Source organism: Musca autumnalis, unplaced genomic scaffold, assembly GCF_047663935.1.
Source record: "Musca autumnalis isolate F117 unplaced genomic scaffold, ASM4766393v1 scaffold_2, whole genome shotgun sequence".
NCBI lineage: Eukaryota > Metazoa > Arthropoda > Insecta > Diptera > Muscidae > Musca > Musca autumnalis.
Genome location: NW_027411755.1, coordinates 93728619 through 93872797, shown reverse-complemented (window position 1 = coordinate 93872797; position 144179 = coordinate 93728619). Strand labels below are relative to the sequence as shown.

Below are 144179 nucleotides of genomic sequence, written 5' to 3'. Positions count from 1 at the left end.
TCGTTGGTGTCAAGGAGGTCCCTTTCAGAAGAGTGTTGTCAGCTTGGGTGCCACCTCCACCTGTGGATCCCGCGCGCATACTGACCATACTCGGCAGACAAAACCCCAATCTCCGGACCAGCACATGGAATCTGGTCAGCCACAATCCGGAAAATGGAGGTGTTGCCATCAGGGTGTCAATAGACACTCAGGGGCAAGATTACTTAAGGACTCGAGAGGGCAAACTACACTTTGGTCTAGGATGGATCAGATTCCGCCTAGGACGAAAGTAGTGGAGGAACGGAGGCAGCAGCCGCTTCGCATAATGCAGATTAATCTGCATCACTGCAAAGCGGCTGCTGCTGAACTTCTTCTAGCCCTCAAGAAGTCTGAAGTTGACATCGTCTTAATCCAGGAGCCTTATTTATACAAGAATAAGGTTGCTGGGTTAAACGATAGCAACTACACCACCTTCGCCACATCCAACGGGGACAAGGTAAGAACCTGTGTAGTTGCTAAGAAGAGTCTTAAACTAATATTCCTCTCTAATTTCAGCGGAGGTGATATTACGGCTGTAAGGATGGAATGCAGCTCCCATGGAGCCACCATATTCTCGTCCATTTACATGCCATTCGAGAGCCCTGACCCACCGGGTAATGACGTGGAGAAGCTTGTCAAAGAGATGGGTAGCACTTGCCTCATCATCCTAGGATGTGATGCCAATGCTCACCATTTCCACTGGGGCAGCAGAGACACAAATGCCAGAGGTGAGTCCGTATTCGATTTTATCTTAAAATATAATCTCAGAATATGCAACAGGGGAAATGAATACACTTTTCAAAATAGAATCAAGGGGGAGGTTATAGACATAACCCTCACTAATAAAGACGAATCTATTATCAGTGACTGGAGGGTATCGGAAGAATGCTCCTTTTCGGATCATCGGAAGATATTCTTCCAAGTCTCTGTTAATGGCATTCGACAGCCACCATTTAGAAATCCACGGAAAACCGACTGGAACAAATTCAATGAACTAGTAAGCTCCAAGCTGGGAGTATCACGATACCCCCAAACAGCCACAGAGGTTAATAGTGCAGTGAATCACGTGACAGAGGTTTTGGTGGACAGCTATGAGACCGCCTGCCCACTCACTTACCCAGGCAGAAGATGTCAACCGGTCTGGTGGTCGAAAGATCTGGATAATCTCAGGAAGATTAGCAGAAGGCTCTACAATAAAGCCAACAAAACGAAGTTGTCCACAGATTGGGAGAACTACAAGGTATCTTTCAATAAGTACAACAGCGAAATAAAGAAGGCTAAACGCAGATCATGGGTCTGCTTTAGCGAGTCTATAGAGGGAGTAAAGGATGTAGCCAGGTTTCGTAGAGTACTGTCGAAGGACCCTAAATCCATCGGCAGTATCAAGCGGGATGATGGCACATGGACTAACTCCGGTCTAGAAACTCTGGATCTCCTGGCCAAAACCCACTTTCCCAACTGCATGGATGCACCAGATCGCTCAGCCGATCCACCAATGTGCAACCAAGCCACCGGGGGAAGTGAGTGTCATCGAGGAGATCATAAGTCACACAAAGATAGCTTGGGCGATAAACACTTTTAAGCCTTTTAAATCACCTGGTCCAGATAGTATCTTCCCTGCTATGCTACAAAATGTATTGGAGGTGTTGATACCACACCTAGATCATATTTATAGGGCCTGTCTACGTCTATCGTTCACACCGGCTCTGTGGAGGGAGGTCACGGTGACATACATCCCCAAAGCGGGGAAGTCAAGTCACACGCTTCCCAAAGACTACAGACCAATCAGCCTATCTTCCTTTCTATTGAAAACGTTAGAAAGATTGCTTGACCTAGGAATAAGGTCCAAGCTTGAAAACAGTGTTATTAGTCCTGCCCAACACGCCTACATCAAAGGCAGATCGGTGGAGACTGCACTTAATGAAGTCGTTGGTTTAATCGAGAGGAATATGATGGGCTCAAACTATACGTTAGCAGCGTTTCTCGATATAGAAGGCGCCTTTAATAACGTCAAACTCGAATCTATCCACAATTCACTCTTGAACTTAGGTGTTTCCACTACACTGATCAATTGGATCGATGGAATGCTTAGCGGCAGGATAATCAATTCAAATATCGGTGAGACCTCCATTCGGAAGTCTGTCACCAGGGGCACACCACAAGGAGGCGTATTATCACCACTGCTGTGGCTCCTGGTGATTAACGAAATACTTAAGGAATTTGACCAACTACGTATAAAGACTGTAGCTTATGCTGATGACGTGGTCATAATGATCACCGGGAAGTTCCCACAAACGCTATCGGAACTCATGCAAGGAGCTCTGGACAAATTATCAAGATGGGCACACAACAATGGACTTGGGGTGAACCCATCTAAGACAGAGCTGGTTCTATTTACGAACAAGAGAAAAGTCAAACCATTCACCCTACCAACGCTGGATGGAGTGGCCCTAAAGCTCTCCCTAGAGGCCAAGTACCTTGGCATTATCCTGGACCACCAACTAACGTGGAAAAGGAATGTCGAGGAACGTGCCAAGAGAGGACTTATAGCCCTTTATTCTTGCAAGAACTCTATTGGTAAGAGTTGGGGTTTGAAACCACAGGTCATACACTGGATTTTTACGGCCATAGTTCGCCCCATTCTGACTTATGGTTCATTGGTATGGTGGAATGCTTTGAGTAAGACATCCCTTCTCCGTAAGATTAATGTCGTTCAAAGAGCGGCATCTCTCCTAATTACCGGTGCCATGAAAAGCACTCCACAGGCTGCTCTCAATGTATTACTGGATCTTCATCCGATGAATCTCGTGGTACAGGAGTTGGCAGCAAAGAGTGCTCTCCGACTCAAGGAGTTAAATTCATGGCGTAACTTCGACTACGGCCATGCTGCTATCTTACGACAATCTGGACTATCAGTGGGTTTGGAGGTAATCAGTGACTATATATCACCACAATTACACTTCGACGACATTGAAGTCCGGATACCTGACAGAGAAGCCTGGACCCACAACTCCCTACCTCTACCCGGTATAGAGATTTATACCGACGGATCCAAGATGGAAAAGGGAACAGGAGCGGGCGTCTACAGCGATACCCTCAACTTACGGATCTCGTACAAGCTAAGCGAAAATTGTAGCGTCTTCCAAGCCGAAATCTTTGCGGTCACGAAAGCAGCAGAATTGATTAAAAACATGGAAGGGGATATAGCCGGACCGGTGACTATCTATGTGGATAGCCAAGCGGCCCTAAAATCACTTAGATCCCATTCAATCAAATCTGCTGCGGTTTTGCACTGCAGGAAAGCTTTGGAGGCCCTACGATCAATCGTTACCTTGTGCTGGGTCCCAGGGCATTGCGACATCGAGGGAAATGAAAAGGCGGATGAACTGGCACGTCGCGGATCTGAGTCAAACGACATTGAAATCGATAACTCAATCAGGCCACCCCTGTGTGACTTCATGCGGCTCCTAGAACAAACATACAGGGAGAAGGCTGGTCAGATTTGGAATAACGAACCTGGCTGCAAGGTATCAAAGGCAATCTGGCCCAACCTCTCCAAACGGAAGACCACTTCCCTACTCTCTATGAGAAAACCCGACCTAAAACTAATGATTGGAGTTATCACGGGACACTGCAGGATAAGATCAATGACCTGCAAATGGGATAGAGATGACCCCACGGACTACTGCAGATTATGCGAAGACGAAGAAGAAACAGAGACGATTGAGCACTTATTATGCCGTTGTCCAATGCTCAGGACCAGGAGAATTCAAACAATGGGTGAACATACGCTATCATCTCTGACAACATTCTGCCAAGCCGAGCCGACAACACTGCTTCTTCTCGCCAAGGGTCTGAAGTGGCTTCAACACGAACAAACTACAGCATCTTAATACGGCAAACCTCCTTACTCGCTCTCTCTCTCTCTTTACAAATAATCTCTCAATCCGTAGCACTTACTTAATCATTCTCAACTATCTTCTAACTTACTTAATTATTCCTTTTTCTTACTTCTAAACTCGATATGCTATTATTTCTTTTCTTTTCTCCTACCCTTACTATAGGATGAACACAATGGACCATAAGGTCTCCGAGTGGAGTGGCTGTCCAACACGACAGCTGCGCGTCCTTTAACCTAACCTAACCTAATTGTAATCAATGCCATGGGACTTTTGGAAACTTCCCTCCGCAAAAAATCTCAACACAGGGCGCACTTTTAAAAGTGGGAGAATTGCTGTTGATCTGTAACTCACTTTGAAGTCATCCTTTAACGTTTCCACAATGTAAACTACGGCATCCTTTGGCAATCGAAAATACGCCTTAAACCTAAATTAATTTACTGATTACACAGATCTTCCCAACATGAGCTTCAACTTACAGTACAGATGGAATTGACTGACTTGTCCCTCAAATTTCTTCTAATAGATGTCATGTCCTGTACATTTTTTTAATCATCAAAAAATAATTCCACTCATTTTAAAATATTTTTTTGGCGAGTTGTTCCTTTTTGATTTAATAGAGTACACAAGTTTGAAAAAACACTGATCGATAACACGTTTATCGACAACCAGGGCTGCCAGATTATTTTTATGGAAAATCGTCAAAATGACGATTTTTATTTAAGAAATCGTCAAATCTATTTTATAAAATCGTCAAAAATTAAAATACGCACTTTTAGATATATTTTAATATATTTCTTAGTCTCGATCCACACTAGAGGGATTTCAATGAAATGATTTCATGAAATTAGGCGTTCTTAGATTGAGTTCCCCACTACAGCAATTCCATAAAATTAATTTATTATAGAACTCGATCTAAGAACGCCTTATTTCATGAAATTATTTCATAGAAATCGCTGACCGGGACTTATTAAAAGAAACATTAAATGGATATTCAAGTTAGTCCCGGTCCACACTAGCGTGAATTTCATTAAAAAATTCATGAAATTAAGCGTTCTTAAATCGAGTTCCTCACTGCAGCAATTTTAAGATTTTACTCTACTATGAAAGTTGTTCTAGAGACGCATAATTTCATGAAATTTTTTCAATGAAATCACTCTAGTGTGGACCGGGACTTATTAAACATGTTTTTACTTCAATCAGTAAATTGAAGCTATTTATTTTATAAATAAGAATGTGAATAAGCATTTCGTCATTAAGTTATTTTTTTTTTAAATAAATATTTGAGTTTATCATTTTTAAGAGATCGGGCTTAATAAATATGTCATAACAATAAGTTTTGTTAAGTTTTAAATGATCTTTGGTATAAAGTATACCCTCCACTGAATCATTATGAAGAGAAACACATTCAACATTTGCTGACGAATGAGGTAATACCCATGGTATAAGTAAAAAGGTAGATTTAAATGAAAATAATCTATAGAACCCTACGTCAAAATTAGTAAACACAAAAGCAACAAGTGGGTTTGTTTACAATACCATTTTTGAGAATTTTATAAAAAAAACGCGAAAAATGAACGAAGTGTCAAGATTTCTCCACATAATCCAGTTGTGAATATGATAAAATGTTTGTTTCAATGCAAAACTGACGAATTTCTTCCATACACATGTTCTAAAAACAAATTTAAAAATCATTGAATTCGATTGTTCTTAAAGTTGTTTGGCATATTATTCGAACAGCACACACACATACACAGATTGTGTATATTGTTCTGAAGTTTTAGGAACAGTCGAAAGAAAAAATTTAAATTGACCGAAAGCTTTAGCTAACCTTTCTTATTAAACCATGGTAATACCTTTTATTACCTCCCAGCAAAAATACCCCTTGCAAAACCCCTTACTAACCCTTTATTTTAACAAGGGTCTGTCGCGCCAAATAAGTAGTTATTATTTGACCATTGAAATAAGTAGTTAAAAAAAAGTAGTCGCTTAAAGTCGTGACTACTTATTTAACTACAGTATAGTCTCGATAATGCGGACACTCGTTAATCCGGACAACGCTGTAATTCGGACACTAATAATTGGCCTGTTCCCGTACTTTATAAAGTGGTAAAAGTCGTAAAAGTTGTAAAAGTCGTAAACGATTTTCATATAAATTTTGTCTACGGGAACGCAAAATTTGTAAAAGTGGTAAAAATTGTAAAAACTTTTTAGTACTGGAACAGAGCTAATATTTACACTGAAGACTCGGTAATCCTGACACGCGGCAGTTTTTTTACCTCAATAATAGAGTTGTATAGTTCATGAACGAACTAGTTCAATTGAACGATTCATTGAATAGAGCGTATGAACTAGATCAATCGATATAGTTCATTATAGTTCAATAGTTCACTGAACTATAATCAGTCGGCGACCGTACGATCAACGAACGAGCGATTCACAATCTAGTTCAACATGTCGTTCACATATGCATAAAGTTACGCCGTCGTCAGTGTTAATGGGTACTTTACACGAAGGGACAACCCATATGTAAGATACATTATGGGTTGTCCCTTTTTATATACAAAATGTATACGCAAAGTGACAACCCATATGTAAAATACATATCGTGTAAAGTACCCATAAGTGATGCCTTCGTAATGTGATGAGTTTGTTTACGTTTTGGATCAAGGTACAATGAATAGCTGTTCGAAAGTGAAGATTTCTTCAAAAACACAACAAATTCCACATATTTCCATATTGAATGTGCCTTGTTCTGGATAGGAAAAATAAATAAAAAGAAAACACGCGCAAAGCTTTTTCGCATTGACAGTTTCTACACACACACAACATAAGATTTTTGCCAGCCACCTAAATGAAGGACGTGTTTTCTTAAATTAATACCAACTTAATCTTTCTTTATAAATGGTGATGGTCGGGACCGGAGGCATTACGGATAATCGATTTTCACGGATAATGGTTTTATGCGGCTTTTGAACACATTTCTTAGTAAAAATGGAATAATATCGTACACATTTGCACAATAATATTTAACTGTGCTATTTTTATTATATTGGTTTAAGGAAAGAAATGAAATAAAATTAAGAATTCAAGAATTTATTACATCTGCATAAAAACCTTTCAATTTATGCTTGTCTTGCTTACTTGTTTTTGTGATCGCATAAATACACAAATTGTGTGAAACAGGCGAATTTCTTAATCAAATTAATTGAAAGGTGTGCCTTTAATCCCCGATAATGGAGTTAATAATGGATAATAGAGGCAATCGAAACAACGACATTTCTATTCTATCCCGGATAATAATCGATTCACGGATAATCGAGGTTCGACTGTATTTGGTGTATGTGTGCGTTTGATTGACCGATTATGATCCGAATCATGGTATAAGTAAAGAGGTAGATTTAAATGAAAAAAATCTATAGAACCCTTGTTTTTCTTGAATTCCTAAAACTTCAAAATAAAAGCAACAAGTAGGTTTGTTTACAATGTATTTCTTGAGCATTTTATAAAAAACGCGAAAAATGAATGAAGAGTTAAGTTTTCTCCACATAATCGAGTTATGAGTATGATAAACTGATTGTTTCAATGCAAATCTCACCAATTCCTTCCATGCAAATGGTCTAAAAACAATTTTAAAAATCATTGAATTCGATTGTTTTTTTAAATTGTTTGGCATATTATTCAAACTCCACACACACATACACAGTTTGTTTATATTGTTTTGAAGTTTTAGGCATACTCGAATGAAAAAATTTAAATTGACATAAAGCTTTGGCTAACCTTTCTTATTAAACCATGATCCGAATGAACTGGATAGTGAACTATGAACTAGATTACTGAACTAGTTCAGTTAAAAGAGCTGAACTACTGAACTAGATCTTTCAAATGAACTAGATTGTACAACTCTACTCAATAATCCGGACACTCATTCGTTTTGTTCCAAAAGTCCCGAATTTCTGCCCTTTATATTCCACACAAATAAATATCGCTTATAACGTCATATCGGTTGTAACGTCGGTTTTTTTTGTGAAATATTTGAATTTTGCTATCGGTTATAACGTCGAACCATACGAAGAAGAACAAATTCTCTCATATTTCGTTGTACCTACAGTATGCAAAGTTCATATTCGTACTAACTTCAAAAATGAATAAAATCGTTATTAATTCCATATTTTATATGCAAATATGATACAATTGATCGGGATTACTATAACAAAGAAAGATTTAAAAATAAAACTAATTTTTAATTTATTCCATCATTTACGTATAGATGGCGCCTGTGTGGGTGGCAAAGTTCGTATTCGTACACATAGAAGCACTATATATTTGTGGTATTTAAGGATTTTTGAAGCAAAATACCACCAATATTTGTTGTTTTCTTGTTATAGAGTGCCTTTGCTGTAGAAAAATGTAAAAATAACGATAATTTAATTAAATATTTTGCATGAATAAAAAGTCGGACGAAAATCCGAAATACCTATGACAAATGTGATAGATGCGATGGTATGGTATTTTATTCTCGAATTTTGGACGAAAACAGCTAATAGCAGTCCTTCTGCAACAATATTTGAGGTCACCTAGGAAAATAAATGTTGTCAGCGCTCGGAAATGCAACGAAACGTAATCCCGGCTAAGGCAACGTAAAGACATTTTGGTGTCTATTTCGTACAAATCGCAAGTTCTGTTTTATATTTGGCATAAAATGTATTGAAGTATAAGAATAGGATTTCGAAAATCTTGTTATGTCAAGACCATGGCAGAACTACCAGGTAGTGGTATCACACCAGCTGATCGAATATGAAAAGTCAAATTCCTTTATAAAAAAATTATTTTTGTTGTAATTTCCCCAATAACATAAAGAAAGTTTTGACATAACATATTCAAAATTTTACGATGCCACTACCTGGGTAATAGTGCCATAGTCAAGACTTATCGGAAATTACGAGAAAAAATAGATAATTAAGGGCGAACATTTCCCCGAAAATAATGCATTTCTTCAATAGGTTACCCCACGTTCTTTCTTGGCAAATTTACTTAATTCTTTTGACATTTATGCATTCATGTAGGACCGTTTGGTAAAGAAATATAATTTTCTACAAATAAAAATCATTGTTTTTGCAATTTTATCAATCATAACCCTCGTGATAGTAAGCGTAAAATTTCAGTCGCACGGAGACAGTATAAAGACTTCTACAGTTTAATTGTTCCTCATAATTTCTCACAATTTTCGATATAAAATGATTTTCGAAACCCTATTCTAAAACTTCAACACATTTTGTGCCAAATATAAGACAGAAATTGCGATTTTTACGACGTACAAACCAAAACATGTCTTTGCGTTGTCTTAACCCGGATTACGCTTCGTTGCATTTCCGAACGCTGACAACATTTTTTTTTTCATATAAGACCTTGAATATTATTGCAGAAGGACTGCTATTAGCTATTTCCGTTAAAAATTCGAGAAAAAGTTGCCATACTTAATCGTTTCTAAGACATCCTTCTTAAGTATTTCGGATGTTCGTCCGACTTTTTATTCATGCAAAATGTTTAATTAAATTATCGTTATTTTTACATTTTTCTACAGCAGAGGCACTCTAAAAGAAGAAAACAACAAAAATTGGTGGTATTTTGCTTTAAAAATCCTTAAATACCACAAATATATAGTGCTTCTAGGTGTACGAATACAAACTTTGCCACCCACACAGTCGCCATCTATACCTAAATGACGGAATAAATTAAAAATTTATTTTCTTATTTTTAAATCTTTCTTCGTTATAGTAGTCCCCATCAATTGTCTCATATTGCATATAAAATATGGAATTAATAACGATTTTATTCATTTTTGAAGTTTGTACGAATATGAACTTTGCATACTGTATATATATTTTTTTCAAACTCAAACAACAACAAAGTTCCAAACATATGCACAACATGTTCGAAGATGGGGTTGGACACCTGAATTACGACTTATGTACATGTCAATTAAGCTTAAATTTTTGGCACCCAATGTCACATCTGTTTTACAAACCTTGACCCAAGTGTATTAAAATTATTAAAATCGCATTGTCGGAATCGGCAAATATCCACTATACTGACAAGAACAGAAAAGGTTCAAAGTACGAAATTAAATGCGTTGGATTCCGTGTTATTGTTAGATGAAGCATGGAAAAATTTAGCGTCTCCAGTCATTGCTAATTGTTTTCATCATGCGGGATTGTTAATGGTCCTTTGAACGACTCTGAAGACATTTGTCCTCATTCTCATTTCTCCCAACACTTAGAATATATTGTTACGGAATTAGATTTAACTAATCTCCGTGTAGACGTTGTTTTATTCCCCGATACGATTTGTACTAAATAAAACAGGGTTCGTTTTAGATTACGTTTCTACAATGCTTTATTTACTTTATTACACTTATTCAGAACCGACTTTAATTACAAAGCACACAGCAAGTCTCTAGTTAGCACGCAGCTCTTATTTAACCGATCTGTTCAGTTCAACGCTTAAAACACAACTAACTTGTTATTGCCAGTTCCCCTGTATTTATACCCCAAAGTCTCCTTGGTCTAGAATTATCCAGAAAGTCTGGCAACACCTCGAATCTGTGCAACGAACACACAGACGCACATTCGCACTAAGCGAACAACCATACTCACATACATACATGGGGGGAATACAGGCGGACGACAAGCACAGTAATGACGTAATTACAACAACAAACAAATGCAAGAAAGAAGTAGCAACTAAACGATAATTACATGATTATGGCAAAACAAAATAAAAGCACATTAATAAAAGGTAAAGTAACAACTAGAATAATGAAGAGAGTTCTACATGGTAGTTGTTGTTGCTTAAATAAAGTAACTGCATAATAAAAACTTTACGTTACAATTAAAATTTTTAAATTAACGGAAATTAAACTAAATTAACTTAAACCTATCAGTTACATTCGTAACATTGCCTCCCGCTTAAGCCTGTTCGTCCCGAATAGGCACAGTTCCCTCTCTGTGTTATGGGCATTGGTAACACTGCCTCCCGCTTAAGCCTGTTCCTCTGGACTAGACACAGTTCTCTTTCCGTAGTGGTAGCAACTGATTTAGATCAGACATGACCAAAAAGAGAACGGAGAAAATTCAAAATATTGGCAACTTATAACAGTGTGTTAGTAAGTTTGTATTCACGCAAGCTATAAAACAATAACAAATCAAAGCATTTGTTATCTTTTGTACGCTCTTTCTGTGCATTCGGGTCGTGTGTGTGTAAATTGCCAAAAATCATCGGCACCGCCGCGTCAAAGAAGAACACATTTGATTTAGATGTACCCTCTACGCCATTAGCTTTGGACTTTCGCTCTTTTCTCTCCAGGTATCGTGACGTTATATCTTCTTTCTCGGTCACCCTCCTAAGTGCCACCTGGTCGTCATCGGACTTGTCCTTCCTTGTTGTACGGCCGCTTTTCGATGGACCTTTCCTCGACGTACATCTTCGCTTTCTCGTCCTCGTTGCTGGATTTTTCCGCTTTCCTACGGGCCAATTGTCGGCGGCTTCCACCTTCAGCGTACGGACATCGACAGCGATCTCGCTGGATTCTGCCTTCGGGCGATATTTGCTTTTCTCGTTGTAGCCCACACTTATCGGTATTTCCACATTGGACCATGTCATCACACGGTGCTTTATGTCCAGGTTGATATCGAAGGCAATCATGAAGTCTACACCAAGTATAACTTCGTCCACAATATCGGCCACTATAAAATCGAAATTTACCGATTTTCTACCCATGCTCAGCCTTTGGTAGGCCTTTCCATGCACCGTTGTAGTCTCTCCTGTGGCCGTCCGCAATTTGACTCCATTTAACGGCAATACCTTCCCTTTTACCAAATCCGGTCTAATAATGGACTTTGTTGCACCGGTGTCCAATGTCAAGGTACGCAATACACCATTGACGAAGCCTTTAACCGTTAGGTTGTGATTCTCCTGCTGGACTATGGCTATAGAAATTGTGGGACAACCGTTTTCATCCTCTGCCAGCGGCGCCTCGTGATTGACGGAATTCATTTTATTTGATTCACCTGATGTCTCTCTTTCCAGATTCTTGGCCACCGGTAGGTCGTCGCTTTTTGAAGGCGGTGAGGTGGATCTGAGCCTTGGTCGTTGCAATATGCATTCTCGTGCAATGTGTCCAGCTTTACGACAGTTGTAGCAAGTCTTTCTCGTTTTACCAGCTCCTCGTTTCACACGCATTAGTGCATCCTTTAGCGGATCGACAACGGTCTGGGAATTGTTGTCCTCAACTTGCAGCCCCCTCACGTTGTAGGCTTTAGGTTTCACCAGCATCCTCGCGGTTTCCTGGGCCAGGGCAAATGACACGGTTTCTGCAAATGTTCCTATAGGTGCCGCATACGTCGCAAATTTTATCTCTGGATCACGAATACCACTTGCAAATGTCTCAATCTTTATGCGGTCCACCAATGGATGTGTCTCTCCTGGATATGCCAGCTGCGCCAATCGCTCTATATCAGCCGCAAAGTCTTGTAAGGTCTCATTTGGCTTCTGGACTCTTCCCCTCAGTTCCATTCGGTAGATCTCTTGCTTGTGTTCACTACCGTACCTACGTTCAAGAGCAGCCATTATATCTCCATAGTTGTTCCTAGATGCGGCGGGAATACTCTGTAATACGTCAGCAGCATCACCCTTCAATGCCATAAGGAGTGATACCGCCTTGTCGTTGTCGTTCCAAGAATCTCTAGCAGCCAATGTCTCGAACTGTAATTTGAACACATTTAAAGAGGTAGAGCCATCGAAAACTGGAGGCTTGATTTTTATCGTGTTATGAATAGCTCTCACTGGACCGCCTCTAATTTCCAGTTCCGACATTTTCTTTTCTATGCCCAGAATCTTCTCATCTTGAGCCAGAAATTTCTCGTCAACAGACAAAATCTTTTTATCCAACTCTTTAATTTGTACCTCCATGTTTTCTACTCTCTTTTCAATCACCATCGTGATGTTTTCGAGTTTCTCGTTAATTGTTCTAGAATTTACCTCTAATTTCTCTTCCATGCCCTTAGCGATTTTTCTAGAGTTCTCTTCTAACTTTTCCTCCAATTTTCTGGAATATTCCTCACTCTTTCTGGAATTTTCTTCAACCAATCTGCAATTTTCTGCTTTCATTTCCATCATAAGTCTAGAAGTTTCTTCATTCTTTCTAGACATCTCTTCTAACATTTTACTGGAATTTTCTTCAACCATTCTACAATTTTCCACTTTCATTTCCATCACAAGTCTGGAAGTTTCTTCATTCTTTCTAGACATCTCTTCTAACATCTTACAGTTGTCAGATTTCATTTCCGCCATAAGTCTGGAAGTTTCTTCATTTTTCTTATTCATTTCCAGCATCATCATAGCCAGCATTGATTTCAAATCGTCACCCCTGGCAGCTACCGACGAAACTTCCTCAACGCTAGATTCGCCCTTTGCCGATAACTCGACTTCCTCCTTACCGTCGAACTCATATTCATCGATGTTCATTCCACGGCGCTCGAACTCTTCCAACAAGCGTTTTTGTAGTTCGGCCTTGTTGCCAGTAGAACACAACTCCAACTTACTTAGCTCCTTCTTCAAGTCTTCCACTCATGGTAGAACAAATACAAGGTAAAGTTAATACTACAACAAATACAACTCGAACAACAACCACAAAGGAATTTGTTTTTGTTTGTAAACCTTAGTGTCAACGTAAATGTAAACAAAACACGGAAATGTCTATAAATTATTGGAATTTAAAAAACTAATAATTTTTCACATTTGATTGAATATTTTGGAAAACATGAATGAAAACTCGTTAGATTTTCAATTTGAATGTTTCCATATCATTCCACTAAATGCATAATTTCTCGCAGAAAGTAGAATACTTGCAAAAATGTTTCGGGTCGCTGGTAATTCATTGAAAAAAAGAGAAGATGTTTCAATCATTTGCTTTTGAAAACAAAAAAGCACATGTTTATTAGGGCTTCATTCTTTTCAAGTTTAAGAAAATACCACACATATTAACAAATATTGTACCGCCTCTATAAGCGGTGTTTTAGTGTGCGGCATGTCGTTCGGACCTGGTGGAGGTTACATGTCAATGATATGAAGCCGTCTTTATGGGAAATAGTTTTTTTTTCTGATGAATAAATTTGTTCTTCAAAAATATATATCCCTAATATACATCGAACATAGAAATAAATACATAAAATGTCGAATGGAATTTGACACTAACACTACAACCCAGTTCAGTCAGCTGGGTATTGCTGCTACCTTTTCTTGTTCTACCATGTCTTCCACTCGTAGATCCTTAAACTTCATTGTAGGATGGTCGTAATCCCACTTCTGACACCAATTGTTACGGAATTAGATTTAACTAATCTCCGTGTAGGCGTTGTTTTATTCCCCGATACGATTTGTACCAAATAAAACAGGGTTCGTTTTAGATTACGTTTCTACAATGCTTTATTTACTTTATTACACTTATTCGGAACCGACTTTAATTACAAAGCACACAGCAAGTCTCTAGTTAGCACGCAGCTCTTATTTAACCGATCTGTTCAGTTCAACGCTTAAAACACAACTAACTTGTTATTGCCAGTTCCCCTGTATTTATACCCCAAAGTCTCCTTGGTCTAGAATTATCCAGAAAGTCTGGCAACACCTCGAATCTGTGCAACGAACACACAGACGCACATTCGCACTAAGCGAACAACCATACTCACATACATACATGGGGGGAATACAGGCGGACGACAAGCACAGTAATAACGTAATTACAACAACAAACAAATGCAAGAAAGAAGTAGCAACTAAACGATAATTACATGATTATGGCAAAACAAAATAAAAGCACATTCTTCTTCTTCTTTATTTGCCTATTCGTTTTTCGAATTTTGGCGATCAATGCAATTATATACATACATATTACATCTGTTACATTATAAATTTCATTTTGGTGTTTATAAATTTCTTATTATCTCAGCAAATGACTCTCTGTTTCGGCTTTCGCTGAGAAGATTCCCAACATCTTGGATACCAGTCCACTCCTGTATGTTATTAATCCATATCATTTCTTTTCTTCCTCTAGTGGGTCTTCCTTCAATTTTGGTTCGGATTATATTTTGGAGTATCTTATATTTGTTGTTTCGCATTATATGACCAAGATAAGCTGTTTTTCGTTTTTTTATTATATGGATTATTTCCTTTTCCTGGTGTAGCCTTTGCAGTACCTCACTGTTTGAAACAAACGGCGTCCATGGAATTTTCAATATTCTTCTGTATGTCCACTAGGGTTAGTCATTTTTTTAGATTCAAAATCTGTGGAAATAGCATATAGGGCAGGCAAAAACAAGCAGAATTGCGTTTTTACTTTTTCGAAATTGTAAAAAAACCTTCCGCACAAAATGCAATTACTTTGGCTAAAAACAAACTTTTTTAGTTTACTTTTTTTTAAATTTTTAAATTTGAGAAATTTTTTTCTGCAATAGTTGTTCTTGGAAATAATTTTTTTAGTTGGTTTTAGTGCATCGATTTCAAATATGCAAAAAAACGATATAAATTATGTATTATGACATTACTTCTGTATTGTCAAACTTTTATTAGAGCAACTTGTTTAAAATTTTTAAAACTGGGAAATGAAACCGAGTTGCAAATTTTAAAATCGATGTAGCTTAAAAACTAAATGACAGATTTTTGATCAAATTGCATATTTGAAATCGATGCACTAAAACCAACTAAAAAAAATTATTTCCAAGAACAACTATTGCAGAAAAAAATTTCTCAAATTTAAAAATTTAAAAAAAAGTAAACTAAAAAAATTTTGTTTTTAGCTAAAGTAATTGCATTTTGTGCGGAAGGTTTTTTTACAATTTCGAAAAAGTAAAAACGCAATTCTTATTATTTTTGCCTGCCCTACATGCCATTTCCACAGATTTTTGATATTCGAAAAAAAATGAAAAAATGACTAACCCTAATGTCCACATTTCAAAAGCTTCTAGTTTTTTAATATCTGTTGCCTTTAAGGTCCAAACTTCGACAGCGTATAACAGAACTGACCATACATATGTTTTCATGTATCGCAGCTTGGTTTTTATGTTTATATCATGGCTGGTAAAGATTTTCTTGTATTTGATGTATGCTTCCCTCCCCATTTCAATTCGGCATCTTATTTCGGATGAGTTATCCAGCTTGTCATTTATCACTGCACCGAGATATTTAAAGCTGTATACTCTCTCTACTGGTGTATCTTTTACTGTTAGTGTGAAAGGGGGACAGCGGTTTTCTTTGCTCACAATCATATATTTTGTTTTCTTAATATTGATTTTTAACCCATACAACTCGCTTTGTGCTACCAGCCTATTTAAGAGATATTGAAGACCTGACATGCTGTCAGCTAAGATTGTTGTGTCGTCTGCATATCTTATATTGTTGATGAAAGCGCCATTTACAAATATTCCTTTCTGAACATCTTTAAATGATTCCTGAAATATTTTTTCGGAGTATACATTGAATAGTAAAGGTGACAATATACATCTTTGCCTAACACCTTTAGATATTATTATATCTTCAGTCATCTCTCCTTCAACATCAACCTGTGCGGTCTGTTGCCAATATAAACTTTTTATGCAGCGAATTTCCTTTTCTTCGATACCAATAGATGCAAGGATTTCTACAAGTTTATCGTGTTTGACTGTATCAAATGCTTTTTCATAGTCTATAAAGCAAATATAAACATCTTTTTGAGCATTTTTACATTTTTGAAGAAGAACTTCAATTGAAAAAAGCGCTTCACGTGTTCCCATTCCTTCTTTAAAGCCGAATTGAGAGAATCCCATAACATTTTCACATCTTTTATATATCCTGCCATGAATTATATTGAGAAAAATTTTAAGGGCATGGCTCATAAGACTAATTAGTCTATAATCGTTGCATGCTTTTGGATGTCCTTTTTTAGGAATAGCTATGAACGTAGATTTTAGCCAGTCCTGTGGATATTTACCGGTTTCATATATGCAATTAAAAAGCCTTACAAGTATGTTGATATTATCGCCTTCAATCAGTTTAAGAATTTCGGATGGGATTTCATCTGGACCACATGCTTTCTTCATTTTTAAAGATTTAATAGCAGCTTCAGTTTCGTGTTTAGTTATCGGAGTTCCTACTTGTGGCTCGGGTTCCATTATGTCGTAGTTTGATCTGTTTTCATCTGTATAAAGAGAGGTTATGTAATTCTGCCATATAGCTTTTTTTTCGTAATATCAAAAACAGCTTCATTGTTGCTGTTGTATAGAACTTTTGGCAGTGATTTACGATATATTCCCGCTGCTTCCTTAATTTTTTTGTGGAGATTAAAATCGTCATGAAGTTCTTGTAATCTTTCGATCTCCTGGCATTGTTTGTTAAGATTGTCATTTTTTGCTGCTCTGATTGCAGATTGTACTTCTTAATTTAATTCATGATATAATTCGTAGTTGGAATTCTTATATTTTCGACGTTCTTCCATTAGGCCCAGTATTTCTGTAGTCATCCATTCATTCTTCCGTTTTCTTGGATTGCTTCCTAAATTATTATCTGCTATTGATTTTAGCGATTGTTTTACCGACTTCCATATGCTTTCACTGTCCATTCCTTCAATTTTACTAAATTCTTGCCCTATGAGGGCTTTTATTTCTGTTTTTATTGATGGCTCATCAAGTTTCTCAACGTTAATTCTCTTACGTATTTTTTTCTTCATGTTTGTCCTTAGCTTTGTTTGTAGCTTTGTCATCAGTAATACATGATCGGATGGGACGTCCGCTCCTGGATACGTAGATGTTTTTGTTACAAAAGAAGAATAGCGTTTGTTAATTAATATATAATCGATTTGATTCCTCACTATGTTTGTTGGTCTATCCTGGGGTGACTTCCAGGTATACAGTCTTCTAGGGGGAAGGGAGAACATTGTGTTTGTAATTTTCATGTTATGTTCCTGGCAGAATTGGATCATTCTGCTGCCTCTTTCATTCCTCTCTCCTAGGCCATGCTTTCCCGTAATCCCGGGCACTATATCTTGGCCCACTTTAGCATTAAAGTCGCCTTGAACTATTGTTATTTCATGGTGTTTAGTCATGTTCATTAAGTATTTAATATCTTCGTAAAACTCTTCGACTTCTACTTTGCTTTTATCAGCGGTAGGTGCATATACTTGTATAATATTAATTTTTAGTGGTCTTGCTTCCAATTGTATAAGCATTGTTCTATCAGATTTGGGAATAAAGCCTGATACACATTTTGCTATATGTTTTTTAACAATAACTCCAACGCCGTTTCTGTGATTTTTATTCATATTTCCTGAATAAAACATTTAAACATTTTCAGAGACAAAGTCTCCACTGTCAGGCCACCAGGTTTCGCAGACTCCTAAAATGTCGATTTTCAATTTATTCATTTCATTCACGGTATTAGCAAACTTTCCAGATTCATAAAGACTTCGCACGTTCCATGTACCAATATTCAGAGTGTGTTTTGTTTTACCTCCGGGGATTCTTAGCACCCTCGTATGACCGGAGATTGAGGGCCGTTGTTCATGTGTGTCCATATTTGCATGATTTTCATGGGATATTACTTCAATGGTTTCCCGTTGCCTTCTGAAGGGTTTACAGTTTTCCTTCTCGGTATTCAGCCGCTCCACTGGAGTACAGACGCTGTTTGCAGTCGCCCAATATGGGAACAGACACTGCTTTTTCCTTTTTTCTTTTGGTTCGCCCCACATATTTTATTTTTGCGGTACCCATCATATGTTGAGCGTTCCCCTATCCACCACCTGAAAAAAAGAGAAAAAAAAAACAACTCCGCACGGAAAAAAGCACATTAATAAAAGGTAAAGTAACAACTAGAATAATGAAGAGAGTTCTACATGGTAGTTGTTGTTGCTTAAATAAAGTAACTGCATAATAAAAACTTTACGTTACAATTCAAATTTTTAAATTAACGGAAATTAAACTAAATTAACTTAAACCTATCAGTTACATTCGTAACAATATTGATGAATTAGTTGCCATCGATGACAATAGGTGTGTACGATAACTTTCCCAACAATAATTACTCAGTCAGTTCCAGCAACTGCTCTCAGAGATTTTTACTCTCTCAAGCAAAAAAAAATTGCAGAAAGTTATCGAACAACATTTTGCAAGAACTTGCAAGAAAGTCAGCTGTTTCCGAAAATGTATGAAATTTGTTTTTGTTTCTTTTGATATTTTAAACCAAACGGAACAAAAACATAAATTTTAAAATTGCAGTTGACTTATTTAATGCTTTAACCCTATCCACAACGCTTTAGAATCTAAAAAAATGTGCAATTGTGAAATTGTCTTGGTCACAAATGTAAACATTTCGAATTGTTTACATTGAACAGGTGATTAAAAGTCAGCTGATCCCACTTGCAAATTTTTGCGGGACAAAATTTCCCAGCAAAAATTTGCAAGTTCTTAGTCACAAAACTCTCCAAAAATCTCTCCAAACTCGCTCTCTTTCGCTGAATAATTTTGTTATCGAACAGCATTCAGTAAAAATTTGTACACATTTTTGGGTTATCGTACAGACCTAATGTCTTCACAACTGTCATGTATAATGACGACATAATAGTTGTGTCTTTTTACTTTTTCAGTAATAATTATTCAGTAACTTCTTTTCAGAGAGTAAGAGAGATTTTACTCTTTGATACGAAAATAGAGAAAAAAGTAAAAAGACAGCATTTAGTAAACTTCAGCAACATAACAGTTGATAACCAAAACAAAAACATTGGCGCCAATGCATGAACGAAAAAAAAAAAACTCCAAAGCAATGAAAAAGTTCTTCAATTCTAAGCAAAATAAATAAAAAAATAATTAATATATTAATAAAATAATCAATAAATAAACCCGAGTCGTAATATTTGTGGTATTTTCCACAGAAATAAGATAAACATTGAGCAGCTGACCATTAGCAGATGATTAAACAACAGCTGATCGAACTTGCTAAATGTTGCTGGGAAAAATTCTTTCAGCAACTTTTAGCAATTTCTCAGCAAACAACTGTCAACATTTTTCTCTCACTTGGCTCTCTTTTACTGAACTTTCGTGTAAAAAGACAGCATTTAGTAACATTTCGTAATAATTATTACAAATTATCACGTAAAAAGACACACCTAATATTAAAAGTTTTAGATGAAGGCAATTCTAACGAAGAAATTTACAGAACCAGAATTTCAATTACCGTCAGTGTCTGACTCTTCAAAGTTTTATTTACTCAGAAGATGCTACAAGCAAAGAACGTGTTTTGGAAACCGCATCAAAACTCAGATCTGGGTTAAATGTTGCAATTCAAAGGCCCAAACAAAATAAAAGACTATTTTAAATAGAACCATATCCTATATTAAAATAATTTATCTCCTGAATAATGAATTTAATATCGTTATTTTTATTATTTTGTTTTTAAGTCATATATACGTATGCATATAGAATGAAAAAGTAAAAAAAAGATTGAGTTTATTTATTTACTTAATAAAGCAATTTCTCCTCTTTTATCAATATCGTTTATAACGACTATCGCTTATAGCGTCCGATTTTGGTCGGTCCCTTGACCGACGTTATAAGCGATTTCGACTGTATTTCTGTTAGTCCCAATTTACATTGGGCGAGTTTACTTGCGGCAATTGTCATTTTGTAGGAGAGAGAGGTGAGGCATATGTTAACCCTTTGCCTCTCAGCACCCTCTCTCACCTACAAACTGACAATTGCCGCAAGTAAACTCTCCTAATGTAAATTGGGACTTATTCATTCCATTGCACTATAGGTAAAAAGGACAGGTTTTTAGGCAAAAAGTCTATTCTTGCACTTTTAATAACGCGAGTTTTCTAATTTGATTCGAAGAAAGAACATGTCAAATTATATGTAATATTCAAAACTCGCGGAATAATTCGAAGTTTAAATCAAAATTTCGAAAATAAAATACAAAATATTAAAACTCATAGCAGAATTTAAACGCAATTTGTAAGAGTTTGGTAATAATCAAACACATAGATATGATATTCAGTGGAATGGTAGCGGTGTGTACTTTCTGTTTTAAGAAATAATTTTCTTCAAAATGTTTGTTACAGCGGAAAAAATTGTCATAGTTTTTAATTATAGACTTTTACAAAATTGTCCAACTTTGTCTGAAATTCTGCCACCTGGAATATCTTCAGCAAAGGTTTCTGAATCAACTACATAATTACCAAGGTGCGATTTTTTGCGTTTTTTGAGTTATATCACTTTTTTGAAGGTGCCCTCCTTGCAGAAAAATATTTTTTTTAATTTTTTGTTTGGTGAAGACAGTATTAGAAACAAAAAACATCCGATTTGAACTAAAAAGACATTTTCTTTAAAGAAATATTCACCATGTGTTGTAAAAATGTACAGGCGTGCTGTGGTCAACATTTTTGTTAATTATAGCCGTAATTCGTTCTAATGCTTGGTTTACATTTACGAAATCCACTCGATTTCAACTGTCAAATCCATAGGTTAAACGTCAAATGAAATCTCATCTGAAATCCATTGGATTTCATTTGAAGTTTAACCTATGGATTTGACAGATGAAATCGAGTGGATTTCGTAAATGTAAACATAGCATAACTAGGGATCATGATTGCGTGATTTATTTGGTCCTTTTAAAAAAATAATATTTTCATTACAACCGTTTTTCTTTTGTTTTAACCGCGTTCAATGGGTTGTAACGATTAAAATAGGTAAAATGAGAATAGGGGGTAGGAAAAAGAAAATTTGTTCGTTATATCCGGCGTTCGCTATAAACGTGTTCATCTGTAAAATTCTTATACAAGCTTACTTTTAAATATCATATGTTAAAATATTTGAAACAGTGCTTAAATTCGTCGTTATCCGCTTGTGCTCTGAAACGGGCCTGTAAATCCTAATAAATTGTAAAAAAATTCTACTCGCGGGGTAACAATTTTAGTTCGTTATAATCGTGGTCGTTTTAAGAAGTTGAATGTGTCTACAAATATTAAGAAAAATTATTTGGAAACAAAAAACTGTGTTCTCTATAAACTCATTTTCTTACTTTTGCATATACAGCATTAAAAATATATAAAAAGCCCATAAGTCCACCGCTATTAATTTTTGCCTCAAAAACAGGCCAAATTACCAATAGTGCATTGTTTGTAGTGGTATTTTGTTTGTTTTTTTTTTTTTTTTTTAACAAAAAACAGATTCTAAGCTAAATTCTTTCGTTGTGAGCAAAAATTAGTCCTATTTTTGAAGCTGCGCGCGAAGAGTGGTCTTTGCAAACGTAAAGTGCTGAATATGGTTTGGCTTAATTGGCTTAAAAAGCCAAAAGAAAGATGATGATCGGATTTAACCACCCGTGAAAAGTAGCACAATGGTTGAATGTGTGCAGACATATCCCATGTCCCATGGGACTTCGGTGAACTCTTAATTTTCCAAAGTACCTCTTAGGACATAACAGCTTAACTCGGAAGAGAATTAGTTCAAATATCACTATAAAATGGCCTTCGCTTTAATAAGGCAAAATAAAAAACAAAATTGTAATAAGAGTAGCAGTTATTTATTACAATTATTGTTAGCATGGCAACCATATGTTGAATGAGATGTAATGGAATGTCAAAATGATGAAAGCTGTATGTATGTATATGTAAGCTCTGTTCCTTTACGTGCAAGAATCTTCAAGTTTTACCACTTTTTACCCGAAAAACGTTCCTTTACTTCAGACACCATACAATTCATATGGGAGCAGTTTACAACTTTAGCTACTTTTGCCGGTTTTACCACTTTCCAAAGTAAAGGAACAGACCAGTAATCTGTCACAAGAGAGTCGTTGAGCAAGCTGGAAGCTTATGCCAAGTTTACACTTGCGCTCTAAAATCCACTGGATTTCACGAAATCCTGAAATACATCCAAGTGTTTACACTTATTTTTTTGTTGATTTCATACATATCACAATGATCAAGGTAGATGCATACGCGCAGCTGATCGAACATGAATTTTCAAAACAAGTTGTTGCAAATTGAATTAGTCATCAAAAATATATATAATATCGTAAAACTATCTATATATCGTATTAATTGTGTATAGAACCCGTTCCCGTACTCCGAAGTCTAGCAAGACTTACACTTCTCTTTAAACAAAAATAGCGCCGAATAACACCCTATTCTCCTGTTTTCTGCCATACAATTTTGGCATAGTAGAAACTAGCAACATGTTCATTATCATCTAAATACGATATCTGATACGTTGATTTGCTGCAGTTTTTGCAATTTCCGTAATTTTTTCGTTCCCGTATTTTTTAAGAAATTTGTATGGGGAAGCAATTTTAGACATTTCGCTCTTTTTTCTAACATTACCATTAAAAAAGTACGAGAACGCAATGAAAAATAGCATTGTATCAAAGTAATCTAATATTTTTTTACATTGTTTAAAAATTTTGATTCTAACATTTTTTGTTGCAGCAATTGACCATCTACCTTGTTTATTGTGATACGTGAAAAGTGTTGCAACTTTTGGTACTTTTTCAGTCACAAACTGGGTTGTATATCATGTGTACTGTGATTTCGATGTTGATTTCGCTGAAATCACGAAATGAGATGATTTCATTTTTGTATGCGAAATCATGATAATTTTTGCTTGATTCCGCGCGAAATCACGAAACGCCTTCGAAATCATAAAAAGACGCCGAATGTAAACCAAACATTAGATCACCAATAAATTGTGTTAACCAATTATATTTTATTACAAGCAAATAATTGTGTTTTACTGGAGCTCAGGCAATCGCTGAGCATGGTGTCAGGAGTTAAACTTCAAAATAGCAATAAGTAAAAACTGCAAAAAAAAAAGGAAAAACATAAAAAGGAAGAAATAAATGAAAACCCCAACACGTGTGTGCAAGTGCAATTAGACAAATTACGTAATGGCGAATACTTCCAATTCTATTCAGCAGCTTGATTGTTCTAATTTGGAGAAAGATTGGCCACGGTGGAAACAACAGTTTAAAATCCACCTTGTTGCCACTGGGAAAAGTACACAAAAAGAAAATAGTAAAATCGCTACATTCTTGTGGCTAATTGGTGATCGTGGCTTGGAAGTCTTTAATTCATTATTTCCTGGTGTTGATGTGGTCGTCGACCAAGAGGAGAATGCAGAAGGGTCTGTTAAACTGACGGAAATATTAGAAGCTTTTGATAAATATTGTATGCCCCGGAAGAATATAGCAATGGAGGCCTTTACTAGGCGTTTACACACAGACAGTATTGGCAAGACAATAGCAAAGTAACAAACCATTTTCACCAATACATTCATATTTTTCTCTATACATATTTAAAAAATTATAAATGTATTTGTGAAAAAGGTTAGTATTTTTGCTATTGTCTTGCCAATACTGGCATTTGTAAACGCAGGGTTAAGTTCAATCTAATTACTCAGCAAGAGGGACAAAAGTTTACAGAGTTCGAAACAGCTTTAAGAACTCAGGTACAATATTGCGATTTTAATTGTCCGAAATGCAAAGAATCACTTGCTGACCGTATGCTTCGAGATCGCATCATAATATGAATAAACAACAAAGATCTCCAACTGAAATTATTGGACAGAAAAGATGCATCGCTAGTGGAAGTAATTGACATGTGAAAGGAATCCGAAACTTTTAATATGGTAAACACAGTCAACAAAGCAATGGAGGAAGCTGATCGGGTCAACGCTATGAAGTCCCAGAAGTGTTTTAATTGTGGCCAGCCATATAATTTTCGCCACCGGGTGTCCTGTCCAGCAACAAATGTCGTAAGTCACCGCTGTGGTAAGAGAGGACATTTTATGAAATTTTGCCGCTTAAGTCAATCATTTGGGAAGAGGAATAACACCGTGGTACATAATATTGAAAATCAAGAGCCAAGTTGTAGTAAGTCAGAAACATTACACTGTGCAACATTTTTAAGGTGACCTTGTGCAAACAATTCGAACTGAGGATTTTTTTAAAGTACAGACCCAAACGACAAGAAACCCTAGTTGGGTTTTGTTGTGTCAGATCCAGCTCGGATTTTATGGCCCCATCTAAACATGGTTAAATATTGAGTTTTTAAAGAAATTCGGGGCTCTGAAACCAATGCGAATCTTCTGCTGATCTCTGAAACAAATTTGTAGATAAGGACAAGAATAAAATATTTGGAGAAATAATGAAATCGAAAAACTACATCTATTGCCTCAAATTTCAAAATATATGCAAAAATGCCACAATTTTTATACATTTCGCACTGTATCTCCAAAACCGTTAATTTTTTCTAAATATTTTCTTTTTGAAAAATATTCCCTGGAATGTAATACAAAACTCTTCAGACCATGTCATTGTTGCGAATTGCCTCTATGCCGTCGTCTTCAGTACATTTTTCAACGACGATTTAATAAAAATGTCATGTACTGAAATCCAAAATGCGAGAATAAACTGTTGGTGTGAACTGTGTTTGAAATACGTGTTGTAAAAGATGTGATGCAAAATACCACTGAAACAACATGAAGTAAGCATTTTAGAGTTTCAGAATGTTCTAAAGAATTGTTGAGAACATTATTTGGAAGCTTTTTGCAAAAGGTTACTTGGTTAAACTCCCAATAGTTTAGCCGATACTGACCAGAATTTCAGCAATTATGTAAAATTTGCTATATTATATAGATTTTGATACCCTAGATGGAGTCCTTCTTATGTGTTTTTTTCAAAAGATAAATTCTACTAGTTTAGGGCTACAATATTGCTAAAGACAGCAAGGCCAAATTTCTATTCATTTCTGAGATAAAATACAAAAAAGTGTAGATTTAGCCTGGTTTAGATGAGGCCATAAAATCCGAACTGGATCTGACAGGACAAAACCCTACTAGGGGTTTTGTAGTCTAAATACGTACTTTCAAAAAATGCATACTAGAAGTTGTTTGCATTTTCAGTGTTGCATAGTGTTATTAAAGATTCCAAGCATAAATAGTCTAAGTTCTGAAAATATTGTGAGTAAATTGTGTAATAGATGGTTTAAGACATACTGGATTAAGGATTGCCTTGTAAATTTTAAATTGGATACTGGTGCAGATGTTAATTGTCTGCCAAGGCGTTTGGTTAATTCTTTTAATTATGCGTGGAAGTGAATTTGATGTTGTTGATTATAACTCAAATCCAGTAGTTGCTTATGGTTGCGTTGTGCTTATGTGTGTCGATCCGGAAAAGAACGTAGAACACTCTGCGAGATTCGTAGTTGAATGTGATGAGTTTGAACCATTGTTGGGTTTAGAATCTTGTATTTCCTTTGGTCTTATAAAACGTATAGATGGAGTTTTGGTAACAAATCATTTTCCGACCAGTTCGTCTGAGTTTGTCGCTGCACATGCAGATTTGTTTGACGGTATAGGAAAATGTCCAGGTACTTGTTCGATTGCTCTAAAGGAAGAATCCAGTGTTACACTATCGGAAACGTATTCCTCAGAGTCTCCATAAGCCATTAAAGAAAGAACTGGATACGCTTGAAGCAAAAGGTATTGTTACGAATGTTTAAGTTAATTTAGTTTAATTTCCGTTAATTTAAAAATTTGAATTGTAACGTAAAGTTTTTATTATGCAGTTACTTTATTTAAGCAACAACAACTACCATGTAGAACTCTCTTCATTATTCTAGTTGTTACTTTACCTTTTATTAATGTGTTTTTGTTTGTTTTGCCATAATCATGTAATTATCGTTTAGTTGTCATTTCTTATTTCTTGCATTTGTTTGTTGTTGTAATTGCGTCATTACTGCGCTTGTCTACTTGTATGTATGTGAGTATGGTTGTTCGCTTAGTGCGAATGTGCGTCTGTGTGTTCGCTGCACAGATTCGAGATGTTGCCAGATTTTGTGGATAATTCTAGACCAAGGAGATTTTGGTTATAAATAGCGGAAGGAGCGGCAACATTGAGTGAGTTGTGTTTTAAGCGTTGAACTGAACAGATCGGTTAAATACATAGCTGCGTGCTAACTAGAGACTTGCTGTGTGCTTAGTAATTAAAGTCGGTTCCGAATAAGTGTAATAAAGTAAATAAAGCATTGTAGAAACGTAATCTAAAACGAACCCTGTTTTATTTGGTACAAATCGTACTGGGGAATAAAACAACGTCTACACGGAGATTAGTTAAACTTAATTCCGTAACAATTGGTGTCAGCAGTGAGATTAAGATCATCCTACAATGAAGTTTAAGTATCTGCGAGTGGAAGACTTGAAGAAGGAGCTAAGTAAGTTGGAGTTGTGTTCTATTGGCAACAAGGCCGAACTACAAAAACGCTTGTTGGAAGAGTTCGAGCGCCGTGGAATGAACATCGATGAATATGAGTTTGAGAAGGAGGAAGTCGAGTTATCGGCAAAGGGCGAATCCAGCGTTGAGGAAGTTTCGTCGGTAGCTGCCAGGGGTGACGATTTGAAATCAATGCTGGCTATGATGATGGAGAAATTAGATGCTAAAATGGAAGAAAATTCCAGAAAGAGCGAAGAAACTTCCAGACTTGTGATGGAAATGAAAGCAGAAAATTGTCGAATGAGCGAAGAAAATTCCAGAAAATTAGAGGAAAAGTTAGAAGAGAACTCTAGAAAAATCACCGAAAACTTAATGGCGGAGAATTCTAGGATGTTTGAAGAAAATTCAAGAAACTTAAAAGGGGAGTTGGAAGAAAATTCTAGAAAAATTAACGAGAAACTCGAGAACATCACGATGGTGATTGAAAAGAGAGTAGAGAACGTGGAGGTACAAGCTAAAGAGTTGGATAAAAAGATTTTGTCTGTTGACGAGAAATTTTTGGCCCATGATGAGAAATTTGTGAACCTTGAGAAGAAAATGTCGGAACTGGAAATCAAAGGCGGTCCAGTGAGAGCTATTCATAACACGTTAAAAATTAAGCCTCCAGTGTTCGACGGCTCTACCTCTTTAAATGTGTTCAAATTACAGTTCGAGACATTGGCTGCTAGAGATTCCTGGGAAGACAACGACAAGGCGGTATCACTCCTTATGGCATTGAAGGGTGATGCTGCTGACGTATTACAGAGTATTCCCGCCGCTTCTAGGAACAACTATGGAGATATAATAGCTGCTCTTGAACGTAAGTACGGTAGTGAACACAAGCAAGAGATCTACCGAATGGAACTTAGGGGAAGAGTCCAGAAGCCAAATGAGACCTTACAAGACTTTGCGGCTGATATAGAGCGGTTGGCGCAGTTGGCATATCCAGGAGAGACACATCCATTGGTGGACCGCATAAAGATTGAGACATTTTCTAGTGGTATTCGTGATCCAGAGGTAAAATTTGCGACGTATGCGGCACCGATAGGAACATTTGCATAAACCGTGTCATTTGCCCTGGCCCAAGAAACCGCGAGGATGCTGGTGAAACCTAAAGCTTACAACGTGAGGAGGCTGGAAGTTGAGGATAACAATTCCCGGACCGTTGTCGACCTGCTGAAAGATGCACTAATGCGTGTGAAACGAGGGGCTGCTAGAACGAAAAAGACTTGTTATAACTGTCGGAAAACTGGACACATGGCCCGAGAATGCAGATTGCGTCAAGCAAGACCCAGATTCCCCTCACCGCCTTCAAAAGCGACGAACAACCGGTGGCCAAGAATCTGGAAAGAGAGGCATCAGGTGAATCAGATAAAACCTGTTCTGCCAATCACGAGGCGCCGCCGCGAGTTGAAGAGAACGATGGTCCCACAATCTCTATAGCCATAGTCCAACAGAAAAATCACAACTTAACGGTTAAAGGCTTCGTCAATGGTGTATTGCGTACCTTGACATTGGACACCGGTGCAACAAAGTCCATTATTAGACCGGATTTGGTAAAAGGGAAGGTATGGAGTCAAGTTGCGGACGGCCACAGGCGAGACTACAACGGTGCATGGAAAGGCCTACCAAAGGCTGAGTATGGGTAGGAAATCGGTAAATTTCGATTTTATAGTGGCCGATATTGTGGACGAAGTTATACTTGGTGTAGACTTCACGATTGCCTTCGATATCAACCTGGACATAAAGCACCGTGTGATGACTTGGTCCAATGTGGAAATACCGATAAGTGTGGGCTACAACGAGAAAAGCAAACATCGCCCAAAGGCAGAATCCGGCGAGATCGCTGTCGATGTCCGTACGCTGAAGGTGGAAGCCGCCGACAAATGGCCCGTAGGAAAGTGGAAAAATCTCGCAACGAGGAGGAAAAAGCGAACATGTACAGTGACACAGAAAAGTATACATACACCCTACGAAAATGCAGTTTTGGCTAAATCGTTGGGGTTTTTACAGCAAGAACTGCACAGTGTGACTCCTTGGTGACAAAATAACCATAATTACACAAATTTATTATAATCTAAAGCGTATATTTAATACAATTGAAGAAATTCAATTTTCACAACACAGTAAAGTATACATACACCCCAAGGAAATACGAGTATTATCGTAAAATTTATGGAATTAGTAGCAAAATTTATAAATTTTTTAGTTTTGGCGAATGTCTATGGTTGTCTGAGATATATTTTAGAGAAAAGAAAATAATTTTTGGAGTCAAATGCCGTTATTTAGGGTCAAATTTCTTATATACCTGGTTAAAGCTGACCCTTGATTAATTTTTTGCGTTTTTAGGTATTGTACTTTATAAAAAGCACAAAATTAGTTTCATATTGCAAATCTTGAGACCCAAGAAAGCTTTGGAGTTGTTATTGAGCAAAATATTCCTTCCTGGACGTCGATTAATGCACGTTTTTCCTCAAATTTCTCAGGAAGTTAATATATTCCGCGGAATTCCTGGCGCAAATTACATACAAAATGCATTCAATTTCCTTGTAATATGGTCTGATACAATCCTTGGGCATTAATTGAATCAGAAATGTGACATATTTTGTTACAAACCTGTTCCCAAAGCTTCTAAAGCAACACTACCAAAAAAGCATGAAATTTGTACTGTGAACAACGTCGTTTTCGTATTATGATCAGTACCGTTACTATAGGCGCGAAACGTTTCCTATAATTGTAAATTTCTGAGTCAATTGATGCCCAAGGATTGTATCCGACAATATTACAAGGCAATTCAAGGCCATCTATATGTAATTTGCACCAAGAATTCCGCGGAATCTATTCACTTCCTGAGAAATCTGAGGGAAAACGTGCATTTATCGACGTTCAGGAAGGTATATTACGCACAAAAACAACTTCAAAGCTTTATAGGGTCTCAAGATTTGCCATCTGATACGAATTTTGTGCTTTATATAAAGTACAATACCTAAAAACGCAAACAATTAAACAAGGGTCAGCTTTAACGAGGTATATAAGAAATTTGACCCTAAATAACGGTATTTGACCCCCAAAAAATATTTTCTTTTCTCTAGAATATATCTCAGACAACCATAGACATTCGCCAAAACTAAAAAATTTATAAATTTTACTACTAATTCCATAAATTTTACGATAATACTCGTATTTCCTTGGGGTGTATGTATACTTTTCTGTGTTGTGAAAATTGAATTTCTTCAATTATATTAAATATACGCGTTAGATTAAAATAAATTTGTGTAATTGTGGTTATTTTGTCGCCAAGGAGCCACACAGTGCATATGTTGCTGTAAAAAACCCAACGAGTTAGCCAAAACTGCATTTTTGTAGGGTGTATGTATACTTTTCTGTGTCACTGTACGTCGAGGAAAGGTCCATCGAAAAGCGGCCGTACAACAAGGAAGGACAAGTCCGATGAAGACCAGGTGGCACTTAGGAAGGTGACCACAAAGAAAGAAGGAGAGAAAGCAACGTTGTCTAGAAGAGCAAAAGTCCAAAGCTGACGCAGTAGAGGGTACATCTAAATCAGTTGCCACCTCTACGGAACGAGAACTGCGTCTAGTCAAGAGGAGCAGGCTTAAGCGGGAGGCAGTGTTACCAATGCCCATACCACCGAGAGGGAACTGTGCCTATTCGGGACGAACAGGCTTAAGCGGGAGGCAATGTTACGAATGTTTAAGTTAATTTAGTTTAATTTCCGTTAATTTAAAAATTTGAATTGTAACGTAAAGTTTTTATTATGCAGTTACTTTATTTAAGCAACAACAACTACCATGTAGAACTCTCTTCATTATTCTAGTTGTAACTTTACCTTTTATTAATGTGTTTTTGTTTGTTTTGCCATAATCATGTAATTATCGTTTAGTTGTCATTTCTTATTTCTTGCATTTGTTTGTTGTTGTAATTGCGTCATTACTGCGCTTGTCTACTTGTATGTATGTGAGTATGGTTGTTCACTTAGTGCGAATGTGCGTCTGTGTGTTCGCTGCACAGATTCGAGATGTTGCCAGATTTTGTGGATAATTCTAGACCAAGGAGATTTTGGTTATAAATAGCGGAAGGAGCGGCAACATTGAGTGAGTTGTGTTTTAAGCGTTGAACTGAACAGATCGGTTAAATAATAGCTGCGTGCTAACTAGAGACTTGCTGTGTGCTTAGTAATTAAAGTCGGTTCCGAATAAGTGTAATAAAGTAAATAAAGCATTGTAGAAACGTAATCTAAAACGAACCCTGTTTTATTTGGTACAAATCGTACTGGGGAATAAAACAACGTCTACACGGAGATTAGTTAAACTTAATTCCGTAACAGTATTATTACTCCTGTTGACTATCCAACAGATTGGGTAAATAATATACAGATAGTTGAAAAGTCTAATGGAACTCTGAGGATATGTCTTGATCCAAAACCACTTAATAAGTGTATAGGGCGAGAACATTTTCTGATTCCTAGGGTGGATGATATAATAGGGCGTATGTCTGGGAAAAGTGTTTTTACCGTAGTTGATCTCAGTAGTGGGTTTTGGCATATGGAGCTAGACAACGACAGTTCGGATTTGACGACTAACCCTGCGCCCAAACCCAAGCTTTTAACGTTCTTATGGGTGTTATAGGCAGCTACTCCAGGTGACACCACGGGTGGGGGTCAGTGTCCACTTGAGATGAAAGAGGGACCAAGATAAATCCTGGACTTTGCCATGTTGAAGCCGGTCAGGACCGTTCCTTGGTATATTTCATCCCCTACGTCATGAGTTTTTTTCAGAAACGGATGGTCATGATTTTCGGGGTATACCGGGTGTCGAAGTATATTTTGATGATATTGCTATAACTGGGAAGGATTACGAAGATCATGATAGGGCTTTGGAGGTGGTTGTTAGGCGTGCCAGAGAGAATAATATACGTTTTAACCCTGATAAGATTCAGTATAGACAGAAACGTATGAAGTTCATGGGGCATGTTATAGAAAGCGGAGTTGTAAGATCTGATAGTTGTTATACCGAAGCAATCATGGGTATGCGAAGACCGACCAATAAGGGAGACGTTTCGCGATTGTTGGGTATGTTTAAGTACTTGGGGAAATTCATTCCAAATTTGTCACAGCGTTCTGCACACTTGCGACGGTTGACAGGAAAACAAAATGAATGGAATTGGAATTCAGATTGCGATAAGGAGCTTGATTATTTGCTATTATCTATCACAAACATGCCTGTACTTACCGTATTTGATCCTAATAGACCTATTGTCATTCAGACTGACAGCTCTAAAGACGGAATGGGTAGTGTTCTTTTGCAGGACGACAAGCCTGTGGGGTATGTGTCAAGGACGTTGTCAAAGAGTGAGCAGAAATGGGCTCAAATTGAAAAGGAGCTCTTGGCAGTAGTATTTGCCTGCGAGAAATTTCATTATTACTTGTACGGTCGTGACTTTACAGTACACTCCGACCACAAGCCATTGGAGACGCTTTTGAAGAGAGAGATAGATGACGTTACCCGTCGTCTTCAAAGAATGTTTATGTCACTTCTGAAGTATCCCGGTCTGACAATATCACATAAGCCTGGTAAACAAATGTTGATCGCCGACTTTTTACCTCGCGCTCCTTTGGTGGAAACCTCTGAGTTTGATGAAGAGATGTCGACCGTAATACATTCTGTTGTAGAAAAGATTATCATGTCGGATGGAAACAAGAAAGTGTACACTGACGCTATTAGTGTGGATAATGAGTATAACAAAATAGCAAGATATGTGCAAGATGGCTGGCCCTCGTACCATCAACTTGATAACTTAAGTCATCAGTTTTACAAGTATATTGGGTCGATCATCGATAACAATTATCGTTGAGTGGCGTTGCCAGTTGTCAAAATTGATCCACGTATGGCAACTCTCAACTGAAGTTGCGAATCTCAGTTGACGAAGCGGCTGTTTTTCAGCAACCACCAATTTTCAGTTGCAGTGAACATTTTCGAAGAAAAAAGAAGTAAAATAGAAGGAAAAATAAACATTTTGTTAACAATTATTGATTCGTTGCATGATTAATTAATTTTGGGTATCAAACATATGGTGAAAATAACAGAAAACAACAGTTTGAAGTATTAATTGATATATTGATTGCAAATCCAATGTGCACATGTGTTCCATCTATACAGCCAACTACACCAGGGAATTTCGTTTTTGAATAAAAATGGTTTTTATTATGTCTTTTTTCCTCCTCCGTCAACTTCGAAACGATCCAATTTTGGCACAATTTGTCCTCTATCAAGTGGACAACTTCCTTCAATACGCTCGACAATGTAGATTGACCCATGCAATTGTTGAAATCATTGACATGGGACTTTTGGAAACTTCCGTCCGCAAAGAATCTCAACGCTGCGCACACTTTTATAAGTGGGGGTATTGCTGTTCATCTGTAACTTACTTTGAAGTCATCCTTTAACGTTTCCACAATGTAATCTACGGCATCCTTTGGCAATCGAAAATACGCCTTAAACCTGAAATCATTTACTGATTATACAGATCTTTCCACATGAACATCAACTTACAGTGCAGATGGCAATTCCAATGGATTCGACTTGTCCCTCAAATTTCTTCTAATAGATGCAATGTCCTGTACATTTTCTTCATCATCAAAAAATAATTCCACCGAACTTATCATTTTTTGCAAATAAAACTTGACGATCCGAAGATTCAATGGCCAGGTTATATTCCAATCTTGGGTTGTTTTCCAAATTTGCTCGAAAACTCAGCCAAAATATTAAAATATTGTCCAGAATACACAAAAGAGTTATCCAAAGCGCAAATTATTTTTTAAATAGTTTTTTTTTTGCGAATAGAGGTCACAAGTTTGAAAAAACACCGATCGATAACATGTTTATCGACCACCCAGTTGAGTTGACATTAATGGTACAACATTTCATCTCAGTCGCGCAGACAACTGACAACTCAACTCAAGTTAAGTGGCAATGCAAGATAGACCCATAAGCATGAACTTCATTTTGAGGAGAGTCTATTGTTTAGAAATCATCGATTAGTTGCGCCTACGAAGTTACAGGGTTCCGTGTGCCACGGACTACATGGTCCCGGGTATGACGAACGATTTGACAGAGGTAGTAAAAAGTTGCGTAGTTTGCGAAAAGTTCAGCCGTAATAATCAAAAAGAACCGTTGATTCAGGATGAAGTTCCAGCATATCCTCTTCAGAGGGTGGGTATTGACATTTTCGAATATGCAGGTCGTGATTTAATTAGTATGATAGACTCCTATTCTGGAATGGTATTTTGTGATTTCTTGGCTCAGAAGTCTACCAAAGGTGTAATAGAAGTACTCGAAAGGATTTTCTGTAAAATAGGGTATCCGTCTGTGATTCGCTGTGACAATGTCCCGTTTGGCTCATGCGAGTTTTGTAGGTTTGCAATCAAGTCCAACATAACACTGGCGTTCTCTAGCCCACGTTATCCACAAAGCAATGGCATGGCGGAGAAAGGGGTTGCTATTACAAAGAATATTTTGAAACGTTGCTACGGAGCTAATGATGTAGAGAACTTCCAGTACAGAATTCTCGAGTACAACACAACCCCTCTGGCTAGCATGGGGATGTCTCCGTCGCAGTTGTTGTTGGACACGTTTACCGTGTGCGCCAGAGATGTTGAAGTCAAATGGAGTGGAAAGGGAGGAAGTTCGCGCCAGATTGGAACAGAAGCGAGAAAGGCAAAAGAGGTATTACGATCAAAATGCAAAAGAATTACCAATCCTTTATCCAGGTGAATCAATAATTTTTAGGAAAAACATGAGATAATGGAATGAGGGGCAAGTTGTTAAGAAAGTTAATGATCGTTCATATATTGTAAGGGATAGTAATAAGAATCATTTTCGAAGGAATCGTCGATTCATTAAATTGTCAAATAGTGCTAATACTACTAAAGGGAAGTCTGAAGGCACGTCACATGTTTGTCCGTCATTTGAACACCATGATGTCTGTCATGGACCGGGTTTAAATGATGAGAGTGTGGATATAGAGACAGAGAATAACGCGGAACCTCAGATTGAGGCAGGGGAAGACATCTCCCCCCATGACGAACAAAATGTAAGCCATGCAACTCCATATACAACACGTAGTGGACGTTCCGTCAGACCCCCAAATCGCTACCTACATAGTATTAATTAGCTTTTACTTATTTGTTACTGGATTAAGAGCATTCAATGTAATTTAAAAAAAAAAGAAAAGAAAGCGTGTAATAAGAGTAGCAGTTATTTATTACAATTATTGTTAGCATGGCAACCATATGTTGAATGAGATGTAATGAAATGTCAAAATGATGAAAGCCGTATGTATGTATATGTAATCTATCACAAGAGAGTCGTTGAGCAAGCTGGAAGCTTAGATCATCAATAAATTGTGTTAACCAATTATATTTTATTACAAGCAAATAATTGTGTTTTACTGGAGCTCAGGCAATCGCTGAACAAAAATAACTTTGTTTTAGGGTTCTAATTAGCGAGAGGTTGGTTTAAGGGGTGTTTACACTAGCCATCAATGTCATATGACCCGAAATAAAAACATTCCACATCTGCCAACACAAATAATGTGGAGACGTTATTTCACAGCATTTTTGATGGTGTGGAAGCAAAAAGTAAATGGCGTAAGGAAAATCTCCAATATTGCACACATTTGCGACTGTATAACGATGGAAAATTTCAGGTCATATGACATTGATGGCTAGTGTAAACACCCCTTTAGTTTGTAGAGAAAATCGTCCGAATGATTCCTTTGTCCAGCCATTTATCCAAAATTGCTTGAAAATGTGGCAGATGACAATAACATATTTCCATGCTTTGTCATGTTCACACGAGCGTTTCAATTAACACATTTCCACGACACCATTCGTAATTAACAGAAACATAAACAAAATTTCCTTCATTTTTGTTTCCTTGTCAAAATGCAAAAGAATTACCAATCCTTTATCCAGGTGAATCAATAATTTTTAGGAAAAACATGAGATAATGGAATGAGGGGCAAGTTGTTAAGAAAGTTAATGATCGTTCATATATTGTAAGGGATAGTAATAAGAATCATTTTCGAAGGAATCGTCGATTCATTAAATTGTCAAATAGTGCTAATACTACTAAAGGGAAGTCTGAAGGCACGTCACATGTTTGTCCGTCATTTGAACACCATGATGTCTGTCATGGACCGGGTTTAAATGATGAGAGTGTGGATATAGAGACAGAGAATAACGCGGAACCTCAGATTGAGGCAGGGGAAGACATCTCCCCCCATGACGAACAAAATGTAAGCCATGCAACTCCATATACAACACGTAGTGGACGTTCCGTCAGACCCCCAAATCGCTACCTACATAGTATTAATTAGCTTTTACTTATTTGTTACTGGATTAAGAGCATTCAATGTAATTTAAAAAAAAAAGAAAAGAAAGCGTGTAATAAGAGTAGCAGTTATTTATTACAATTATTGTTAGCATGGCAACCATATGTTGAATGAGATGTAATGAAATGTCAAAATGATGAAAGCCGTATGTATGTATATGTAATCTATCACAAGAGAGTCGTTGAGCAAGCTGGAAGCTTAGATCATCAATAAATTGTGTTAACCAATTATATTTTATTACAAGCAAATAATTGTGTTTTACTGGAGCTCAGGCAATCGCTGAACAAAAATAACTTTGTTTTAGGGTTCTAATTAGCGAGAGGTTGGTTTAAGGGGTGTTTACACTAGCCATCAATGTCATATGACCCGAAATAAAAACATTCCACATCTGCCAACACAAATAATGTGGAGACGTTATTTCACAGCATTTTTGATGGTGTGGAAGCAAAAAGTAAATGGCGTAAGGAAAATCTCCAATATTGCACACATTTGCGACTGTATAACGATGGAAAATTTCAGGTCATATGACATTGATGGCTAGTGTAAACACCCCTTTAGTTTGTAGAGAAAATCGTCCGAATGATTCCTTTGTCCAGCCATTTATCCAAAATTGCTTGAAAATGTGGCAGATGACAATAACATATTTCCATGCTTTGTCATGTTCACACGAGCGTTTCAATTAACACATTTCCACGACACCATTCGTAATTAACAGAAACATAAACAAAATTTCCTTCATTTTTGTTTCCTTGTTTTCACGAAATGTTGAACTAATGGACACGGAATGTGTGTGGAATTAAGAAGGAAACACAACTATCTTCCTTCTGCATCTATATAAAATGTTTAGTTCATTAATTTTCATTCATCGTATTCCTTTTTTCGAAAAATGTTTGTGTTTTCAACAATTTTTTCAATTTTGAATTTAGACATGTCATAATTAATTTTTTCGATAAATTCTCTCATTTGTTAGGGATGGGACATACTTATTCGTCGTTCAGAGAGTATTTCTAACCGAACAACGTAGACAAATCGTCGTTCGTTCCATGGCCCAATTATAAAGGTCCTCTTTCAAAAACAAATGATTTTGATTTGAGCTGTCAAAATTCATATTTGTCATTTAAATTCGCTGTGAGGTAGAGAAATGTCAAACTGTAGAGGAACAGGTAGATGTATATCGAAAAAAGAAAACAAATCAACTTTATGTCGTACACATAAAATGTCAACATTTGTTGTGTTTTGTATTAGAATTTAATTTACAATAACTTATTTTGGCAATTAAAGATCGATCAGCTGGTATTTTCTGTTACGCAAAAAACAAAAATAACTGCGTCAACAACTTTTTCTCGGAAAATGTTATGTATGCATCTACCTTAATTGACAATAAAGAAATTCGCCTCAAACATATTCCGTGTCGGCGAAAACAAATTTTTCGCCTTTGTTTATGAATTTTGACATTTCAAATCTTTGTTTTTGTTTGAATTCGCTTGAGAGAGGACCTGTATAATTGGGCCATGGTTCGTTCATAGAATTTTGTGTGGGGAAATAAGTAGTGTTGGGCAATCTCGTTCATTGAGCGGATCCATGGTACAATAAGAAAGGTAGATGCATCGGCGAATTGCTACAACAAAGCAACTTTGTTTGTAATGTAAACTGTCAAAATTTTCGCCAAATTGTCTCTTGTTGTCTCTTTTTATCGCTTGTGTTTGTCTCATGGTACAATTACTTAGGTAGATGCCTCAGCCCAGCTGATCGAATCTAAAACGTCAAAAAACTAGGAATTGGCTATGAAAAATCAGAACAAAAAACCATATGATTCGATAAGTAAGATATAGCATGTCTGCACTTTATAGACAAACACAAGCGATAAAAAGAGACAGCAAGAGACCATTTGGCGAAAATTTTGACAGTTTACATTACAAAAAAAGTTGCTTTGTTGTAGCAATTCGCCGATGTTTCTACCTAAGTAATTGTACCATGTGTTTGTCTATAAAGTGTAGATATGCTATCTCTTACTTACCGAATCATATGGTTTTTTGTTTTGATTTTTCGTGGCGAATTCATAGCTTTTTGACGTTTTAGATTCGATCAGCTGGGCTGAGGCATCTACCTTTCTTATTGTACCATGAGCGGATCGATCTTTTTCATTCCGTTCACCAATAAGATCCGGGTCGTTTACTTCGCTCGTTGGCTCTTTTTCGTTCAACAATACATTTGACTGTATTATTTTCTTTTGAAGTCGTTCGTTCTCTGCTGCATACGACTCCTTCGTTCTTTTCACCGAATCGTTCTTTTGAAAATGTTCGTTCACGAATGACACCTTGTGTGCTAATGGGGGTGGTTTTGTTTCTGAACGTAGTGGTGGTGGTTTTGATATGAAAGAACCAGATGAACGAATGATGCAAACGAAAGATATGACCGAGATGTGATAATAAATGAGGTGAGTTACTGAGCGAGAGTAGCTCTCTGAATCATTGTTTTGTGTGGAAATTTGTGCTGCTTGCGCTAACGCAGCGTTTGTTAAGAGTTTGACTGCAAAACCAATGCTGCTAATTTTGTAAGCAGCAATGACTCGTCCATCGGGGATCTAAATGAACGATATAAAAGAATAAGCTGGATACGGATCCGTTCGTTCTTTTCACGGAATCGTTCCTTTGAGCCGGTTCGTTCATGAACGACGCAACTCTAGAAATAGGTAATTTATTCGTAGTTATGGGTCGAACAACGAATAGAGAACGAACGACGTACCGTGGAAACGGGCTATTTGGATTACAGACCAATCTGCCTGCAATTGGAAAGAACGTCATCAGTAGTGGGATTCTCTAACGTATTTTTTGGGTATCGACAAAAATCGTTAAATTTAAAATGCTTATAATTTCGGTAATTAACGATATTGTTCGGTAAGCTAGCGACCAATAAAAAGTACTCGCAAACTTCCACCGATAGCAACAGTGATGTCAACTTTTATTTGAACTTTTCATCATTATGTTTGCGTTTTAATTTGACCGATTTTTGTCGGTAACTCTTATGTTACACGCTGAGACTTTCATACGAAACTTTCCCATTATTTTGGCGTTCTTAGGTCGAGTTCCCCATTACAGTAATTTCATAAAATTACTTTTGTATGGAACTCGATCTATGAACGCCAAAATAATGGGAAAGTTTCGTATGAAAGTTTTAGCGTGTAACATAAGAGTAACCAAAAAATGCCCTAGAGAATCCCACTACAGGTCATATGTTTGGTAACGAAAGAGTTACTCCTAAACCAGCGACGACCACAGAAATACAACCAAAGCGAAGACATGAATGAACGTATTAGTGAAAAAAGCAACAACCACATTATGTTTTTGTTTGTTTTCATTCATTTACACTGTACGTGAGAGAGAGAAGCAAATGCAAAAACAACTCAGTGGGCGCCCTCACTATACGATCTAAGCAAAGAAGCTCGACCCTGTCCTAAACATATTTTGCAAATTTACTATCCTCAAATTTCATTTGGTAAAATATTTACCAAGGGTTTTTCTGAAAAAATTATAGAAAGAAGGAAATTTTTTAATAATGTTTTTTAACTTCTGGGCATGGTAGAATAAGAAAAGGTAGCAGCAATACACAGCTGACTGAACTGGGTTGTAACGTTAGTGTCAAATTTCATATGACATTTTATACATTTATTTCTATTTCGATGTACATTAGGGACATATATTTTTTGAAAAAAAAAAATATGTCATTCGGAAAAAACGATTTCCCAGAAAGACTTCTTCATATCAATGATATGTAACCTCCTCCAACTTCGAACGATAAGCCGCGCAGTAAATCACCGCTTGTAGAGGCGATACAACGTTTGTTAATATGTGAGGTATTTTGTTAAAATTTAAAAAAATAAAGCCCTAATAAACATGTGCTTCTTTAATTTCTAAAACAAAACATTGAAACAGCTTCTCCTTTTTCTATGAATTTCCAGCGACCCCAAACTTTTCTGCAAGAATTCTACTTTCTGCGAGAATTTATGCATTTAGTGGAATGATGTGGAACCATAAAAATTGAAAATGTAACGAATTTTCATTCATGTTTTCCAAAATATTCAACCAAATGTAAAAAATGATTAGTTTTTTAAATTCCAATAATTTATAGACATTTCCTTGTTTTGTTTACAAATACAACTGGCAGTAACGTTACAAACAAAAAAAAAAATCCTTTGTGGTTGTTGTTCGAGTTGTATTTGTTGTAGTATTAACTTTACCTTATATTTGTTCTACCATGACTTCTGGGTATCAAATCTTGTAGTTTAAAGTCATTCAAAATTTTAGGTACATACCCAGCAAAATAAATTGGAAGTGGTGCAATGTGGACTAGTTCTTTCACGGCATGTTTTGATGCAGTTCAAACGGAGTCGTGAAAAAGGCACTCCATTCCTCACATTTTAACTGCATTTGGATGCAATCCAAAGAATCGCATCCACTTGTCACATTTTAACAACATCCGGATGCAGTTAAAAGGAGTCGTGAAAAAGGCACTCCAATTCCTCACAATTTAACAGCATCCGGATGCAGTCCAAACGGAGTCGTGAAAAAGGCACTCCGTTCGCTACATTTTATTAGCAGTTCTTAGAGATCCCTACAAGTACATAAATCAGTTTGTACATCTACAGGCATCGGCATACATTTTCCAAAAAGAGACAAGCGTGTTAACATTTCCAAAAATTTGTTAATATAAAATAAAAAATATTTAATTTGCGAAAAATTTTTCGGTAAGAAAATTTTCCAATGGAGTGCTGTTGGAGTACATATGTACATGTCGAAATCTTAACTGGTGATGGGAAGACAATAGCTTCGTTCCAGAACTAAAAAGTTTTTACACATTTAACACATTTTGAACATTTTTCCCCGAAATGCGTTCCCGTACACCAAAAAAGTTGCAAAATGTTCACTTCTCTTTGAACAAAAATGGCGCTGAATGGCTTTCTCTTCAGAAACTTTTTACACGACAAATTTGAGCGAGCAAAAATGTGCAACATGTTTGCCGGCTTCCGATTCGCTAACACGCCGACTTTGACATTTGTTCCAGATTTTTTGACGTTTCTGTCATTTTTTCGTTCCCGTACATTTTGGAAAAATTTGTGCGTTGAACTCATTTTTGACAGTTTTCTCTTTTGAACATTTTACCATTAAAAAAGTACTGGAACGAAGCTAATATCAAACCCATTTAGAGGTAGTTTACACTATCTATCAATGTCATATGACACGAAATAGAAACATTCCATATCTACCCACGCAGGCAATGTGGAGACGTAATTTTGAAGCAAGAACAGTTCAGCTTGGATTAAATGGAGAGCGAAGGAAACACGCATGGTTGCGATTGAATTCAATGGAGAATTTTCATAATTTGTGTTAATAGCTCTGTTCCTTTACGTGCAAGAATCTTCAAGTTTTACCACTTTTTACTCGAAAAGCGTTCCTTTACTTCAGACACCATACAATTCATATGGGAGCAGTTTACAACTTTTGCCGGTTTTACCATTTTCAAAAGTAAAGGAACAGACCAAATGTAATAAAGTTCTTAATATTTTTGTTTTACACAAATAATAAATGCATTTTATTTGTTGTTGATATTTTGTAATGGCTTGCACACTAGAGCTGGCAAAAAATCGATGGCACTATCGATAATATAGATTATTATTAAAAAATTCAATATCGATAGATAGCTTTGCCTATCGATATTATCGGAATAATAACCCTGAACCTGAAATCCATTGAAATAAATAGAAATTTCGCTGCTTTTCGGTTATGTGTGTGTAAGAAAGTAAGTCCGTAGTCACACGTACTCATATTTCGGTAAAATAAATTGTATTTTTTTTTTACATTTTTTTTATAAAATAAAAGCAGCTGTTTATTCTCCTTTGCATTTCTGTGAACTACTTTTGCATAATTTCAAGAAAATCATTTACATTTCCGCCATTTTCATCTCCATTTAATGGCGATGACAACTTAACGATAATATCGATAGCAATCGATATTTTAAAACATTATATCGAAAATATCTAATGTTGGGAATATCGATTGCACACATTACGCAGAATGTATCAAAACTAGAGCTGGCAAAAAATCGATGCCACTATCGATAATATCGATTATTTTTTAAAAATTCAATATCGATAGATAGTTTTGTCTATCGATATTATCGGATAAAAATTTCTAACCTAAAATAAATAGAAATTTCGCGGCATTTCGGTTTTGTGGATCCGAAAAAGTATGTTCGTAGTCACACGTACAAATTTTCCGGAAAAGTAAATTGCATTTTTTGTGTCTTTTTATTAAATAAAATCAACTGTTTTTTGTTACTTCATGTTTTTGTAAAGAACTAGTGTAAAATGTGTACAAAGGCATACATTTCCGCCATTTTTTGGCCTGTTCCTTTACTTTTGAAAGTGGTAAAACCGGCAAAAGTAGCAAAAGTTGTAAACTGCTCCCATATGAATTGTATGGTGTCTGAAGTAAAGGAACGCTTTTCGGGTAAAAAGTGGTAAAACTTGAAGATTCTTGCACGTAAAGGAACAGAGCTTTTATTTCAAAAATAATAGTGGTGACAAATTACCGATAATATCGATAGCAATCGATATTTTAAACTATTATATCGAAAATATCTAATGTTGGGAATATCGATGGTTTGCCAGCTCTAATCAAAACACGTGCTTTGGACTGCATCCTATTCTGCCTAAAGCTGGCAAAAAATCGATGGCACTATCGATAATATCAATTGTTATTTAAAAATTCAATATCGATAGATTGTTTTTCCTATCGATATTATCGGAACAAAAAAAAACCTAACCAGAAATTCATTCAAATAAATAGAAATTTCGCTGCTTTTCGATAATGTGTGTGTGAGAAAGTAAGCCCGCAGTCCCACCAACACATTTTTCGCAAAGTAGAATGTATTTTATTATATTTTTATAAAATAAAAGCAATTGTTTATTCTCCTTTACATTTCTGTGAACTCCTTGTGCAAAATTTCAAGAAAATCATTGACATTTCCGCCATTTTCATCTCCAAATCAATGGTGATGACAACTTAACGATAATATCGATAGCAATCGATATTTTAAAACATTATATCGAAAATATCTAATGTTGGGGATATCGATGGTTTGCCAGCTCTAATTCTGCCCCCAAAAGGTTAGTTAAAATGCAATGCCAAAGGTCAGTTAAAATGCAGTGCAAGAGGGTCAGTTAAAATACAGTGCCAAAGGGTCAGTTAAAATGCAGTGAATCTTTCAGTAGTCACGCTCTTGTAAAAATCATGAGTGAAAATGCATAATTTGATGTACTTCCAAATCACTTTTACATAAGATTTAACTGCCTCTTTGGAGGCAAACTTTTTGCTGGGTATGTTCCCAAAAGCATCTCCGAATCCCATATTATTGAGTGAATCCCGATCCAGCTCAATGGGAGATGGGACCCACTTTTTATAGAAGATTACGAACAGCGAGTCTTACGACACCACTTGCAGATAAATTGCTAATTTACTGATGAAATTTCGCCAAAATCACGTCGAGCGGTATTTTTGCCACCGTCGAAAATGTGATGTTTTCTCACCAGGAAATCGAACCCAGGCATAAAATCTTAACATACGGTATATTTTTCAAATTCTTATTTATATACGACTTCGTTTATGTTAAATAAAATATATTGATTAAATTTTGCATTATTTATAATTTAAACACAGAATTGTGTGGGTTTCGTAACTACTCGGTAATCCGGACAATTCGATAATTCGGACACCGTAAAAAAACATGTGGTGTCCAGATTATCGAGATTATACTGTACTTATTTTAGTGGTCAAAAATAACAACCAATTTCGCGCGACATGCCCTTCTTAAAATAAAGGGTTAAGGGCTGTTTACACCATCTATCAATGTCATATGATCTGCCATTTCTTTCACCCATTCGACATTCTCTATGTTTGTCAAAATTGACGTCATCCATACAATTTTCAATTTGTGCGTTCATACCTGCAAGTGTTATTTTCGTATGACATAACCTAAAAATGTAAAAACGGCTGTTTTTGTCATTATTTACATTTATTATTGAGTTGCAATTTTGCGCAAATTTTAATTTTGGTTGAAGGAAACTGAATTGGTAGAATTGGTGTTTGGAGTTATAGAGGCATTCATGTTTTTGCCACCAAACAATCATTTCAAAGACTGCTTCTTTCGACCAATCGATCTGAAAATAACATTATAAACGCCATTTATTTACTTTACTGAATATTTAAATATACATACCTTTCCATTTTCTTTTTTAAAAGATTTTGTTTTTCATTTTTTGTTTGAGAATGTCAGAAAACAGCTGAAAAATTTATGTTTACATACGAGAATGCCGTATCAAATAGAGCGCTCCCTAAATGAAAAAATTACATATGAGTTGCCAAATCATTTTGATAGATGAAAATTTTCATAGTGGTTACACTATGTGTACAACATTCGCAGGTAGAAAATTTGGCATCTCATACGACATTGATAGATGGTGTAAACAACCCTTTAGTAAGAGAGGTTTTGTAAGAGGTAGTTTTGGTGAGTTTCTTTACAAATTTTGTTCTTATAGGAAATGCATATAAGACATCACCACGTTTCAAACTGAATATTGCATTCCAAAAGTGAAACAAACCCGTTTCATTATTTTCAAACATTTCCGTAATATCCAAATATCTTAGTTCACGAAATGTTGAATCCATTTTTTTGTTTTTCCTCCATGCTTACGAAATGTGAAAATTCTTTAAAGATTTCGAAAAACTAATAAAATTGCTTTAATAATCAAATTTATTTCAATTTTAAAACTTTCAGTTAATTGCTCTGTTCCAGAACTTGCAAGAGTACACTATTATTGAAATTTTGACCAATTTTCCTTCATAAATTTTCCGAAAAATTCAAAAATAATAGATTTTTGTATATTTTGCTTGTTTCACTCGAATCCTGATTTGTTTTTGTTAACATTTCCTTTGTGTATACACATAAATATATTTAATTATTGTGTACGAATTAATTATTATTATTAATGAACTAAGAATATTTGAGCAGTTTTTAGAAAATAGTTTTTTACAAGATTAATTATGACTTAATTAGCAAAATAACCAAAAATCGTCATTTATTGGGCAAAAATCGTCATTTATCAATTTTTGACCAAAAAAATCGTCAAAATGACGATAAATCGTCAAATCTGGCAGCCATGTCGACAACCCAGTTGGGTTGACACCAATAATACAACATTTCATCTCAGTTGTGCTGACAATTGACAACGCAACTCAAGTTTAGTGGCAATGCATAATCGACCCCTTAATTGCCTTACTGGCCTCAGTTTCGCCAAAAAGCCTGACTCCACGAGCTACGTTTGGGTGGGCTTCAATTTTTTTCAACCAGCATTTCAAATTGCTGTTTTGTAGTAATTTTTGCCATTATAAGTACTCAAACACCAAAGAACTTATATAATATGAAATATATTTACTTAAAATAAATGAAAATGTTACTTATGTTTCAATTTTTCGTTTTTATTCACTTGTAAATATGCACGGCGACAGCTAATTTGTTTTCGCCCGAAAATGAATTTTATGGCGACAGAATTTGACGGAGTCGGGCGAATTTTGCCATACGTAATGTAAAAATTGCATCTGGCAACGCGACACGACTCGTGTCGCAATACGGAGTTGACCCATAAGAAACCAATAAAAATCTTAATTTTCAGATAACAGACGTTGTTTTCATTAATTAATTTTCGTTAGAGTAGAGCTAGATGATCGAAGATTTTTTGGCAAATGAAAAAGGAAAGCCACACAATTTAATCAAGTCCTGTACGTTCTTAAGGGCAATCATAAATAAAAATTCCGTGCGGGAATTTGTTCCCTTTCCCAATTTCATAATTTTTTATTTCCATAGTTATGCTCAAAAACGGAATATTTTTATCTATTCGGCGAAAATGTTCCATAATTTAATGATTCTGGTAGTTTGAACGTTTAAAAATATAGATTTTTAAAGAAATTCGCTTTTTAAATTTACTTTCCGTGCGGAAAATTCCGAGGGAAATATTCATGATTGCCGTGCTTGTAAACAAAAATGCAACTTCTTTTAAAAATTAGTGATCTGTTCAAAGGGCACTTAGAACCACCACACCTTACCCACCCTTATTTTTTCTCTTTTTTGTATTGTCATAGGCTGAGGGTATTTAACTGTCGACAATTCATGCCGACTGATTCATTTTACTTGTTTAAATTAGAAACTTATTGCAAGCTTATATACCTATAAAGCTACAAAAATATGAATTCAAATTTAAATACATTAGAATTCAAAATAGTTCGTAATGTTTTTGATTTTACGCCAGTTTCAAACAATAATTAAGAACATACACAGTTAATTTGAGATCGATTTATTTTAATCAGTAATGAATTGTTTTACCAAACTATAGTCTTATTTGAACGAAATCCATATTGTATCTTGTTCAGTTCAACATACACATCTGATGTTAATTTGACATACTTTTTAAACGTTTCATGTAGAAATTCCAGAAAAGTAAAACAGAATCAAAAAATACAAATAATAAAGACATATATTACCGAAAACACACACAGAAAAGTTAAAGTCCTTTATAATAAATTAAATTTTCTTATTTACTCACGGAATATGAATATTTAAAACATTTTAAGTGGAAATACAATCATCTAATATTTCAAAATATCAAGTTGAATCAAGTTCAAGTTATTTTTTATGAATATGATGGTAGACTGATTAGTCAGTCTTCTGCTTATATGTTTGCTGTTTTTAGCGCCATATTTACTTTCTCTTATATGTAGTAGATCCGTTGTCCAATGGAACGTATGCCACAACATTTGTCTTTTCAAAAAGTTATAACGTAAGACATTTGCATGTTAAATAATACTGGGCAGATAAACGAATGACTATCGCGGGGCCTCTTGAAAACAGAGACATACATATCGTCACCTGAAACGCCCAAAGACGTAACCCTCAACGTAACCCTTTGAGGGTTACGTCTTTGAGCATTTCAAGTGACGATATACAAATATTTATATATTTACCACAAAAAAAGAAGTGCTAAGATCATTCAACTAACGTTTATGGCCATTTTCGTTTAGTTTTTGTACAGTACTAAAAGTATAATTTTCTTCGAACAATATGCAGGAATAAATTAGGATTGGTTTCCTTGTTTTATAAATGTGTACGAGTGGGACTTTTTAATATGTATTCTATATATAGTTTTATGTATGTATGTATGAAGATCCTTCAGTTGTTTCGCTTCGTTTAAGACATTAAAAACGGAGTTTTACGTACTGTAGTAGTGTTATTTTGTAATTATATTTAGCTTCAATTTTTAAAATGCTAAAAATACAAATGTGTGCATTTTTCTTTTAATTACTTTCTTTGTTTTTGTTATTTTTTCTTTGAGTTTTTTCAAGTTGTTATGAAGACAATAATAATAATAATTGTAATAGTAATTAATAAGATTTTCATATTTAATTTAACTACACTCACAGAATTATTGAACATTTTTAACCCGAGGTAAAATAAAAGGAAGAAATACTTGTTTGCTTTATGTTTTGTTTTTGTTTTTCATCTTACTTGTTAGTTAAAACGTTTAATAGAAATAATAATAGTATGTATAATCTTTAAAAAGAACTATTGGAAATACGAAAATGTAGAATACGATGATGGAAAGAAAGTACAATTAATATATGTATATATGTATTTTTTTATATATTTAATAATGTATGTAGTTTTTGTTTGGGGTGTGTTATGTGTATATGTTTGTATGTATGTTTAAGATCACAATGATGGTGAAAAACATTTTAGTTGAAACATCATCAGTAGCATTAGCAACAGACAAAAAAATTCTGTTGTGATTTCTTCATTTTTCTGGTGTGTTGGGGGGAAGGGTCAAATATCGAATGCCGAGTCAAACATTAACGACAATTATACAAATAGAACTAGTATTGGTGATTATGTTCTGTAAACTATAATTACTAAAACATATATAAATAATTAAAAATGCAGGTTACGTTGTTGTTATTTGTTTTGTTTTTTTCCTCTTTTTTCCACTTTGTTGATTTTTGCAATGTTCAATGTTTTTTCTTCGTTTCAATTCATCCCCAATGGCCATTTTCATTGTATAATTTCACATACAGAATCACTTATTTGAACTTGTTGTTACAGTTTAGGGATCGGGTTGACGCTCTTTAAATTTAAGCGTTTCCTCGAATATAAGTTTCTTTAAAGTTTCTCTTGGAAGATCATCGAGTTCCATTCCAATGCGAAAAGGTACTTCTGCAACGGGCTGCAAAAAAAAAGAAACAATTGAATAAAAACAGTTAAAATGCATAAAAAGCAGATGAAACACGTATGCTTCAATTGCTTTATTGTTAGATATTAGCATGGTGCATGATGCGAATTTAAATGGACGAAAGGAAAAATGTTCAACAAATTGCATTTTTTCACCTATTGCATAAGATATGTATATGATATATTCATTTTATGTCGATTTGAAAAAAAAAATCCAATATAGATCCTATTTGACATAAGGAGGGTATACAAAATCCGGTTTAACTTTTATTCTTGTTAAATTGATAGACAGAGGAACATTTCTAACATGTTTAGTTACCTAATTTTCGATATAAGATACAGGAGCAACAGTTTGGAAAATGCGTTTGACTATATGAATGTTCTTATTTTCTTCTAAAAACACACTACGAAATAAAAATTGGTGGCATTTATTTTCGGAGTCGACTGCAGAGTTGGAATCAGTAGTGAAAAAATGTGCCTGGATTCAGATTACTTAATTTGCAATACAAAATATTGTGAGCAAACAACGATTTTTGCAGTAATGTAAGTAATGTTGGCTTTATTTTCTGAGTATTTCAGCCATGTACAACTTATCTACAAGTCGTGTATTAATGCAAGCCGTTTGGACTCGGCGATAAACTGTATGTCCCATTGTCATTGTGTTAACATAATATGAATCGGGGTGCACTCATTGATATGGGATGTTTGTGGAACAATTATTATTATATTATATTTGTTATGCCAATTAATCAATCCGCAAAATCTTCGATAGCAAAATATAATTGAATAATATCTGCAAGTGATTAGTCATTGCATTTTTTATAGGTGAAATAAATCTTCCACTACTTCTTTTTCATAGCATTTTGCTTAATTTTCTTAATTTTAATTTATTTTCATCTCTTTTTTCATGTTCGTATACATGATTAATTGAAATTTTCTTTTATGAATACTACTTTAAAAATTTGATTCATTCCAAATGTATTGAAAAGATCAGATGTTTGTTCGTCGACGTCCCTAAAAGAACTCAACTTTTATTCAGAATATTCTATTTAAAACTAAATCTAAAATTAACACACATATTTACACAGAAAAACAGTTCTACAAAACTGTACATATTATACACCTTCATTTGAACTCACGCAAAAAATACCGCGAAAGTATTAATTACAGTCGAAATCGCTTATAACGTCGTCGTTTATAACGTCATATCGCTTATAACGACGAAATCCAAAAGTCCCCAATTTCTGCCCCTTAGTATATTCCATACAAATAAATATCGCTTATAACGACTATCGCTTATAGCGTCCGAATTTGGTCGGTCCGTTGACAGACATTATAAATGATTTCCACTGTACTTCATATGGAATCTCCACTTAATTTTACTGGGTTCGCTATAAAGCGCTTCGACGAAAGGAGAAGGGTGTACTTCTAATAAGTTTCAAAATATGTACAACAAAAAGCCTTTGAAAATTATGCAATTTCATGAATAGAGTTAAACATTTATAAAATACATGTCCATTAAATTATTGAACTTACCTCATCTCCAGGGTCATAATACTGTTCCAAATACGGGTTCGCTAGTGCTTCTTCCACAGATATTCTATTGTGAGGATTAAACGTTAACATTTTGCCCAGCAGGTCTAAGGCCCATTCATCGGCGTTGGGGAATAATCGTGGCCAGGGCACTTTTGGTTTAAACGGTAACGATTCCAAATAGTTCCGTGCCTTAATAATGTATATACAAAAATATTTATTACGTATTTTTTTATTAAGTTTTGTGCTTATCCTACCTTCTCGTTAATGATACATTCTAGATCTTCCTTAGATGGAGAACCTAGAACACCTAATATATGATTCAATTGATCCAGGTAATGTTTGCCTGGAAAGATGGGTCGATTGCTAAGCATTTCAGCTAGAATACATCCAACTGACCATATATCTATAGATTTGGTATATCCCTTAGAGTTGAGCATTATTTCCGGTGCTCGGTACCAGCGAGTAGCAACATACTCTGTAAGGAAACCAGTGTGATCGTGTTCCGGGTCAGCAACACGAGCTAAACCGAAATCGCATATCTGAAGGAAAAAACAAAATTAATTACATAATTATTGACATCCGGTATCAGGGCGGAATTTACTTACCTTCAGGTCGCATGTTGTATTCAACAGTAGATTACTTGGTTTCAAATCCCGATGTAATACATTAGCAGAGTGTATGTACTTTAGACCACGGAGAATTTGATACATAAAATAGCAAATGTGATCGTTGCTTAGCCTCTGAAATATTTAAATTTAACAAATTATTACAATTCTGGAGTATTTATTTAAATTTTAGTATGTCCAAACTTTCATGATGAATTATAATTATTATAGTAGTTTAAATGACTTAAATGTTGAACTACTCGAAGTAAAATACTACTATGGATCATTATGTATTTCCTTTTTTATTTACAGTCGTACCTCGATTATCCGGAAATGATTATCCGTAAATTTCCATTATCGGTGAAATGAAACACAGAATTTTTAGTTAATTAATTGATTAAACGCGAAAATCGTTATGATCCGAGATTATAATTCAACCAAATATCAATGGACAAAAATAATGCAAAAATGAATTATTTTAGAACAGTTTGATTTTTTTTAACTTTACATTAAATTCATAATTACTCTTATTTATAAATATTTGCAAGAACGCATATTTTTTTGATTAAAAATATATGGGAAACAGTGTTACTTCATTATCCGGGAAAATCGATTATCTGTAATGCCTCCGGTCCCGACCATTACGAGTTTCGACTGTATTTATTTATTTACTCTTATACTTCTTCTTTGATGAAAGAACCAATGAAGTATGAATGAACCTAGGTGCAACGTGTCAAGAGCCATTTGGCCAACTTTATCAACCGAACAAAAATCACTCTTAAATTTAAGCAAAGCGGAAATCAGGTCAGCCTTTATCAGAAAATGGGACGATGACAATGTCGATTACTGCAGGATCTGTGAGGATGAAGAAGAGACGGAGACAATAGACCGTCTATAATGTCGCTGCCCAATGCTAGCTCGCAAGCGGCATGATCTAACAGGTGTATATTTTCTATTTTCTATTCAATTATTCATAGCATCAGGATCATTTAACATGGCACAACCTCTGCGTCTCCGACGGATTTTCCATCTATCCAACCATCACCACCACTAAAATTCCGCACAACTATCAACTTTCTACATCTTATATAAATAATGTATATTATATATATTCTTTCATTCTTTGTTTTCCACCGCCTTCTTATCATATAGATACTCTACTCCAACCTTCTACTTTATTTCCTGTTCTTTTTGAATGATCACAAGGGACAGGAAGGATTCCGAGTGGCGTGATCACACAAGTGGTACACATCCTCTAACTTAACGTGTACAGTCGTATTGAAATTTTTGAAAACATATGTAAATAACATTAATTGTCAAACTTGTGGAGAAACTTGCACGTGTAAGTGAGAAATATGGCCTTAAAATAAACATGAAGAAGACGAAATATATGGTCATAAGCAGAAAAAATCCCCATGCAGATGTGACCTTAAAAGTTCAAGGTACAGAAATTGAAAGAGTGCGATCTTTTAAATATCTAGGGATACTAATAAACGACCAATGGGATCCCTCGAAAGAGATTAAAAGTCGTATAGAGATGGCGCGAGATGCTTTTTGTAAATACAACAAACTTATGAAAAGCCATGACATAAACGTAACAACGAAAGTACGTTTTATAAAATGCTATATTTGGTCGGTGCTGCTATATGGAACAGCAGTTTGGACGCTCAAATCCTCTGATGAAAGAAAATTGGAAGCCTTCGAAATGTGGATTTACCGGCGAGTACTGAAAATACCATGGACTGCGAAAATTTCTAATGACGAAGTACTAAGAAGGATGAATGTAAGCCGGCAGTTACCCAGCAAAATTAAATGGAAGTGATTCCATGTGAAATCATGATTTCACTGGTTCTTTTGCATGAGTGCGAAAGGAGTCGTGAAAGATCCCATCTTTTTCATCGAATTTTCATGAGTGCAATTGAAGTCGTGAAATGTCCGATCTTTTTCATCGAATTTTCATGAGTGCAATCGAAGTCATGAAAGATCCGATCTTTTTCATCGAATTTTCATGAGTGCAATTGAAGTCGTGAAAGATCCGATCTTTGTCACAATATTATCATGAGTTCAAATAAATTGATAAGTAACCGCACAATAAATTATCAAATACTCATATACCCGAATAATTGTGTACTTGCAAAAGTAATTATTAAAATGAAAATAAAAGTCAGATGAAAGTTGTCGATAGTGGCAAAATTTATATATTTTAATTAAAAATACAATGTAAATTGATATAAAACAAAAGAAAAATATATTTTGTGTTTGGAAACCTGTTTCGTTTGTGGATATTAAAAAGAAGTATGAAAAAGACCCGGTCTATAAACCACGAGCTTCCCCAGCCGACCAACACCGATATAGTAAAACATATCGAGCTGCAATTTTTGGGTTGGTTGGGCCATGTTAACAGGATGGATAAAGATGCCACCGACATATGAATACGAGCCATTTGACGTTATGCGACCCGAGGGAACAAAACTCCAATGGAAAGATCACGATATAAAAATAAATAAAAAAATAAAAAAAAAAAAATATCACAAGCATGGCATGCAAAGTGAGAGAAGCAAAGTAGGAGATCGGTAAAATAAGTATAAAAGAGACCATAACGTGGTAACTATTACAGGATAAGCTTTTTCTTTTGAAATAAAATAACAGAATTCAAATTTATACTAGATTTCCCAAACGATGAGCTTGGTTCAGAGATTGACACATAATTTATCGAATATTGGAAAAACGGAACCCCCAAGTTGAAAGAAGTATCTTGCAGCCATCGGAAGAGATAAATATGATATTGCAGATTAATATAATATATAATTTTGAAAATTACATACAAAATAAAGAAAAATAACATCTGGCGATACAAATCATCTGCGCATTGTATTCTTATTAATTCAACAAATTACATAATTGTATTGCGAATTTTATTTCTGATTGGCAAAAATCCGGATCCAAAGCATTGGTGCAAGAAGCCATGACGATGAACTGGTGCAAGAAGCCATGACAATGAACTGGTGCAAGAAGCCATGACAATGAACCGGTGCAAGATGCTATGACAATGAACTGGTGCAAGATGCCGTGACAATGAACTGGTGCAAAATGCCATGACAATGAACTGGTGCGAAATGTCATGACAATGAACTGGTGCAAAATGCCGTGACAATGAACTGGTGCAAAATTCCGTGACAATGAACTGGTGCAAAATGTCATGACAATGAACTGGTGCAAAATGCCATGACAATGAACAGGTGAAATCAGGTGTCACTCCCTTGTAAATTTCATCGGTGATTCACCTAAATTTGCACCTATGACAAGTCACTTGCACCTATGATTCAACTCATGATCTGTCATCGAACATTTTGCTGGGTAATAACAACAATAAAAAGTCGCAAAATAGCATATCTTGGACACGTATTAAGGAACAACAAATACAACATTTTACAAGCAATTTTAAAAGGAAAACTTGATGGAAGGCGTGCTAGAGGAAGAAAAGAAACATCTTGGCTCAAAAACATCATGGACTGGACAGGTTATACCGACGAAACTGATCTGCTGAATGCTGCAAGACACAGAGAGCTGACAACCACTATACTATAACATAAATATAATGCGATAAATATTAAAAAACAAAATGAATTGTACGATCACTTATATCCGGATAACGGATGAGTAAATAAAGAAGAAGAAGAAGAAGTCAATCTATAAAGCAGTATCCGATTTAAGCACCAACTTAATGACATCAGCGAGACCAAAAATAAGGACAATTATCTGAAGAAAAAACATTCAGGAACACAGAATTACTATATATACTGTACTAATGAACCCTGTAGGCCTATTATGTAACAACTATCGACATTGTTTAAATTTCTTTTGTTATTCAGCCCTATTCTGAACATTCCCATGGGAACTGTTTCCCATGGGAGCGAAATTTCCCATTCCCACGTTTTCCATATTATAAACGACGTGGGAAGAGCAAACCATGGGAGCTGAAATTTCGAAATTCGAAATTAGTTACACCAAATTATTATAGCATACTTTTGGGAGCTGTAAATTTTGTTTTGTAATACAAAATGCCTATTCAGCGATGTGTGATGTTGTTCTAATAAGCACATTTTCTTCAGAATGTTCGAATTTGTGTAAGCATTTTTTTATTTAGTAGGCAAAAATATTTTTTGTGTATAAAGTAATCGGAACTTTTTAAGTTTGTAACGAATTTAAAAATTTAACGAGTATATCGCTAGTTTTACTTATTCCTAATGATTAGACTGCGGAATCCTATGCAAATGCATATATGGTTAGGATGGTCGTAGAGAAAATCTGATTAGGCAGAAACTCGTTTTATTACAAAATAAAACGAATTAGGCCCAGAAATTTTTGCATATTTTGCATATTCTGCATATCGTGCATATTTTGACATATTTGTACATATCTGCATAAAAAGAGCATATGCAAAACCATATGCAAAAATATATTCAAGGATTTGTGGTCTAAATATCCTACCAAAATGGCTGAAATTTGGTATTAAGTCTTCGTTAGGGATATGCAACTTTACAACTGAAATCTGTCCGCATAGGTCCACGTCTTCATATAGCCCCCATAGAACGGTACCTACCGATATTCGGTATTTTGAAAGTTGTTGCTTCAATATCCCACCGAAATGACTGAAAATTGGTATTTAGTCTTCGTTGGGGGTATAAAACGCTCCACCTGAAATTTGTCGGCATAGGTCCACGTCTTCATATAGCCCCCGTAGAATGGGACCTCCCGATTTTCGGTATTTTGAAGGTTGTGGCCTCAATATCCCACCGAAATGACTAAAATTTGGTATTTGGGTTTCGTTTGGGGGTATAAAACTTCCCACCAGAAATTCCTTGGTGCAGGTCCACGGCTTCATATAGCCCCCATAGAACGGTACCTACCGATATTCGGTATTTTGAAAATTGTAGCCTTAATATCCCACCGAAATGACTGAAAATTGGTATTTAGTCTTCGTTGTGGGTATAAAACTTTCCACTTGAAATTTGTCGGTATAGGTCCACGCCTTCATATAGCCCCCATAGAACGGTACCTCCCGATTTTCGGAATTTTGAAGGTTGTGGCCTTAATATTACACCGAAATGGCTGAAATTTAGTACTTAGTCTTCATTTGCAGTATTAAACTTTCTCCCAGAATTTTTTCGGTATAGGTCCACGTCTTCATATAGCCCTCATAGAACGGTACCTCAGGATTTCTGGTATTTTGAAGGATGTGCCCTCAATATCCACCCGAAATGGCTGAAATTCGGTATTAAGTCTTCGCTGGGGGTATAAAACTTTCCAACTGAAATTTATCGGTATTGGTCCACGTCTTCATATAGCCCCCATAGAACGGTACCTCCTGATTTCTGGTATTTTGAAGGATGTGCCCTCAATATCCCTCCAAAAAGGCTGAAATTCGGTATTAAGTCTTCGTTGGGGGTATAAAACTTTCCACCTAAAATTTGTCGGCTTAGGTTCAGGCCTTCATATAGCCCCCATAGAACGATACCTCCCGATTTTCGGTATTTTGAAGGTTGTGGCTGTGGTTATACATTTCTCTATTTTATTGACTTGTCTGAAGAGAATTTTAAACAGAAAAATTGTACACATAGACATTTTTGTACCTATTATTGAAATATTTGTTGCATAAGAAAATATGTAAAATGCATAAATTTTGCATATGCAAAAATTTATGCATTTTGCATAATTTTGCATATGTCATATGTTTCGATTGCAATGTAATCAGAAGCCAAAAATATGCCCAGTCCCAAAATTTGACATGAATCGGACCAAAAATAGGGGTTGCATAAAATTCCGCTGTCTACTAATGATCACTAGAACTCGTATTTTGCATATTAAAAAAAAATTCAAAAAGATAAATTCGGACATTTTTCTCAATTATTACATATTTTTGCGTGTTAACATATCGTCACCATAAATTTCCGAAGAGGTATCTCAAAAAAAAAAATATATATATATATATAAATAAAACACGTTTTTGATTGAATCTAAAACTAAAAGACGTGCCCTTGAAAAATTTCAAGCTTCTACGTTCAAAAATAACGATCCTATTCAAGAAAAGGCATTTCGGAAAATGGAATCAGTTAAAGTCATTTTACAAAGCCGGATGAGCTTTGCGGGAATACCAAATTCAGACATGGCTTGGAATACCTTTGAGCGCAGCGGACTGTCGAAGGCTGCTTTATAATCGACAAAAAGGTGGTAGGTGTCGATCTGCATCTCTTGGGTCTTCTCCAGGATTTGCCGCAGGGTAAATATCTGGTCAATGGTGGACTTGCCAGGTCTAAAGCCGCATTGGTATGGTCCAATAATCTCGTTGACCATTGGCTTTAGTCGTTCGCACAATATCCCTGACACGATCTTGTAGGCAATAGGGAGTAGACTTATGCCCCTATAGTTAGAGCATACAGTCTTATCTCCCTTCTTGTGGACAGGGCACAGGATACTCAGGTTCCAATCGTCGGGTACTCGTTCTTCCTGCCAGATGGTGCTAACTAGCTGATGAATACACCTTATCAGCGTGTCGCCTCCGGTTTTGAACAGCTCGGCTGGTAAGCCATCGGCCCCTGCTGCCTTATTATTCTTCAGCCGATTTATTGCTGTCTTTACCTCATCTTGGCTGGGCGGTATACATTCAATACCATCTTCTGGGATTGGGACTGTGGTATCTTCGTCGTCTTCGCTGCTATTGGATACCAACAGATTTGAAAAATGTTCTTTCCATATCCTGAGTACACTATCTGTATCAGTTACCAAATTACCTTGCTGGTCTCTACAGGAGGATGTGCCTGTACCAAAGCCATCAGTTTGATGCTTGACTCTTTGGTAGAATTTTCGGACTTCATTCTGGCTCCTGTACATCTCGATTTTTTCACACTCCCGCTTTTCCATCTCTCTCTTTTTCCTGCGGAAAAGACGTTTCTCCTCTCTCCTTTTCTCCCTGTATCTCTCTCGTGCGCTACGCGTTGCTACGGATTGTAAAGTAGCCTTATATGCCGCATTTTTCTCTTCGGTGGCAGCACGACACTCCTCATCATACCATGGATTCCTTGGTGGAGGTCTCTGGTATCCAAGTATGGATTTTGCGGCTGTTTGCATGGAGTGGGCAATGCTTTGCCATTGCGCTGATATGTTATCGGGATGAGGAGGGCTTTGATTAAGCAATTGGGCTAGTTGAGTGGAATATGCTGTGGCTATCTGTTGTGATTGCAGCTTACCGATGTCTAACTTTCGTGTTGTGTCTGTTCGTACTTTGTTTGCTACGTTTAAGCGGGTGCGTACCTTTGCTGCAACAAGGTAGTGGTCCGAATCAATATTTGCGCCTCGGAACGATCGTACATCCAACACGCTCGATGAATGTCTTCCATCGTATTTCCTGTATGGCAGTAATATCGGTCTTGTACTTTTCAAGTACGTCTGCCAATGCGAAGACTGCACCTTCTCTATAAAGAGTGCGAACATTCCAGGTGCAGATTCGCAGATCATGGTCCTTAAAACGTTTGCGGGGTTCGTCAACTTTAGAGGGGTTTGTTTTTCTTTTCTTTCGTTTTTTCATAGTAGGCTGTTTTTTCTAGGGGAGGGTTACTAACCCGACGCCCAAACCCAAGTTTTTAACGTTCTTATGGGTGAACGCGCGGCACATGTTAGCTCACTACCTTTAACGGGTGTTAAAGGCAGTTCCCCAAAATTTTGTTCAGAATACAAAAATGTGGGAATGGGAAAAAATTCCCAACTTCCATGCGTTCAGAATAGGGCTGATTGTAACAAAAACAAAACAAACAAAAGACATTTTTGAAAAATAACAACTATCGATATTGTTTAAATTTCTTTTGTTTTTGTAACAACAATAAAACAAACAAATGAAATTGTTGTAAAATAAACAATGAGTAAAGTTGTTAAAAAGTTACAGAATAGGCCCCCAGTACTTGTACTTTTCAAGTACGTCTGCCAATGCGAAGACTGCACCTTCTCTATAAAGAGTGCGAACATTCCAGGTGCAGATTCGCAGATCATGGTCCTTAAAACGTTTGCGGGGTTCGTCAACTTTAGAGGGGTTTGTTTTTCTTTTCTTTCGTTTTTTCATAGTAGGCTGTTTTTTCTAGGGGAGGGTTACTAACCCGACGCCCAAACCCAAGTTTTTAACGTTCTTATGGGTGAACGCGCGGCACATGTTAGCTCACTACCTTTAACGGGTGTTAAAGGCAGTTCCCCAAAATTTTGTTCAGAATACAAAAATGTGGGAATGGGAAAAAATTCCCAACTTCCATGCGTTCAGAATAGGGCTGATTGTAACAAAAACAAAACAAACAAAAGACATTTTTGAAAAATAACAACTATCGATATTGTTTAAATTTCTTTTGTTTTTGTAACAACAATAAAACAAACAAATGAAATTGTTGTAAAATAAACAATGAGTAAAGTTGTTAAAAAGTTACAGAATAGGCCCCCAGTAGGCCTATTCTGTAAATTTTATCGATTGAAAAGTTGTTAAAATTTCTTTTGTTTTTGTAACAACTACAAAACAAACATGCCCCCAGCCCCCCTATTCTGTAACTTTTTAACAACTTTACTCATTATTTATTTTACAATAATTACATTTGTTTGTTTTGTAGTTGTTACAAAAACAAAAGAATTTTAAACAATATCGAAAGTTGTTAAAAGTTACAGAAGGTATATTAACTATAAAAAACGAATTTATAATTTTATTGCAAATTGTCCCCAACAATAAAAGTTTCAACAAAATCCTAACTTGGAATAGCAAAGTCTTATGCCAGACGGTGAAAATTGTTTCCACTAAGAAATTTTTCTTCATTTTTTTAACTTTCACACTTTGCTTTACATTGTTTAATATATATCTAAAACTGAATCCACACCCTGCAAAAAATAAATAAGATGGATTTTGACAAAAAATACATAATTATAAATAAATACGATGGAATGAATTAATAAATAAATTATTGTCATTTATATTCACAGTTTGACAACAAATGTATTGCAAAGGCCACAATTGCAACAAATTTCATATTAATTGCTCGTGTATGGCATCAAATTATGTTAAAAACTATACGGTTTTTAAGCAAATCTCTTGCTATTGGCCTCCAAAACAATATCCCGTCAAAATATGCAAAGTTTATTTGCGATTTATAAAAATATGGTTTCTTGGAGAATTACCAAAGTTGTGTTCTTTAATGAGTTGTCTATCCACTTTGAAGATTCATTGGAGCCTTAATGAGCTTACTTAAACCAAAAATTAAGGCTCGGCATGTTACACTCTAAGGGTACTGGTTCCGCAATTTTTATTAAATCTTGATCTTTCGTTGGAGGACCCTTCTCCAGTTTTTTTTTAACTGGGCCCAAACAATTTATAAGGGATGTATCCGGATTTTTGCCCGAGGTATTTATCAGTTTAGTTTTGTTATATTTCATCAGCAACTTACACAAATAAGTTTAATATGTCATGATCTGGCCTTTGGAATGGTGGTAGTTGAACTTGTTTGAGCATTCTGGATCCCTTATACTGACTTTCAGAATAATGATTATTAAGTATTTCCTAATCATGCCAGTGGGGATGTCTTCCCAGTCATTATTATTATGCCTGTGAACCCGATTTTGCATACTTTTTTCCTTGGTAAAGAATACAGTACCCAAAAATTCGTTATTCCAGCTTTTCCAGAAGGGGGTTAATTTTCATATTAGATGGGTTTTATTGGATTTGGCGCACTTTTTGGGATTTACTATGATAGTAGAGGATAATATCTATCCATTTAGTAATAATAACGTCATTCCAATACTATTGGGGAGGACATAGAGCTCTGTTGTAGTTCGTTTCAAAATACTACACTGAGGGTCTATTTTCCCCATACTTTCCAGAGGTATGTTGATGTTTCAAGGCCAAAAACGGACTGTTTTGCATTGGTCCATTATCCGACAATACATATTGAGTCAAATATTCATTCTTTGCATACTTGGCTGTGGCCGATTCGTCATTGTTTATTGTTAATATGGTCTCATGCGTTTTTTACCTGTCTTAAGACCCTCCTTGCAGTCGCCTAAATTCTTATTGGGCGGAAATCGAGCGCGCCGTGCAGGACATCTGTACAGTATTTGGCATGGCCCGCACGACTCGAAACACCTTTTCAACTGCCCAGGCAAACCTACTCATCTAACTCCAGTGGATCTGTGGTTACATCCCATCGAAGCAGCCACTTTCCTGGAACTGGAGATAGACCCAGAACCAGATTGAACAAAAGAACGAACATACAAACATAATAACAAACACTGTTACAACAACAACAAGACTCTCCATGACGGCTTTTATTATCACTGAACTTTATCACATTCAATACAGTTAGGCCGTTATTAGCCGCAAAAGTCATAAAAATGCTTAATAACTACAAAAATTTGCAAAAAAAAATTTTAAAATTTTATACTGATATTTTTATTATTTATTATACTATAAAGTTTTTTGATCTCAAAGTAGTGATCTCAAAGTATAGTATACCTTCTGTTGTTTGGTGTAACTGAATGGCAATATATGCTTTGTTACTATAATGTTAAACAAATAAATAAAAAATGATTAGTTTTATAATACTGATTTTCCCGATGCAACACATTTGTCACCCCCAAATTGTAGTTAATTCTAATAAATATTAATCGCAGCTAAACTTTGCATATTTTAATGGAATATTGTTTTGGTGACCAATAGTAAGAGATTTGCACAAAAACCGTATAGTTTTTATATAATTTGTTGCCATTAACGATCAATTAATATGAAATTTTTTACAATTTGGCCTTTGCTATACATTCCCAGCAAAAAGTTTGCCTCCAAAGAGGCAGTTAAATGATATGTACAAGTGATCTGGAAGTGCATCAAATTATGCATTTTCACTCATGATTTTTACAAGAGCGTGACTACTGAAGGAGGCACTCCATTGCACTGCATTTTAACTGACCCGTGGGCACTGCATTTTAACTGACCCTCTGGCACTGCATTTTAACTGACCCTTTGGCACTGCATTTTAACTAACCCTTTGGCATTGCATTTTAACTAACCCTTTGGGGTAGACTAGGATGCAGTCCAAAGCACGTGTTTTTGTGCAAGCCATTACAAAATATCCCAGAACAAATAAAATGCATTTATTATTTGTGGAGAACAAAAATATTAAGAACTTTATTACATTAACACAAATTATGAAAATTCTCCAATCGCAAACATGCGTGTTTCCTCCACTCTCTATTTAATCCAAGCTGAATTGTTTATGCTTCATCTGCTATTTGGGTTTGATATTGTTTTGCCATCACCAGTTAAGATTTCGACATGTACTCCAACAGCAATCCATTGGGAAATTTTCTTCTCGTGAGTTACCGGAAAAATGTTCACAAATTAAATATTTTGTAGTTTGTATTAGCAAATTTTTGGAAATTTTAACACGCTTATTTCTTTTTATAATATGTTTGCCGCTGCCTGTAGAGATGTATACACTGATTTATGAACGTGTAGGGATCTCTAACAACTGCTAATAAAATGTAGTGAACGGAGTGCCTTTTTCACGACTCCGTTTGGACTGCATCCAGATGCTGTTAAATTGTGAGGAAGTGGAGTGCCTTTTTCACGACTCCGTTGAACTGCATCCGGATGTTGTTAAAATGTGACAAATGGATGTGATTCTTTGGATTGCATCCAAATGCGGTTAAAATGTGAGGACTGGAGTGCCTTTTTCACGACTCCGTTTGAACTGCATCAAAACATGCCGTGAAAGAACTAGTCCACATTGCACTACTTCCAATTTATTTTGCTGGGTTTGTTGTCAAACTGTATATAATATTAGCATTATTGCTACATGACATAGGTACTTGTTCCAATAACGTTCAAAAGTTCCATTATATTTCGCTTATTATTTAACCGAAACGAAAGAGGTGACCGACTTATCCAATTCTGCCAAGAAAACAATATGAAGATCATGAACACATTTTATCGTCTACACCCCAGGAGATTATACACATGGAAATCACCGCAAGACAACCATGGACATATAGTAAGAAATCAAATAGACTATATATTGATAAACAAAAGATATAACTCCTGTGTTTCCAAGTGTACAACATATCCAGGTGCAGATGTTCCAACAGACCACAATCTATTGGTCTCAAAACTGCGCCTCAAACTCGCGCTTATACGGAAAAAGAAAACCCAGCCAAAAATCGATATCGGAAAACTTAGAGATCCTACCATAAAAAACCAACTGCAACATCAAATCAATGGAGAATTAGAAAACATCAAGGAAGACAATCCGGATCTACTGTGGAACAACCTAAAAACTACTATAAACACAGTAACTAAAAGCATCCTGGGAAACCGATCAATGGCAAGAACTGAAGACTGGATAACAGACGAAATTCGAGAACTTCGGGAAGAAAGAAGTAGACATAAAAATAAAAATTATGAAAGGTACTGGGAAATAAACAAAGAAATAAGGTCGGCAATCCGCGCAGCAAAAAATGACCAACTAAGTAGAAAATGTCAAGAAATTGAATTTCTACAGTCCATACATGACGACTTTAACCTACATAAAAAGATAAAAGAATCTGCGGGGACGTATGGAAGAAAGACAAGTGCAAATATATTTAATGATAATAATGAAGCAGTGTTTGATATGGAGGGAAGAAAGACTATATGGAAAGATTATATAGAAAAACTTTTCACGGATGAGCAGCGAGCACCTCTTGAGAATAATTTAAGCAATTATCTAGTTGGATCATCAATAACAAGATTAGAAGTAGAACGCGCCGTACAAACTCTAAAAGATAAAAAAGCCACAGGACCTGATGAAATACCCTCTGAAGTCTTAAAGCTAATAGATTCCAGCAATAAAGAACTCCTCATCACCCTTTTCAACCATGTATACGACACTGGACAATATCCAGAAGATTGGCTCAAATCTACTTTCATAGCCATTCCCAAGAAAAACAATGCAAAACGATGTTGTGAATTCAGATTAATAAGTTTAATGAGTCACGTACTGAAAGTATTCCTAAAAATAATACATCAACGAATATATAGCAAGTGCGAACATGCTATGGGAAAAACGCAGTTTGGGTTTAAGGAAGGGATGGGTACCCGAGAAGCTCTATTCTGTTTACAAGTCTTAGTCCAGAAATGCAGAGAAGCCCAAAAAGATGTTTTCATCTGCTTCATCGATTATGAGAAAGCCTTCGATACGGTTAACCATGATAAATTAATGAACATTTTGACATCTATCGGAGTACAAGGAAAAGAATTACGATGTATTAAAAAATTGTATTGGAACCAAAAAGCACGAATCGACGTCAATGGTGAACAAAGTGATGAAATTATTATCTCAAAAGGAGTTAGACAGGGATGCATACTGTCCCCATTACTATTCAACGTGTACTCGGGAAAAAATATTTCAAGAAACGCTAGATGGAGGAAATATTGGAATAAAAATAAATGGACATATTGTGAATAATATAAGATATGCAGACGACACCACACTACTGGCTGAGAGCGTATCAGGTCTACAGAAACTTATAGAAAAATTGGCACTCACAAGTGAAAAGTATGGTTTAAAAATTAATATGAAAAAAACTAAATACATGATAGTAAGCAGAAAAAACGACCATCGCAACGTGAAGCTTACTATAAAGGAAACGGAAATCGAGAGGGTACACACATTTAAATATCTGGGAGTACTAATAAATGACCGTTGGGACTACTCAAAAGAAATTAACAGCCGTATAGAAATAGCGAGAGATGCCTTTTTTAAACACAAAAAAGTATTAACAAGTCACGACATAAATGTGACAACAAAAATAAGATTTATCAAGTGCTATGTTTGGTCAGTCCTCTTATATGCTTCCGAAGTCTGGACACTTAAAATGTCCGATGAAAGAAAATTGGCAGCTTTTGAAATGTGGACATTCCGACGAGTACTGAAAATACCCTGGACTTCAAAAATATCAAATGAAGAAGTACTTAGAAGGATGAATGTGAACCGACAGCTAATCTCAACAATAAAAAAACGTAAAGTCTCATACCTTGGACACATACTTAGAAATAATAAATACAAGATTCTACAAACAATCCTTAAGGCAAAAATCGACGGAAAGCGCGGAAGAGGTAGAAAAGAAACAACCTGGCTCAAAAATATCCAGACATGGACCGGCTATAATGATGAATACACACTTTTACAAGCCGCTAAGAACAGGGAGCTGAACATCATTGTGTAACAACAAATAATTATAAATATATATACTTGGTATCATATATGTATCATTGAAATATTATTGTACGATCACCAATATCCGAATAACGGATGAGTAAAATAAAGAAGAAGATTATTTAACGTTATAATATTTTGTAAAAGCAGTGCTGATTTTAGATGGTCATATAAATGACACACTTTATTTAAATTGCAAAAATCCGTGTTAATTTCTTTCAAATCACCTGTAATATTTATAGAATGTTGGAAAATGAGGTCAACGGAAGAAAATTAAGTAATTTATGCAAGGCTTACATGTCTTACCGGGGCAGGAAAGGCCCGTAATATTGGAAGAGGGTGAAAATGTGTATTTGTGGCAAAATTTTTTGAACTATGGACATTTTCTTTACAAAAACCTTGTAGGATTCGATTAAATTTTCTATAGAGAATCCCGTTATATTGATTTATGGCAGAATTCAGAAGTCATTGTGCCGAAAAACAGATGGGAGCATTATGCCATAGCCAAAATGATGGATACTGATCTGGTGGAACCATTACAGCGCACATAGGTAGATATTGAGTAATTAGGCGGCCAAAAGTCCAAAATTCTAAATACTAGCTAGGCACAAAATTTTGAATTCTAGGTATAGTAAACACTTCCGCGAATTGCCCCCCACCTTTTTTTTAAAACTATACGTCACCGATTCCGAGCAGTTAGACGCAATTTGATTGTTGACTTGATACGTATTTCTATTTGGGCGCCCAAATTATATCAAATTTTGCAATACGCATATATTTTTATTTTAAGTTGTGTAGTGAGGTGATAGTGATTCCTATAGCTCAAGTAAGCTTCTATTAAATAAATAATAGTTTTATCTTTAATTTTTAACTTACGTTATATTTTTCGGTAGTTGAACAGAAAAAAATTTAATTTTTTTAATTTCAAAAGCAATTTTGTTATGGATCAGGATTCGTCCGGGTCATATTTTTTTGTTTATTGAATACGTTAGACATTCAACTTTTCTATAAAGAAAATAATAACCGCCGAATCCCGCCTATTTCTTAAATACAGCAGTTCAAAGTATTTTGTTAAAAAAAATTTAAAAAACGTTTTTTTTTTATTTTATGTTTTTTGTTAACTATGGAGATACCTAGTTCGTCGGGCGTGAAAATAGTGACCCATGTTTGGATGAGAAATTGGAGTTTTTAGAAAACCACTTGCTATTGTCTTGCGGAGACACTGTGGAAAGAAAAAAGAACCTTAAGCATAAATTTTCCTACATCAAACACGAATTTAAAAGGAGATGGCTAAAAGCTCATAAATTTGAAGACGTTTTTATGAAAAACAACCAGAAGTGGCTGGAAGGCACTTTTGAAATACCAGTGCATTCGCTTAATCAACCAGGTCGTCCGAGCAAATCATTTTCGGATTCGAGTGAACGAAGCAAGAGAAGAAAAACTGAGGAAATTCGATCAAATGTTGATGATGAAATGATTATACATACCGCACAAGTCGTATTGCAAACGAATGAAAAAAGAACTGCCTCAAAATTGCTCAAAGAAATAGGAAAATCACCAACAAAGGCTGGTAAATATAGAAAAGCTTATTCCAAGACCAATGAAACAATTGCTCCTTTGACCCCGTTCCAAGCACTCAAAATGTTCGTAGTTTGCAATGCTGTAACCAACACGACCTCAACTAGCCGATGCTATATATGTGGCGCCACTTCTAAAGATTTCAATAATTTAAGCAAAAAGAACGAGATAAGTCAAGATGCTCTTGAGTTTGGAATTTCGGTATTGCACGCAAAAATAAGTATTCTGCATTTGGCATATAAATTGCCCGTTAAGAAATATGGAAAGAAAGAACACAGGAAGAGAAAGCATTAGAAGAAGAAAGGAAAAAAGAAATCCAAGAAAGATTCCGCAGAAATGTAAAATATAATTCCATTTTATTGGTATAAATAAATATCATTATTAATATTTCTGTTAACAGTTTAATTCATACACATGTTTATTAATAAAATAAAAAAGTAGCTAAATTTCACTAAAAAAATCTTAAAATTAACAAAAAGGAGAACAACTCATTATTTGTACTGTCAACTAAAGAATTGCAAAATTCAGAACTTTTCTGTCTTCCACGGTATTTTTCGAAAATTTTGTTCTAATAATTCGCATGCCCACTTGGGCATCAATAACAGCTTGTAAACGTCTCTGAATTTAATAAATATTTTTCGGAATGTCATATTCCAATGATATTTTTTGCCATTCTTCTTTAATGCATTTCATTTAGTCCCTCCTGTTATTGGCGACCAATTCCCGACTTTTTTCTTCAGGTCTACCCATGAATTGTCGATGCTGGGTTAATATTTAGGCTGTGGACTGGGGTGTCAATGACTTTGGTGCAGTTGTTTAACAACAAAGTCCTACATAAATACGATTTCTGCTTAGGGTCGTTGTCTTGGTAGTACTCATATAGCAATTTTTTGCATTTTCAGAATCAACAGGTCCAAATTTCTTGATGTTTTTGGTTAAATCATTTTTAAAACACGTAAATGCACGTACTCTGTCATTGTTTCCTTCAAAATCTGGATGTCACCAACGTCACTGCTTGGTATACAACCCAAAACCATAATTGACAGTTTTCCGAACTTTGCGGCATGTATTAAATTTTTGTTTTCCATGACTATAAGGGGGTTTCGCAGTACTTTTTGAGGCCCATCGTGATATCACAACATCATTTTAGTCTCATCAGAAAAAATAACGTCATCCCAATACTTAAGATGGCGTGAAAAGTTGTCTGTAACAATTCTGAATAGTTTCTATATGTTGTGCTGGGAGGGCAATGGGTTTTTACCTAGTCACTCATGATGAATGCTTGTTATTATGCAGCACTTTTCTAATTTTTCCATGTGACACATTTACTCCAAAATATATTTTGATTAGAAAAAGCAATTATCTGGTGCTGCTTTGGGATCTTTCGTCAATTTCTTTAATCAGTCTCCTGCCAATTTGTGGATTTACTACTTTTGGCCTACAAGGTGACGTCTTTAGTTTGAGCCTGCCTTCTCTCTCGGTGCGGTATATGATGTTGCATATAGTTATCAGCTTATGGGAGGTGATTTAAGCGATTTCTCTGCCGGATTTACCATTATTATAATTGGAATAGACCAAATGTAGCATATTTTCCGAAATTCGTTTACCTGAGTTTCTCTTTTTCTGAATGTACCGCCTATGTTACACACAGAACTATTAATTTATGATCAAAAATTATGGGTTTACATGTCCACATACCATAAAATCATAAAAATCCTCAATTAAAAAAAATCTCTGGGAAAATCCCACGATTTTATTGCACATTCATTCATTTTGCAATTATTTAGTTGACACCACAAAAAGCAGGTACCTGTACTTTTTGCCCGTTGTTTTTGTAATTTACGACCGATTTCTGCATTTTTTGGCTGGATGTTGTCGTTAACAGGTAAATCAACAGATATGTACAAAAAACGCAACTTTATTGAAATAACTTCTTGTAGTAATTCCTAATTAAAAATCTAAATGTCTAACAATTCATCGTTTGCAATAATATGGTTCGTTTGCAATAATATGTGGAATAATACGACTGGCATCCTATGACTCCAACAATGCATAAATTACTATTACATGGGGCGACCATCATAGATAATGCACTGCTGCCAATCGGCCAATTGTCGGAGGAGGCTGCAGAAGCTCGAAATAAACATTTTCGGTCATACAGACAGAATTTTTCAAGAATGCAACCGTGATATCAAAGATTGCTTCTTACTTCAGATCCACTCATAAGTAGTGAAAGATCGTTAAAGAAAACTCCACACAAGATGTTTTCCTGTGAAGTTATAGAACTATTAGAACCTGCCGAGCTTCACATACAATCATGCATTGAGCACGAAAAAGTCGAGATAGAAACATCTTTTAATAAGACAATTTAATTTATTTATAATTTTTATTTATTTATGATTTATGAAAATAAAATGTGTTTTTATTATAAAACATATGTTTTTCTTATTTATTTTGTTAAATAAATACATATTTTTTAAAAATACTGTCTTTCGAGGCCTTAACGTCCAAAAATATTTTTGGCCGCCTAAATATTTCAAATCGACCACTGTGCAGCGGGTAACTTCTGATATTTGTGAATTTATGTACTTGGAAAGATCCAGTAGGCTTTACTAAATACATTACATATTGTCACCATAAATGCCGGAAGACGTAACCCACAAAAATAAAACTTCACAGGAGAAGCAAAAAACGTTATAAAACAAAAACGGTGGCCATTGAGGCTTTGTATCATATATGAATTTTGAAATAAATAAATAAATAAAAATATCGAAAATTTTCAGTATCGTGTTTTAAGACAGAGAAGACATATATTTTTGGAAAAAAATTTAATTTTTTCCAGAATGTTAGAAACTGTGTGGATGATTACGTCTTTTGGTATTGTATTTTTCTGAAACCCACGACGTAACCCACAATTTATTGAGTATACATTTGAAGAAAGTAGTATAAATGAAAAATTTTGTTTTTTCAAAATAGTCTGGCTTAATCCCATTGTTGTTTTAATATTTTAAAACAACTATTTTATTAGTGGAAAAGATTTGGCATTGTTCGCCAAGGGGTAAGGCAGGGAATACTATAGTTTCGATCCACGCCACGGGATCTCATCAGTTCCCTTGTTTCTTGTTTGTGGATATTCTCCAACGAAGTTATTTTTCAATAACTTCTTCAACAAGAAACTTTTTATACCCAAACATCAATCGTCAGCTCGAAGTATAAAGGTAAGCAAAGAAAAAAGTTCAATGAGAAGTTTTTCCTTGGCAACCTCATACAACTCCGACGAAAGTGTCTGCGAAAACAATTCAAACCTCTTCCACTTGTGTGTGTCGTCGAATTTCGACAAATGCACACACCAAAATTTGGTTATTGAAAAATAACTTCGTTGGAGAATATCCACAAACAAGAAACAAGGGAACTGATGAGATCCCGTGGCGTGGATCGAAACTATAGTATTCCCTGCCTTACCCCTTGGCGAACAATGCCAAATCTTTTCCACTAATAAAATAGTTGTTTTAAAATATTAAAACAACAATGGGATTAAGCCAGACTATTTTGAAAAAACAAAATTGCAAACGCTATCCCAATAAAAACGCTACAATGCTTCAAATTGAAGACACTGGCACGACGTGTGTTGTTTTTGCTGTAAAGCAGACCAACCAAATTTTGGTGTGTGCATTTGTCGAAATTCGACGACACACACAAGTGGAAGAGGTTTGAATTGTTTTCGCAGACACTTTCGTCGGAGTTGTATGAGGTTGCCAAGGAAAAACTTCTCATTGAACTTTTTTCTTTGCTTACCTTTATACATGGCACAATCATACAGGTATCCGCTTCAGCTCAGCTGATGTACTGTGAAATGTCAAACACAGATTGTTGTCATTTAAATTCGCCGCACGTACACATAACGCAAAGTTGACTTCAAAAAGTAAACGGTTAACACAGTTAAATAGAAAAAGACGCGTTTTGAAAAAAGAAAATAAAAATGAAAGTGTGCTATATTTGCAAAAAAAAATATGTTGTTGGAAAAGTTAACTTCTTTAGTGTCCCATCTGATGAAGGGAAAAGGTTGGAATGGGGTGCAAATTGCGGAATGCAATTTCCTCCCAGTGCAAAAATATGCTCCGAACACTTTAATCCCAAGCACTTGACAGGAAAGTGTACCAAACAAAGATTGCTCCCTTTGGCTATGCCAGAATTGCGACTCTATAAACCAGAAGGCACAGAAATTCCCCAAAATGAAGATACCGAGTTACATGAGGACATTTGGCGAGAAGAGTTTGAGGAGTTCCAAGCACCCCAGAGCACTGGCCCACAATATATACTGTTTAAACATGCTGGTACCCAGACTGAGTAAGTAGAATTAGAGCAACACTTCCTCATTTACATTAACATTTACTTTTTGTCTTTAGTCCTGTACTATTTGCTGATGAATTTGGAAAATTCGTAGAAAAATCAAGGGCATTGGAACAGGAAAATAAGATATTAAAGCGTGAACTGCTAGATGCAAATACTGCTGCAGGGAACTTAGGAAACATATTTAGTCCCGGACAGATCAAAAAGTTAAGAACGAGAAGCAGAGTTGAATGGAAATGGATTGACATTTCTAATGCCATATGCTTGCATGCCGCAGGCCCAAGGGCATATCGGCATATGTATAAAAAGGGATATCCCTTGCCACATGTCACTACTCTTCAACGTTGGTGCAACAAGGTAAACGTGGACGAAGGAGTGCTTTCAACGTCGATAGACTTCATGCGACAACTAAGTTATATGTCAAAAGAAGATAAGCTATGTATTCTTAGTTTTGACGAAATGAAAGTGACAGAAACCTTTGAGTACAACTTCCGCAAAGACATGGTACGGAAACCGACAAAACATGTGCAAGTTGCAATGGCCAGAGGATTGATGAAATCATGGAAACAACCAGTCTTTTACAATTTCGACTGTAATATGACGAAAAATATTTTGTTCGGTATTATTGAATCCCTGAGCAATGCAGGTTTTACTGTGGTGGCAACAGTATGCGATATGGGATCGTCCAATCGTAAGTTGTTCAACGATTTGTTTGTGACACCTGGTAAGTATTATTCTTCTATAACTCCGTGCTGCACCCACAACAGTTACGACATTGAATCGGATAAAATGCGCAGAAGAATCTCTTAGAATTGTGTAAAGCCTGTACTACAACAAGGAATTGTATTAACTCAGAAGCACCATAAAGTAACTGGTAAAGTAGTCTAGTGTTTTTGTTAATATTTCATTTTTATTAAAGGCTTTGCTTTAACATTATGCTAATAAGTATCATACTTCGCATCATTCCTGACCGAGTTGCTTTTGCACGTGTCCGAATTCATCATTTCTCATTTAATCATACTTACTAAACAGTTTACCACATTTGAACGTTAATAAATTATTTTAATTGCAATATACAGACAATCCATACTTTCAACATCCTGTAAATCCGGACGATAAAGTATTCGCGTTTTTCGATGTCCCGCATCTTCTGAAATTAATAAGGAATCATTTCCTAGATACAGGATTGATTATTAACAACGAATTGCTCACAACCAAAACCATTGCGGACGTTTTAAGACATACTAAGACGAGCGATGTATCCATTGTCCATAAATTAACGGACGAACATATTTCCACTAAATTCGCAGGTATGTGAAGCAAATACATAAATATTATATTTGAATATTTACACAATTAATTACAGCCAAACAGAAAGTAAAACCGGCTGCTCAACTCTTCTCGAACACAACCGCAAATGCCATTAAACGGTGTCATATGCTCGGTATGGATGTTCATAAAGCTGTGGAAACGGCAGAATTTATTAAACTAGTTAATGACTGGTTTGATATTCACAATTCTTCCATTGGTACCTTCGCGCTACCGGGAAAGGTAAGATTCATATTTCTTGAGTAAAATACAAATTCACTTATATATTGAACTTTATTAGGAGCCATATGGACTAAAACTAAGAGAACAACAAAATGTTTTGTGGAAAATGGATGAAGTGATGTCTAAAAAAATCGTTCCAAAGAAAACGAGCTATGATTTTTTTAGGTATGGTATATTACAATCAAATAGTGCTTTAGTGATGCTCTATCAATACGTGAAAAAATATGACTTCAAGTACATTGCTACCCGAAGACTAAATCAAGACATATTAGAGAATTTTTTTGGAGCAATGCGAAGTAAAGGTGGCCTGAATGACCATCCTTCACCTCAAGATTTCATCTATAGGCTCCGCAAATATATACTAGGTAGGTAATGCAAACATTGATTTACAAGAATTGTACTTACAAAAATTTTTGTTCTAGCTCGGAATACCGAAGCGTTATCAGGGAACGGAAATGTGGAAGATGATACAACGGATTGGCTGGAAGGTGATGTATCGTCTTTAAATATTCTCCAACACAGTTTGGATGGGCCAGTGGAGAGTACACAAGATGATGGCTATGAGGAACTACCATCGTCCTCGTCAACAGAAATGATAGATATTAGTGACTTGAACGATTCCAATTTAGTGGACATTGGTCATCTCCAAGAAGATGCCTTGGAATACGTTTCCGGTTACCTGATTCGAAAACTTAACTATCAAGATGTCGAACCGGATTCAAGTTCCTTCACCTGGGTCGATCAACTTTCAAAAGGCTCCTTAATAAAACCAAGTGCACAATTTCTAACTAAAATAAAACTGTTAGAATTGTACTTCAATAGGGTCAACGGCATGGAAATTTCCGACGTTCCCAAACTGCGGCAACTTCTAGTAAACAATACCCGACACGTCGAACTGCCTGAGAAAGTAAGGGAGTTGTTTTTTAGATGCCGTATTTTCTTCAGAATTAAAAATTTGAACAGACGCCTTAAAATCCAAAAGGCAAAGGAAAGAATTATGGGCAACAAGAAACTGATTAAAATAAAACTATAAATTTTTTCTAGGTAAAGTATGAAATTGTGGACAAATATAATATTCATGTTTTCTAAATGTTTTTTATTCTCTTCTAGATCTATTCAAAACAACAAATTTTGGATATCCACAAGAGTTGTGCAGCTATCACAACTTTGGAACTGTAAATCAAGAGGTTAGCTCTTCCTAAAATGTGATATGAATTCTAAGAAGTTTCAACCCATTATTATCATGTATCTCTTTATAATATATATATATATATATATATATATATATATATATATATATATATATATATATATATATATATTATAACAGAAAACTTTTGCACTGTAAAACTTGATCTCATAATGTATAGTCTAAAATCAATTTCATCAAATAAGTGCCATTATTTTATTCCATAAAATTAATCATTTTTTTTTTCATTAGTATTTTATTCAAAAATTACTCTTAATTAGTAAAATGTAAACGTGATGCCTACCACACATGTATATACGACAAAGATAATAAATTAATTTTTTTTAATGTCTTCAATCTTAGTTCTGTTTTTGTTATATATGAAGGTCATGGTCATGGTCATTTCACAGACGGTTTGAAATAAATTGATATAGCTCAATGCACAGTTGTTGCGCTGCTATAAACAATGACCATTTGGCTGGAAAAACTGGTGTTTACATTGTTGCCTCTGGATCTGGTGTTTGATTGTTATTGGTTACGCCACACGACTAGATCATTCAAAAATTATTCCAAGTTTCGGAGATTAACATTTGCAAACCTTCAGTCTACAATAAATAGTCGAACCAAGCATCATAGTTATGGGGATTTGAGGCCACCTTCTAAATGATATAAAGCGATTTGTAAATAACTCTAGCCCTTTCGTGCTCTTTTTGGCCCTGTTGACAAATTCTATTAATAACCACTTATCGATGTAATCATCACCAAAGAATTCCACAGACCGTTCGTATACACGTTCATGGAAAAACCCACGAGTCTCCCCAAAACGTGCAAATTTTATCCATATCGTAACGAAACTCTCTTAATTCGCCTTGTCCTTTATAAAGTTACTCAAAATTCACATATGTTTGCCATGTTTCTTATTGGAATTCTTCCCACTTGGAATATTTGACCCATTGACTTCCAAGCATACCATTTTTACGCAAATAATCCTCGAAAACTACGTTTCCTCTGTTTGTAGTCGGTCGCTTCAGTTGGATTCGAAATTTTCTGTTTTGGCGGCGGTGGGAATGTTTCCAAATCACGTTCTTTGGCTTCGCGGAGCAACGGCTCATCAATAGATTTCGATCTCGGCTGGTGCCTTGTTCTTCACCTGAAAAGTAAGCTGTGAATGGCTATTGTTGCACAAAATATACCTTGGCCACTTTTGACATTTTCTTTTTGGTTGTTCCAAGGAAAGGGATTTTATGATTTATGTGATATTAGGCCTGTCCGATAACTTCCCAAGTAAAAAGTATTTGCAAGTACTTGCAACTACTACTCCTTTCTCGTTTACTATACAATTTTGTTATCGAACAGCATTTTGTAAAAGTTTGTACAAATTTGTACAAACTTTTGAGTTATCGAACAGACCTATTATTATATTTATAAAATTCCAATTGCGAACAAAAACAGCATGCCGTAAGTTTGTGGGGTATGTGCAGAGAAACAAACCTTGTCATCGAACTTTGATTTTTCAAATTCTGTGAGTTTTGAAGACTGATATATAGGAGCCTGCTAAAATTGGAATTTACATTTTTGACGTCCACTACAGTCACGACAAGGATTTAAAGTTCATATTTGCCTTGAAGAATTGAACAATTTCATACTGGTTCCGTTGTTATTTAATCGGATCTTAAACAATTTCCTCAGCAAATTTTTAAATGAATGCCATCAACCATCGTTACTCCAATGAAAAAGAATGGTGGAAAATGTCCTCCAACTAACGTCAAAATCACCAGACTGTCCGCCAAGTTAAATTACAATACGGTATTCCATCATACGTATGTATGCCTTGATTTTTGGCGAAGGCGGCAACACCATGTATATTGACATGCCATGTTGTTGAATACTTTGGTACATCATCATCTGGATGTCGGTCCTTTTGGTACTTCGGGAGTGTGTCCTGTATTTCCAATGGCTGCATTGTTGAAGGTGATAGTATCTATGGATTCTCCGGCATGGAAATTTAAATGCTGGTTTCCATCAGAAAACATCCGTGCCATTGGGTATTCAAGATGGTTACGAAGATGTTACTCCATAATGGTAAAGGTAACCGTGATAATCAATTCCAAAGCAGACATAGACATAAGAGGGCTGTGATGGAACCTCCCTGAAAATTGTAAAGTTATTAGCAGCATACTTCCTTAATTATTACACCAAATCTTACCTTCTTCTTGTACTTCAGGAAACAGCACCGAATCTCATTCAATTTTTCGCCATAAATAACTTCCATCAGATGTTGTTTTATGATATACACGTCTTGTTCCACAATTTCCTTCATAGACGCTTTGGTCGTCTCTTGATTTTCCTTGAAAACCCAGCACGGAACTCGAAATGGAAGTCCCAAACAACTTGCAACATAATATGTTGCTTTTACATATACAGCACACGATGTTACTTGAAATTTAATGAATAAATTACACATGCACGATTTATTTATTCCTTTCCACCGTTTGTTTGGAAAATTAAAAAAGAAAAATATGTTTTCTTATTTTTTCTGATTGGTAATAAGAAATTTGCCGCATTTTTTAAGCGTCAAGGCGAATCAACAAACTAAATTCGCTTGTTTACAATTTTTGACATTTCACAGTACCCCAAAAAGTTGCTTTGTTGTAGCAATTCGCCTTAGCATCTACCTGGTGATTGTGCCATGCCTTTATACTTCGAGCTGACGATTGATGTTTGGGTATAAAAAGTTGTTAGGGATTTGTTTTGGACGATTATTAAAAAACGCTAAAACCACGAAAAAACGCTGCATGTGCATTGACCTGGCATACTCGGTAATGATTTCATTGGCCAATCCATGGTTTTTTTGTCACACATTGCTCTAAGAATTTGTTGCCGTTAGGTTTGCATTGCATTGTTTGTGCACATGTGTGTGTAACGTGATTTGGTAAACTCGTTTTATTTTCGAGAATGAAAAAACACTTCTTGTTGAGCGTTGGTTAGAGGCAGTCGGTTATTAGTTATTTGTCGGACGATCAAGTGAAAAGACTTTTTGTTGAACACGTGGTGTGGTGGTCTACCCATAATAAACATTGTTTGAGAATGTGAATTAACTGGAGTTTGAATTAAACATGAGGAAAAAGAAGAGAAAAAAGAAAAGACTGGAGATTGAGCGCTACTTGTGTTTTTTTCTTTTTAACAACGAGCTAATATTAAATAATCAATGCAGAGCCCTATGATTACGTAAAAAAACGTTACTGTACATAATACCTTTAAAACAATGATGTGCAAATTTTTGAGAAAAACTCAGGAAAGACCACCAAATGGTATCCAAACAAAACTATATGTCATATAAAATTCTGGTGCAGTGGAAAAAAAAAAATTAATTATTTTAAATAAAGACAACCCATATAAAAGAGAACTAACTGAATGTTATTACTGAAGCAACAAATCATATAAAAATTTCAAATCTTCATCCTTATCAATTTAAATAAAAAAGAAAAAACAAAAAGAAAAAAACTGTCATTACCTGTATGAGAAACCAACAACCACAAGAAAAGTAAATGTTGTAAAACAAGAGAAGAGGAAATTCAAAAAGGCTTTTAGCCAGAAAATAAACAATTGAAATTACAATGCTGTGCATATAACAACAACTACCCTGGACTCACGCAGCAGCAACAACGAGGAAATAGCATTAAGAATTAGTTTGTAAGTAGATGATAAGTTAACTATAAGAAATGATTATATTATATAATAATAATTGTCAACTCTTGAATTTAAATATGAATCGCTAATTTTTTTTTTCATTATTAAGAGAGAGTAGCTGGACCATGGGCGGTGTTGGAGTAACGGCGTTATTTACCGTAAGATAACAGTAGGTAACATATTTTTTTTTTGTGGTTTATCTGTTAAAATTGTGAGTGTGTAAGTTACCATAGGCGTACTTTTAGGGCGGGAAAAATGCACTCCATGTGATAACTACATCGGTCACAAATGAGTAGAAGATGATCGTTTCTCAGACCAACAGCATGTGTATTTGTTGTAGAATTTAATTATGTGGTTTTGATATAATAGGCATGTAAACTCCTACGTTACGAGGCGATAACCCGGGATACAGTAACCTCGCCACGGTAGAGCTAGCCGATTAGAACTTGAAACATGCCCTGTATTCGAGATTGTCGAAAATAATTGTTGATCATTTTTTGTATTGACTCGCTCGTAACAAAGTTTCTTGTTGAAGAAGTTATTGAAAAATAACTTCGTTGGAGAATATCCACAAACAAGAAACAAGGGAACTGATGAGATCCCGTGGCGTGGATCGGAACTATAGTATTCCCTGCCTTACCCCTTGGCGAACAATGCCAAATCTTTTCCACTAATAAAATAGTTGTTTTAAAATATTAAAACAACAATGGGATTAAGCCAGACTATTTTGAAAAAACAAAATTGCAAACGCTATCCCAATAAAAACGCTACAGTGCTTCATAAATGACAAATTATAATTAAATTAGAACTAGTTTATTGGCCTACGCGGCTAAGCGAACTTTAAACTAGCAATCTGACGGTGTTGGGTTCAATTCCAAGTCTTAACGGTTATATTTCAATGGAGCAAAATTAGGTGAACTTTCTATTCCAACAAGCACTATAATTCAATTCTATTAGACGTTATTGTAAACTGGAATATTATATTTATTTTTGTATATAAGTCAATTTATGGACAAAATATATTTAATATAAATTAAGTGAACTGTAACAATTTAAATGTAACTTTTAATTCTCATAAGGAATGTTGTCATAAAAGTAATGTCAATCACTTGGAATTAAGCGTTTTAAGTCTTGCAGGTGTTGGAATTTCTTTTTTGAAACTTTTAGCCTTTGTGTGTAAATCTGAGGTAAAATTCTGTGGTAAAATCTGGTACTCGCCTTTGATATCAGTTTTAAAAAAGATTATACCGCTATGATCATAAGCCAATGCTAGCAGTTTATTGACTGTAGGATCTCCAGCCTACTGTCTGCCATTCTTTGTTATACTTAATTTTTGAAGCGTTAAAGTTGCGCTTTTCTCTGGACCCATTTGAGTACCATTTAAATTAGCAGAATTTGTCCTGCCTCTAGTCATTCTCTCTGTTATTCCAAGTGTTGACAAGAACATTTTTGGCAAACTTGCAGTCTATTTTTATACATACTTGTATTACACCGGGTGCCACCGTGGTGCAATGGTATGCACGCCCGCCTTGCACGCAGAAGGTCGGGGGTTCGATTCCCCGGCTAGGCAACATCAAACATTTTTCAACGGTGGCAAAATACCCCTCAGTAATGTTGGCGACATTTTCTGAGTATTTCAGCCTTGAAAAACTTCTCCACAAGTGGTGTCTTAAGACACGCCGTTCGGACTCGGCGATAAACAGTAGGTCCCATATCATTGAGCTAAATATGAATCGGGGTGCACTCATTGGTATGAGAGAAGTCTCCCTTGTCCCGTATGGGATGTTGTGGAACAATGTTTGTGTTTTTGTTTGTATTACACCGACCTGAATTTTGAGAATATACACGTTTTCGCCTCACCGTCTCAATAAGACTTGTAACGTACATCCTTTTTTGCTCCCAAGACATTTGCCAAAAACTTTGGAATATTTCCGTTCGTTCTTTCTCTTGGAAGAAGGAACAATGACATTTGTCTTGCACTGCCTTCCGTATAAACATTTCCTTTTGTCCGTTTATCATATTGTTCTCCATACATACGTTTTATTTTGTTTTTATCTCTTTTGTTGCTCTTGGGCGGTTTATTAATGTCAGGGTTTATGTCTTCAAAATTCACCTTCAATTAGACACTTCCTTCAATCACTTTTTTATGAAAACTTTAGAAATTTGAACAAACGTAGATATGTTGACCGAATGAAAACGCAATTAAAACTAATTAATATCGCAAAAATCAAAGACTACTTTGTTCAGTACTAATGTTTAATTTTCAAATAAAAAAAAAATCGTCATTCTTAAACGTAGACGCTTGAAATTTTGCCAGACCATGTATTTTAGCTTAATGTATCAGATTCCACCAAAAAACGAATTTCGATTTTCATGTCTGTTACGTCTTCCGGCATTTATGGTGACGATATGCTACTACATATTGGTAGAGGATTTACAGAAAATGTATTTACTTACCTGAGTTTTAAGTAATTTATATAGATCAGTCTCCATTAAACACTGTACAATATATACATCACGCATTTGCTCTATACTGTCCACTCTTAAAATATCACGAATGTCGATTATCTGAAAATGTATCAAGATTCATTAATATGTAAAGTGCTTCAAAATTGATTGTTCAATAAGAAGTTTTGAGTAAAATGTTTGACGGCAATTCAATATTTGATTTATTTATCAAAGTATACCTATTGTGCAAAAGACTTTATTAAAGTTATGGAATAAAAAAAAGATTGGAAATTGTACATTGGAAATTGTACATTATTACATTTTAAGAATGTACATTTCGAATTACTCAAATTATATGAGTAGTCCTTATTAAATTCTGAAAACTTCTGTCTTATTTAGTACGCCTAGAAAGGGTTAAACTTTCGGTAATAAGATACCTGGACAAAAGTTTCTGACATATGTATACATATTAGTTAATTTGCCCATATTATAAGTTTTTGTAAAGTATTAAGATATTAAAACGCATTTTACACTCGCACTTAAAACAGGTGTTTTGGAAGTTTACGTCATTTATTTGACAGATATTGTATGGAAATGGCAACTTAAATGATGCATGTTTTATAAAACGTGTTAAATGTGTTTAAGATATGTATGTATGTTAGTTTTTTTAAGTTTTCTTTATTGAGACTTCATCTTATAGCAATAACATATTGGTGTGTACAGTAAAGTGTTAACATGATAACTTAGAACTATTATTGTCTTGTTCTAAAAACATTTGCGTATGTATGTTAATACGATGTAAATGTTGCGAGGCTTGCTCTCGGCCTTATAAAGTAGCTAACAGAGCTCTTTTGTCTGTCTATATTATGAGAGCAGTGTTATAGACGTAAGTGTTTGAGAATCTGTTTGTCATATTTTGATAATTTTTGTGGATGCATTTTCTTAAGATCTTCCTCTCAAATATCTCCAACTCTTTGGCTACTATCGGTGATATAGTAAACCAGATTGGGAACCCATATGTTAAAATAGATCTCATGGCCACTTTGTAAAGAAGTAGTTTTGTGTTCTGTGGCAAGTATTTGCAGTTGAAAAGAAGTGAAAACCGCCCAACAATACGTTTAGCCTTTTGAAGATTCAATCGAGCATGTGTGTTGAACTTAATGAAGTTGTTAAGTTAAAGTGAATACCCAAATATTTTAATGATGAAGCAAATGGGATTTCAACTGGGATATAGGAGCACTTTTGTCGATATTGATTTTTATGCCCCACATTTTGTATTAGCTATTAATACGTGCTAGATGTGATGCGGCTTTCGCTAAGGCAGTGACGGGTGATGAGTCATGTGCATATATTAAGCAGTCGTCTGCGTAAAGTATGGCTTGCAAATCTTCATTTATATGAGGAATCAGCAACTGTAGTGTCTTCCAGCTGAAATCTTCGCGATTTGGAAGGCAAGGGAATTGATAAAAAGTTTGGATGCAGTAATCTTTGAACCGGTGACTATCTTTGTGGATAGTCAAGCGGCTCTTAAAGCCATCAAATCCTGCAACATCAAATCCGATGTTGTCCTTAAGTGTAGATCAGCCTTGGGAACGCTAACTAACGGTTTTCGGCTATGCTGGGTACCAGGACACCGCGACTATCTGGGTAATGAAAGAGCAGATGAAGTAGCTAGACGAGGATCGCAGTCTACAGATCTAGCTATCGCTGACTCCATCAAACAACCCATTTGTCATTTCTTCCAAAAAATTGAAGCGTTCTCTGACGAAAGAGCCAGTGAATTGTGGCATAATGAACCTAGGCGCATTGTAGCAAGATCCATATGACCATCTCTGTCAGTCAAAAGAACGAACTCTCTGTTGAACCTGAGTAAAGCTGAAGTTAGAGTAACGACAGGAGTCATCAGTAGACACTGCTATATCAGGGCCTTTACAATCAAATGGGATGAGGATGTTACTGACTACTCTGACTACTGCAGGCTCTGTGAGGATGAGGAGGTTAGTAGGTGTTCACTTTCCACCGTGTCCAACTTTCTACTCAACTGTGGAACTTGCTGTGATCTACAACATCAACAAAAATCTGAAGTGGCTGGGACAGCGCAACCTAAACGCGTAAATGATGTTTCAAATATTCTGCCTACCATCAAAATAAAACTTTTTCCCTTCTCTAGAACTACTCCTCCCCTCTTATACTTTCCGTAATTTATTTGCTCTTTACTTTTTAATAACTTCCTCTTTTTATTTCTTCCCTCTTCTCCCCTTTCCATCTCCTCTTTTCATTGCATCTTTTTCCTCTTTTTTCTACTGGATGATTAGTATATAGTATTAGTATATGTATTCTTTATTGATTTAATTCAGTTTTACATAGTAATTAACTATATAAATAAAGCAAACAAAAGAATAATTATAAATAGCAGTGTATGACATTGACCTGCGGTCGTCTGTCTAATATGAGAAGATAAAGTGTATGAGATATTGTGTATAAATGGTTAGAAATTAAATTCTGATATTAACATATTTCTATATTCTAGGAAAAATGATAAACTTTTCCAGTTAATTACATCTCCATTGAGTATATTTATCAATTCTAATTCAGTTAGGAAGTGTTTTTGAAAGAACATAAAACGAAATTCTTTAAGAACTGGACATCGGCCTAGAAAATGCTGTAAGTTTTCAATTTCATTTGAGTTACACATTGAACATATCATATTTTCATTTGTTCCGAATCTGTTGGAGTTAAGTGTAAGCATATCACTTCTAGCTTTCAGAATTCACATCATTTCTCTCTGTGTTAGTGCTTCAATGAAGTATGATCCACCAAGGGTAGGCATTAGGTTTTTTTTTGCGATTGGAGGTGTTCGCACTTGATAGTGCATCATTCAGTTGCTTTGAACGTAAGTTTTGCAGAAGGTATTGTGTCTTTTGCAGCCACTCTTGTTTTGTGATATTCGTACTGAAATATTCCATATTATACTGTGAGGTTATGTTATTTATATTTATTTTCCAAAATATTTCCAATCTCATGGTTTTTTCAGCTAGTATTCTTGGTAATCTGTTTTCGTCGTAATCATACATTATCCGAGTTAAATAGTTTAAATGGTTGTTTAAGGTGAAAATATGACCGTTGTCAATGCCAGTTTCTAACATCAAAACATTAGTAGGAGTGAAACTTGGTATTTTTAATACCTTTTTTAAGAAGTAAAGCGTCAGTTTGTCGACTTCTTCAAAATGACAGAAACCCCAAAGTTGCGATCCATACGACTGTATTGACCTACATATAGCCAAGAAAAGTTTCCATTTAACTTTCAGAGAAACATGTGTCTTTGATAAAAAAAAAAAACATTTCCATGTTGTGTTGATGCTGTTTTTAGCCAATTGATTTCGTTCTTGTATTTGTTTCCTGAGTGAAAGCTTAGGGGTAAATATCAATCCTAAGTAGGTGTATGATTACAATGGACCGGAAGGTCTCCGAGTGACGCAGTCACAAGTTAGTGGCTGCACATCCCCAAACCTAACCTATATGCGGAAAAGGTTGAATAAAAATGGAGCCAGCACACTTCCCTGAGAGACTCCACTGGATATTTCACCTGAGCATCTTGAACTTGGACGCAAAATCGACGATTATGGAAAAAGCTTTGGATGATCTTCACAAGATATGGATCAACGTGTAAATCAATCAGTTTGTATAATATTCCATTATGTGACACTGAATCAAATGATTTCCCGATATCCAAAGATATGGCAACAGTGCAAATCTGATTCCGAAGATTAGTGGTGATGTCACTATGGAATTTTAAAAGTGAATGCTGTGTTGTGATTTTTTTGAAACCTAACTGAAAGTTCGATATTGGCTCAATGATGAATTCTTTTTCAATTTTCTGTTTAAGGACAACAGTGAGATCGGGCGAAATTCGGACATGAGTTCACTATTTGGCTTCTTTCTAATAGGAAGTATTTTTGCTGATTTCCAAGCAGTTGGAAAGTAGCCATTATTAATACATTGGTTGAATATATGGGTAAGTAGTTGAATAGTTGAATCTGAAAATTTCCTTATGATAAAACTTGAGATGCCATCAAACCCACTCGAATTTTTGTTGTTGATCATGGCGATTTTAGTTTTAATATTTTCAGAATCTGTAAAATGGTATGTATCTCCATTGTGCAGTGCGGTAATCATATTGTTAAAAGAATAAATGAATCGTGGGACCAATTCCATGCAGTTTGAGATTTTAGATTCGAGATCTTCCACTCGACGTTCAGGAGATCTGTGTATGAATACTGAAGAATAGTAGTCTTGGAAATGTTGTGCTATCTCAGATGTATTTGTGATAGAACTGTTGCTGTGGATTATACGTTGGCAAGAAGGAGCTTTATTTTTACTAACAATATAAGACTTCTTTATAAGCAGTGGGACCTGGGCCCTATTCCTCGAAACAACTTATCGCTTTTCATTTTGCATTTATCAAAAAGTAGTTATTTTGAAAAGTGATAACCTTTTTTTGTTCCACAAATTACTTTTCAATTTCCCTTGCACTTAGCAAATTTGTCTATCACTGTTCTTTTAGCACAGTTGTTGTGCTCTCTTGCTCAATTTTTCCGCCATATTGGTAAGTCTCTCAGTTCTCTTGCAAAGTGTGAATGATATTTGTTCCACAGAACGTTTTATCATCTTTGCATTATTTTTTACTTGGCAATAACAAATAAGACATGTAAAATTGAGACGAGCGAAAAAATGAAATGAAACTGATATTATTAAAAGTAAATAAAATAAAATAAAACGAAATAAATGAAATTAAATTAAAATAAAGTAAAATAAGATCAAATAAAATAAAATAAAATGAAGTAAAATAAAATAAAAAATAAAATAGAATAAAATAAAATAAAACAAAGTGAAATAAAATAAAATAAAATTAAGTGAAATAAAGTAAAATAAAATGAAATAAAGTAAAATAAAATGAAATAAAGTAAAATAAAATAAAATGAAATAAAATAAAATTAAATAAAATTAAAAAAAAATAAAACAAAACAAAATAAATTAATATGAAATAAAAATAAAATAAAATAATTTTAATAAAGATTAAATAATAATTAAACGAAATAAATTAAAATAAGATCAAAATAAATCAAATGAAGTAAAATAAAATAAAAATAAAGAAATAAAATAAAAAAATAAAACAATATAAATCGAAGGGAAATAAAATAAAATTAAAGTTAAAAAATAAATAAAATAAAGTAAAATAAAATTAAGTGAAATAAAATAATCTAAAATAAAATGAAGGGAAATACAAATAAAATAATATACAATGAACGTAAGCGAAATCAAACAAGTAAAAAGCGTTATGTTCGGCATAGAGTAATTAGTTTTCTTTCTCCACAAAGTAGAGAGGTTACTTGTCAAATTATAACTAATTCGTTCTAGAAATGTATCTAAAAACCTTAAAATAGCTGAAATCGGACGGTACTGCTATATGGAGGCTATAAAAAAACGTAGACCTATATCCATAATTTTTTGTGGAGACGTTTCTTGGTGATTGACTGAATTATACCTAATTCGGCCTGGAAATGTAGCTAATAACCACAAATTAGCTGAAATAGGGCGGTATATGGGGGCTATAATAAAAGATGGGCCTATGTCGGTAAGTTTTGGAAGCATATTAAAACTAATTCGTTCCGAAAATGTAGCTAAAAGCCTTAAAATAGCTGAAATCGACGGCACTGCTATAACAAAGCTCAACTTTCAACTTGATTTAAGACACGTGTGAACAGCATTTCATCCCTCTATCTCAACTCGTTCGGAAGATAGCGTGATTACAACAGACGGACGGATGTGGTTAAATCAACTTAGAATTTTACGCTGATCAAAAATATATGTATAAACCTTATAGGGTCGCAAATGATTATTTGGATGAGTTACAAATGAAATATTATGGTAGAGGGTATAGTAATAAATAAAAATAGTCTCTCAAATAGAGTTTAGTCTAAATGTAAAATCGAGGAACATCGATTTGTGAGGTTGTTCGCAGGGTGAGTGAGAGTTCGAAGTAGGATGGTTGATTCAGAGGGTAGAAGTTCGGAAAAATCTTTACAATTTCTTGTCATAACCGTGTTTTCAGTATTTCCGAACAAAATCTCGCTTTAACAATCTACATTGGCAAAGAGAACGTTTACCTCGCAAATTTAAGGCAAACTTATCAAAATTTGATCTGCAAAATCAAAATGCAGAGTTTTCTGTGGAACAAAAGAGCAAATTTTTTTGCAAAATCTTAGCAAAATACGCTTTGCCGTTACAACTTTTTACTTAGCAGAAATGACGTTTGTGGAACAGAAATCAAAAAAAGAGCTACATTATTTTGAAAAGTAAGGAAACTCACTTTATAATTAACAACTTATCACTTATCAAAAAATAATGGTTCTGTGGAACACTTAACTTTGAGCATTGTCAAAATATTGATAAGTGCAAAATGAAAAGTTGATAAGTTGTTTCGTGGAATAGGGCCCAGGTTTTATATTTTGTAGTTAACTATTAAACCTAAGTGTTTCTTCTATGTTTACAGATTCCTTAATTATTAGTTTTAAAAGTTGGATTTGCATGGATATCAGATTCTATACTCACTGCTTAGTAGTCTGTTTCCGGTACGATGGAAGATGCGCTTCAATTCTTTTGCCATTAATGTTTGATTGAGAATTTCTCGTCATTGATGGTAAGTTTTTGTGAGTGGGAATCGTGAATAGATTTAAATGTGCTATTGAAGTCTTACGACTTCATCGATTTCCAGATTCCTGTTCAACGGAGGCATCTGGCATCTAGAGGCAATATCAATATCATCCTGAAATCTAAACCATTCAGTGTTTCTGTATGAAATAATAGTTCTAGGAGTTTTCATGACTATATTGCAACTATTTATATCCAGGCGAAGTTATGGATAATGGATAACGATCAGAGAAAGATGGCAAAGTATCAATGAAGAAATTTTGGTTGATACTATTGAGGCCATCAGGACTAGCAAGGAAATGGTCGTGAAAGATTGGACCATTAGGGAAGGTAGGCGATGAAGTACAGGGGAGATTCCAACATCGTTAAAAATCAACCTTTTGAATTGTATTGAATTCTTAACTGCAACTGCGACGCCAACAGATAAGTAATTTGATATAAAATTATAGCCAGATGTGTCTCCTGGATGAAACCAATAACTATTTCATTGCTTGTTAACGTATTTTGTAAATCTATTTGTCGCCTAGTGTTAACAAGCGGTCTTACGTTGAAAGTCAATAAATTTAGATATCTATGTTCCATATTTGATTTGAACTTTCTTTAATATACGCAAAAGTTCGGATTTTGCGTCAGATTTTGACATGGTGGCATATTTTGACAGAAACGAATTGATCTCTTGTTCTAATGATAACTCCTCTGGCTCTAGGAAATAGTTGGCTAATTTCATAAATTGATCAATAGACGGCTTTGGATTGCAGGTATCATTTTGCAAAGGCTGATTATTGGAAGCGGGAGTGTGAACAAATCGAGATGTACAGGAGACAGAATGAAGTCCGAAAATTCTACCAAAGAGTGAAACATCAAACTGATGGCTTTGGAACTGGCACATCCTCCTGTAGAGACCAGCAAGGTAATCTAGTAACTGATACAGATAGTGTGCTGAGGATATGGAACGAGCATTTTTCCAAACTGTTGGTATCCAATTGTAGCGAAGTCGACGAAGATACCACAGATCCAATCCCAGAAGATGGTATTGAATGTATACCACCCGGCCAAGATGAGGTAAAGACAGCAATAAACCGGCTGAAGAATAATAAGGCAGCAGGAGCTAATGGACTACCAGCCGAGCTGTTTGAAACCGGAGGCGACACGCCGATAAGGTGTATGCATCAGCTAGTTAGCTCCATCTGGCAGGAAGAACGCGTACCCGACGATTGGAACCTGAGCATCCTGTGTCCCGTCCATAAGACTTTATGCTCCAACTATAGGGGCATAAGTCTTCTCCCTATCGCATACAAGATAGTGACAGGGATATTGTGCGAACGACTAAAGCCCATGGTCGACGAAATAATTGGACCATACCAATGCGGCTTTAGACCTGGCAAGTCCACCATTAACCAGATATTTACCCTGCGCCAAATCCTGGAGAAGACCCAAGAGATGCAGATCGACACCTACCACCTTTTTGTAGATTATAAAGCAGCCTACGACAGCCCGCTACGTTCAAAGGTATTCCAAGCAATGTCTGTATTTGGTATCCCCGCAAAGCTCATTCGGCTTTGCAAAATGACTCTAACTGACACAAGATCTTCAGTTAAAGAATTCTCGGAGAAGTTCGCAGTTTTGTACCAAAAGAGGTTTCAGGCAAGGAGACAGCCTTTCGTGTGAACTTTTCAACATCCAGCTAGAAAAGGTTATACGAGATGCAAACGTCAAAAGAAGTGGCAAAATCTACACCAATAGCCACATGTTACTTGCTTATGCTGATGATATAGACATCATGGGACGATAGGTAAAAGAAGTAACCGATACCTTTATAAAGGTCGAAGGAGAATCTGCTAAAGTGGGTCTGGCGGTAAACGGCGAGAAGACCAAGCTGATGGTGTCGACGTGCAATGCGTCCATTGAGATCGGACTGTTGAAGTTGGTTCCTATAATTTTGAGGTAGTAAAAGACTTCGTATATCTCGGCACCGCCGTAAACACAACAAACGACATTAGTTGTGAAATAAAAAGAATTGTTTTGGCCAACAGATGCTACTTTGGCTTAAGTAAGCACTTTAAAAACAAAGCCACAACTCGTCAAACAAAAATAACGCTTTACAAAACACTGAGACGCTTTACAAAGCCTGAGTACTTGCGCAAGTAGATAAGGCAGAGCTTGGCGTGTTTGAGAGAAAAATTCTTCGAAAGATCTACGGACCGATCTGCGTTGACGGTGAATATCGACGTCTTATGAACCACGATCTGTATCTGCTATACAAAGACATCAATATAGTTAAACGTATCGAGATGCAGCGATTGCGTTGGCTAGGCCATATAATAAGAATGAGCGATGATGAACCCGCTAAAAAGGCGTATAAATTGGAGCCACATGGCTGTGCACGCAGAATTGGCAGGCCAAAGAATAGATGGCGCAAACAAGTGGATGATGAGATGACAAGGCTCGGTATTCCAAAAAGCGAAGCACGAAACATAGAGAATTGGAGATCTTTTCTTAGTTCGGTCTATGGAACAAATGTTCTGTAACGGGCCAGCTAAGTAAGTAAGATTATTGGACAAGCTAGAAAAAGTTTTCCCAGCAGATACAAATGACTTATTTATGGCTTTGTTCACATTAGCTTTAACTGTGTTTTTATCTTCAATTGCCTGATTTATCTTCATTTTGCGTGCAGAAGCATACTTCTTATGTATATCGGGCACCCCTTGCAGTTACCTGGATGAGCCATTTCACCACAATTGGTACAAAATGGCTGTTCTGTCTCTGACCGAACACGTTGGCATTCACCCGAACCATGATTTTTATCACATTTTATGCACTTATATGCTGAATTACAATTCCGTACTATGTGGCCCTATCTTTGACACTTTTTGACACTGTACGTCACTCTGTTTTCTCTTGGGTTTTTCCCAATGTATCGTCTGACTTTGTAGCTCATCAATGTGATTTACATCACAGAGTTTTTTCCCAGGAAGAAGAGAAACTGCAAAAAGACCAGTATCTTTTTACCATTGATAGATCTCGGTGTAGAGAATTTTGTAACATTGGCCACTGTTTCCGGGACGAGTTTGTCAAGTTCAAGTTTGATTTTATCAGCGTCGCCAAATGAATATAGTCCACGGATGATCAATGATACTTGTCTTTGATCTTTGTGTGAATGAGTACGAAAGAATTCTCTTTAAGTATTGCCATCATTGAGGCATGTACGGCAGGTTCAGCAAAGTACAGCTTACTCTTGCTTTTGTTGGTGTTTTTTTATACTGAATGAGCCTTCCGAAAGAGTACACGGTGTGCCTTAACAAATTTAAATGAAAGATGCTTACACCTCGGAAGTTTTTGCTGATTCTGAAACTACAATGCTCATAGATGAGAAATATCAAGAAACAAAAAAATCGCCAAAGGGATTTTCAAATAAATCGCGATTTAAGTTCACATTTTTAGGGTTTCTTTAGGTTTTCGCGATTTAGCTTGGAAACCGCAAGTTCTATGTAAATGGGTCTAAAGAAAATTTTGTAGCAAAGAAAATTCTCCGCAAGATTGGCCTTTATGATATTTTCGTAGGTTTTACCATTTTTGAGATATGGAAGTTCAAATTGGGACAATGCACTGACTGTATCGTCCCCTTATAAAACAATATTATGCACAGTACCCCTTAACTAACTTTTAAGGAAACCGCTTACACATGGGATGTTTTGCGGATTCCGAAACAGCAATGTTCATAGATAAGAAAAATAAAAAAAAAATTAAAAAATCGCCGGAGGGATTTTTAAATAAATCGCGATCAAAATTCACAATTTTAGGGATTTTTTAGGTTTTCACGATTTTGCTTGGAAACCGCAAGTCGTATCGAAATGAGTCTGAAGAAAATGTTGTAGCTGTGAAAATTCTCTACAAAACTGACCTTTAGGATTTCTTGTAGGTTTTACCATTTTTGAGATATAGAGGTTCAATTCAAATTTTTAGGTTTTTATCTTAAGTCTTCAAGATTTTGCTTGGAAACCGCAAGTCACATCAAAATGGGACTAAAGAAAATAGTGAAGCTGTGAAAATTATCTACAAGATTGGATGATTTATTTTTTTTTTCTAGGTTGTACCATTTTCAAGATACATATATAAGTTTAATTTGGGAAATTCCAGTAATGACATTGTTTTATAAGGAGGCGATACAGTCAGTGCATTGTCCCAATTTGAACTTCCACATCTCAAAAACGGTAAAACCTACGAAAATATCATAAAGGCCAATCTTGCGGAGAATTTTCTTTGCTACAACATTTTCTTTAGACCCATTTAAACCTAAAGAACCCCTAAAAATGTGAACTTAAATCGCGATTTATTTGAAAATCCCTGCGGCGTTTTTTTTATTTCTTGATATTTCTCATCTATGAGCATTGTAGTTTCAGAATCAGTAAAATCTTCCGAGGTGTAAGCACCTTCCATTTAAATTTGTTAAGGCACACCGTGAGTAGCTCTCAGGGACTCTGCTAATGAATTTATATTCATGTTGTATACAAAAATTGGTGGGGGGGGGGGTTGAAGTCACTTCTTCCTCGGCGACATCAACATCAATGTCAGGAGGAAATGGACCAGACATCTTAATTGCTACATCGCAATCGCGATGCTGGTAAATGTATTATTTTGTAAAAAAATAAATGTTTGCAAAAATTATGCGCGGTAAATTTTTCTACGTCTGAACGTTCAGTGTTCTAGAGGTCGAATCTCAAGACATGTATATATTACATGAGAGCAGTGGTGGCCACCAACAACAACTTTCCTATGCCCGCGGGCATACGACACACACGTACACTGTAAACACATTCGTTCGCTTAATGCATTGTTTAAGTTTCCACTCACACTAGCGCAAGTTATAATCTGAAAATGTGTGTTTTTGGCCATCACTGCATTAGAGTTATGATTTTTTGATAGTTTGAGATTGAATGAACTTTTGCCTGTTAGTTATTTTTTTCATTTCATTTTTTATTTATTCAACAACTGTTATATAAAATAGCCAACATGACCAATAACTTATATTAGTTAGTTATTTAAATAAAGTTTATTCCATTTATCCCCCTATTTTTGTTACTAATTTTTGTTCGTTCGTCTATATTCGTAATAATTTAATTTTCGAAGACGCGTTCCATATTTAGTAAAGAATTCCTCATTTAAAAATCAGAGCTCTGCATTTGCGCTAAGGCTAGTAAATAGGTCAACAAAATTTGACCATTCGTGTGAGAATAATAAAATGTGTTACAAAAACAGGGGATAAGTATTGAACCAAAGCAAGTTAAATAAAACACTGTAAAAAGTTCCCACACAAACAACTTGGAAATTATAATGGCTGTTCCAGAACCTACGAGAAGCTACTATTTTTTACTACGATAACAATTTGACTATTTATGACTAAAATAAATTTTATTCATATTAAATTTTGAATAAGGTCACCCACAAACCTCTTTCATTTAATATGATATATGAAATAGAATATTTGATATAAAATGATATATATGTAACTAGTAGAGTGCCAGGCACTTCGTATGCGGAATGGAAATAAAAAAATATTCCTAACTGTTTAAATTGATATGTAATTTTATTTAAGTTCTATTCGTAACACTTTAGATAGATTTTCCAAAACAATCGGCCGTATCTCACCCCTACAAACCAAGAGCGAGTTATATCAATTTAGGCAAGTCCATGCTTCCTGACCCCTTTAGACGTCAGAAGTATTGTGTTTACTTATTTTCCGAGGTTGTGGGTATATATTAGAGTTGGGCAATCTAGTTCCTTGTACTAGTTCCAAAGCGTATGAGTAACATCATGAAATATAACGTGTGATAGTAAGTATACGCAGTTTGTTCAAAGAAAAAATGTGGGCCATTGGAACTGCGAAAGGAACTAGATAGTTCCAAATAGTTCCTTTGGCACAACTCTAGTATATATCTGTTGGAACAGCTGACTGACACTTTCTTACTTCTTTTTTGGAACGTATCTGCTAGACTGGTTTTAACTCAAAGGGAAAATCGATGTCGGATTTTTGTATGCGGCATCACCCCTAAGTGTTTTTATTTTTGCTAGATTTTAAGATTGCCAAAGTTTGAGCACAATCGGAATATGTTAACACGTGCCACTGGGGCCTCAAAGTTTCCATAGTAATTTGTATAGGGCCAAAGGCGAATTTTCACGAAATTGCTCCAAAGGCCACATTTATTGTCCAATCGATGATACATTTTTACCAGTTCATTTCTGTGGCTAAACAAGTAGTCCTACAACATTTTTTTGAAAATCGGGTCGGGTTTTAATATTAGCTATATATGGGAACCATGGAAACTTTGAGGCCCCAGTGGCACGTATTAACATATTACGATTGTGCTCAAACTTTGGCAATCTTAAAATCTAGCAAAACTAAATACTTTAGGGCATCAGACATCGATTTTTTTTAACCACTCTAGTATCTACAAAGGTAGGTCTGGGTGTACACATGTATTTTTTTAATTTGAGCGCACACTAATTTCTTCTGTAGAACATAAAGAATACATACATCTGTTTTGTTTGTAATATAAAAACCGAAAATGAATGAAAAATGAAAACGGTGATATTCAAAAGGAAATACATGCGAATACTGAAAATGGCAAAACATAGCAATAAACATATGGTGAAAAATTTGTATAAGAAATTCATACTTACATTTTCATGTTTGAAACGAGTTAAAATTTTGATTTCGCGTAGTGTGCGTTGACAATATGTTTGATGTTCGAAAGGTGATATCTTTTTTATTGCCACCTTTGTATTCGTTCGTGTGTCATATGCAGATCTAAAATTAAAAAAAAAAAAACAAATACTTTATAATAAAGTTTTATAATTTTTTTAAAGTTGATATCTCTATATAGTTCTGATTCATTCGTAAAATAATGGCAGAATTGTGTTTTTTGCGCTTATAAAGTGTCATTTAGCTTATGCATTTCCACGCATTTGATCAAAAACGCAAGCAATCTCAAAAAAATCGATTTAATTTTCGATTTTGGGGAAAAATTTAATAGATGATATAAATGCAGTCATATAATAATTTAATAAGAGCATACTCCCAATCAAAACCCAAATGGTTTGAATTAAGTTAATGCCTGTTCCAGATCCTGCAAGAATTTACAATTTTTTACTGTGACAACAATTTTTCCTTTATGTTATCGAAAAAAATAATAAAAAAAATTGTAGATTCTTAGAGTTATGGAACAGACTAATACACACAATAAAAATTTTTTAAAAAATTTCCGATTTCTGGAAAACCTTATGAAACATTTCCTACAACAATAGGAGTTTGCCAGAATCCGAACGAACTTGAATTCGAATCGTCATAGAGAAAGAGGCCATTAGGTTTTAGAGCAAAATGTTATTTAATTTATTTATTTACATAAAAAACGAATACGCAACTTATGCTGATGAGATATAATATACAAAGTATTGTAGACAAAAAATTGAATGCAAATTGTAACAGAAAAATCTTAATCCTAAAAACCTAACTCACTTGTCTTTATAAACATATAGCACCTTTTCAACAGAAGGGTAGTAACTCAAAATTAACTTAGGAACATACAAGAACAACATGACCAGAAAAAAATTGAGTCAGTAACTATCGCAAATCCTAGACAAGAATTGAAACTTGAGAAAGCTACTGTAGATCTATATCTAGGCTTGAGGGGGATTAAACATTACAGAAACCAATATTAGTGAACATCGACAACAATTTCTCCCATGTAGTTACCCGAAATCATAAAATAATTTTAAAAGGCAGCACGGTAAGTAAATAACTAACATCAAATTCAAAATCGATATTTTTTAAGAAAATGCTTGAAAAGTCTCATAAATGTAATTTTCATATACAAATTTTAAGTTTTCTAAAAAAAATGGCCGGCGCTTAGTGGTTTAATTCAACATTATGGCAATTTCGGTCTGTAACTCTGTAATTGACCTTGGTATTACGTTCAAGTATGCAAATATTTAAATTGAAATATATAAATTTCAGAATTCAAGTATCATATTGTTTGATGAATTTGCGTCCACATTGCAAAAGTACAAAATTCATATACAGTTTGTCAAGCAGATGATTTCACAACAAGAAAACGAATTTTTTGTATGAAAATTTCTTGAATTTATTATATGTATTTATTGAGTTGTTAAGTATTGAAAGTTTTATTTTTGAATCAAGAAAAAATTTTCATACCAAGGACAATATTATAAAACAAAATACAAGGCATTTTACGATTTAAAATAAATATTGAACTGAGTGCAAAACCTACCAGTTTAAAGTGCCTCAATACCCTCTCTCACTCTATCAAATTTAATTTAAATCTAAACATTTTAAAATTTATATTTCCTAATATTTTGGTACAAATGTCAGCAATTTGATCAGATGTTTTAATATACCTAACATCAATAGTACCTTGAGCCAAATGATCTCTAATGAAATGATGTCTGATAACAATATACACCCTTGATTGTCTTCATACAAAGGTACAGTATATTTCTCTTCAACAATATACATATCTTCCAGAATCCCTTTTATCCATATTGCTTCTGCTGTAGCAGCACTTAACGCTATGTACTCTGCTTCGGAAGAGGAAGTTGCAACTGTAGCTTGCTTTTTGCTTGACCACGAAATTGTATTTCCAAAAATTTGGAAGACAAATCCACTCACTGACTTTCTGTCTATAAGATCGGAAGCCCAATCAGCGTCAGCATATCCAATTAATGATTCACAACCTTGATTTCGTTTTATAGCCAATTTGAATTGCTTTGTACCCTTAATATATCTTAAAATTCTCTTCAACATTTTCCAATGGATTTCTGTTGGAGTTTCTTGAAAACGAGCCATATATCCGATGTGGAAACAAATATCAGGTCTAGTACACAACATTACATACATAAGGCTTCCCAAAAGTTGTCGGTATGGTTGTGTTGTTGGCTCTGATTTTGGAATTTCCTTTAATTTTTCCATCGGAGTTACAACCGAATTGCAATCCATCATTTGAAACTTTTCCAAGATTCTATTTATATTACATTCCTGTGATAATTTCATAACTCCGTCCTTTTTATTATAATCTATTTTAATGCCCAAAAAGTATTTCAGATGTCCACTATCCGACATGCTGAACTCCTTGCATAGTTCATTTTTCAGAATTTCAATCTCGACTTCGTCGCAACATGCAATTAATAAATCATCAACATATAAAAGTATGTATGTTGTCTTTGAATTTTCATGTTTGACATACAGACAGTAATCATGCTTCGATCGCACAAATCCAATTTTTACAAGGAATGTATTTATTTTCTCATTCCAGCAACGTGGACTTTGTTTTAAACCATATATAGACTTATTATGACGGAAAATCTCATTCTTGTTAAGAGCAATACCATCTGGGGCTTCCATGAATATTTGTTCTTTTAATTCTCCATGTAGGAAAGCGGTTTTGACATCCATTTGGTGGAAAAAGTACCCGCGTTGAACTCCAACTGCTAAAATTATTCTCATAGTTGTAAGTTTAGCTACTGGTGCAAAGGTTTCTTCATAATCTATGCCATGTTTTTGTAAAAAACCCTTTAGCCACCAATCTCGCCTTGTATCTTGAAACATCTCCATTTTCATCCTTCTTAACACGAAATACCCACTTTGATTTCAGAGGTTTTATATTTTCAGGTTTTTTAACTATGGTCCAAACATTGTTGTCGTTCATTGATTGTACTTCTTCATCTATAGCTTTAAGCCATTTATTTCTGTCTTCTCTTGATAAAATATCTGCATATGTTTCTGGGTCTTCACCGTTGATATCAACAATATCTGCATTGTAGCTTGTAAAATAATCTTTGAAAACTTTCGGTATAAGACCGCGAGCACTTCTCCTTAAAGCTGGTGAATCATCTTCTTGTGTGTTGAACACATTTTCTTGATCAATGTCTTCTGTTTCTTGTACACTATCTGTGTTAAGCCCGTCATCATTTGTCTCTTCCTCATTCGTAATCGTTTCGTTACTGTCGCTGGTTGAAACATCCACATTCGCAGTTATAACATTTTCTTCATCCCTCTCTTGTTCATTGCTGCGAATTGGTATATCACATCGACTTTCCAAGATATTTTCTGCACCCCTCTCTTGCTCATTGCTATATATTGGTACTATATTATATTGACTTTTCAAAGTATCATTTTTAAACGGAAATACTGTTTCATTAAACTTAACATCACGTGCTGTCACTACTTTTCTGGTTGTCATATTCCAGATTCTATAGCCGTTGTTTGTGTAGCCGATCATAATTCCTTCCATGCTCTTTGGATCTAACTTCTTCCTCTTTTGGTCCGGTATCCAAACATGGGCTTTACAACCAAAAATTCTTAACTTCTTAATATCTGTTTTATTTCCATACCACAGTTCGGCTGGTGTAACTGAACTATCAACACTTCTGGTTGGACTCCGATTTAACAAGTATACTGCAGCCAAGGCTGCTTCTCCCCACATTTCTTTTGGAGCATTTGATCCAATCAACATTGTTCGAACCTTCTCAACTATAGTTCTGTTAAACCGCTCAGCTACACCATTCTGTTGCGGACTATACGCTATAGTTTCCTCAAGTTGTATTCCTTTCATTTTATAGTATTTCAATTGTTCCTTTGACCGATATTCTGTACCCTGATCGCAGCGCAAAATTGATATTTTAGTTGAAAATTTTGCACTTACAAAAGCTTCGTATTCCTTAAACTTATCGAATACTTCGGACTTGTTTTTAATTAAATAGATAACACCAAAATGTGTAAAATCATCAATGAATGATACATAATATTTGTAACCATCGTGAGTTTTTGGAGAAATGGGCCCACATATATCGCTCTGTTTACCTTTCAAGCATATCTCACACATTCCGAAAAATCTTACATTTCCCATACCAGTCACCATTTCACTTCGACTCATTGACTCAAGGCTTTTTTGATTTATATGGCCTAATCTACAATGCCAAAGCCTTCCCTCATCATCAGAACACAAATAAGAACAGTTTATACATTTAATGAATTTAAGTTCAAAAACATTACCTCTAGGTTCGGCTATGGCTAATTCTTTACCATTGTTTAAAATTGCTGCATTATTTCTCTTGAAAACTACCTCTAACCCTGCTTGTGTTATCTTGCTAACAGATAGCAAATTTTCTCTCAAATTTGGTACATAAAGAACATTTTTAAGTATAATACGTTGACCAGTAGATGTGTGTCCATGTATATCACCCATTTCATTTGCAGTCAGCAGCTCACCATCTTTGGCAATACTTATTGTTAAAGGTATCTTCATCGTTCTCAGGTCATGAAAAAGACTTCGATTGTTTGAAATATGGTCGCTTGATCCTGAATCCAAAATAAAATTCATGTTGGTAGCGTTACTCCTATTTTCATTTACCATAAAGCACACTAATTCATCTTCACTTTGATCATCAGAACTATGAACCTTGGCTTTTTGATGGTTCATCGATAAATTTGCTTCTTTTTTAAACCGGCAATTCATTTTCATATGCCCCATTTTTCCGCAATTGTGGCATTTTCCGTTGAATTTTAATTTATTACTCTTGCGAGCAATAAATACTGCTCCTGATTTTTCAACATCATAATCTCCAATTCGATCACCCCTTTTTCTCTCTTCAGCTAGTAAACGTTGTTTTACTACCGATAATGTTAACTCGTCCTCTTTCATATTTTCCAAAGCTGTTATTAGGGGGTCATAACTTTCCGGCAGACTTACAAACAGTTGCGATACCAAATCGCGCTCATCTAATTTTGCTCCAGCTGACTTTAATTGGCGTACCAGACTGTCGAATTCCAAGAAATGATCCATCATTTTTGTATCTTCTGATAACTTCAATTTTGCTAGCTGCTTCCTTAATATTGTCTGATTTGTAGAAGATCTCACCGTAAACACGTTCTTTAAATCATCCCACATTTGCTTTGCAGAAGTTTTATCTCTTACATAATCCAAATAATCGTCATGGATACAATTGACTATAATATATTTAGCTTTCTTATCCATTTCACGATGTTTTATTTTTTCCGCATTAGGAGCATCGTCTCTCAAGTTCGATTCAATTACTTCCAACACATCAACTGAATCCAAATACATCTTTACACGAATACTCCAGTTTTCATAATTTGTTCCATTAAATTGAACTATTCCATGAGGAACTTCCTTTCTTTGGTCGCCCATAACCTCTTGAATTTATTATATGTATTTATAGAGTTGTTAAGTATTGAAAGTTTTATTTTTGAATGAAGGAAAAATTTTCATACCAAAGACAATATTATAAAACAAAATACAAGGCATTCTACGATTTGAAATAAATATTGAACTGAGTGCAAAACCTACCAGTTTAAAGGGCCTCAATAAAATTTTAAATATTGTGATAAAAACCGATTAACTAATATTTGCAAAAAAGAAAGGAACGACATTTCAGATCAATTATTTGTCATAGCTTATGCATAGCTTTTAATGCGTTTCGAACATAAATCTTCTTCTTGCGTTAAACTTCTGAAAACAACTAGTAGATCTTTTCTTTTTAAACAGAAACAGTACGAAGAAGTGCAGCCCAAATCGGGGTATTAGGGTATATATTAAACAATTTCATCATGAATGCAGCGATGTACCTGATTGACTCAAGGAATCATTACCAAGATTTGTCACCCCAGCAACTAGATGTTCGTGTTCTCCTGTATATTTAACATTGGATTCTTCTGATCCATGTTGGGATTGAGTGTAACCCCTGACAATATTTTTGTCATTTGTCATAGTCTCATCCATCATAATTGTTCATAGTGAGTTCATAGTGAGGACCATCCCTGAATCCCGCCGCTTTGAGGTTACAAATTAAAAAATATATGATATTTGTAATTCTGCAAAATAAAAGATCTCCATTCGACAAACATCTTCTCCAATTTTCATAGCTCTATCTTCATCCATTTAGAAAATATCGATTTTTGACACAAAAGAATTATTTTGGACACACTTTGCGGTGCCAGCATTGCCTCAGCCTTTGTCTATTGATGAGGAACAATTTGACTTTCGCGCTATCACTTTACATGAATTGTACATTATTTTTTCAATATAAAGTCCAATGCGCCAGTTATTGACGGATTTCCCTTGAAATTTCTTATTTATTTCTTATATAATTGTTCTGTCCTATCTTACGACCTGTTTTCTGCATATCGTAAATACAGTTATTATGGCAGCTCCAAAAATATATCCGTGCTTCCAATTCTTGTAGAACCTGTTTTAAAACAGCATATTGTAGAATCTGCTTAGTGATTATCAGTGTGGCTTACAGTGTTGTGCATATCAAAAGCAACAAATCAAGGATTTTGCATTAATTCAATTTTTGGATCCGTTAAAATTTTTAAAAATGTAATATTTTGTGCCCAGTTGTTTTTATTATGTACTGAGAGCTTTCAACAAGTTGTTTCTGTACTTTGTAGTTGGATGGGATAACGACAACAACAATATTGACTGATCCTCGAGAACGGGGATTGCAAAACAAAAGCAACAATAGAATATTATTAAAAATGGTAGTGTCATCGGTGTAAATTAACTGTACTTTTGACTTAAATTTATCTTCTAGGACATGGTAAATTTAAAAATTTAAATTTTAAAGTATTCATTTGGAAATTGGATCAATATCAACCGTTCTTTTGTTTGCCGCATAATAAAAAAGTTAAACAACCGAATAGTGGTAAACACAATACATCCTGGTATAAACCCCTTGAGACCATCGGCACATTGTGGCTAGAAACGTTGAGGAAAATTTAAAAGTAATGCGAATAGGAACCCCCAAGTATTAGTTGGGGCTTTTATTTCCGATATATGGCTCAGAGTACTTCGCAGTAGAAGTTTTGAAAATAATTTGAAAAGTTATACAGCTTCCAACTCAAACAACACAACGGTTAAGAACCCATTGTTTCAACCAACAGTGGCTAAAATATCGTAATATGGCTAAATTATTCAGGTTTTTTATATTTTTTGTTATTAAATTTTATTTTTAATAATATTGATTAAACATAAAATAAAAAAATCATATTGGGTCGTTTAAACCACATAAAACATTTAATTTTCTACCGGTGTTTCACAAATTGTCTTCCTTTGGGTATGAAAATAGTTTCTTGGCAGGTGTATAACTTTTCAAATTGTTTTCAAAACTTCTACTACGAAGTACTCTGACCCATATATCGGAAATAAGAGCCCCAACTAATACTTGGGGGTTCCTATTCGCATTATTTTTAATGTTTCCTCAACGTTTCTAGCCACAATGTGCCGATGGCCTCAAGAGGTTTACACCAGGATGTATTGTGTTTACCCTGTGGTACTGTGCTTTTGATAAAATAAATTAAATAAGAAAGCCCCTTTGGATTTCTCTTTCTAAAATCTTGGGTCGGATGGAGCAAGTAAGGTATGGCAGAGGGCAAATCCGACCTTAAACACACATTTCCAACCGTAAAGCACGAGGGGGGTCTTTTATGGGGTTGTATGAGTGCTCCCGGTGAAGGGAATCTAGTCTTTATCGAAGGAATTATGTATAAGATGTGTTATTTACACATTCTGAAGGATAATTTGAGGTGTAGCGCTGAGAAAAAGGGATTGGGGACAACATTCCAATTTTATAAAGATAATGACTCGAAGCACAAATAACACATTGTTCGAGAATGAATGATATTATATAACGTCCAAAAGTGATTCAAAGACCTTCCCAATCACCGGATTTGAATCCTATTGAAAAATTATGTAGTATTTTGGAGAAAAATATAAGAAGTCATAACATCAAAAGAATAGGAATCCTGAAAATGCCTTGCAAGAAGAAGGGGGGGGGGGGGGGGGGAATTCAAATTTCTTCCACCGAAAATTTAGTTAAATCTATGCCAAAAAGGCTGAAAGCCAAAGGATATCATACCAACTTCTAAACTCCTAAGAAATCCCTTTTGTTTAATAAAACTTTTAGTGTGGATACTTTTCACTGTGAGGTAGAAATCGATGTTGTTTAACCATTTTTATTTATTTTTTTTTCTAAATTTGCCTGAATTTTGCTAATTTTATTTTATTAAATTTAAGTTAAGACATTAATGTAAAGATATAAAAAAACACAAAGTCATTTTCATTAATTTACTCTTAGTCCCGGTCCACACTACAGTAATTTCAATGCAATTTTTACAAGAAATTAAAAGAAAATGTAAAATAAGACGATATGTTTGTTTCATACGAATATTGCAACAAAGCAAAATTGACGAACAAATGAAATCATGTGCGCTAGTTTCTTGAAATTATGTGCTTTTTCAAAAAAAAAAAAAGCAAAATTTCAGTTAAATTACTCTAGTGTGGCCCGGGAATTGCAATCGCAGTTTTAATGAAAGAAGCTGAAGTGGATACTTTTAACTGTAGCTCTAAATAAAAATAAAAAATTAAGTAATAGATGCTAATTGCATTTTTTGTGTTATAGGTCAATTTTGGAGAAAATTAAAAAGGTATGCAATTTCTACCATCGTACATACATACATGTGTACACAAATACGATTCTTCGATCATGACACAGTCATAGCAATTTATTTTAAAATATTATTATTCATTGTTATTATTGGAATTTATACTTTTATCAAAATGAATATGAAATACATACATGCTCTTTGATAACAAGTTATTTGTGTGAGTAATGTTTGCAAATACTTACACTACCATGCCATAAGCACCTTCGCCGATATAGGCCAAATTACGATAGCGTGGACCTACTTCAAAAATCTGTCCACGAATTATTTCTGCATTGGGATTATCCGTGTGTGTGGCTGCTGTCGACGCCGCACCGCTGCCGTTATTTGGTTGTTGTTGTTGATTGGAACCACCTGCTGCCTCTGCCATAATGTTTTCTTTTCGATATGACGACTGACTGGACCACACAAAATCTGTTTATAATGCTTTCTTTTCGATATGACGGCTGACTGAACCACACAAAATCTGCTTATATTTTTTTCTTTAAGTGTCTTAAGATATCCAAAATGGATTAGTTACTTTCTTGTTCGCAGTTCTTTATATTTTTATGCCGATAAATACTTGCAGAATATGGGTAACGCCTATATAGCGCACCAACAACAGGTATCTTTTTGACAATTTTCACTTATTCTTACGATACGTCGAGATCTACACCATTACAATACGGCGCATATACGACATACATACACACAAAGAGGAAAACAACAACACTAACACACAAAAATGTACTGCTGTCGCGATTTATGGCGATGGTGAGTGTGGTATTCAGTTGGTATGCTAACAGGAGATATATTGGAATAGTGTGTAGTAGATATATGCCGAGTAGAACAAGCCACCAATCGAGAGGGAGGACAGTGGGGGTGTTTGATGCAAATAAATGTGGCCAATATAAAGAATCGAGGTTACTTTGACTGTTGTTGATTTTTGCTGCTGCTTCTGCTACTGCAAACTGTTCAAAGTCGGCACACCCCTCTCGACTTCAATGAAGCCTTAAAATCTCTAATTACTTTTTGTGCAAATTTGGACAGTCCTTAATTTCAGCTAAAAAATACTTCCCACACTGACACATAATAAACAAAAAAATTATGAATGTGGTATATGCAATTTTTTAACTTTAGAACAAATAGTCCCGATTGATGGAGTGCGCTTCTCAACTTCGCGTATTTCTCATTTGGGTAAAAATCTTGTAATTTTATTTTATTTTGAAGTTTGCCGAAAAAATCTTGGCTCAAGGCAATTTTTGTATTTCTTTTCGATAAAACTTTTTGAATTCTTATTGGATCTCTTTTTCTACTGTTGTCACTAGATACATTCCTGCGTCTGTTCGTGATTTTAATTGGTACTGCTTATACGACAAACAACGACAACGACGAAAACGGAATTTCTTGCAGGACTTTTAAAACGGCCATACAAGTTGTTATTTTTGGAAAGCGGACACAATATTTCGAGGTTTTTGTTTGCTTTATCGATATTGTTGCTCTTTTATTAATAAAATAATATTAAATTCCGAAATTTCTTCTTCTTTTGTAGAATAAAATCTTCCCCACAAAATGACGGATATGAATACTAGGGATACGCAAGTCGACTTTCCATTAATAGATTAGTCGAAAATCGTAGTCGAAAAAATCGAAAAGTCGACTTTTAATGGTCAACAATAGGTCTGTTCGATAACCCAAAAGTTTGTACAAACTTTTACAAAATGCTGTTCGATAAAAAACTTGTAAAGTAATGCCATGTTCATACCAGCATTTGAATCACGTTGTTCGCTCTCATAATTATGTACACGAATTAACCCGTTCATACGACATGGTACACAGTTCATAGCAACATGATTCATATTTTTATACTTTTTATTTACTGATTTTAAAGAAAGTTCCGTCCAAAAGGCGAGTATAATTAACTGATATGATTTGAAAAACTATTTGTCCTTCTTTCAGATATCTGTTAAATAGTTAATTATATTATTTTCATTCATCTTTTCTATTTTTTACCACAATTTTGGTGTCTTCAGCACATTTTTTAATTTTTCTATTTTCAAAATTAACGAGAGAGAGACCTGCGACAATAACTATTTGGTATACAGACTTTCTGGCAGGCATTTGATTTTTGTTTCTAAATTTGTACGCGAATTTGAAACGATGGAAAAGAAATGCAACTGCAATAAAAGAATAGAGAAAATTTAGCTTTGTTCCTTTACTTTTTTAATGGTAAGGGTGGTAAAAGAGAAAAGTGTCAAAATTGTTCAAATTGCTCTCTCATGAACATTTTCACCAGAAAAGTAAAGGAACGGAAAAATGGTAGATCTGGCAGCAATGTCAAAAAGGAACATAAAAAATCAATTTTCGTCTTTTATTTCACAGTTTTTAATTTAGTTTTGTCAGCGTTCGACTTTTTCTTCTGTTTTTCGTCCATTTTCTTTTTCATTGTGAAATAATCGTCAAACAAAAGTCGAAAAATCAGTCATTTTTTACCTGCAGAAATTTTGCTGGTAGCCTGTGGTAGAAGAGAAAGCTATTTTCGAACTCTCTCCACTCTCACTCTCTTAAAAATTGCTTCCAGTTTTGCCACTTTTCGGGGTTAAGGAACGCTTTGCAGGTTAAAAATGGTAACCTCAGGTAAGTTACCCAATGATTACACATGCAAGTAACTTACAGACAGTTGTGTATACATATTATAGTCGAAACTTCAATTTTTTCGAACTGACACTTGCATGTGTAGACGTTCGGAAAAAAATTGAAGTTACTTTCAAAGCACTTACATTGATTACTGACAAGAAAATTTTGTCGGCAGTGAGGTTGTTAGTTGGTGTGGCAATGAATATGTGTGAGTGTATTTGTGTTTTTCGAACTGCCACTTGCATGTGTAAACGGGGGGTAAAGGAACACAGCTTTTGTTATGAATTGAATGTATACTAGTCGTTAAACCGTTTACTTTTCATTAATGTTCTGCTGTTTTTCTACAAATGTTTGGGTTTTTAATAAATTTTAAATTTTATTTTTTTCCTGTCATAATTAATTTATTTCGATAAATTCTCTCATTTGTTAGAGATGGGACATATTTTATCGTCGTTCTAAATTGAACAATGTACACAAATCGTTGTTCGTCCTCAAAATTTTGTATGGGAAATGAAGTAATTATATCGTAATTTGGGGTCGAACAACGAATAGAGAGCGAATTACCGTCAGTCTGAACAAGGCATAAAAGAGAGCCAATTGAGAGAGAATTTTGGAGACTTTTGTTACTGAGAACTTACACATTTTTGCAAAATGTTTCTTGTAAGAAATTGCAGGTTTGATCAGCTAATTTAAATCCGAATGTTTTGTGGCGGACTTTGCAATTCTTGGCAAACATAGGTCTGTCTGGTTACTTTCCCAGCAAGAACTCAGAGAGTAAGGGGTTTTTATTCTCTTTTTAAAGAAAATTGTAAAAAGTAAACAGACCATGGTTTAATAATAGGCCGTTTACATATAACCAGGTTAACCCAGTGGGTCTGGGTTTCAAATGTCATTTCCATTGTGTATACTTCAAATAAATCCTCATAAAGAAGGTTAACCCTGCAAAAAACTATAATCTAAACGCCGTATAAGAAAGGTTAGCTAAAACTTTGTGTCAATTTAAATTTTTTCTTTCGAGTGTTCCTAAAACTTCAAAACAATATACCCATTCTGTGTATGTGTGTGTTCTTTTTGAATAATATGCCAAACAATTTTTAAAACCATCGAATTCAATGATTTTTTAAATTGTTTTTAGAACATTTGTATGGAAGAAATCCGTCAGCTTTGCATTGAAACAGTCATTTTATCATATCCACAACTCGATTATGTGGAGAAACCATGACACTTCATTCATTTTTCGCGATTTTTATAAAATGCTCAAAAAGGTGTTGTAAACAAACCCACTTGTTGCTTTTGTATTTACTAATTTTGAAGTTTTAAGAATTAAGGAAAAATAAGGGTTCTATAGATTGTTTTCATTTAGGGCGAAACCTATAGCTCTGCGTGTTGCGTGTGCGTTCAAAAATACAAAAACAAAATACATGTATTTGTTGTTGTTTTCAATTTGAAATACATGTATTTTGCTTTTGTATTTTTGAACGCACACGCAACACGCAGAGCTATAGGTTTCGCCCTTAAACCTACCTCTTTACTTATACCATGAAACAGACACATTCCCAGCAAAAACCAGCAAGCAATCAGCTGACTTGCCAAAACAGAACAATTTGTCCGCCAATAATGCCCGTAATTTATACGCGTTGTTATCTATGAGTTCATATCAAAATTTCATAATTTCAATCCATAGCACGATGGGGCCAATGATATGTTTTTGAGGCAAAAATCACAGGGGCAAACTAGGCCTTCAAAATTTCGTGCAGATGTTTATAATCAGCCTAGAAGCTAATCTGCCAAATTTGGTTGATATCGGTTCATATATAGATATAGCTCTCATATGTTCGCCCGATTTCGAGTAATTGATGGACCAAACACGAAAATTCTGTCTAATTATGATGATATTTGGAATATATGGCGGGATTCGGACTGGAAATAAGTTTGCCAAGTTATTTTGAAATCGGTTCAGATTTGGATATAGCTCCCTTATATATTTTCGCCAAAGGTATTTCGTGCAACAAACACGCAATTTAAAGCGTGTGAGGGAACTTGGTCTAGAAAACATTATTGAGACATCATATTGAAATCGGTTCAGATTTGGATATATCGTTCATAAATTTTCTCTGTCGAAGTTAATTGTTTTCTCAATTTAGTTGGTTGATACCGAACTTCCTTGAGAACATAGTTTAAATATTTTTCGATTGCTTGAATGGAGTATTCCCCCATTGGCTCAACTTCATTTATTACCCTCTATTAGTCGATGGTCAGACTAGCACGATTTCAACATGGCGACGTCAAGTTTATAGGCGAGGGGTATGAAGTAGTGAAACCCATGTACATGGTTTTCTGTGTTTGTTGTGTTGCCTCTTCTTGTTATTCGTTGCTAGTTTTTTCTTTCCATTTTCTTTCATTTTTATTTTCTCAAGTAAAAGTTAACAACAAAACAAGCATAAACAAATTTAATAAAACATTTAATTAATGAAATACTAACAATTTAAGTATTAATTTAATTATTAATGTTAATTATTTTGTGTTGTTTTTTAGTTTATGTATGTTTGTTTTGGTTTTTTTATTGGTATGAGAAACACAACAAACGCGAATGGTAAAATGAAGAGGACACGCAAAAATCTTAAATTTCACGTTTCCGTGTGTGGACACTAACGAAACTTGAAAAGAAACTTTATCGAAATTGGTTTCAAGAAACCTTGCTAGTCTGACCATCGACTTACAGAGAGTAATGTTTTTCAAAACGAACTGACAGTGTTGCAAAATTTTACTGATCGCTACCAATATCATGATTTCATCCCGGCGAAGGGAATTATCAATTGGCTTCTCATTTTTGAAATTATGCCTTTTTTCTTTTGACAAATTGGCCGAAACAGAGGCGGCATGAATCAAGGATTTGGTATTGTTGCCGCGTTCATAGCAGACTTCCGAAGCAAGTTTTCTTCCTTCACTATAATCCACATTAGGGCCCCCTCTCTTCTTTTTATCATTACCTTGTTCTAGCGTAAATACTGTGTCGCTAGCTAACCATAAGCTTTCAAATTGTAATACACGACTTTTTGACCTCCAATTTTTTATCCATTTTTGGTTAAGGCGTACACAAATATTATAAATTTGCTTTTTAACTTCCGTCATGAAGTAGTCTTTGACACCTCGATTAAATTTTGCAGAAATCCATTCATTAGGTTTTCGCTGATTTTCCAACCAAAAATTAAAAATATCCAAATTTTTAAGTTTTACGAAATCTGGAAGTTGATAATTTTTTTATTCGCAAGAAAACGCAAAAATTCTTTTCAAAATCTGTCACATTTCACCAGATACATACAGTATCGGCCAAAACTAAAGCACCCCCTCAGTAAATTTTTTTGAAATGATATTTTTTTTATGAAAACTAAATTATAAATTTATATTTATTTTTCTTTTTATTTATTTATATCTTTATAATTGGAAAATACAAAAATAAGGAATTCAGAATTTAATAAACAAAAGTTAAAATTCAAAAAATATTTTAGGTCGCAAATATAAGCGGACATCCTCTATTCTGAATGACATCATTTTTGGATGAATATGAACAATATCGGCTAATTACCCTTATAGCGGTACCTTCCGATCTTCGGTATTTCGGATATTTAAGCCACATTTTCCTACTAAATTAGCTGTAATTTGGTACTTAGGGTTCTTAGTGGTCACAAAACATATCCACCAAAAATCTTAGACCTGGGTCCACGTTTGGGTATAGCCTCCATATAACGGTACCTTCCGATTTTTAGTATTTTGAGGATTTAAGCTAAATTTTCCGAAAATCAATTATTTCGCCTGCAGTAATTAATAATTTAGTATCTTCTATACCAAAAAGATGTGATTGCGTCATCCAGAATAGAGAATAAGCAACGAAATATTGATTTCAATAGTTTTTGCTGTACCTCAAATGGGGGGTGCTTTAGTTTTGTCCGCTTACATTTGCGACCTAAAATATTTTTTGAATTTTAACTTTTGTTTATTAAATCCTGAATTCCTTATTTTTGTATTTTCCAATCATAAAGATATAAATAAAAAAAGAAAAATAAAATATAAATTAATAATTTAGTTTTCATAAAAAAATTATCATTTCAAAAAAATTTACTGAGGGGGTGCTTTAGTTTTGGCCGATACTGTATTTTTACGAGAAAGCACCGTGAAGCCGAAAGTTCTACTCCAAAGAACACATGGACGATACCACAGACTACATCAAAAACCATCACTTACTGACACAACAAATTATTGACCACATCTAATATTACATTTACACTTTTAATGCTAATCTTAATTTACATACCATTACCCGTGTTTTCCATTTTTAAAAAATAGATAACATCAACAGATCAGGGTTTGGCGCCAAAATACTTAAATTGTTTAATTACGACTGAATGTCAGAAATAAACGGAATGATAATTATGACATCTTTGACAGCTTGGCATGTCGCCGTGGGTCGTTGCCAGGTTGTAATTTTTTGGTTTTGGATGTTTGAAAGTGTTATACGGCGTTTATATTATAGTTTTTTGCAGGGTTAACCTTCTTTATGAGGATTTGTTTGAAGTATATACAATGGAAATGACATTTGAAACCCAGACCCACTGGGTTAACCTTGTTATATATAAACGGCCTATTAAGAATATAATTCCGTTATTATTTGATTTCAATCGCTGACTTGAAAAAATGACTTTTTGCCTCAAAAACCTGCTATTGGCCCCATCGTGCATAGGTAACGTTACCGGTTCGAAAACGGCCGTGTTACTTATAGAGTTGTACAATCTAGTTCAATTGAAAAATCTAGTTCAATAGTTCAGCTCTTTAAACTGATTAATTATCTTTACCTACGCGTTTGGTAATTTCTACGTACTATTTACCGAGGCGTGTAAATTTTGAAAACATGTGGTAACATTGGTGATTTTCATTCATGAAAAACATTGCCACATATAAGTGTTTTACAATTTTTAACAAATTGGCAACGATCAACCTGGAAAAATCCTTGGTGTAAGTCCGTGTTTAGACACACGGGAAAGTAAATTCAGTTTTTAGGCAATAGGGGGTAGGAAAGAGTATTGAGGAGCTCTTTCCTCTCCGCTCTCTCCCATAAACTCAATTTACTTTCCCGAGAAATTTGTGTGTCTAAACACAGACCAAGTAACACGGCCGATTTCGACCCGGTAACGTTATGCTAAGTTTACATTTACGAAATCCACTCGATTTCAACTGTCAAATCTCATCTGGATTTCATTTGACGTTTAACCTATGGATTTGACAGTTGAAATCGAGTGGATTTCGTAAATGTAAACCAAGCTTTACCTATGGATTGAAATGATGAAATTTTGCTTGCACGGGGGATATCTATGAACTCATAGATAACTACCATGGTACAATAATACAGGTAGCATTATCATGCCAGCTGATGGTAACATAATGTGTCAATTGCATTGAACTGATGTCAAATTTTGACATCTTATGTTGCCAACAATTGCCGATGCGGCTACCTGTGTATTTGTACCATGATAACTACGCGTAGAAATTACGGGAAGCAAAAATGTTGTATTTTATTTAAAATAAAAAAGAAAATTACCCAAAAAGGAATTTTTCCACTGTGCAACTTTGTTCTCCGAAAAAATAATACAATTAGGCTTGCTATTTCCACAATAAAATTGTTTTTAATTTTCACAAACATAAATCGGCGAATAATTAAAAACAGCTGATTCTTTGTCAAATCATCTGACTTCTTGCAAGTGATTGCAAATTGTTGTTCGATAACATTCTGCAAAGTTTTAACTTCGAGAGCATGGTAGAACAAACCAGGGGCTGGATTCTTGTTCCATGAAAATTTGAATGAAAAATATTTCCTTTATAATTTTTTTCATTTGAAAGTTTTCTCCTTTATAAAAGTTTTCATTTCACATTTTCATAGAAACAGAATTGAGCCCCAGGTAAAGTAAGTCCCGGTCCACACTAGCGTGAATTTCATTAAAAAATTTCATGAAAATAGGTGTTCTTAAATCGAATTACCCACTACAGCAATTTTATTATTTTACTCTACTATGGACGTCGATCTAGAGACGCATAATTTCATATCAAAATTTCAGTGAAATTACTATAGTGTGGGCCGGGACTAAGTATTACAACTCAACAACAACCACATAGGAATTTGTTTTTGTTTGTAACGTTAGTGTCAAAGATAAGTGTAACAGAATAAGGAAATGTCTATAAATGATTGGAATTTAAAGAACCAATATTTTTTACATTTGATTGAATATTTTGGAAAACATGAATGAAAACTCCAAGGCAAATTTATAGAAGGTATATGCATGAATTACAACAACTAAAAAATTTACAAAAACAACATTAGCTCTGTTCCTTTACGTGCCTGAGGTTACCATTTCTTACCATTTTTAACCTGCTAAGTGTTCCTTTACTTTAAAAAGCATACAATTTATATGAGACCAGGTCCTGGATTCTTGTTCTATGAAAATTTGAAATGAAAAATATTTCCTTTATAATTTTTTTCATTTGACAGTTTTCTCCTTTATAAAAGTTTTCATTTCACTTTTTCATAGAAACAGAATTGAGCCCCAGTTCACCACTTTTACCATTTTTTGCCACTGTTGCCATTTTTAAAAGTAAAGGAACAGACCAATTGTTGTTATTGAAAATTAATTGTCAAAGATAAATATTGAGTAATAGGGTCGTTCCAAAATTTTTTTTCAGGAAAAATATAAATACGTTTTGAAAATCATCTAAAGTAGAACAAATTTGAATCAAAATGTAAATATAACGCATTCAGAGCTCTCGTAGGTAATTTTTATTACACGTTTAGGATGAAAAGCAATATTTTATGGTAACAAATTTCGAAGTTTCAAATTTCATGAGTAGACCCTATTACGCTTTGAAAACTAAATTTACAAAAAAAGTAAGAATACAGCTGATTGTTACTTCTACCTTATATAAATATGCCTTGCGTATACTTATGTAAGACTGTGTATGTATATAAATAAATTAACAATTTTTCGTATTTGACATCTCACTGCGAACTTTTTTGAAGAGATTCTATTATAAGCAATCATTTTATGTACAGCCAGTTTAATTTTTTTTCTTACAATAAATTGTACGTCTTATTTGTTTATGTTTGTATTTTTTATCTTCATGTAATGTCAAAAATGACAACCTACAAATTCGCCTCTGTCAAGGCGAAATTTTTAATTTTCGCCTCCGTTTTGACAGTAAATGAAGGTGCAGTGTTGTATTTTTGGGGGAATTCGCTTATTGGAAGGCCCAAGGCAAAATTATATAAGGTAAATGCATGAATTACAACAAGTAACAAATTTACAAAAACAACATTGTTGTTATTGAAAATTAATTGTCAAAGAAAATATTGAATAATAGAGTCGTTCCAAAAATTGTTTTAAGAAAAACATAAATACATTTTGAAAATCCTCTAAAATAGAACAAATTGTAATCAAAATGTAAATGTAAAGCATTCAGAACTCTCGTAGGTCATTGTTATTACACGTTTACGATGAAAAGAAGAATTTTATGGTAGCAAATTTTAGAAGTTTCAAATTTAATGAGTAGACCCTATTACATTTTGAAAACTATATTTACAAAAAAGTAAAAATACAGCTGATTGTCACTTCTACCTTGTATAAATATGCCTTGGGATGGCCTTCTATTTGGATCATGAGTTCACACTATCAAACTCACAAACAACCAACAGCTGACGATCCAACAACCATGGGCGTAGCCAGGAGTAGCTAGAGGGGGGCAGTTGCCCCTCCCTAGATCCTTCAAAAATGTTCATTTGTATGTAAAAATATAAATATTTCGAAGAAACATGCATTTGCCCCACTCTAGAACGAAAAAACAAGCATTTGCCCCCCTCTAGATTCAATCCTGGCTACGCCCATGCCAACAACCACAAATTTTTTTGTGGTTGCATGATGAATGGCAAAAATGAACGGATACATTGGCAAGCAACCGATTATTTGAGCACTGACAGTCAAAACTGATCGTGTGTACTCCGCTTTAGATTACTGGACTAGTTCAGTTAAAAGATTCGACCTATTGAACTAGATCGTTCAAATGAACTAAATTGTACAACTCTAATGGTCATGTGTAAATTCGAACTAAATATTCCTATTCTCCGATGCAAAAAACACAAAAAATAATAAACAAATTGCAAGCAATCAGTTTCATTTTTGTTTTTTATCAAATTGTCTAAATCGGGGAAACACAAAAAACATACGGGAACTCGCACTATTGAGAAATTTGCACACAACTAAATATTGTAAATGGAGTGACTAATACGGTTTTCAGATTTCAAGGTGTCAATAAGAACTTGTAAGTATTCAGGGACATTGATATATTTGGCTTGTTTACATTATAATGAACATTGGATCTATCTACTGTGTATTATGAGTAATTTGCATGTGATGCTAGATTTTTAGACTTGCTAGAATTACACGGCAGTAATTTCCTAATTGTACATCACCCCATCACCCTTCAAATTTCTCGATTGTAAATTCTGAAAATTACTATTAACGCATATACATAGTATGTATGTAAAAGTATTAATTGCCTTTGCTTCATACCTTGCACTAGCCGACATCTTTTTTATCCTCGTTTTATTATATTTTGTTATTTGTGGCGTGTATAATTTATTTGTTATTTTATTTTCTCTATTTCCCCTATAGTTAATCCACATATCCCAACCCAATCCTTCCATAAGAGAACATAGACGGAGATGGATGGCTGTACAATTTCGAAATATGCTGTCTTAAATCGGTCGAGTAAGCTACGAATACATTATAGCTCAGATGTACCGCCCGAAAAGGGTGTCGATGAGTGTAGTAGCAATGATGAAATAACAGTTCCCGCCGGAACGTTAATTAAAATTTACCAGTGGAAAGGAGCAGCGTCCGTGGGCAATAAAATTTTTAGTACTGTCCAAGTAGTTGATTTCATTACCAAACTGCCGATATATGAAAACCTTTATGAATGCCTTCAGGCCAATCTAACTGTAGTGTCAGAAAACCTCTGGCCCTATATTATAAGTATCATTGATCCTGATGAACGTTTGCGCTTGATTAAAGACGCAAACCATTGCAAATGGGTTACTTATATAAAGCAAAATGATTTTGTGAGTGTCAAGGGCGATATGTTTTCCAATAACGCTCAACGTTTCGACTGTATTGTTCGGTATATTGGACCAGTACGAGAATTACAGCCTGTGGGATATTTCTTTGCACTGGAATTATTGGTATGAATTTAATTTTTTATTTCTTGCATATTTGTATATGAAAATAATGGACTATAAACCAATCAAACGGTTAGCACTTGTGATTTGTTTGTACCCTATTTGTTTTCCTTTTACATTTTCGTAATTGTTATGTCTGTTCCAGAACTTGCAAAAAGCTACTAATTTTTACTACGATGACTTTATAATATCGAATAAAATAGTAAAAATTGGTAGATTCTTGCAGATCTGGAACATATCAAATTTTTCAATGTTTTGAATATAAATAAGACTTGCTTAAACAGAATTGTTTGTATATAGGCAGGAGGTAATTTCAAAAGGGAACGAGAAAAATTGCCGTCAGGAAAATCGCCGTTTGTAAATTGATACTTATTTACATTAAGCGATTTTACTTATTGTTAATACCAGTTTGTGGAGGTAATTCAAAAGGGAACGAGAAAAATTGCCGTCAGGAAAATCGCCGTTTGTAAATTGATACTTATTTACATTAAGCGATTTTACTTATTGTTAATACCAGTTTGTGGGAGGGAAATTAATCTAGGTTTAAAGCAAAACAATCAAAATTGAAGCAGACTTCGTATTCCCCATATGTCCATATGTACTTTCAAAAAATGTAAAACCAAAGTGAAACCCCAACCCCAATTTATGAATATTTATCAATGCACCTTCCAGGTTGATTTCTGTTTAAATAATCCATATCGTATTTTCAAAGTGTTGGGAACATTTCTTGTCAAAAATTGGGAGCAAGTTGTGAATGTTTTCATTAAACTCAGATCGGGACCAATTTTTACACGTAGGACTCGTCACGCTGGACTTGCGGAAGTCCATACTTCCCGAGATATAGGCCTCTGAAGTTCCGAAAATTCCTTTGTATTTAACTTCGCTATTTTTGAACGGATAATGATAATATGATTACCATGGCAATGCTTACGGAATACGCTATCATATTTAATTAATTTTAATTTGCGTTTTATTTTGTATTAAAAAACCTTGCGACCAAAAAATCTAATTCAATATGCTTCGATTATAAAAGATATTAAAACATTATTTAGCTTATAAAATAAATTTAAGTAAAGATAAATCACTATGTACATTTCATATTACTTCTTAGAAGAGAACTACTCCAAAAATATCTCATATAAGAGACTGTAAAAAAATTATTAAACATTTATTGGGACATAAGTAATAAAATGAAAACGTTTTTTATTATTTATATGTTAAAATGTTTAAGCAGCCTGAAAACATTGCCTTTATTTACTAATTTTTACTTATGCGGAATCTTTGGCTTAGCAATTTAAAAAGATAAAAATACTGTAATACGCAATTTGTACATTTTTACCATTTTCAATATTATTTGTTTTATTCTTTAATGAAATATAGTATTTAAACAAATGTGTAGCTTCATCTTCTTATTACTGTTTTATCTATGAAAAGTTCCAAATAAGCTAAAAAATTTTGTATTGAAAATCTGGTACTATTGACGCACTACCTCCAATGTCTATACTGACTCACTACCTCCATTGTCTATACTGACTCACTACCTCCAATGTCTATACTGACTTAGGTTAGGTTAGGTTAAAGGACGCGTAACCGTCAACGTAATCGACGGTCACTCCACTCGGAGACCTTATGGTCCATTGTGTTCATCCTGGGGGGTGTTATTAGCTGAAGAGATTGCTGAAAGGAGAGAAATAGAATATGATGTTGTAGAAGAAAGGGAGATATTTAGAATAGAATTGAGGCAGAAGTGGGAAGTAAAAGCTTAATTGTTCATCATGGTACTGCCATTTCTTTTTGCTGCAGCCATTTTAGGCTCTTGGCAAAAAGAAGAAGACTTTTTGGTTCGGTTTCACAGAAGGATGAGAGAGACTGGATCGTGTGTTCACCCGTTATCCGTAGTCTTTTGCTCGTGAGCATTGGACAGCGGCACAGTAAATGTTCGATTGTCTCTAATTCCTCCTCATCCTCACAAAGTCTGCAGTAGTCGGCGCCTTCGGTTCTACCCCATTTATAAGTCATTGCTCTGATGTTGCAGTGGCCTGTGATTAGACCAACTGTTAGTCTGAGTTCGATCTTTTTCAATGAAAGTAGAGATGATGTTCTGCGTTTGGAAAGGAGTGGCCAGATTGCTTTGGAAACCCTACAACTAGGTTCGTTTTGCCAAATCTGACTAGCCTTATCCCGATATCCCTGTTCTGACAGCCGCATGAAGTAGCACAAGGGTGGCTTGACCGAGTTTTCGATTATAATATCTTGTGACTCTGATCCGCGGCGTGCCAATTCATCCGCCATTTCATTTCCTACAATATTACAGTGACCTGGGACCCAACACAGTGTTACTGCTGATTTTAGGTCACTTAATACTTTAATACAGTCCAAAACAACTGCAGACTTGATGGAGTAGGACATTAGTGATTTGAGGGCCGCCTGACTATCGACGTATATAGTCACCGGTCCATCGATGTCCTCTTTAATGTTCTTAATTAGTTCTGCAGCTTTTTTGATTGCAAAAATCTCTGCTTGAAAAACGCTACACTCTTTATTCAACTTAAAAGAGAGTTGAAGGTTGAGAATGTCGCTGTATACACCTGCCCCTGTTCCATTTTCCATCTTAGATCCATCGGTATAGACTTCTATACCGTCTAGTGGTGGAGTGTTGTGGGTCCAGGCTTCTCTGCTGGGAATGTGAACAACTATTGGCTCGAAGTTCATTTGTGGTGATATGTAGTCACTTAAATGCTCCTTGCTTGTTGGCACATTCGTTCGGTTGAGAATCGCAGCGTGGCCCTGTTGGGAGCCGCACCACTGGTTGAGCTCCTTGAGACGTAAAGCGCTCTTAGATGCCTGCTCCTCTACAACGAGATCTAACGGAGTAAGATCCAACAGCACGTTAAGGGCTGCCTGTGGAGCGCTCCTAGCAGCACCAGTTATGAGCATTGATGCTGCTCTTTGGACTCTGTTTATTTCATGCAGATATGATTTCTTGCCTAGGGCATTCCACCAAACTAGAGCTCCATAGGTGAGAATTGGGCGTACGACTGTCATAAAAACCCAGTGTATGACTTGTGGTCTCAGTCCCCAACTCTTACCAATGGAGTTCTTGCAAGTGTACAGTGCTATTAGTCCTCTCTTGGCGCGTTCTTCGACATTTCTTTTCCATGATAGCTGATGGTCCAGAATTATGCCGAGATATTTGGCTTCCAAAGAGAGCTCTAAAGTGACACCATTTAGCGTTGGTAGAGTGAATGCATCAATTTTCCTCTTCCTTGTGAAAAGGACCAGCTCTGTTTTAGAGGGATTAACCCCTAGTCCGTTCCGATGGGCCCAACCCGCTAACTTGTTAAGGGCTCCTTGCATAACATCCGATACGGTCTGAGGGAATTTCCCACTTATCATCAAGACAACGTCATCGGCGTAAGCGGTGGTTTTAATGCGAAGTCTGTCAAATTCTTGGAGCATTTCATTGATCACTAGGAGCCAAAGTAATGGAGAAAGTACTCCGGAATGTATGACAAAATCAGACACGCCTTGAAAATACTCTCCAGAGAAGGGATAAGCAACTCAGATGCATTCTGCATCATCGCAGGTATAATGCCATCTGGTCCGGGAGATTTATAGGGTTTAAATGTGTTTAAAGCCCAAGCGATCTTTGGGCGGCTTATGATATCCTCGATGTCACTCCTATCCATCATGGCAGCGTTACGTATTATTGGATCGCTCTGGGGATCGGATACGTCCGCGCAGTTTGGGAAGTGGGTGGTAGCTAGAAGATCGAGGGTCTCTAGATCAGAGTTTGTCCATGTACCGTCTTCACGTTTCATGCTTCCAATGGATTTTGGGTCCTTCGAAAGCATTCGGCGGAATCTGGTAATGTCCTTCTCTGTCTCTATTGCCTCACTAAAGCATACCCATGATTTTCGCTTGGCCTTTTTGATTTCGCTGTTATATTTGTTGAATGCTTCTTTATAAGCATCCCAGTCTGTGTAAAGTTTAGTCTTATTGGCCTTATTGTATAATTTCCTGCTAGTCTTCCTTAGTTTCGCTAGATTTTTGTTCCACCAAACTGGTTGGCATCTCTTACCTGGATAAGTAAGTGGGCAAGAGGCCTCATAGCTGTCCACCAGAATACTTGTCACATGATTTACTGCTTTTTCAACTTCATTGACTGAGGATAAAGTTTTCACTATGCCCAGTTTTGAAGAAGAAAGTTCAGTAAATTTGTGCCAGTTAGTTTTCCGGGGGTTCCTATGCGGGTTTTGATGGATTCCATCTAAAGCGACGTGGAATAGTATTTTCCGATGATCGGAGAAGGAACACTCGTTGGATACTCTCCAATCACATACGATCGATTCATCCTTGTTTATAAGGGTGAGGTCAATGACTTCCTCCCTGTTCCTGTTTTGAAAAGTAGCTTCGTTACCCCTATTACATATTCTGAGATTATATTGTAATATAAAGTCAAATAAGGACTCACCCCTTGCATTCGTGTCGCTGCTACCCCAGTGGAAGTGGTGAGCATTGGCATCACATCCCATAATGATGAGGCTTGTGCTCCCCATTTCTTTTAACAGCAGTTCAACATGCTGACCTGGTGGATCAGGGTGCTCATAGGGCATGTAGATAGATGTGAAGATAGTGACTCGTTTAGAGTGGTCTTCCATCCTAACAGCAGTTATGTCTCCTCCACTGAAATTAGAGAGGAGAAGTAAGTTAAGGTTCTTTTTGCCGACTATACATGTTCTTACCTTATCTCCATTGGAAGCGGCGAAAGTGGTATAGTTTTTGTCATTCAGTCCGGCAACCCTGTTCTTATAAAGATAGGGTTCCTGGATTAGGGCAATGTCAACTTGGTGTTTTGTGAGGGTTAGGAGGAGTTCGGCCGCAGCAGCTTTGCAGTGATGCAGGTTGATCTGCATGATGCAAAGCCGCTGCTGCTTGCGCCTACCTACTGCCTTGGAGCGGTGCGGAATCTGATCCATCCCGAACCAAAATGCAATTTTCCCTCACGTTGTCGTAGATAGCCCTGGCCACTGGCGTCGATTGATACCCTGATAGTCAGGCCCTCCTGGTCTGGGTTTGAACTAATGAGTCTCCAATTGTCGGTTTGGAGATTAGGGTTCTGTTTCTTGAGAATCGTCAGGATGCGTGCTGGGTCCACTAAGGGCGGTGGCACCCATGCTGACATGATTCTACCACAGGGGATCTCGTCCACTGACACTGCCGCGAGCTCGCAACCCTCCCAAAGACTGCCAAGGCCATTCACTGTGGAGACAAGAAAGTTTAACGATTCCTTGTTTTCGCAGCTTATAACCTTAACACCTTTGTAGAGAGTGGCACTCCCGAATTGTGTGTTGGTGCTATCCCCATCTCCCGAGAAGATTATATCTCTCAGGCGTTCTTCGAATAGTCTCCATCGGCTTTCTCTAATTTGCCCTTCGGGGGCAGCCCTGTCTATGACTGCTACGCGAAGGCTGTCCGGAGTCAAGGTACGGGATGAGGTTGAATTTGCGATCTTCCCACCATGCTTCGAACCTTTAAAGGGCACTTTGTGGCTGGGACCAGCTTTTTCGGCTGCCCCGGCGATTGTGTTCTCCTTAGGCTTCGATTTCGAGTGATGGACAGATGAAGTAGAGGGTTCGTCTATACTGACTTACTACCTCCAATGTCTATACTGACTTACTACCTCCAATGTCTATACTGACTCACTACCTCCAATGTGAACACATGGTTCCTAAGGAACTACTGACTTACTATTGACATACTAGTTCCATTGTCAGTACTGACTTTCGAATGACACGTTCATACAAAATGTCTATAGGAAATTACATTAGTTGTCTACAGTTTGTCAGTAGTACTGTTGACAATGTCAGTAGTAAGTCAGTATAGATTTACTATTGACATTTCCTACAGGGTAGGATTCAATAAAAAACATTTCAATAGCCACTACTCTTAGAAATATCTCTTTTTTATAAGATAAATAAGATTTGAAATATATTAGCTTTTAATTACGAAATTCGGAAAGTAGCTAATAGCGAAACGACCAAGGCGTTACATTAAAAATGTTAAGGTGACTGGGTAGCGCAATGAATAAACGACAAACTCTAACTAGGAATGATCTGTCCATATGCAGGTCTATATTTATATTTGTACTTATAGAAGAGCGAGAAGTGCATGCCAATATATATTTATTTATATATTTTATTAAAAATAGCCGGCCTTCGGCCGGGGATTTAAGACTTTCACCTACGGCAGGTGCAAATCTCGGGAACGGGAACACAATTTTCTTTAAAATCATAAATTTTTCGAATTAATTATCTTTCGAGTTGAGCTGTTATGACCTAAGAGGTACACACTTCTGTGAATCGTTATTTTGGTAATTATTAAATCTATGCGATTTTGTATTTGACCAGAAGATGCTGTAGCATCACTTTTGGGTGAATATGAACAATCTCGGTTAATGTTTTGGTATAGCCCCTTCATTGCAGTACCTATTGATTTTCGGTATTTTCATGACTAAAGCCACATTTTCATACTAAATTAGTTGTAATTTTATATTTAGGGTTCCTAGTGGTCACAAAACTTGTCCACCAAAAATTGCGGGCCTGGGTCCACGTTTGGGTATAGGCCCCATATAACGGAACCTCCCGATTTTTTATATTTTGAGAATTTAAGCTAAATTTTCCGGAAATGAATTATTTCGCCTAAACAAATTAATTAATAAACATCCTCTATGCTTGCAAGATGTGCGTGCGTCATCAAGTATAAAGGATACTCAACGAAATATTTATTTCAATAGCTTTTATTGTACCGCATTGGGGGGTGCTTTAGTTTTGTCCGCTTATATTTGCGATCTAAAATGTTGTTTTGAATTTTAACTTTTGTTAATTAAATTCTGAATTCCTTATGTTTGTATTTTCCAATAATAAGGATATAAAAAAATAAGAAGAAAAATACAAAACAAATTTACAAGTTCGTTTTCTTAAAAAATTACTATTTTAAAAAAATTTAATGAGGAGGTGCTTTAGTTTTGGCCGACACTGTACATATTCTAAAGGTTTTAGATTTCGATTTTCTGTATATATGAAATACCCTTACCGTGCGTTTATACGCAGTTGAGTTCATGTATTAATTGCCAAAAACCCAAAACTTGCCTGTGTGACGTAGGCGTCCCGACAACACAAAACAGATGTAAAGTTATGAATGAAAATCATCGATTTCTTTTTGTTATTGTTCATCTTCTGTTGTTTTCAAAACATTTCAATTATTGTCTCACTTATTTTTACAAAAATGTTCAAAATTTGTCACCCCTACTGTCTGCGAAAAATGATTTGTCACCCCTACTGTCTGCGAAAAATGATGGACAGCTGGAAGACAAATGATGTATGTGTTAGTAAATCAGGGTTGTATTTTAAGGCAAATTGTCTTGTGTAAACGCCTAGTTATTTTGATTTTTACAATTTACAGTCCGAATACTTTGATTTCAGAAAAACGCAGACGGAGGGTCGCACAGTGTGGACAAAAATCGAAAAATGTGATGTTAACTTTTATATATGTTTACGTTTCTTTCTTACAGTAAACACATCAGTTACGACGATTCTGAAAGAATTTTGTCGATATGTGCATCCATAACCAAGTTATAGCTCCTTAAATATGAAAAAAAGTTTTGGATGAAGATTTGATGGGTGGGCTATAAATATAAAATTTTAGTACAATAAGCTGACATCAACTGGACATGGGCAAAGTACAGTTATCAAGAATTAAAAATTTAAATTTGATAAAAAGAAATATAAATTCATAATATTTCGCAGAGTATATCTTTTGATTGCCACCTTGGCTCTTGATTTCTGTTAATTGGCCATCTCTTCCGAAGCGAAATGTGTAAAAACATTCTACCCATCCCTGCAACCTTCTGAGATATATCGGTTCAGATTTGGATATAGCCCACATATATATCTTTTCCCGATTTTGCCACAAATCGTTCAATTTTGATCGAATAGCCTTCAAATTTAATATGTGTTGGTTCCTTAGGGCCCTGAGAAGCCAAACAAAAAACTGTTAAGATTTGGATGTAGTCCCCATATACAGTTGCGTTCAAAATAATAGGAGTGCCCATACGCAAAAGAGAATGGTCCAAAAAACATGGTAAAGCTTCTCCATTTTGGCCTATTTTGTATATGTTTAACATTGTATTTTGTATTTGTTTAACATTGTGGCAATTTGTTTTAAATTATTTACCGTTTACTCCAACATTATAAATCGTCTTCAAATTTTTTGTTCAAAAAATAGGAGTGTGGAAGAAAAAGGACAATAAAAATATTTTCAGTTGAATTTACAATATTTTAGTTGATAGTACTAAATTCAATAGATTTGAAGTTTGTTTGAAAACAAAAGTCCTTTGGTAATATCCAAAAACAGGCTATTGTTCTTGTGACGACTTTTCTCATAAATTAAGCACTTATTGGGTAATTCAGTGGATTTTATAAACTAAGCCTTTATTGATTAGATTTGTTTAACACTCTGGCTGTTACCTCAAACAAAACATAATGATTGGTATCCCATAAATTAGTGTATTTTGATCCATGAGCCGAGTTTCAGCCAGTTTGCATTAATCCTTTATGAAAGTATCGGCCAAAAAAGCGCATCTATAAGGCAATTATTTCTCGATCAAATAATATTATGAGGTCCTCACGATGTTAACTTTGTGTATACAATCAATTTCACTTCTAATCAAAATTGTTTTAAAGCGTTAACGGTTGAAACGTGTTTTTACACCATTTTGTACTACTACCGTACTATATTTTTCGGCATAAACTAAAGTTTTTTTGTTCAAAAATACTTAATTTACCCATAGAAAACTGTGTTTTATATGATCCAAAATCTAGTAAACATATTCGTGGGGCAACTTAAAAGTATTTCCTTAGAATTAGCTTTTTAACAAAGAGTGTAGAAAAATTGCTCATATCTGCCAATCATCCAATTTTTCAAATATAAACAAAATAATTGTTCTGCGTGGAGTTAAGATATTGAGATCCTCAAAACATTATTTGGTCAAGTAATTATTGCCTTATAAATACGCATTTTTGGTCGATCCTTACATAAAGGTTTAATGGAAACCGGCTAAAGCTTAGCTCAAGGATAAGCAAGAATAAAAATACACCAATTTATGGGGTACCAATCATTATGCATTGTTCGAGGTAACAGCTAGAGTGTTAAACAACTCTAATCAATAATGGTTTTGTTTATAAAATCCATCGAATTTCCCAATAAGTGCTCAAATCATGGAAAAGTAAGACAATAGCCTGTTTGTGGCCACATCCAAACGACTTTTGTTTTCAAACAGCCTTCAAAGCTATTGGATTCACTACTAAAAACTAAAATATTGACAAATTTGGCCCTAAACTCAAATAAAAATATTTGTATTGTGCATTTTCTTCCACACTCCTGTTTCTGTTAATGAATTAACAGTTGGGAGGGTATGGGCACTCCTATTATTTTGAACACAGCTGTTATCTTTTCCCGATTTTGCTATAACGCGGTCAATTTTAAACAAATAGCCATTAAATTTAATATGTGATATGTTCTTAGACCCCTGAGTAGTTTCACCGATTTCTATCCCCGATTTTGCTATAATTCGCTCAATTTGTGATGAATATCCCTGCAATTTAACATGGGATGTTTCTTCGGGCCCCTGTTCAGTTTTACCGTTGACCTAGGTTGATGAATTTTTGCAAAAGAACTTGTGAGGACACAGTTTTAAATATATATCGGTTCAGGTTTGATTATAGCTTCCAAATATAATTTCGCCCCATGTCACTCGATTACGAATAATTACGTCACATTTTCCTAATTTAATATTGTATATTTCATACATTGCGTGTTCAGTTCATCGAATACATAAAATCGGCGAAAATAATTGATCGACCCTCAGTCTCTGTTTTTTCTGAAATCAAAGTATTCGGACTGTAAATTATAAAAATCAAAATATTTTTAACTAGGCGTTTACTAAATTCAAAAATGTCATTTTGAGTAAAAACGCGTTTCAATTTGCACCTCCACACACAAAACACAATGGGTTCTTTGAACGGTCAATTTTGCTCCCTTCCAAGCGAATTTTTTGCGGCATACTCTATACTACCTGTAATTAAAAATAAGACGATATTTTTTGTTATTTTTAATTGACAAGTACCCAGAAAAAATCATAACTAAATAATGAGTTCTAATAGTAATTTTTGGTAGTCGTAACCATGGTACAATAAGAAAGGTAGATGCCTCAGCCCAGCTGATCGAATCTAAAACGTCAAAAAACTATGAATTCGCAATGAAAAATCAAAACAAAAAACCATATGATTCGGTAAGTAAGAGATAGCATGTATACACTTTATAGACAAACACAAGCGATAAAAAGAGACAACAAGAGTCCATTTGGCGAAAATTTTGACAGTTTACATTACAAAAAAAGTTGCTTTGTTGTAGCAATTCGCCGATGCATCTACCTTTCTTATTGTACCATGGTCGTAACTAATTACAAACCCCCCTACTAACCCATTATTTTAACAAGGGCGTGTCGCACTGAATTACGATTTATTCCATGAGCCACTGGAATAACCAGTTATTCTGTGGCCAATAGAAGTTAAAAAATAAGCTAAAAAGTTCTATTTTGAGAACAGTTGAGGTGGAATTTGTTTTCAATTTCAACCCACTTCATATTTTTATTTTATGTTATTTTATTTTATTTCGCTCTCTGCTGGATTTGATCACGCGAACTTCTTAATGTAGCCGAACACATCACACACTCGGCCACCCGTACCAAAATTAAGGGTTGTTTAAAGGCAAACATGTGCACCACCATGTGTTCTTTATTTTGTCAATAAAAAGCTCACGTGCCGACCGTGAGCGTTGAACACACAACCAAAAGATTTGTAGTCGGACAAACAAGCTCCATGCCACCGTACCCATAACTTAGAAAGGAGTAATATAAGTAGTTATGTTTGTTTACATTACGTTGTAATGGTTTAGACAATGACTAACGAATCTGAATTTTTGCTGGCTAGAGGTACCCCTAAGAAAAATAACTCTTGTGTCAGACACTGAAAATAACACACGAAAATGTTCTAGCTTTTAGAAGAGAGCGGAGGTGAAGGCGCTCCTTTTCTCCCTTCTTACCCATAAACTCAAAATATTTTCATGAAAATTTTCATAGTCTGGCACAAGACCGAGTCCGAACGGCGTGTCTTAAGACACCACTTGTCGAGAAGTTTTACATAGCTGAAATACTCTGGAAATGTCGCCAACATTACGAGGGGTATTTTGCCACCGTTGAAAATTATTGATGTTACCTGGCCGGGGAATCGATCCCACGACCTTCAGCGTGCAAGGCGGGTGTGCACACCATTGCACCACGGTGGCACCCTAAGTTATTCTTTATAAATTGTGCATATCCTACTACAAAAAGAGGGTAGACAGTTCGAGTCTCAATGTCGGCAAATGGGAAAAGCGATGTTGATGTTGCAGGGGTAAGGCACGAAAAGCTGTAGTCTAGGATTTCTCCACAAATCTTCCTTTCCTCTTTCTTTTTGCGGATAAGCTTCGCCTAAGGATTCCTTTTGGGTGAAGAAATAATATTACAATTTCTTCAACAAAGATTAGATGCCTATTCTTTGCTCAAATAGAAGTCTCACAAGAGAACCCTTCTCATTGCGAATTTCTTTGAAAATCCTTTAAAATCGAAAGACATTTAATGTACCATTGTACCGACTTCTATTACATTGAATTTTATTTGTGTTTTCAACGAGTTGTTCTTTTTTCCTTCCAGCATTTAGACAGTGGACCCTCTCCTCAAGCTGAAAAAATTCCATTTTGTTCTACTTATATACAATGTGAACCAAGACTGGCTATATTTGCAACGGCCAATTGGATCTCGCCCATACCCAAAGAAATACAAAAGAAATTTTCAACGAAAGAATTTATTACCGAAAAAATTGAGAAACTAATATCGGCAATTGGACCAAGTAGTGCACTGACTGGCAGCGTTAGCAGTCGCAGTACATCGCCAAAGACGGAAAAGAAGGCAAAAAACAAAAATAAGGAAGCGTCAGCCACATTCTATGAGACTTTGAGTGATACCACAAATTCCACAGGAAAAGAAATGGATACGAAGAATGAAATTTCAAATATTCAACCAGCTGACAATGAAGAATTTAAACAGACCGTGGAAAATTATGAAAGAAGCTTGGAGCGTCGCAGTACCAATACTGTGCAAACCCAAACACAACCACAGTCAGGTATACTCAAAAATAAACGTTTTAAAGATCAAACAAAGCCGTCATCTGTATTGAATTTGGGCGATCGCGACATTGTGGTCATCGACAACACTGATATTGATGAATCTACACGCAATGAAGGTGAAGTAATAGTTTTGGACAAAACACGTCAAGAAGTTGATCTTGTTGAGTTGTTAGGTAGTGATTGGCCAAAAACAGCCGGCGATGCCGCTGCAATACTAAATAAACAAAAATTGCAAAATTCCACCCTAACACGACAGTCATCTGTAGGCGGTGGAGGAGGTAGTAATGGCGCAAATAACACTGGCACTCAAAAACATAATCGCAATAAGTCATCAAATCCATTATCTCACATAGGTGGTGGTAATACCAAAAAAATAAACGATTTCGTGGCCTCATCGAACAAGAATAATGATAGGAAATCTCAAAGTAAGTATATCAGTGCTTTCAGAACAAAAATAAGAAATAGGGGCAATATTTAGGATATATTAGTTGGTGGCCCAACCTTAATTCTAAATTTGGATGATTGCAGGGTTTTGTCAAAATTATTTTTAAATTTAATTAACTTTAAAAAGTATGGTAGTGTTTGTTTACGTGTAGGCAACGATCATCGTAGAGTACCATGAATTGATTACCGGCAATTTACACTACAATCATTATTGGGTACACGAACACAAACGCTAAAATATGTTTAGTGTTCTTGTACAGGAACGATGGTATATCGGCATCGTACCTTCTTTTTCTTTTCAAACACTGCCCATAATTGTTATTATAGCCGAATATTTTTCGGAAGTTAGTCGACCAATATCAATCTGTCTCTATGACTTAACAATATCAACAATATTTCCAGGTTATATTTAAATCTTTTATAGAATTCCACTAATATTCTACTTTGTTTCTTGCATCAAGGGTTTCTTCATTTTGGTAAATTACAACCAAATGCTCTGTTCTAGAACCTGCAAGAAAATACTATTTTTTGACAAATTTATAAAGGAAAAAACTTTCCAATGATATCACACTCTTGCAAGATAGAATGAAAATTCATTTTTTATTTTTCAATTATCTGTAATAAAAGGACACATATAAAGAAGTTTTTTTTTTTTTTCAAGTAGCTAAGAATAGTAATTTTTTCGATTTGATCGTGATTTGAATGTTTTTTCGTTACTCCTTACACCGACTTAAAATGCATAAAGAATATGTAGCTCTCTGTAAGACGCATAACTCTTACTTATTATTTACCATTTGTCAGATAAACAAGTTTCAAATCATGTTTCACACTTTTTACATGTTCTGCAACCATTCGAACAAAAACGATTTGTTCATGGGAGACCATTGTGTAAAGATATTCATGTTTCTATTTTTATTTAAACTTCAGACATTTTGAAATGTATTTTTACATAGAACATTTTAAATTATTTGATATGAAACGCTGCTGGTTTGTCTACTAACTGTGTTCATAGTTGTCCAAATTTTTCCCAGCAGTCTTCCGCAGATCAAATAAACAAACAAGAGAAAATAAAAGTTTCTATGAGAGTGGTGAGAGTGACGCAACCAAAGTTGTTGCGAGAAAAATAATTTGATTTATTTATAGAATCCCTTGTATTTTGGGAAGCGTGTTCTAGTGATGTTGAAGCAGTCAAAAGAACGCCCGTAATTTTTATTTGGTATCCGCATTTTATACGGAAAGTAGCATTGAGATTTAAAACAGAATAGAATGCAAATTTCAGACAAACGGCAAACAAAGCATTTACGCCAAGTTCTCTGTATGGCATGACGCTAATGACCTGTTTCACAATATCGATTCGATTTCAAATTCGTTGTTACCAGACTTATTTACTTTTTTACAGTGTTTTATTTAACTTGCTTTTTTGAAAAATAATTGATTCATTTTTGTTTTCAATCAAACAAAATTTCTACAATAACAGGAATTTTGTAGTAATTCGAATTGTGTTTGAGAAACTGGCCATAACTGTGCAAAATATGCAATTCAAGTACCTGTATAATCTGCTTAAGTTCTTTGTTGGCGGTAAGCTCTAATAGGAAGCTACAAAAATCGATTTTTCGATGAACCGGTTATCCATTTTTTGCGTCTACATACACGATCCGTTCACTGAGAGATATATTTTACTCTCGTGAGATAAATGTGCGGTGTATTGTTCTTGCGTATACCTATTCCCTTTGATGTGACATTTCGCGTTTTAGTTATTTGTTTGGATTGCAACGATTTTCACGTCTGGTCGCTTCGTGTATGTCGGTTTCTATAATCAGTCGAATATAAATATTGTATTTTTTATAATTCTATATGTATTTATTCACATAAAACGCGGAAGTTTTTACGTTAAGGAAATGGAAATAGGTCGTGCATCAACTGCCACACCCAGTGAGGCTTCACTGTATCACAACATACCATTGACTGTTTTAGAGTTTTTCACCACATCTCCAATCGGAAGTCCCATCGAATATGGATCATACATGTCAGGTTATACATAATACACACATACTTAAATACATTTGTATAAGAAACATTCATACATATCTCTGTCTGTTTTGGTTTTTGCGTCATTGGTTTACATTCCACTTTTGTGTTTCCTCCTCCTGTGTCTTACACTTATTCAGAATCACACAAGAAAACAAAACGTGGTCGTAATTGTCCATCACCACAGATCCTTTATGAGAATAATGTTACAACAGAAAAACAACCATTATATGCTAATACTCCCACTGATGATATGATCGATACAGATGCATATGAATCGCCAGCTTTATTGCCAACTGTACTGGATGGAAATTTTTCGGAAAGCTCGCCGCTGCCAGAAATTCCCGGTACTGGCCTCGGCGTTGGATCGATGGTGGAAGTAAGCTTGCCTAATGTAAGCGGTCACTTGTATGGTGTAATTCGTTGGATTGGTGTTCCTCCGGGAGTTAAATCGATTATGGTCGGCATTGAACTAGAAGATGACTATATTGATAAGCAGCTTTTAACAACGGATGGCGGTTTTAATGGTATATCGTAAGTTGGCACAATTGTACACCATCAACAAATTCTAATGTCTTTTTTCCTTTTTTAGACTCTTTAAGTGCCCGGTCGGTCGTGGTTTGTTTGTGGAATCGGATCAGTGTTCCAGCGACAGGCGTTTCACGGCTGAAGATGGAGCCATCGGTAATGATGTTAGCGTTATTAATAACAATTACAAGTCGAAGCAACAGAATAACATACCAGACGAACCACAAACATTTGGCCATATGGACTGTCCAATTGTTCCAGGAGCTATTGCACCTATAAGTAAGTTTTGCCATTCCGTTTGAATTCATTTACTCAAAGAGTGTCACATCTCAAAAAATCATGTTTCGATAAAAACGCATTATAAGTTGTTGCTTGAAATTTAGCTTCCTAACTCAAAAACATTATTACACAAAAAATAAAATAACCACTTGGACCATATATTGTAATTAGCTAGCCAGATATCAGTGCTAAAATTTCTGTTCGAGATCAAGTATGATTTGAAGTGTATTAGTGCTTAATGAACATAAAGAAGTTTTTTGTTGATTTATGCCAAACTCCTAGAAAATAAGCTGTAAATCGTTGAGTTTTTTGAGTTATGCCACTCTTTGAGTAAATCAGCGATATGTATATTATTGATCAGCATGTTATTCTACATTGCTATTATCATGCCCGTCCTTCCGTATGTAAAAATCAATCTACCGTCCGACCAAATTCAAGTTGGTCGATAACATTTAGGTCAAATGTATTGTAGGTCCGATTGATGTGTTTTTTAGGTATACCCCCCCATACAAAGTGACACGTCGACGATTTAAGGAATTTTGACGGTATTAGTCCCATTTAGCCACCGAAATGTTTGTAATTTGGTATTTTGTGTTTTCAGAGGCAAAAATACATTTCTACCAAAAATTATTTACATAAGTCCACGCTTTGGTATAGCCCCCAAATAACGGTACCAACTGGTTTCAAGTATTTTCGCGTTTTTATCTACATTTTCGGTCTAAATTGCCTGTAATTTGGCATTTTCTCCACTAAAATTATGGGCATATGCCCACGTTTTGATAAAGTCCCCTATAAGAACGGTATTTTCCCGAAATGGTACTGGCTGAAATCTGATTCCAATATAATTTATAGTGGAGGGTATAAAAGGTTCGGCCCGGCCGAACTTGATACCATTTTCAATAGTTTTTTCAAGTAGATAAATAATCCTTTTAATATTCCGGTAAACATTTGAAAGAAACGTCGAACACTTTTGCTTGGGATATCGCCACATGTATTCATCAGTTCCCTTATTCTTATATAGTAAGAAACTCAGTGTAGATGATCAGCAACATGAAGCAACAAAATGTTATGAGATTAAATAAGAAGTCATTGTTATAGCCTTGTCTATGATACATGTATATATGAATATGAAAAAATTAATATATAGAAATAGTATTACTTATATAATTCGAAATGCTAGTAATAATAAGCAATAATTTACTTGCAGAATGTTTCAGCTTAAACGATTTAGAAGACTTGTGCGGTAAATTTAAGGGCATTCAGGGACATCATAATTCGTGCTATTTGGACGTCACATTATTTTCCATGTTTGCATTTACCCCTGTGTTTGATGCTGTTCTATATAGACCGCCTGACAAAGAGGTATGTAGAAATACCCCACTGTTTTGTTTGATATATGTGTGTATGTTACATGTGGCTTATTATATTTCTAGGACATAAGCCATTATACGGAAGTCCAAACTGTTTTAAGAGAGGAAGTTGTTAATCCTTTGCGCAAAAATAAGTTTGTACGTGCTGATCGGGTTATGAAGTTACGACAACTTCTGGATAAACTTAGTTCTGTAAGTGGACTGACGAGCGAAGAAAAAGATCCAGAAGAATTCTTGAATTGTTTGTTGGCACAGATCTTAAGAGCCGACCCGTTCTTAAAAGTAAATTGGGAAATTTGAATGTTGATGTGGAACATATACTAATGTCTATCTTTATGTAGTTGAATTCTGGTCAGGATGCCTACTACTATCAACTGTTTGTGGAGAAGGATGATCGTTTATCATTTCCCAGTGTACAGCAGTTATTTGAACAGAGTTTTTATACTTCCGATATAAAATTAAAGGAAGTACCATCTTGTCTTATAATCCAGATGCCAAGATTTGGGAAAAACTATAAAATGTATCCACGCATTTTACCATCACAAGTATTGGATGTAACAGATATTATCGAAGATTGTAAGTATATACATTAGGGTGATAAAAAAAAACAAAATTTCTTTTTTTGGATTTCCTACCCCTAAATGTTGTCCATTTGATCCAAAAACCTTAAATATGAAATTTTATGGCGATCGGTTAACCCGTGCCAACCTAGCGATCATTGTTTCCATAGTAATTTGTATGAGACCAAAGGCGCATTTTCACCAACATTTTCTAAATGCCACAATTATTGTCCGATCGATGAAAAACTGTATTGTGATTAAAAAACGATCTCTACAAATAATTTTTGAACATCGGATTTATATAAACAAAATTTCATCTCGACCGTTTCAGCTCCTAGGCAATGTTCTGTTTGCGGTAAATTAGCTGAATTCGAATGTCGTGACTGCTTCGGTATCTTACAGAGCGGAGTCGGTCTAGAAAGTACTTCATTTTGCCCAAAGTGCCTTGAGACTGTTCATATGCATGTTAAAAGGTACGCTTTACGACAGTTAATGCTTCTATATCAATTTGTAAAAACGTTTTTTGTTTTTGTTTACAACAGGAGAAAACACAAACATCGTAAATTATCAGTGCCTCAAGATTTTCGAGTAATGGCTGATCACATGACAGTACCGCGCCTGTATATGGAATTATTTGCCGTTGTTTGTATTGAAACATCACATTACGTGACCTTCGTAAAGGCAGGTTCAGGACCCGATGCTCCATGGTGCTTCTTCGATTCAATGGCTGATAGAAAAGGTAAAAACAAAAATTTGCATACAAGGGGTTTGCCTAAGTTCTATATTTTTTATATTGACAATTGTTGATTTCTACAGGGGAACAGAACGGATACAATATACCAGAAATGATAACAGTGCCTGATTTGCCACAATGGCTTTCCGAAGAAGGAGCTCGCATGGTTAATGAGACATCTTCCAATGATAAAATGCTCCCCGAACATGCCAAGCGACTGTTTTGCGATGCCTATATGTGCATGTACCAGAGTACCGATGTTATGATGTATCGCTAATTTGCTATTTGTTTCTTTTTTATTACTTTTTTTTTTGTTGACAACTGTAGTTATTTTGTCTATAAGTCTTACAAGTATGATGCAATTGCATTATTTAAATTGAAACAAATTGTATTTGTTTTTAAAAAATATTATAGCTTTCTGTATAAACATACAATGAAATACATACTAATAAATAAGATGTGCTTCTTCTTTAAAAGAAGTCATGTATGGAATACAATCACCTCTATTGTGCTCTACTACTATAAATAGTCTATTAAGGACATTAACAGAACAAGGAATTGAACCAGTGGTCTATGTCGACGATTTTATAACACTCTGAGGGAAAAGAACCCAAATTTGCTTGCAATAGGCCGAAACGACGCTAAAAATAGCTTTAAGTTAATTCGGAAAACGGAATTATGTCTATTCACAAGAATATCTGCCGGGATAGAGAAGAACCCCTGTTCCGTTTCCCAGACAATTGACGGAAGGAAAATTGCCTAACTGCTATACCTAATAACCCAACATACCAAATAAAAATAAAAAGTAATAGGACTTGAGAATAATATTATAAAAATAGAAAATTCACAATCAATTTTTAACAATGCTTGGAAAACTATTACATGCACAAACTTTTCTTGTGTCTGCCTGAAAAGTATTTTGTTAATTGACATTTGTTGATAAATTAGTTTTTGTAGAAACTTTTTTTGTGATCTTTTAGTTTTTATGTAATTAAATGTACATATATCCGCGTTGTGTTAACAAATAAATAACCGTGTTGTGCTAAAATATAATTGCAATGCCAAAAAATATAAAAAGTGTTGAAAGACAAAAAAGTCAATGAAGAAGTTCGGTTGAATTCTTAAAAACCAAAAAATTACGAATCCGAAGAAGTTTTCAGGATTGGTGACATAAATAGCGGTTGTGATGAAAGTAGAAGTGAATGCGAACAAAGTGAAAGTGATGAAAATTTGAATAATTCATTCATACATATGTTCCCATACACATCCTCTAATAGACACGGGAGATTTATCTCATATCAATCAGTGCACGCCGCTTCATATTGACTTAATTATACGGGACCAACTTGTTATCGCTGAATCCGAACGGAGTGTTTTACGACACCACTTGTATAAAAATTTTTCATGGTTGATCAGGAAATGTCGTCTACATTACCTGAGGGATATTTTGCCACCGTTGGAGAGTATGATGTTTTTGCCCGACCTGAGAATCGAAACCGTGCATACAGAGTGCAAGGCGCACAACTATTGCACAAGAACGGCTATATAAAGTAAGTTCAATTTACAAAATTAACTGAAAAAATTATCACTAAATTTCTACTTTTCATAGATGCCGCAACTCCAACGACACATTCATTCAAGACGGTTCGCGAAAAATCGTATAAAGATGCGAAACAATTATAAAACCAAAAAAACGTAACTGTAAATATAATTATTTTAATTATATTATAGAGTAAAAACTTAAATCACTAATCAATTTAATTTAAATTAAAAAATAACAATGATAAAATACACTACACACTTTGTTAATTTATAACTAAATCTCAAAATATGAACTGAATTTATAAAATTTTAATAAAAAATTAAAAAAATATATGTAAGCTTGTTTTACTATTACAAGGGTAAGCTTAAGATAATATTAATTGCATAAGCTTGTTCTACAATTACAAGGGTAAGCTTATAAACAAGGGTTCCGTTTCGATTTTTCTACAATTATGACATAAGCTTTTAACAACTGATTTCTCAAGTCTTTTATAAGCTTAAGGCTTATGTTGGTAAGCTTATTATAATATAATTCTCAAGCTTTTTTGGTATGTTGGGAAACGACCGGACGTACACAAATATTTCACCTTTCTACCACAACAACGCTCTCTGAGCGTCCCAAATACGTTGAGTCCAAAATCACGTTTCAAACACAAAATTCGCGATCAAAAATTATTTAAAAGTTTTCATTCGTAAAATAAATAGTTTTCCTTTGCAATGATTCATTGCCAATGAATTGTATTTCAGGTTTTGTTGGGCTTTTGTTTTCAAAATACAAAACACACACTAAGTCTTGTGCCAGACTATGACAATTTTCATGAAAATGTTTTGAGCTTATGGGTAAGAAGGGGACATATATTCAATGCAATTGACACATTATGTTACCATCAGCTGGGCTGATAATGCTACCTTTTATTGTATCATGGAAGGGAGAAAGGGAGCTCCTTCACCTCCGCTCTCTCCTAAAAGCTAAAAAAATTTCATGTGTTATTTTCAGTGTCTGGCACAAGAGCCTACATGCATACAAAACGTTCTGTCATAGTTGAATTTGTTCAACTTTCAAAAAGTATACGCTCGACGTATTTCGGTAGTTCTCATAAGAACCCAGCAAAATGTTCTATGCCAAAGATGTCAAGGCCTGGGTACATAAGCTGCCTCGCCTGCTTACTTCTGATAAAAGAATAAAAAAGAAAAGGGCAACCCAGTTCAAACTTTGCTCGGCCTCCTTTATTCTTTTATTTTTATTATGTCAGAAATGAAGCAGGAAAGCAAGGCAATCAGGCAATGCAGCTTATGTACCCAGGCCTTCATTCAATCATGGGTGAAAGTGATCTGACATGTCATCTTTTTAGCATCTTCATCGATGAATTTTATATGAGCGTGGACCCCAAAAGATGCAATTCATTTTTGGATCCAAAGCAATGCTTTGACATGTCATTTTCACCAATGCTTTGGCATGTCATTTCCTCCAATGCTTTGGCATGTCATTTTCACCAACCCTTTGCAATGACGTTATCATTACGACGAGAGTTTTAACAACGTTGGTTGTGATTTCGAGTCTCCGACAACATCGAGCCTATTGTAAATAATTTACAAAAATGTGTATAAATAAAAACACAAAATTCATCTCTATTGGATCGATGTAATGGGTTCAAATACTGATGAAAAGATCGGATCTTTCACGACTTCCTTTGCATGGGTTTAAATGCTGATGAAAAGATCGGACCTTTCACGACTTCCTTTGCATTGGTTCAAATGCTAATGAAAAGATCGGATCTTTCACGACTTCGTTTAAACCAATGCAAAAGAAGCCATGAAATCACGTCATCGCGTGGAACCCCAACCTTCAAATTTTGCTAGGAATACATGTGTTCTACTTTTTTCACCACATACGATTTTGGAATACGGACGTATTTAGGCATAGCAGTAATGTAAACATGGACTTATAAAACTTTTCATTTTATTAAAACGAAAAATTATGAATGAAAAGTTCAAATAAAAGTTGACAACGCTATTGCTATCGGTAGAACTTTACGACTGCTTTTTATTCGTCGTTAACTTATCGAAAAACATCGTTAATTACCGAAATTATAAAACAAACAAACAAACATTGTTCCACAACATCCCATACGGTACAAGGGTGACTTCTCTCATATCAATGAGTGCACCCCGATTCATATTAGCTCAACAATATGGGACCTACAGTTTATGGCCGAGTCCGGACGGCGCGTCCTACGACACCACTTGTAGAGAAGTTTTACATGGTCCCGGTTCACACTAGTATGAATTTCATTAAAAATTTTCATGAAATTAGTCGTTCTTATAGTGCGGTTACACTACAGTTTTTTGCCGGGTTAACCCACTTTATGAGGATTTATTGCTTAATCTAATCAAATCTGACCAGATTTGCCATACAAAAATTAAATCCTCTCACGACTGGGTTTATTTTAAATCCGGCATAAATCCACCAAAAATACAGTGTTGTATTCGGTATTTGTGCAAAAAAATCCAACTCTACTCAAAAAGTACCAAAAGTTGCAACTGTTTTTGCAACAGAGTTTGTCGTGTTTTACACGTTTACAATTGGTCGCATGAGATTTTATGGTGTTAATAAATCTAAAGATATTTGAAAATCATAAAATTATTTATTTTTTTTTTACATTAGATACTTTTTAACAAAAAGTACGCTTGATACCATGATACAAAAATGTATCCCTGTGTTTTATACCAATATGAGCAAAGAGGGGACGATATCTCATACCATGGTATAAGTAAAGAGGTAGATTTAAATGAAAAAAATCTATAGAACCCTTGTTTTTCCTGAATTCCTAAAACTTCAAAATTAAGCAACAGGTGGGTTTGTTTACAACACCAATTTTGAGCATTTTATAAAAATCGCGAAAAATGAATGAAGGACCAATGTTTCTCCGCATAATCAAGTTGTGGATATGATAAAATGTTTGTTTCAATGTTAACCTGACGAATTATTTCCATACAAGTGTTCCAAAAATAATTTTAAAAATCATTGAATTCGATTGTTTTTAAAACTGTTTGACATATTATTCAAACAACACACACACATACACAGTTTGTGTATATTGTTTTGAAGTTTTAGGAATACTCGAATGAAAAAATTTAAATTGACATAAAGCTTTGGCTAACCTTTCTTATTAAACCATGTCTCATACGAGAAATTGTAAAAGTGTAAAACACGACTTTATTAGTTATTTTGTATGTATACGTAAACAAACATCAGCTGACAGTTTATATCCTCGAAAAGCTAAGTGTAACCAGCAAAGATTAACCCACTGGATCTATTAAACCCAGTGGGTTAACCCTCAATAGTGTAACCGGGGTATTAGCTTGAATTCCCCACTACAGCAGTTTTATGATTTTACTCTACTATGGAACTCGATCTAGAGACGCATAATTTCGTGTCAAAATTTCGGTGAAATTACTGTAGTGTGGCCCGGGACATGGCTGAAATACTCAGGAAATGTCGCCAAAATTACTGAGGGGTATTTTGCCACCGTTGAAAATTTGATGTTGCCTAGTCGGGGAATCGAACCCACGACCTTCTGCGGGTGTGCATACGATTGCACCGCGGTGGCACCCTATTACCGAAATTATAAGCATTTTAATTTTACCGACATTTGTCGGTAACTCAAAAAATGAGTTAGAGAATCACACTTCAGATCTACAATTTTTCCGTTCCTTTGCTTTTATGAATAAACTGGTCATGAGAGAGCAGTTTTGACAGTTTTCTCTTTTACCATTAAAAAGGTAAAGGAACAAAACTATTATCAAATAAAAGAAAAAATACATAAACGCTACATAAGCTGTTGAATTAACAAAATTACATGCACTGTCATTATTTTGCACACAAAAAAACTTTCCTAAATAGAAAACTTTAAATGTGTTTCAAAATACATAGTTGCATATTTATGTCAACTATAGTCCAATTTACATATGCATATTAAATGATTTCGTTTTACGAAATCCTAGAATCAAATGAAGTGTATTTACATCTGTTTTTTTGCGTCATTTGCTTACACCATGATGAAATAATAAGGTGGCGTAAAACGGCCAGCTGATTGGTTTCAATCTGTCAAATTTTTTGTTATTGTGAATAAATTGTATGAAAACGTAAACAAACATTTTGACATATTGAAGAATTTTTGGCCAAAACAGAGTTGTATTTGTGCTACTTACGTGACCTGTTAAATAGATCTTGGCTTACACACACAATCGCACATACACACTTATACAATAACACAAACACACGCACACAATATATGTATTTATTCAGAAAAATAGGAATTTCGCAAGACAAATGTGTATCTAATAACTTAAATTAATTCCAAAAACAAAAAAGCATAATTTTTGCAAGTTTTTTAACCATTTATTTTCACTTTTGTCATCGTTTAAGTATTTTTGTTTTTCTACAACACACACAAACAAACAAAGACATCATAAAACAGTTGCATTTTTTGGTAGTTTATGACAAAAAAGCAGGGTTGCGTATAAAAGTATGGTGTTTTCGTGCGTTGTTTAGAATAAATGACGCAGCTATCGTCATTTAATTTTGTATGGTAAATGACGCAAAATGTTGCCTGTTTTAGCAAATAAATGACGAAACAGCTCTAAATGACGAAAAAGTTGCTAATGTAAATTGGACATATTTTAGCCCGTGAGGTCTGGCACCTTATAAGCTTCGATTGAAGCTGATAACAACATTGTGTTAAGAATTTATAACAGCATTACCACAGTCTATACAGTCAGACACTCAGCCCAAACTAGTTAGCCCTGACTATTTAGTTTGCTGTAAAATACATTATTGTGACATAAAATACAAAGGAAATCAAATCACAATAATGAACAATCTATTATTGGTCTGTTCCAAGATTGCCTACCCTTTTCCGCAGTGGGTGGTGCTGGATTTGTGGAATTAGTGAAGGTTCTCATCAAGATAGGAACAACGTATGGCGAACACGTCGATGTGGAGGAACCCGCTATTACGAATGTTTGTTTGTTGTACTTTTATAAGAACCACTGTTGTCTCAAATCCAAACGAAATAAACGATTTTTGTTTTGTTTTTTGTATATATTTAATTTGTATTAATTAATTAATTTTTTGTTTCCATTTTGTTTTTCAAAATAGTCACGCTTAATCCCATAGTCGTTGTTTTAATATTTTATTGAAACAACTTTAATTTATTAGTGTGTTTTTTTCGTTGAGAATTAAGGCATAGCAGTGGGAAAGATTTGGTTTTGTTTGCAAGTGAAGTTGCTCGAGTTTAAGTAGTGCCAAAGAAATTCTCGATCAGAGTGATTCTTTGGACACGTATCTATTTGAGCGAGCAATTGACACTTGGGTATAAAAAGTTTCTTGTTGAAAAACAAGAAACAAGGGAACTGCTGAAGATCTGTGGTAAACATCGCCAATTTTTTCCTACTAATAAATTAAAGTTGTTTTAATAAAATATTAAAACAACGACTATGGGATTAAGCCTATTTTGAAAAACAAAATAGAAGTCGTCGTTCCAAATAAAACATTTAAGAAAACATTAAGTTCGGCCGGACCGAACTTTTTATACCCTCCGCCAAAATTAAATTGAAAGAGAATGGAATAATTAGTTTCCTTCAATCTACGAAAGTACTTAGCTCCGCCTAATTACCAAACTTCAGCCATTTTGGTGGGATAAAGAAGCTAAAACCTTCAAAATGTCAAATATCGGGAGGTACCGTTCTATGGGGGCTATATGAAGGCGTGGACCTATACCACAAACAAATTTTAGGTGGAACGTTTTATATCCTCAACGAAGACGAATTACCAAATTTCAACCATTTTGGTGGGATACAGAAGCTAAAACCTTCAAAATACCGAATATAGGGAGGTACCGTTCTATGGGGGCTATATGAAGGCGTGAACCTATACCAACAAATTTCAGGTGGAAAGTTCTATACACCCAACGATAACTAAATACCAAATTTCAGCCATTCTGGTGGTATAATGAAGTTAAAACCTCCAAAATACCGAATATCGGGAGGTACCGTTCTATGGGGGCTATATCAAAACGTGGACCGATATATCCCATTTTCAATACCAACCATCCTGCAAGTAATAAAAACTTCTGTACCAAATATTTTTATCTTTAAAATTGCGAGCTGTATCTTGATTTCAACAGACAGAAGGACGGACATGGTTAAATCGACATAGAATTTTATGCTGATCAATAATATACAGTTAGGCAAGAAATGTATTGCAAAAAACAAAATTGTAGAAAATTTCATATTTCTTGTTCGTTTATGGCAACAAGTTATGTAAAAACTATACTGTTTTTTGTGCAAATATCTTGCTATAGGTCCTAACAACAATATTCCGCCAAAACATGCCAAAGTTATTTGCGATTTATAACAAATACGGTCAAAAATAAGAATTAACTACTATTTGGGGGTGACAATAAAAGTATTGCAAAAATTACCAAATCGATGGTTTCTTCGAGAATTACCAAAGATGTGTTCTTTAATGAGTTGCCTATCCACTTTGGACATTCATTTGAGCATTAATGAGCTCAGTTAAACCAAAAAATAAGGCTCGGTATGTTCCACTCTAAGGATACTGGTTCCCAATTTTTAGTAAATCTTGATCCTTCGTTGCAGGATGTTTTTGGAGCCTTTTGTTAAATTGGACCCAAATATTTTATGAGGGTTGATATCAGGATGTTGGTCCGATGCATTCAAGAGTTTTGTGTTGTTATATTACATCGGCAATTTACACAAATAAGATTAACATGTAATTATCTGGTCTTTGGAATGGTGGTAGTTGACTTTGTTTGAGCATTCGGGATCGATTTTTCTGACTTTCAGACTAATGACTATTAAATATTTCTTAATAATTTCAGTAGGAATGCCTTCCCAATCATTATTATATCCGTGAACCCAATTTTGCATACTATTTTCCATGTTAAAGAATATTGTACGCAAATATTCGGTATTCCAGCTTCTCCAGTAGCGGTTTAATTTCCATATTTGATGGGTTTTATTGGATTTGGCGCAATTTTTTGGATTTATTATGATAGCAGAGGATAATATCTATCCACTTAGCAAAAAATAAATCATATCAATACCATTGGGAGACGAAATAGTGCTCTGTCGTAGGTCGTTCCAAAATACTACACTGGTGTAAATTTTTTCCATATACTTTCCAGAGGTATTTCCATTTTCTCAAAGCCAAAATCGGACTGTTTTGCATTGTTCCATTATCCTACAATACATTTTGAGTCAAATATTCATTCTTTACCTACTTGCCTGTGGCCTATTCATCATGGTTTATTGTTAATATGGTCCCATGCGTTTTTTACCTGTCTGAAGACCCTCCAGGACGGCATTTTTTATCACTGAACTTTATTACATTCAATACTGTTATTCTATTATTAGCCGCAAAAGTCATCAAAATGCAAAAATTTGCAAAAATTTTATAGTTTTATAGTACTGATTTTCCCTTTGCAATACTTTTATTGTCACCCCCAAGTAGTAGTTAATTCTTATTTTTGACCGTATTTGTTATAAGTCGCAAATAACCTTTGCATATTTTGACGGAATATTGTTGTAAGGACCTATAGCAAGATATTTGCACAAAAAATCGTATAGTTTTTACATAATTTGTTGCCATAAACGAACAATTAATACGAAATTTTCTACAATTTTGGTTTTTGCAATACTTTTCTTGCCTAACTGTATATACTTTATAGGGTCTCCGACCATGGTAGAGCAAACCAGGTAAAGTAAATACTACAACAAATACAACTCGAACAACAACCACAAAGGAATTTGTTTTTGTTTGTAACGTTACTGCCAGTTGTATTTGTAAACAAAACAAGGAAATGTCTATAAATTATTGGAATTTAAAAAACTAATAATTTTTCACATTTGATTGAATATTTTGAAAAACATGAATGAAAACTCATTAGATTTTCAATTTGAATGTTTCCATATCATTCCACTAAATGCATAATTTCTCGCAGAAAGCTGAATTCTTGCAAAAATGTTTGGGGTCGCTGGTAATTCATTGAAAAAAGAGAAGCTGTTTCAATCGTTTGCTTTTGAAAACAAAAAAGCACATGTTTATTAGTGTTATATTTTTTTTTAAGTTTAACAAAATACCATACATATTAACAAATATTTTACCGCCTCTATAAGCGGTGTTTTAGTGTGCGGCATGTCTTTCGGACCTGGAGGAGGTTCCATGTCAATGATATGAAGGAGTCTTTATGGGAAATAGTTTTTTTTTCTGATGAATAAATTTGTTCTTTAAAAAAATATATATCCCTAATATACATCGAACATAGAAATAAATATATAAAATGTCGTATGGAATTTGACACTAACATTACAGCCCAGTTCAGTCAGCTGGGTATTGCTGCTACCTTTTCTTGTTCTACCATGGTCTCCGACGAATATTTCGATGTGTTACAAACGGAATGACAAATTTAATTATACCCTCCATATGGTGGAGGGTATAAAAACGCCAACCTCCCTAATTTTTTGTTTCCTACATACATTTTTTAAATATTTAAAGTCGAAAATATCCGTAATTTATACAATTATCCACACACATACTAGTTTCGTCTGTTTTGATTTCAATCAGAATAAATATTCTGAGTTTGAGTGCGATCAAATCACTCACTTCACAACGAAAAATCAAAATAATAATAACTCGAATATGTGTTCGTAAACAAAGCAATCAAGTGAGCCCACTCGAACGTGAACATCCAACTTCATTCAATTCAAGTTAGATCACAACATTTTTTGTTTGTGTGAGCGACTCGAATAAACAATTTACAGCCGACGCACAGTGGTCGAAAACACTGATCTAGCGGCGCGAAATTAATAACTTTCAAACGAATTGAGATACGTCACTGAAATTTGGCACAAACTCAGCTTGTACCTGTGGGTAATAATGGGCCAAATATGAACAATATAGCAACAATTTTGTAGCGAATTAACTGTAATTTTATACCTAGTGGTCACAAAATATTTTCACCAAAAATTATGGACATAGGTGCACGTTTTGATATAGCCCCCATGTAACCGTACCTCCCAATTTAAGGTATTTTGAATATCATGACCACATTTTTAAACCAACTTGGCTGTAATTTTGCATTCCGTGTTCTCACTGCGTATAAAATCTTTTAAAAAACATTTTCAACACGGATTTATGTTTCGATGAAGCCCCTTTTATGGTACCCCCGATTCGTTGAATTTTTACTTGTTATCCCATATTTAATAACATATTTAGCTATAACATGCTATTTTAGTGTCTCCGGGGGTAGAACTCCTCCTTGCAAACATTTCTCAAGATAGGTCCATATTTTGATTTAGCTCCCATATACGCAAATATTTGCAGCCCTAATGTGGTTATTCCGTATCCAGAGATTCCAATTTCATTCCCCAAAAAATAATCGAACCCAAGTTCGCCCAAGTTTACAAGATGCACTCTATGGAACAAGCGCGTACAACCCATAAAAACACTAAAAAATTGATATATTTAAAATTTATTGCTATATAACTAAGTACCTCCAGACCCCAAACTAATTTTTATAATTTAAATCACACCCTCTTTTAAAATCTGCAACAACTTTTTAAAATCTGATGCAACAAAAACTCTTGTATTTGATAGTGAATAACTGAGTGAATATTTACAACAACAAAAATGAAAAAACAAAATCTTTGCAAAGTGTCTGTAATCTATACAATGGAAAATATTTCGCAATTTTATAGTTCGATTTTTTACTTTCGCGCCGCTAGATCAGTGTGCGACGGTCTGATTGAATTGAATTAGTTTTTTGTTATGAGTGTTCGATCATACACAATCACACTCAAAGCAAGTCTCTGATTCTAGTGTCCGGATTACTGCGTTGTCCGGATTAACGAGTGTCCGGATTATCGAGACTATACTGTACACTGTTACATTCCATGTGTAGGTAGGAAGAACGTTGTAACCTTCGCAACTTTGCGCGCTACAGGTGGCTTTTTTTTCCTGGATCACGGCGACCATGATGCTTTTCCGACTCATAA

General features: G+C 35.1%; 3 protein-coding genes and 2 long non-coding RNA genes across 21 annotated transcripts; 1 reads left to right on the top strand and 4 right to left on the bottom strand.

Annotated features, from left to right (window-relative positions):
* Window positions 1–47039: 47039 nt before the first annotated feature.
* rl (Mitogen-activated protein kinase rl) lies at window positions 47040–104054 on the bottom strand. The gene is made up of 7 exons (XM_073968450.1): window positions 102626–104054; window positions 93584–93710; window positions 80204–80314; window positions 51122–51256; window positions 50771–51055; window positions 50517–50705; window positions 47040–48975 (listed from the first exon to the last, which is right to left on the bottom strand). Exons 1-7 carry the CDS (start codon window positions 102808–102810, stop codon window positions 48856–48858), a joined length of 1152 nt encoding a protein of 383 aa, XP_073824551.1. The 5' UTR covers window positions 102811–104054; the 3' UTR covers window positions 47040–48855.
* On the bottom strand, window positions 74363–79839 carry LOC141394278 (uncharacterized). The gene is made up of 3 exons (XR_012410303.1): window positions 76263–79839; window positions 75548–76205; window positions 74363–75206 (listed from the first exon to the last, which is right to left on the bottom strand). It is a non-coding gene; the product is annotated as an uncharacterized lncRNA (long non-coding RNA).
* Window positions 104055–113202: 9148 nt separating the features above from the next.
* Window positions 113203–133054, top strand: CYLD (ubiquitin carboxyl-terminal hydrolase CYLD). 17 transcript variants are annotated; one of them, XM_073968436.1, is made up of 11 exons: window positions 113203–113414; window positions 113768–114333; window positions 126143–126611; window positions 129354–129621; window positions 129680–129894; window positions 131102–131256; window positions 131328–131546; window positions 131606–131840; window positions 132156–132297; window positions 132367–132563; window positions 132641–133054. In XM_073968436.1, exons 2-11 carry the CDS (start codon window positions 113818–113820, stop codon window positions 132832–132834), a joined length of 2610 nt encoding a protein of 869 aa, XP_073824537.1. In that variant the 5' UTR covers window positions 113203–113414; window positions 113768–113817; the 3' UTR covers window positions 132835–133054. The 17 variants fall into 17 exon arrangements, with proteins under 17 accessions (XP_073824537.1, XP_073824536.1, XP_073824535.1 ...); XM_073968435.1 differs by having other exon boundaries at window positions 126143–126731; XM_073968434.1 differs by having other exon boundaries at window positions 126143–126731; window positions 129228–129621.
* Window positions 115946–119270, bottom strand: LOC141394277 (uncharacterized). The gene is made up of 2 exons (XM_073968451.1): window positions 118805–119270; window positions 115946–116007 (listed from the first exon to the last, which is right to left on the bottom strand). The coding sequence occupies exons 1-2, from the start codon at window positions 119244–119246 to the stop codon at window positions 115958–115960; spliced, it is 492 nt and encodes a 163-aa protein (XP_073824552.1). The 5' UTR covers window positions 119247–119270; the 3' UTR covers window positions 115946–115957.
* Window positions 119399–127976, bottom strand: LOC141394279 (uncharacterized). The gene is made up of 3 exons (XR_012410304.1): window positions 127851–127976; window positions 124381–124465; window positions 119399–121694 (listed from the first exon to the last, which is right to left on the bottom strand). It is a non-coding gene; the product is annotated as an uncharacterized lncRNA (long non-coding RNA).
* Window positions 133055–144179: the final 11125 nt, after the last annotated feature.

Bases quoted from the DNA above. Each gene is read 5' to 3' on its own strand.
- rl (XM_073968450.1), bottom strand. From the start codon at position 102,810: ATGGCAGAGGCAGCAGGTGGTTCCAATCAACAACAACAACCAAATAAC. The intron at 51,257-80,203 runs GTAAGTAAATAC...TAAATATTTCAG, and splicing joins ATAAATTACTTAAAACTCAG to AGGCTAAGCAACGATCACAT. The intron at 50,706-50,770 runs GTAGGATAAGCA...TACATTATTAAG, and splicing joins AATGTATCATTAACGAGAAG to GCACGGAACTATTTGGAATC.
- LOC141394277 (XM_073968451.1), bottom strand. From the start codon at position 119,246: ATGCAGATCAACCTGCATCACTGCAAAGCTGCTGCGGCCGAACTCCTC. The intron at 116,008-118,804 runs GTGAGTCCTTAT...CTCTCCTTTCAG, and splicing joins CAGCGACACGAATGCAAGGG to CAATCTCTTCAGCTAATAAC.
- CYLD (XM_073968431.1), top strand. From the start codon at position 113,818: ATGGATGGCTGTACAATTTCGAAATATGCTGTCTTAAATCGGTCGAGT. The intron at 114,334-126,142 runs GTATGAATTTAA...TTTTCCTTCCAG, and splicing joins TCTTTGCACTGGAATTATTG to CATTTAGACAGTGGACCCTC. The intron at 127,041-129,227 runs GTAAGTATATCA...ACACTTATTCAG, and splicing joins TAATGATAGGAAATCTCAAA to AATCACACAAGAAAACAAAA.